The sequence below is a fragment of the Miniopterus schreibersii genome (genome assembly GCF_964146895.1).
Source record: "Miniopterus schreibersii genome assembly, chromosome: 4".
NCBI classification, from domain to species: Eukaryota; Metazoa; Chordata; class Mammalia; order Chiroptera; family Miniopteridae; genus Miniopterus; species Miniopterus schreibersii.
The window spans coordinates 24,541,820-24,663,715 of NC_138105.1; the positions used below are offsets into that span (position 1 = coordinate 24,541,820).

At 44.1% G+C, this 121,896-nt stretch overlaps 4 protein-coding genes across 18 annotated transcripts; 2 read left to right on the plus strand and 2 right to left on the minus strand.

Moving 5' to 3' along the window:
• Positions 1 to 25,137: 25,137 nt before the first annotated feature.
• Positions 25,138 to 46,446, plus strand: SEPTIN8 (septin 8; the record flags this gene model as incomplete). Of its 15 annotated transcripts, none has more annotated exons than XM_081137445.1 (10): positions 25,138 to 25,395; positions 36,360 to 36,480; positions 37,462 to 37,657; positions 37,985 to 38,171; positions 39,151 to 39,312; positions 39,816 to 39,912; positions 40,106 to 40,274; positions 40,496 to 40,628; positions 40,742 to 40,932; positions 43,627 to 46,446. In XM_081137445.1, exons 1-10 carry the CDS (start codon positions 25,366 to 25,368, stop codon positions 43,628 to 43,630), a joined length of 1,290 nt encoding a protein of 429 aa, XP_080993571.1. In that variant the 5' UTR covers positions 25,138 to 25,365. The 15 variants fall into 15 exon arrangements, with proteins under 15 accessions (XP_080993571.1, XP_080993560.1, XP_080993565.1 ...); XM_081137434.1 differs by having other exon boundaries at positions 25,227 to 25,395; positions 37,991 to 38,171; XM_081137439.1 differs by having other exon boundaries at positions 25,227 to 25,395; positions 43,892 to 44,340.
• Positions 46,447 to 48,225: 1,779 nt separating this feature from the next.
• Positions 48,226 to 53,627, minus strand: CCNI2 (cyclin I family member 2; the record flags this gene model as incomplete). The annotated part of the gene is given in 6 exon segments (XM_081134034.1): positions 48,226 to 49,481; positions 50,101 to 50,379; positions 51,281 to 51,373; positions 51,377 to 51,421; positions 53,389 to 53,517; positions 53,601 to 53,627. Coding segments are annotated over 6 exon segments (612 nt in total). The 3' UTR covers positions 48,226 to 49,442.
• Positions 53,628 to 57,384: 3,757 nt separating this feature from the next.
• Positions 57,385 to 106,579, plus strand: KIF3A (kinesin family member 3A). The gene is made up of 17 exons (XM_081137430.1): positions 57,385 to 57,545; positions 60,152 to 60,425; positions 69,630 to 69,774; positions 69,917 to 70,001; positions 79,126 to 79,231; positions 83,405 to 83,544; positions 83,946 to 84,143; positions 84,469 to 84,643; positions 88,753 to 88,851; positions 97,005 to 97,161; positions 97,559 to 97,739; positions 97,923 to 98,033; positions 99,091 to 99,216; positions 100,893 to 100,946; positions 101,285 to 101,353; positions 101,901 to 102,025; positions 104,724 to 106,579. The coding sequence occupies exons 1-17, from the start codon at positions 57,540 to 57,542 to the stop codon at positions 104,752 to 104,754; spliced, it is 2,082 nt and encodes a 693-aa protein (XP_080993556.1). The 5' UTR covers positions 57,385 to 57,539; the 3' UTR covers positions 104,755 to 106,579.
• A 7,173-nt stretch (positions 106,580 to 113,752) lies between these two features.
• IL4 (interleukin 4) lies at positions 113,753 to 121,531 on the minus strand (the record flags this gene model as incomplete). The annotated part of the gene is made up of 4 exons (XM_081134035.1): positions 113,753 to 113,848; positions 116,170 to 116,298; positions 121,080 to 121,127; positions 121,397 to 121,531. 4 exons carry the CDS (start codon positions 121,529 to 121,531, stop codon positions 113,753 to 113,755), a joined length of 408 nt encoding a protein of 135 aa, XP_080990161.1.
• Positions 121,532 to 121,896: the final 365 nt, after the last annotated feature.

A 121,896-nucleotide genomic window follows, 5' to 3' on the forward strand; every position in this document is an offset into this window, starting at 1 on the left:
TGTTTCACAACCCATGCTTCTTTACTGCCTGCTGCAACCAAGGCTGGTGGAAGGGGGGCCCTGGAGGAGCTGGTGGCAGGCTCCCCGTGGGAGCTGGTGAGGGTTGTCGAGCTAGGGCAATAGGGGCAAAAAGACAGGGATGGATGCCAAAGATGGTTCAGAAACAGAAGTTTTATTAGATTGCCTGTTTTCATTTTTAAAGTCACATTTCTTTCATTGCGATTTTCATTTCAGTAGCCACTTTTTACATTTTCTTTTTTTAGCTTTTTCAGGACAAATTGCTGGGTCCCTTGGAAAAATCGTTTCCGTGATCCCATAGGTAGTGAAGCTTCAATCACCTTGGAATTTTGTTACCACTGCCTCTCTCCAATGAGAGGAGGGAGAAGATTGCCCTGTTCAAGATCATTGTTGATTTATGTGGTCTGAACTCATTTTGACTATGATCACTAAGAGTAGACAAGGGATTACGTACTGATTGAAAAGGAATTGCTGGTACAAGCTAGTTCACTGACAGTGCTTAACAGGCTCCAGGCTCTGAGCTATACAAAGAAATCATGCCCAAGGTCACAGTTAATTGGCAGAGCCCAAACTTGAACCCCAGGCTGATTCCAAAGCCTGTGCTCATTTACTGTGTAAAATGAGATCACCAATTACTTAAAATCGATGTTGTGAATGTTAATAAATAAAGGGAAAAACTCCTCAAGTCGGAATCTAGCTTAAATCCTTGTACTTGGGCATCTGACCATACTTTGCTTTAGTATTTTCAGTGATTGGTCTGTAGTTTGAGCAAACATTAGGGCAAGGATGCCAATGACATTCAGTTCCCCAGGCTGCTTTTAAATTTGGGTGTCCAGCTGTCATCGAGGCCATTGAATCCGTTCTTCCAGTGATCAGCAGTTTGCCTGTAAACACTGGGAAAATCAAATACAAAAATGTATATTTCTATCAAAGATTAAAGTCTATAATGTGTCTTGACTATGGGAGAACACAGTTGGAAGGCCATTTGTTCCTAGCTCAGCATCTTAAATTTGGAGGTGGTCAGGATAGAAAGCACTTCATATTTTTTTAAAGTCACATTATTAAATACATATAAAATTTTTTTAAAAATATATCTTTATTGATTTCAGAGAGAGGAAAGGAGAGGGAGAGAGAGATAGAAACGTCAATGATGAATCATTGATCAAACCCACAATTCCCGGGCATGTGCCCTGAACGGGAATTGAACCCCCATGCCTGGATCCCAGGTCGACGCTCAACCGCTGAGCCACGCCCGGCCAGGCTAAATATAAAATTTAAAACCCTCCACAATCTGTATTATGTTACGTTGTATGTTATGTTATGTTTTGTTATGTTATGTTACGTTGCAGTGCCTATTCCCGCCCACACTGCTCCGTGAGCTTCCCCGAGGGCCGGAGGAGATGCTTCATGTTGCTGATTGTCATGTCTTGTCCTGTCCTGACAGCAGGAATAGGCTTCTCCCACCACAGTCTGGCTCCTCTGCCCCCTGGTGTCTCACCAAAGCATAGTCATCAGTAAAGAAGAGGAGTGTCTGGGGCAGGAGTTCCGGGGACCCGAGGGGGATGGGCTCCTCAGAGTGGCAGTAAAGGGACTTTGCCCAGAAGCCAGGACTTCCAGGGGGAATCATGTTTTGTTCCTGCTACCAGCACAGGGGAAACAAGAAGGGCCTCTTCTTTCTCATGCCTGCGACTACTTAAGCCCAGTCCTTTCCAAGGTCAAGGGACTTTATTTCTAAATCTAGTGACAATTGTCAGATCCTCTGCCTCTGTTGTAAGCTGAGTTTTTGTATCTGTGGTTGGATTTTCAGGCCACTGATCTGATTCCTCGGACTTGCTTGGTTGCTAGGCAGGGAACCGGGACGCCTGGTCCACAGAGACGTGGAAGGCTGTGTCCTGGCAAGGGAATCAGGGGCAGGCGCTGCCCTTTGCTGCCCTCAGTTAGCCCTTCCTGGCCTCTTTTATTCTTATAGGTGAGTTTTGACTTTTTAAAAGATTGTTTTTCCCACACCAAGAGGGGCATTTTGAGGCTCATTTTTCCTTTCTCATTGGTTGGTGTCAAATTAGGAGAGCTTAGTCGGAGAGGCCTGCAAAGTGCTCTTTTAACCGTTTCTTTCATTGTAGAGTGGAGTCCCTGCTTGGGTCAGGATGGACAAATTAGGGACCCCCCTGGGTATCCCACTCAGGTGGGCTTGGAGATGCCAGCACCAAAAGTCTGGAAATAGAGTTCCACCAACAGCATCTGGCTTTACAGGTAGAATTGTAGAAATAGCTTAACACTTTCCTAAACTCTTATACTAATATATCTATAGGTTTAACTTGCCTTCCATTGAGCAATATGGGTAAAGGTAGAAAGAATCCTTACACGTCAACTTCTCTAGCTTCCTATTCAGTAGTTCTAAGAGCTCATTAACAGAGAGCTCGAAATAAAATAATTTAAGTTACACTAAAAGACTGATAGAGACCGAAAGTTATACGTAGGTTGATATCCTCCCTTCTAGAGGGCGTGTGTTGGGGGAGGAGTCAAGCTGAAGTCTGGGTGGTTGGGGGAAGGGAATGAGGTGGGACGTAAGGTGGCCAAAGGGCTAGTTCTCAGGAGATAGGTGCTTGCTTGCTGCTTTGAGACTATCAGCTAAGTAAATACCAAACAGTTTAACTAACCGCCCTCTGAGTAATCGTTTGTGACACTGAACAGTGAGCAAGAAACAGTAAGATGAACTCCGCCTCTGAGGCTCTGGGGTCTGAGGAGGCCCTTAAGAGTACTGGTTTGACTTATCTAAGCGTCAAGGAAATACTGGCATTTCTAAATGAAACCGGGGCGATCTAGGTCGCTCATCAGGCACCTGTCCACAAGGTGGCGCAAGCTCCCAGGAGCAAGGGGCTGTGCTTCCTCATCAGCCGGGATATGGCTCTAAAGGTGCAGTCAAGATTGATGATGATGAAATGGCAACAGCTGGTTACATAAGAATGACTTTCATTACTTCGATTTTTCTTTTTTAGAATGGAGTCACAGGACGCTGTTGTCAATAACTATTCAATAGTTATGCAATATGCTCAACAACTATTGATAATAAAATCATAATTTGTCACACGGTAGTGTCTCACCACTTTAATTGTTCTTTTTAAAAATGGGGTCAGGAAATTAAAGAAACAAAGAAAAAACCCAAAAGATAAAAAATAAAATGGGGTCAGAGTTTTCTGTCTACATACCTCTCATTTGCATCAGTAAACAACTTGGATATGTTATAATTGGTTAATGTAGTTCAAGAATTTTAAAAGCCAGGAGTGAGCCATGGAGAGGGCTGCTTTTCTCCACTTTTCTGGATGTAAACGTCCAGTTACCCTCTTAGATGCTGATGGAACAGATGAGCATAGCATAGTTAGCAACGCAAACATCTGTGCTAATCCTGCAGGAAGTCAATTTCAGATAGAACGGCTGGAGTAAGAGCAAGGAACAGAAATACAGGGGTGCTTGTGGCGCTTGGCAAGAGGAAAGGCTCGGCTTCCCCACCAGTCTCTAAAACACAAACCATCGCGCCGGGCCAGCGTTGCTCAGCGGTTGAGCCTCCACCTTTGATGCAGATTGAGGTTCGATTCCCGGTCAGAGCACATGCCCAGTAGGGGGCGGGCAGGAGGCAGCTGATCAATGACTCATCACTGATGTTTCTATTTGTTTCTCCCTCTCCCTTCCTCTCTCTGGAATCAATAAAGACAAATAATAAATAAATAAATAAATAAATAAATAAATAAATAAATAAATAAATAAATAAATAAATAAAAATAAATAAAAAATAAATAATCACAAACCATCGAGGGCTTCAGTCTTAGCGGAAAGAAGCTGGAGGCTGGGGCTGCCGCGTGGCTCATTACATGTGGCACCCTGTTCCTTCCTCTCTTCTCCAATCTTCCTCTTCTTTAACAATAATGACAGAATTTACTGGGCAAAATAATCCTTTCTTTTTTAACTGGAAAATTTTGTCAAAATGTCACAATGCTCTAATGTCCTCGGAGCTCAACATAACTGGGCCTTAGAAACTTTCCAGGGGCGAGACAATACGACCACAGTCTGCACAGAGCCTTCTGTGTGTCTGTGACAGCGAAGACGAAAACAATCATGCTAATGTTGTTGGTTCGGGCTGGGCTTTTTCTCCTGCTGCTTCTTCGTGGTAGATCAGTCTAAATTTTTAAAGAACATTGCTTAATGTCTCCACAAGAAGAATTGCTTATGTCTCAAAGTTAACAATTCCTATGTCCTATTTGTCATTTTCCATCCAGAGGTGTAGTGGGTTGAATGGTGGCCCCCAAAGGATATGTCTATGTCCCAGAACTCGAGAATGTGACCTTACATGGAAAAAGAATCTTTGCAGATGTAGTTAAATTAAGGGTCTTACATGGTGGGACCTGGAGAGTATTAGGCCAAGAAAAATAAGCCAGTCTGAGAAAGACAAGTATCACATGATCTCACCCATATGTCGAAGCTAATGAACAAAATAACCCAATGAACAAAATAGATCCAGAGACATAGAAGCATGGCACAGACTGACCAATCTCAGAGGGAAGGCAGGGGCTGGGGTTGGGGTAGGGAGAGATTAATCAAAAAACTTATATGCATATATGCATAACCCATGGACACACACAATAGTGTGGTGAAGACTTAGAGAGGAAGGTGCAGGGTGGAGGGGATCAATGGGGGGGGGGAAGGGACATCTGTCACACTTTCAACAATAAAGATAAATTAAAACAAAAAAAATAGAACAATAACTCTTTTAGGAAAAAATAAATAAATAAATCGAGGGTCTTAAGATGAGCACAGCTTGGATTATCCGGGTGGGTGCTAAATCCAATGACAAGTGTCCTTATAAAGACAAGAGGATGAGACACAGAAAGGGAGAAAGCTATGTGAAGCTGGAGGCAGATGTTGGAGCAATGCTGCCAGGGAAAGGCAAGAAACCCTGGAGCCACCAGAAGCCAGAAGAGCAAGGAAGGGTTCTCCCCTAGAGCCTTTGGAGGGAGTGCTCATGACACCTAGATGCTGGACTTCTGGCCTCCAGAACTGTGAGAGAACAAATTTCTGTTGTTTTAAGCTACCCAGTTTGTGGTAGTTTATTAAGATAGATATAAGAAACAAATAAAGAATGTTGGAAGGAAATGGGGGATTTATCCAAATCTCACCGAAGGGAGATTCCACCCTGAAATGGCTTTCCTCAGGTCCTAGGACTCAGGTGACCCAGGGCTCTGAAGATCTGGCCCAGACGTATCTCAACTAAAACCCATGGTGTGGCTCTATGGTGGAGAGTCCTGATGTGTAGGCCAAATTTGGGGACCCAGAGTCCCCTGGTGGTATAAAAGGTATCTAGACCCAGAGGCAGGCTCCTCCTTCTAGCAGGTATTTTATGCGGTGAGATGGCAGGTCAGATGAGCACTTCTACTCCGTGTGGGTGGCATGTTTCTTCTTAGTTCATTCGCTGAACTGCTGGTCCCTGCCTCCTCCACCCATGACAGACTGGCTTTCCCAGAGCTCCACCACCCGCTTGCACTGCCTGCGTCCCTCTGGAACCATCCAGGCATTGCAGGGAGTCACCCCCAAGCCGAGAGAGTTGACAGGAGGAAATATCTCCAGACTTCCAGTATAAAGAACCATAGGTGATTTTCCTATCCTCTATACAGTGGTATGTCGGTTTTTGAACGTCTCCATGGACAAACATTTCGGTTTACGAAACGCCGTAAACCCAGAAGGAAATGCTTCGGTTTTCGAACACGCCTCGGAAGTCGAACCTGCCCCACGGCGTCCGCTGAGGGCAAGACCCTGAGGCCCAGCTGTCGGCTGTGGATCCCTCGGTTTTCCAACGTTTCAGAACCCTAACGGTCCTCCGGAGCGGATTACATTCAAAAACCGAGGTTCCACTGTATTATAAAGCAATCAATCACCCGGCCGCGAAGATAGACGCGTCCGCAGAGGTCCATGGGAGGGTGAGCCTAGGACTAGGCAGAGATGTGTCCTGTGCTGGGGAGCCCGGAGGAGGCAGCACTTCTCTCTGGGAGACTCTGGAAGCTTTCTGAGAGACAAGATATGCGAGGTGAGTAATGAGCAGGAACTCTGCGGGCTGAGGAGGAGGGGAGAGGCTTCTCAGCAGAGCAGAGGCACCTGGGATGTTTGTAGAACAGCAAGAAGTTCAGGGTCATGAGAGAACAGGAGTGAGGATGGGGCGTGAGTAAGTACAGAAACAGGTTGGAGAAGGTGGTTGGTGCCAGGCTATTAAGGGCCACACACATCCTTGATGACTCAAACCGAACATGTCCAAACCGAACAGGTTATCTTCCCCAGCCCTCCTCTTCCTCCGGCAGGGTTCTCCAGCTCGTGAATTCAATCGTCACCCACCCAGCTGGCAGAGACCTGGGTAGCGGGCGTGATTCTCCCTCACCCTCTTTATTACCTCTTGAATCCAAACAGCTGTCTCCATTCCAATGCTGGGCCATCACCCTCTCCAGCCTGGGCATCTGCAATGGTCCTCCCACCCCTCCCCACCCATCACACCCAGTCTTCTTGCTCCCAGTGTGACTGCCTCCAGTCCATTCTTACCTGCAACCAGTGATCCATTGAGAACACAGATCTATTCATATCATTGTCTGTGTAAAACTCTATTCTAAATGGCTCACAAGACCCTCTATAATACAGCTTCTGATTAAAAAAATACACACACACAGGAGCTTACAATGGAAAGCAGTAGTGCCCTGACATTCCCCATCCGCAGGCTTCCTCCCTTCAGGAACTCTTTTGGCCAGTCCTGGGTTTTGGTACTTCTGGTGGTTACCTCCATATCTCCAATATTATGCTTGTACTGAAGTTTCTTGATTTATCAATCTTGAATATCCTAGTACAATAAATAAGGGTTTAGTTGACTTCTATTGCCTTTTGTCTCTCTTTTCCAGCCGCAGACTATTCCTAGTTCAGGTCTGTTTGGAAACCACAAAAATATATACTGAAACCTTAATTTCTTGCTTCCTCAATCTTGGACAGACTTGCCACTAACTTACCACTTTGTGAGATGGGAACATTAGAGCTCCCACCCAACCATTCACCTTCCACACCCCAACCACTCCTTGCCTACATCTTGACCTACACGCGATGCGGTTGGGTGACGTTTACATTCCACTTAACCGTAGTGAGATTTCCCGTAAGTGTGCGCAGCAGCTCACCTCTGCGCCGTGTTTCAGTTTGATTCATCTTCGACCCCTGCCTTTCTCATCTATTTTTTAAATCTGGGTGAGTGCCTGTGTCTTTCCCTCCCCCTTCTTTTGCATTCTGTGAGTTTCCCAAGCAATCAATCATACAATCTATTCTATTGAATTCCCTCCTCCCGCAGGCCCCGACTCTGGGGCCTGTCCTGGTGGCTGTCCAGGTGTGCCCCCAGCACCCCTCCCGGGACTCCCCTTAACTGCTCTCCTGGGTTGGATGCACTGCTTTCTCCTCTTGGTAACTGCTGAGGCATGCTATCAAGTAACTTCCTAAGAAAAGATGCTTAGAGAATAATTTCTTTTTTTTTTTTACACTTTTTTGTTATGAAGAATCTAAAACACATATAAAAGGAGACAAAGTAATATAATGAAGCCTCGTATCTTCATCAACCAGCTCCAATGAGGATCAGTTCATGGCCAACCTCTTATTTCACCTATACTCTCAGGCACTTCGTACCACTCCCAGATTATTTTGAAGGAAATTCCAGATACCATATCACCAGTAAATATTTAAGTATGTATCTCGGAAGGGTAAGGACACACCTAAAAGTTAGCTATGTTTTCTTAGCATCGTCAGTGTTCAGATTTCCCTGATGTATATAAATGTTTGCTTGTTTGAATTGGATCGAACTGCTGCTATTTGATATGTCTCTTGAGTCTTTTTTAATAGGTGGTTTCCCCCATCTCTCTCTTTGTTTAAAATTATGTCTTTATTGATTTCAGAGAGGGGAAGGGAGAGGGAGAGACAGAGGTAGAAACATCAATGATGAGAGAGGCATTGACCAGCTGCCTCCTGCACGCCCCCTACTGGGCGTGTGCCCTGGTCGGGAATCGAACCTCCATCTCCTAAATCATAAGTTGATGCTCAACTGCTGAGCCACACCAGCCGGACCTCCGATCTTTTTTTTTTAAGGTCTCAAATGCTTCAAATTTTATTAAGATGCTCATATACACATTTGCTACTAAAAATTGAAATATCGCATCAAAAATTTGTTACAGCTCAAATTTTCCTTAAGTTACCTTTGCTGCTGCCTAATGGCCTTAAAATTACTCGCAAGAAAAAAAAGTACAGTAAGGGTTATAGCTAAATCAACTCTATGCCATAATTCTCTAGGATAATAACATCAGCAGGATCGCCATGAAATAGGCAATAAAGACAACTACATCTAAATCTTCTGGCTCTGCCCGGCCAGGCGTGGCTCAGTGGTTGAGCGTCGACCTGGGATCCAGGCGATCAGGGTTCAATTCCCGGTCAGGGCACATGCCCTGTTGTGGGCTCGATCAATGACTCTCTCATCATTGATGTTTCCGTCTCTCTCTCTCCCTCTCTTTCCTCTCTCTGAAATCAATAAAGATATATTAAAAAAAAAAAATCTTCTGGCTCTTTCTTCAAGCTCACATTTCCTCTCCTTGGGCCTTTTTAAAGCAGAGATTGGGTGCGGTATCTAATAAGTTGTAAGGTCCTTAGCAGCCTTTCTTTCCGGACAGATGCCAGTGTCTTCACTCCACGTCGCCTCCTGTAGAGCAGGCCTTGACCCAGCCCCAGTCCAAGCCTCTGTGACTTTTCTTCTTCACCCTGCAGTTGGGGTGAACGTTTTGGTGGAAGGGAATGAAACTTGGGACTAGGGTTCAGAGTCAAGTTGCTAAGGCTGTTTGCTAGTACTCCTGAGACTGCTTGAGTGCCCGCTGAATTTTCTTCAGGGGCTTCGGAGAAGACTCTGGGGTTGAGGGTGGGCTAAGCTTCTTTGGTGAGTCCATTGGGAGGTCTGGTCACAGCCCGATGCTCCTCCTAGGGTTCTGGCAGAAGGTGATGCTCAGAACTCTCAAATTGCTGCAGAGTAGCCCAGCAACAGTGAGAAAAATGCCAAATACCCTATGTTTGTTTTTTTATCCTTGGAATTTATTTGTTGAAAAGAGAAGTTTTTTGTTTTTCTTGTAAAGTTTCTTACAATCTGTATCTTGCTGATTGCACTCCTGTTGTGACATTTGACATAGTTCTTTATCTCCTGTACTTCCTGTGAATTAGTAATTAAATCTAGAGCCTTTTTAATATATATATATATATATATATATATATATATATATATATATATATCTTTATTGATTTCATAGAGGGGAAAGGAGAGGGATAGAGAGATAGAAACATCAATGATGAGAGAGTCATTGATCGGCTGCCTCCTGCACACTCCCGACTGGGGATCGAGCCCGCAACCCGGGCATGTGCCCTGACCGGGAATCGAACCCCGATCGCCTGGATCCTGGGTCGACACTCAACCCCCGAGCCCCGCCTGGCCGGGCTAAATCTAGAATCTTGATCAGATTCAAATTTATTCTTTTGGGGGTACCTTCATAGGTGGTATTGTGTGTTTCCAAAAGGAGGTGTGCCGTGTCTACTTGTCTCTTCTGTATAATTTGAATAGCCGTTGCTGATCCTTGCCTAGATCCATTATTTTATTGGAAATTCCAAACATGGCGAAATTCTATCACTCTTTCACTTATTCGCTGGAAGACTTCTACATGAGAGAGAAATTTCCCCTCATTTACTATTTAGTTACTCTGAGGTTCCTTTAGAATGATTGAATAAATTCCCTTTATTTTACCATCTTTTCAAAATAATGTGTCCCTAGCATCTCCCAAAAGAAACTGGGAGCTTTGTCTCAATTCATTCATTTTTATCCTCAATGATGCTCACACCACCCTTTCTTTGGCAGGTGGAAATTTGTTCATTTGGCTCCTGGGCCTCTTGCCTTCATTCTTCCTTTACATTTACCAGTTTCATTGTGTGTATTTCCTGTCCTTGACCTGGGATAAACCACTTCTCGTTGTTGCTGGGCTGACCATTTTTCTGGGCCTTTTCAGTAGACAGAGCTAGAAATACATTTTTTAAAGGGAAAACACATCATAAATTCATGCGAAACATCTAAATCAGATAGAAGACTAAGGATTTTTACTTAACCTCCTGGATCTTATATCTCTTTCTCCTACACCCAGCACAAGATAAATGTCTGAACATTTCTTTATTCTCCCTACGATGAATGGACAGCCTGGATTGGTATAGAGAGTTCTGGGTTGAAAATAGTTTTCCCCCTGCCAGGCCTGCGTGGCTCAGCGGGTGAGTGTTGACCTAGGATCCAGGAGATTGTAGTTCAATTCCCGGTCGGGGCACATGCCTGGGTTGCTGGCTCGATCCCCAGTGGGGGGGGCGGGGGGGGGGCGGGGGGTGCAGGAGGCAGCCAATCAATGACTCTCTCATTATTGATGTTCTATGTCTCTCTCTCTCTCTCTCCCTTCCTCTCTCTGAAATCAATAAAGATATATTAAAAAAGAGAGAGAGAGAGAGAAACATCAATGATGGGAGAGGCATTGATTAGGAAGCTACCGCTAGAATCCACAGGAGATGAGAGGGCCCTGGACGAGGGCAGTGGCAGGATGGTGGAGAGGAGAGCCTGGTTGTCTCTGAGGACACAATCAGGATTTGGTGGCCTTTTAATATTAGTGATGAGGGAGTGTGAGTATCCAAAGATAATTCCACAGTGTCTGTCGTGTGAGAAGAGAAAAACAGTGTTGCTGTTTGCTGAGATAGGAAGGTTGAAGGAAGGGAAGCTACAAGTTGAGTTTGGACAAGTTATTAAGTTAAGGGGCGGGTCACCAGGAAGGTAGCTGCAAATGAGGAGCTCGAGCTCGAGAGACCCCTGGGCTGGAGCTATGGGGGTTGTGAGCTTCTAGATGGTGGATGACATGAGGGTGCAGGTGAGCCCATCTAGGGAGAAGGGGCAGAGGGGCAGGAAGGAGCTGTAGAAGCCTGGGGGAACCTCAGTCCTGAAGGGACAGGTGAAGGAAAAATCCATAGAGGAAAAGAGGAAGGAATGTATGGAGAAGCGGGAAAGCCAAGGAGGAAAGAGTTTTAAGAAATAAAGACACAGGGAGATGGCTGAATTGTGACACGGCCATCCCCTTGGAACACGAATGAGGAGAGCTGCAGGTACTGGCAAGGATCAAACTGCAGGTGTGGTATTTGCTAAATGAACCCAGCAACTTTATTCATGCAACCAATATTAATTGAGTACCTACTAAGCGTCCGGGCACTGGGGATTCATTAGCGAGCCAAACAGCCTCAAATCCCTGTCGTCATGGAGCTCACAATATAGTGGGGAACACAGATGACAAATAAGAAAAATGAAATACATACTATGTTAGAATGTGACAAGTGCTAAAAAAAGAAGAAGAAAAAATAAAGCAGGGAAGAGGGATAGGAAACGTAGGAAGAGTTGCAACTTCATAAAGGGTGGCCCAGGGAAGGCCTCACTGAGAAGGTGACTTCTGAGGAAAGAAGAAGAGAGTGGCTATCTGGGGAGGAGCACAGCGGGAAGGGAAAGGCCTGGGCCAGGAGGGCTCGCGGTAAGGCAAGGAGCCCACTGTGAGCGGAAAGGACAGAGGTCAGGGCGCTCATATCACCTGCAACCTTGCAGGCCATGATGAGAACCGAGGCTTTGACTCTGCAGGAGGTGGGAGCCATTGCAGGCTTATGAGCATGGTACTAACAGGATCTGATTTGTGCTTTAACAGACTCACTCACTGAGCAAGAGAATTGCCATTGAAAGCTCATGCTTTGAAGGCCCAAGGCATTGGTAGATAAAGCACAGGAGGAGAAAATTCAGAAGTCGGAGGTACACTCAGACAAGATAAACATTTCCGTGAACCAGAGCAGAACATAAATTCAGAGACCCAGCCATAGTGGAGGTATCCAGGAGTTGGGCTCTTGTGATCTTGTTATCCAAGGGCTAAAAATACTCCTCACAAGGTGGGGGCTAGAGCCGGACCCACTGTGGGAAATCAGGTGGTGGGAGGGAGCCTGTAGAATGAGAGGTAGCTTTTCATGATTTAAAAAAAATTTTAAATCCAAATTTTGTGCATGAATTCTACTTTTGTTTATTCCCGGATAAATATTTGAAAAGGTATGTGTCCACCCAGGGAGTGGAGTGGGAAGTTGGGGTAGGGGGTCTCCCAGTCTTTTTAAGTACTTCTGAAATATTTGGCTCTTTCTCTCAGTCAGTATATACAATATACAATCGCAGAGAAAGTAACAGGAGGCTAGTCAGGGTGGGTGGAGTAGAAGCAGAATTAAAAAGAAGCCACTGGGGTGAGCCATTAAGAGGCGGTGTCAACAAGAGCGGTTTCCTTGGCGTTGTGGAGACAAAAGACAGATAAAAGACACAGGACACGCGAGTGAGTTAAAAAGTAGACAGCTCTTTCTAGAGGTTGGACAGGAAAGGGAAGGAGAGAGAGATAGGAGGGGGCATGAGAGGGAAGGGGGGCGAGGCAGGCTTTTTTCCGTGGAGGAGACTTGAGGGATGGGACAGATAAGAGGGTAGGAGAAGGGGGGGGGGGAGATCTGAGATATGAGAAAAGGAAGGAAGTGCCCTGGGGAAGAGTTGGGGCACTACTTTATTGGAGCCCAGAGGAAGGGGGTCCAGGCGGCACTGTGGGACCCTATGTTGGGGTGGGTGAGAGGTGGATGGTGGGGTTAAGGGCTTTAGAAGCCGGCCCATGCCTAGCAGCTTCAGTGACAGTGTGGCCTGTTTGCCCCGTATCTCACCTGTCTGTACCTTTCTGACCCTCCACTGGACTCTGAGGGCAGGAACCAGGCCTGAGTTATCCCCTGGGCTCTAGCACACAGTAGGCCTTTAGTTAATGTTTATTGGCTGAATGGATGGATTTTATTTGTGAAAAAGAGGCCCACGCCTCAGCTGAGAGTGAAGGGGAGTGGAGTGGGGGAGAGTGACTAATATTTGGAGCAGCTGCCGTGGGGAATGGGACAGGGTGGTGATTAGGAGCAAGTGCAGGGTTTCCAAGCAGCTCTGGGAGGTCTGCTGAGCAAGGAACCGTCTGGAGATAGTGCTGTCAGGCAGCAGAGCTGGTGATACTTCTTTCTCTCAATCAACGGGCGGTGCAGGAACACGCCGAGAAAGCAGATGGAGGTTTTGTAATGTGAGTTGACCTGCTGTCATTGTCTCAGTGGAGTCCTGGAAGAGTTCATGTAGCTCCCCAAGGCTCTGGCTTCATTCCTAGAGAGTGTTCTTGCCTTGCGTGGGCTCCTTCTTTGTGTTGGTCGCTGCTGTGACCAGAGCAAATTAGTGTGTAAGCCTCAATCCAAATGTCATCCCAAGGGAAGCCTACTCCTTCCCTCTCCCTCTGTCCTCTGGATTCTAGGCAGGGGGTGCTGTGAGTCCCACTAGGAAGCCTGGGCTGGGGGGGGTACAGTAGCTGCCAGGACAGGACACATACTGGGAGGTCAGGAGCCAGGTTGAGCCATCAGGCTCCACCAGCAGGACTGGTGGGATTGCCAAGCACTCGTTAGGACACAGGGTTCTCGGGGCCTGCAGAAAACCAAAGTCCAGGGCACCCCGGGCAGGCCAGGTGAATGAGAGATATAAGGGGGAGCAGGTGGGGGCTGGCAGTGAAAGACTGGAGCGGGCTGCTGGCACAAGGTGGCTCAGGATTTGGGCTTAATATTGCTGGGGCGTGTGCCCTTTTATTTTACTCCCAACACATTTTGCTTTGCTGAGGGAAGATTCTTAAAAAGGGGGGGGGAGGGTTGTGAGTGGCCAAGTTCAGCTGTAAATGGTTATAATGCATGACATTTATGTTTGGTTTCTTGTTGAACCCTGAAGTTTGGCAGGCCATCGCCATGCCTTAGTATCCTCATGCCCACGGCACACAGTAGTGCTCGGTAAATCTTTGTGGTGCGCGAATGACTAAATGGCCTCAGTATTTAGTCAGTCCAAGAACTTCTACGGTCATCATAGCCTGGCCCGCCAGGATCTGGAGAAGTGAGCCAGTCCTTCCCCTCCCTCCAAGAGGGACTTCACAGATGAGAACAAATTCTAAAGGCCCCACATCTGAAATTATTGGAAAAATGGACTCTTATCTGAAATGAACTCAATGAGTAGCTGACCTGGAGTCAGAAGACTAGACTAAGTGAGCTCGTGTGACTTCAGGCACCTACCCAGCAGCCATTCTCCCCTTCTCTCTAACAAGACTCTGATTTTGTTCAGATCGCAATGCGCCCAGCCCTAGGGACTGAACCATTGTTTGCCGTGTGAGAAATTATCTGTATGCTTCCAAGCACTCTGCTGAGCAAGCTGCCCAGAGATCATGAACAGGAGGGCTCATAGGCCAACCAAAGATCACCCAGCTTAATGATTTAACTTAAAGCTCGCAGTGAGAAACAAGGGGAAAGGATTGGGGTAGGTGAGCCCACTGAGGGTAAGGTGTGTAAGCGTGGAAGGGGCACACTGGCCGGATTCTGTGTTCCAGTGTTCATTCTCTCTCCCTCCCTCCCCGCCTTCCTCTCTCCCATCAGCCGTCCACACTGAGAACTGGAATTGAGATGATCAAAGGGGCGAACAAACAGATGTTGCCTGGAGCCAACACACACTCGATGGAAGAAACACGGGGCAAGGACCCTGGTTACAACCATAGCACACAGATGACCCTATGGACAGCTAGGGAAGAGCACAGGAGGGGCCAGAATGGGATGATAATGGGGGTCACCAAGGGGGCTGATTTGGGGATGACAGCTGTCAATCTGAAATTAGCATGATCCTTACCTTATGACTTGGTTTTTCCAATCCTTTCTATCTACAAGTAACACCCTTGTCTTCTTGTATCCTTTTAATCTATGCTCAACATCCATATGTTTCCTTTCTTCTGTGACTAGCATGTCTCGCAAGTTAGCAACTTACTATCTATATTTCACATGTCTTAGGAATTTTGACTGTGTTTCATTTTTCTTGCCTTCTACAGCAAATTTAAATATTCTCAATAATACAGCCAACACACATTACATTAGTCTGCGCCAGCCTTTGGCAATCCTGAAACTTCTGCGTAGTCATGTGACTCATTTCTGGTCAGTGAGACCCCAGGGGGAGATCTTAGGGGACATCTGGGAAAGATTTTCTTCCTTGAAAAAGACAAGAGCAATGCAAGGAAAAAGTCCTTGTCTCCCTTCCTCCCTTCCTATCTTTTCACCACCGAAACAGTGGCCGGCACATAATAGACACACAACAAATTGCTGGTTGAATAAGCGAGCGAATAATGCTAGTGTCCAGCCTTAACAGCCGTGACTCTGGAGTCATGCTTCGTCTTCTGATTAAGCTTCATTTCTAAGTCCTGGGTTGGAAAGGTGAAAGCAGGACGGAGAAAATAAACCTTACGGTGATTATTTAATAATAATAATAACACTAACAGCAGCAGCTAACATTTATTAAAAGTTTATTTTGTGTCAGAAACGGTTCTGAGTATTTCACATTTAATTCTCACAATAACCAGGTAAGGTGGAAATGATGATTATCCTCATTTCGCATGTGAGGAAACTGAGGCACACAATTTCAGGTAACTTACCTGAGGTCATTCAGCTGGCAAATGGTGGCCCTGGAATTTGAATCTGTACAAATTCAGAGTTCAGAGTGCAGTGCACCCACTTTGACACAGTGTCACCTGTTAGTTTCCTCTTGCTGCTGTAACAAATTGCCACACACTTTGTAGCTTTAAACAACGTAGACTTGTGATCTTACAGTTCTGGAGGTCAGCTGTCTAACACAGGGCTAACGTTAAGGTGTTGGCAGGTCTGTGGTCGTTCTGCAGGCTGTAGGTAGAAAACTGTACCTCGACATTTCCAGTTCTTTTTTCTTTTTTTCTTTTTTTTAAAGAATATGTTTTTATTGATTTGAGAGAGAGGAAGGGAGAGGAAGAGAGAGAGAAACATTGATCAATCGATCGGCTGCCTCTTGCACATCCCCTACTGGGGATCGAGCCTACAACCTGGCCATGAGCCCTGACTGGGAATCAAACCGGCGACCTCTGGGTGCATGGGATGACTCAACCAACTGAGCCACACTGGCCAGGGCTCCTGTTCTTCTTTCTTTCTTTCTTTCTTTTTTTAAAAATATATCTTTATTGATTTCAGAGAGAGGAAAGGAGAGGGAGAGAGAGAGATAGAAACATCAATGATGAGAAAGTCATTGATCGAGCCCGCAACCCGGGCATGTGCCCTGACCAGGAATCAAACTCCGATCCCCTGGATCCTAGGTCGACACTCAACCCCTGAGCCACGCCCGGCCGGGCTCCAGTTCTTATTTCTGAATCACTTGCCTTGTGTCTGGATCACTGATCTCTGCTTCTGTTGTCACATCTCCTTCTCTGACACTCCTGATTCCCTCTTATAAAGACTCCTGGCCTGGCCAGTGTGGCTCAGTGGTTGAGCGTCAACCCATGCACCAAGGAGTCGCTGGTTTGATTCCCGGTCAGGGCACATGCCTGAGTTGCAGGCTCAGTCCCCAGCAAGGGGCATGCATGAGGCAGCCGATCAATGTTTCTATCTCTCTATCCCTCTCCCTTCCCCTATCTCTAAAATCAATGAAAACATTAAAAGAAAAAAAAAAGACCTCCGTGTTTCCATTGAGTCTTCCTGGATAATCCAAGATAATTTCTCCATCTCAAGATCCTTAACCAGATCTGCAAAATCCCTTTTGCTGTGTAAGGAGACAGGTTCACCGGTTCTGGGGATTAGAATGAGGACCCCTTGAGGGGTCATGATGCTGACTGCCACACCACCCTGCCCGTGGAGGTCCAATATCCTGTACCTCACCAGGACCTGGACCGACAGGGCCCAAGTTCTGTCCCACACTAAGGAATGGAGGAGTGTCCCCTCCGGCCTTTGCCTGCTTTCCTGAAAGCTTTTGGCTTGGTCTCCCCTCCCTGAAGTACGCCCCCTCACCCCAAACAGAGGAGGAATACTTAGCAATCCAGTAGTATGAACCAAACAGGTGGGTTATGGGCCTTGGCGTGTGTTCATCCGTCCACCTACATTGGGTTCTGTACATTGATCAGGTCCTTAGTTCTATTTTTATTCCTCAGTCAGTTGGCCCCATCTGTGTGTGTGTGTGTTTTCTATATTGCTAATTGACTTTTATTTCTGCTCCTAATTCACATTCGAGTAATTTTTCTCAGCTCCCTTGAATTCCGCCTTCCAACCTCCCTAGCCGACCCCGTGGTTCCAGGTAAAACTCTACCTCTCAGCCATCTTGACTCCAGCTCAATGGTTTCCCTGGATTCCCTCCAGCAGCCGTCTTTTCCAGACCCGTTTTGTCTGTCTGCATAAATTCCCTCCAGAGATGTGGTTTTCAGACTTATTTTTAGCTGCAGAAGAACCCTTTGTTGAAATGAAAGCCCAATATATAAAGCAGATGGAATGGAGCTGTTTGGGGAGGGGGTCGAGCCCCCCCCCCAGCCCGAGTCCTTCTCTGCCCCACTCTTCCTGTGGATTGAAACCCAGCCCCCCCCCCCACGCTGAGCCTGGCCCTGCCGCTGGGCTTCTCCTCGGTTAACTGTCTCCTTCCCCGATGGCTTCCTTTAGCGCCTTGGCCTGCATGAAGCATTTTTTTCTCCCATCACTTCGCTCATGTTCTTTGAAGGTCACATTTCCCCCCCAAAAGCACAGCATATTAACTTCGTCGTCTCTGCCTAATGTGATAGCACGTGGGGCTTCCTCTCACCTGCTCGTGGCCACCTGTTCACGGCCGCAGGGATGGAGGCCCTGCTGCAGGGGGCGGCCAGCCAGCTGCGCATCGCCTGGCCTCTCCACTTAGAGACACCGTAGCTCTCTGGTTACTGGACCGTTGACCTATTTTTTTCCCAGAGAATTATTTTTGGTCACAACTACTTTGAAGGAGCAGAAATGTTTCTACCTCAGGGAGGTCCAGGTTTCTATGTGCCCATTGGGGGTGGGGCGGAGCCATGGGCAGGACCTTCTGATGAGTCACATGGAGTCAGTCCCCTGTAAAGTTGGTATCCGCTCCTGTCCTCGGGCCCCCCAGGCCAGGTTTGGAGTGGGGTTTCCTCCCCAGCAGGCGGCTCTGGACCATGGAGGTTGCCTCAGGAGTCCCTGTGGACTCCGGGCAGGACCTGTGAGCCTCTCTGTGGCCCATTGCCTGCGGGCTTCCTGGAACACATGAAGCTTACATGTTCAGGCCTCTCCCTTGCATGGAGCCCCCTTCCCAGTCCTGTTCTTTTTCTCATTCTGAAGAAATAATTACTTCCATACCTCTCTTGGATTTATAATTGTGTGCTCTTTTTCCCAAAGAAAGCTTTCCAAATTCTATAAGCTTCAGGCCCCACAAAACCTGGATGTGTCCCTGGAAACTTTGGTCTTGGGGGCTTTCCCAGGGGACCCAGAGACCTGTGTGTTAGAGGGGCTTTCTCCTGTGAAAAAAGGCAGAGACTCTCGTCTCCAGGGCTTTCCAAGGCATTCCTAGTACAGGGCATCCATGCCAAGTGCTCTGGAAGGCAGAGAGGACTCAGTGTTGACTGCTTCCCTTCCCATCTGCAGTGCGCAGCTTCCGCTGTGGATCTCTGCGGCAGGGGACAGCCAGGAGCCCAGGAGGCTGGGAGGCTGCTTTCCACTGGCTGTGTCCCCCCCCCCCCATGCCACATGGCTCGGCATCCAGCCTTGGTGCAAACTCTGGCCTGTCTTCCTGAAGAGGAGTCAGAAAACGGTTCCTTCTTTCTGGAACAGCTTTTCCATCAGGCCAGCACCCCTGTTCTAGGCCTCAACCTGGCAGGACTGCCATTTGACTGGAATTCCTAAATCTCGCTTTTAAGAGCCATGTTTTGCAAAATGGGTTAGTTTGCCTGCCTGGTTAGACCATCTCGGGACTTGTGAGCCCCGTGCCTAGGACCGAGTAGGCTCCTCGGGTCTGCTCCTGCCCTGTGTTGTTTCACAGGCGTTGACACAAGTCAGACGTGAAAGCAGGAGACAGCAACACTGCTTAAAAATGTGTAGGGGCACTTCCAAGTACAGATCGTGGATTAAAGCTTCCCCACAGAGCTGCTCTTTCCCAATTCCTAGCAAAATAAAAGAAAGTAGATAGGACCACGGGGAAACTTACTGTCAGCAACCAATACAATAAACTTCAAATTTGGCACCCAAAGAAAGATACAGAAGGTTTTGGAGTGGTGAGGAGTGGCACCCCATCTCTCTGCTCCCTACCCGATCCTCACCGCCCAGAACTTGACAAAATCCTGAACATTCTCCCTAGTGCCCCGAATCTGAAAGGAAACAGATGTGAGTTGTGACCTTATATTCTTCCTCTTCTGAATGAGCAGCATTAAAAAGTGTGTGGGGACAAATAGGGGAAGCAGGGAACATGATCTACAGAGCTGACTCAGCCGAAGGAAATAAGACTCCAGAGCAAGACTCCAGAGCAAGACTCCAACTCGAGAAATCGATCTAAAGCCTGGGTTATCCCCCTTCCTTGGGAAAGGTGCATAGTGTCCTCCTAGCTAGCCCCCACTGATCGGCTGCCTCCTGTACCCTACACTGGGGATCAAGCCCACAACCCGGGCATGTGCCCTGACCTGGAATTGAACCGTGATTTCCTGGATCCTAGGTCAGTGCTCAACTCTCACTTTGTTCCAAGGGAAAAACAGACTGTTTTCAAACAGTGGGGAGATGATCAGTAAGACCCCTCCCCATCATGTTACAACAGCATAAAGAAGGTGTGGACAGAGCCACCAAGCCAAGATGACAAGAAATGGATGTAAACACATGGCAGCAAATTATTAATGATAAATAGAGGAAAACAGTGGGCAAAAGATAAGGGCTCCTCCCCTCCCCCCAAAAAGGAAATCTTCACAACTGCTTCACATGTAAAATGACTTAATAAGAACATGAATTTAATAAATTGGAGGTTCAAAGTTAGGATGATAAAACAAAGGAATTGATGGAAAGGAGACAAATTGAGAACAAAAAATATTATTATAGAACAAATAAATACCTTAGAACTAATAAGAAAGAGAACTGACCCCACTGAAACTCAAATTACTGAATTGGGGCATGTAAACAACGTAAAGAGATTTAAGAAATCAGAATTAATAGAAATGGAACACAGACAAAGATGATTCAGCATAAGGATTATTTGATATCCCTAAAAGAAGAGAAACTAAAAATAGAGACAAAAATGTCTAATGCAGGAAAAAACACACAAGTCTAAAACTGCAGACTGAAACACACATTATGTTCCAGAGAAGCTTGATTCAGAATATTTAATACTAAGACATACCTCAGTTAAGTCACTGAACTACACAAAAAAACAAAAAAACAAAAGAGTGACTTCTTTAGGAATACAAGTGTGGGGGGGAGTCACCTATGAGGGGAAAAATTCAGGCTAGCCTCACACTTTTTCCCAGAAGAAAAAGGAGCTAAACCTACCACGTTCATGAGAAAGAAAGTGAGACCCAAGAATATTATACCCAGCCAAGATGGTCCTAGTGTAATGGCAACAGAGAGAGACATTCTTAAACAACCAAACTCCCTCTTGAAAAAAAAAAACAGCTTAACAATGAAATTCAGTCTATTAAGAGATGAATTGAAACAAAGAACTTGCCAATGGAGAAGCCTTGATCAAAAGACCAGTGGAGAGCACTGAAGTCATTTAAAGCTAAACTGTATTCTAAGGGTCACCAAAAAAATTTAGGCTGTAATAAAGAATAAAAAGCATTTATTTGAACAAAAAAGTTGTAACTCAGGAGACACAGATATAGGTAGCAAACCAAACTACTCTGGGGAGAGACAAAGAGGGACTGGGTTTTTAAAGGCAAAACCAACAAGGGGTAGTTCTTTCATGCAAATGAGGGTTGCTGACTAGGTTAACAGGGATTGGTTAGTTCTAATATGCAAATGAGGGAGGTGAAAACTACAAGGAGTATGTAAAGTACATATGTGTCCATGCAGCAGTTCCTGAGTGTTTATAACTCAGACTTGAGCTGAGTTTAGCAACATTTTAGCCACTGAGGCGCCCCACTAACCTAACAGTTTCCTGACTTTTTTTTTAATCCTTACTGGAGGACATTGGTTTCCAGAGAGACAGAGAGAGAGAAAGAGAGTGAGCGAGAGGGAGGCAGGGAGGGAGGAGGAAGGGGGAGAGAAACATCGAATCTGCAACCTGGGTATGTGCCGACTGGGAATGGAACCCCCCCACCTTTTGGTGTATGAGATGACATTCCAACCAACTGAGCCACACCGGCCAGGGCCTGAATCAGTTTTGTTTCTGTTTTTCAAATATATCTTTATTGATTTCAGAGAGAGGAAGAGAGAGGGGGAGAGAGAGATAGAAACATCAATGATGAGAGAGTCCTTGATTGGCTGTCTCATGCTCACCCCCGACTGGGGATCGAGCCACAACCACGGCATGTGCCCTGACCGGGAATCGAACCTCAATCTCCTGGATCCTAGGTCGACGCTCAACCGCTGAGCCCTGCTCAGCCAGGCCAGAATCAGTTTTAGTAATGCTTATTCCATTTTTTTCATTACCACCATGCAATTGCATAACTATGCAATTATGTCTTTACAGAACATAAAATGATTATCATTAACCTGGATAATATAGATAATAGTATAAGTAACAAAAGTCAGGAGGCCGGGTCGAGAGAGATGGAAAAGATGGGAAGAATCATGGGAGCTAATAATACACACACATAATTGAAATGTGTAATTAAAAAATGACTCCAATCTTTTAATGTTTTTCACAATTTCTGTTTAACCTCAAAGGTACCTTTTAGGAAGTAATCTCTCTTGTGGTCAAGACACATTATTTGAAGTTCAACACTTCCTTCAGCTTCACTTCAACTTCTTTTAAATTCAAGTAAAATTTAATACTTTTTATTGAAAGAGCCTATGTATCATGGTCCAATTCTTATAAAAATATCTCTATGACCTTTCCTCCAATATGCAAATAAACATAGAAAGCTTTCTGGGATGATTTTTTAAAAAATAGAATGGTCATTTCTGTAGATGATTCTGAAAGGTGGTATATAGCTGATTATTTTCTTGCTTGTCATTTTAATATTTTAATTTTCCAATAAATAAACCAAAACATTAAATATTAGAAAAAAAATTTTCAGGCATCTCATTGGAACAGGATAAATAGTCTAGAAACAGATTTGGCTGAGGCTGCTGCTATCTCTCAGTGTTGACTCTCCTGACATCTTATGGAATTTTCAGCTGTACACAGGATGGCTAGAATAAAGACCCCATTTCCCAGCTCTGGCCAATAGGATGTAAGCAGACATGCCACGTGGCAGCTTCTGGAACCATTTGAGAGTGTTTGCTCATTTTGTCTTTATCACCTTCATTTCCTCCTGCTGCTTGGAATGCAAAAGTCATCATATGGGACCACGAGGTCAAGGCCTTTGAAAGCAAAGCAGCATAGAAGGTGTGTGTAGAATGTCACATCACCTAGACTGCCTGTCTGGGTAACATGAGAAAAAAGACACTTTTGTCTTGTTGAAACAACTGAACATACTCCTAACTCATCCATAGACCGCCCCACACATGTAGAAATTTAGTCTGCGATACTACTTGCATTGCCGATCGTTGGGGGAAATGAGACAATTGGATTGGCACACACATAAACAAATCACTGGTGGACCTGAATGTGACAAAAATGTTTTATAAGAAAATACAAAGGGAATATCTTTATGAGTTTGAAATAGGGAAAGGCTTTTTATAACAGAAAAACATAACGGCACCAGTGTTTTAAACTTTTGTATGAAAAGAAACGATAGCCCAAAGTCAAAGACAAAGCAACAGTGAAGCCTGTCACAGTCAAGTTCAGTGAGTGCCGGGTGTGCACCAGGTAGGGACAGAGGCCCAATCAACTCAGTTTGGGGGGAGCTGCAAATTCCTTTGACCTCTCGGACAGGGACAGCGACAGTGCCTATGAGCTTATTGAACTGTGGGGCCACTCTGGGTGTGTATAAAACATCTGTGAACCTCTCCTGGGTGTACAAGGGACGCTTGGAAATGCTGCCATAAGAAACAACACTTTGCCTCACGTGAATGATGGTTGCATTTGCTTTTGGGTCCCCACAGGGGATACACGCCTCCAGGAGCTCTGACCAGCGGCGGCATGAAAGGGACAGGGGAGGAAGAAGGGGGAGGGGGGAGGAAACGGGAGGAGAAAAAGAGGGAAAGGAAGGAAAATAAAAAGAAATTTGGGGCTTGGGGAGTAGGCATAAATTCTCCCGGCAGAGTGAACATATGCCGTGAGAAGGAAGTCAGCTGTAATCTGGGTTTTTAGTTCTCATGGCCACCAGCTGGGGCTGCTAGAAGTAGATATTTTGAAATATGCCCAACTCAGGGGGAGAAAAAGACCATTTTAAAGATAGTTTAGGGCAGATCCTAGGGCGTTGTGATGCAGAAAATGGGAGTTGGGACAGATTTCTTGCCAGTTATATGAAAAGAAAAAAACAACAGATATCGCCTGGGATGATCAACTCAGCATTGTCCTCTCTCTCTCTCTCTCTCTGGGCTCTGACATCAAGGCCTTTGTAGTCTAGAGAAGGAAGTTTTATTACACATTTTATTTCAAGTATAGTTTAACGCCCTTTACTTATTTTATCTCATTTAATCCTGTGACGTAAGTACTATAATTATTCTCATTTTGGGGATGAGGGAAGGGAGGCACCCTTAACGACACTGCCTAAGGTTAAAAGCTAGCAGGGGATGGAGGCAGGATCCCTTACAAACTGCCCTGCCCGGGTCCTGTAGATAACGAAGACTCGGCCTACGAAACACTGTGACAGAGAGGGGAACAAAGTGAAAACAGAGTCAGAAAGGAGCAGCGGGATGTCAGCTCACCTTAGGGACCAGCTTCCCTTGCCTGGGGGAGAAGGGAGGGGAAAGCCACTTCAGGGTGAGGGGGTCAGCTGCCTGAAAGCCCCTGGAAACAGGCTCCAGGGGAAGGAAGGGTAGGGGGGATGGGTCCTCTTAAGGCCAGGTGCGCCAGGTCCAGGTATGGTCTTCAGGCATCTCCAGCCAGCGCAAGTTTTTGAGTAGGAAGGAAAGGCCCCTGTTTCTCAGGAAGAGAGTGTGTGTGTGTGTGTGTGTGTGTGTGTGTGAAGGACAGGAGGCAAAGGTGTGTGTGTGTGTGTGTGTGTGTGTGTGTGTGTGTGTGTGAAGGACAGGAGGCAAAGTCTGCCACGTTCTTAAAGACTGAACAGAAAAACAGAGGGAAGGGAAAAGAAAAGGAGGGTTTCAGAGGATTGGGAGCTGGGTTTTATATGCAGAGACCGTGCAAAGGACCGGAGGCCCCCCGACAACTTCCGCTTGGGCAGAGGTGTTGGTTTTCTGAGTTTTGCGCAGTTTTGGGGAGTGAGATCAGCAGAGAGGAGGCCCACGCGTTAGGAGCAGTGGTCCCCTTTGCCCAGACTCCATGAAGACGTCGCCCCGGGCCCCTGGGGGCGGGCAGGGCGACGGTCACTGCAAGCCGATGCCTTGGCTGTGGAGTCCGGCTTCCCTCTCGCACCGATCCCGGGCCTGACCTGCGCATCCTGCGCCTTCGTTGCGCAAGGAGCTGAAGGCTGGTCCCCTGCCCGCGAGGCCGCCGGGCCGGACGCGCGGGTCCCGCCCTGGGTCCCGCCCTGGCTTCGAACCGAGCATCAGGTGGGGGGGCTCAGGGCACCGGCTTTACGAGGCTGAGGCGGCCTCTCCCGGACCCGACGGGCCGCGGGCCGCCCTTCGACACTCCGGCTGGGGCTCCCGCGCATTTGCAGGCTCCGGCGCGGTGGCGGAGGCTGGGTCGGGAGGCCCCCGGGGCGCACGCGGCGCCCGCTGCCCTCCCCACGGAGCCGGCTTCCTAGGGCGCGGGCCGCAGCACCCCGCGGGCTCGGCCCCCGGGACACGCGGCGGGCCGACGGGACCGGCCCCCGGGCACTGCCCTCCCCGGCCCCCCAACTCGCAGACTACAAGTCCCGGCACCCCCCGCCGCTGGCGCCTCCCGCCTGGCCGCGGAGACCCCGGCCGTCCGAGCGGCGGGCCCGCGCTGCGCTCGTGGCGGGGCCGGGCGCGGAGGCCGGTCCCGCGGGCGGGGGTGGGGGCGGCTCCGCCGCTTCTCCCGCCGCCGCCGCCGCCGCGGCCGAGGGGAGTTTCCAGGAAGTGGCCATATTGGATCCATTCAGCCGCAGCCGCCCGGGCGCAGCGCGTCCCGCAGCCGGCTCGTCCCCGTCGCGGCCCCGGCTGCTCGCCGCGGCCCGCCCGCCCGGTGCGGAGCTCGCCATGGCGGCCACGGACCTGGCCCGCGTCTCGGTGAGGGCCGTGCTGGGCCGCGGGCGCGGGGCGCGGGGCGCGGGGCGGGGGCCGCCCTGCAGCCGGCGGGGGCGCGGGGCGCGGGGCGCAGGGCGCGGGGCGCGGGGCGGGGGCCGCCCTGCAGCCGGCGGGGGCGCGAGCCGGGCTGTCAGCGCCGCGGGCCGGCCGGGGGACCCCGGCGCCGGCTCTCCGCAGCGCGAGCCGGGGGCCCGGGGCGCCGGGCGGGGGCGCCACGCCGGGCGCTGGCGCGGTCGCCCCCTTGGGCGCGGGAGGCGCAGGCCCCTTTCGCGGGAAGGAACAAACAAACACCGCCTGGCTCCGGCCAGGTGCGAGGACGGACTGGGGCCCCGGGGGCGGGAGGGGAGGGAGCACCCCGGATACCCCGGACCCCCGTCTTCCCGGGCATTTCTTTGGGCACTGCTGGGGAGAACCCTGGCGCGCAGGTGCCGTTGGATGGGCACCACCCGGGAAGACGAAGCCCTAGGGCTCCGAGGGGGACCCCAGCCGAGCTCAGGGCAGTGGCAGATGGGGTCCTGAACACCCTTGGGCCTGCTTTCCCAGCCCCCTCCCCCTTCCCCCCAACAAGCGACAGAATCCTGGGTGCGAGTCCGGGCAGGACCCGCCTCGGTGGTCAGGTCCGAGGCAGCCATTCCCCAGGAACTGGAGCGACGCCAGATTCAGCCCAGTGGATGTTTGCTCGGACCCCAGCTGGGGTCTGCTTTCCGCAGGACTGAGGCTCCGGTGGTCTCGGCAGGGGTCTCGGGGCCTGAGCCCGCCGATGGCCAACTTCCCAAAGGTTTTTCTAATTCTGCGAGGGGGGAAGGGGGCCTCTTGGGGTTGTGTCTGCATGTCCCCTGGTGTCTAAGGCTGGATCCGGGTGTGTCTGGGAGGCTGGGCTGTGACAGTGAAGGAAGCTGTGTCCTCTTGCCAGCATGTGAGGCCCTGGTCGGAGGGGGAGGGAGGGAGAGCCCAGGCCGTTGGGGGGAGTGGGTAGGGGGAATGCTGAATATGTGACTGATAAGGAGTGGTTCTGGGGCTAAATAAGGGAGCTAGGACTTATGTAATTAATGCTATAAATACAGTCATCTGAATTTATATATGTAAATTTCCCCTTTAATCTCAGAATACATTTGTTGGTCTACTTTGGAAATGTGCATAACTAAAGCAGGAGCTCTTGGTTTCATAACTTCTAGACTGGGGTGTTGTTGTATTTCCACTGGGGAGGGGGTCGTGTCAGTTAAGTAAGTTTAGATCCAGGAGGAGAGATTCAGAGGTTGGATGAGTCAGAGATTCGCCTCACCTCTGCACTGTACATCAGAATTTATGGGCCCAAGGAGGGCAGCGCCTGAATCCTAACCCACCCGACCATTAGCGGGAGGCCAGGAGACCTGTGAGCGGGAGTGTCTGTGTGCATTTTCTCTGCCCGGCTGACCAGAAAGTTATGTCTGGGTCTTGTCTGTCTGTGGCCAGAGGTTGCTCCAACAGTTGATCTTACAGGTGGGAGAGGTATGTAGAGTAACCAGACTCGGACCACCTGATTTGCTGGCCGTGCCAGGCAAGTTATTTAACCCCTCAGTGTTCTCATCTGAGTAATGGGATAAAAATATTACCTCCCTCATAGGGTTATTGTGAGAGCCCAATGAGGGGATCCCAGTGAGGTGCTCTGAGCAGTGTCTGGCACATGGTAAGACACAGTAAATGAGAAATGATACCTAGTGCCCACGTGGATATGAAGACCAGCCCTGTGTAAGGAGGCGGCAGAGAATATGTTTGCTCTATTATACGGCACCTTTCTGAGGGGCTCCCAACACTGCATGTCCAGAGATTGTCCTTAGAAGCTGAGCTGAGAGGCCCTGCTGCACTGCCAGGCGGCTGGAAAGGCCCTTTCCTCAGATTCCATGTTTGCTGTCTGTGAGGATTTGGGGTGTTATCCCCGTGGTGAGCTGAGGCACGGAGAGGGGACTGACTCAGGTAAGGGTGTTCAGCCTGAGCTCAGGGGCCAGGGTTACTGTGCCAGGTTAAGCTGGATGGACAGATGCCTTCCACGCCCTCTACACTCTGGGCCATTAGACTCCTGGGAGGACCTGCACAGGGTTGAATTTGGGTGGAGACCTTGGGTGGGGTTTTGGCCTGAATTTAGGAGTCTGGACTCCATTCTCCTCTCCTGGCTTGTCATCCTGGGAAAATACTTTCTTTAGCTTGCTATAAAATGGGCACAACCATGTTGATATTCTTCAAAGAGTTTGTTGAAGGTTAATTGCAGTCCATGGCATGTTTGGAAATATGCTTAGGTGTCTTGCCAGCCCCAGGATTGACTTTGGTGTTAAGCAGTGGCCATGAGACTCTGATCTAATTGAGCTACGGCAGGTCTACACTGCCTTTCAGGCTGGTTCATTGGTCAAACCAGCCCTGGAGGGCTGGGAATTCCTAGCCTGGAGCTTAGATGAGCATACAGAGTTGTTCTTTGAGGTCAACGTGTGCTGGGTTCCTGTTCCCCACCTGGCGTGATGTAACCCCCACAGGCTCAGCAGCCTTTACATCTTGGTTTGGCCCTGCTCAGCCCTAGATCAGACAGGGGATTACGGTTGACCTCCTAGACGAGCATGTCTGGGACAGCCATCTGAGGAATTTCCGTTGCCTCTTGCCTTCCTTGGGGAACCAGATTTCTGTCCACTCTTGCTCTGCCCCTCCTTACTGGGTCCCCTTCTCAGGGCTTACCCTTTCTTGCCCCTGAGGGCCATCTCCTGTGTTTCTCCTGTCAGAATTTTCTGGGGCAGGATTTTGGATGTTATCCCCATGGTGAGCTGAGGCACGGAGAGGGGACTCTGTGGTGAGGGAGGCTTTAGGGCCGAGGGAAAGTAGGGATATGAGAAGGAGAGGGAAGAAGCGTGTAGCATGGCAGCCTCACACCTGGCATTCTTCCCAGCCAGCCATCCCCCCTCCCATGTCAGCTCTATCCTCAGTACCATCTGTCACTTCCGTTGTCACCCTCGTAATCTTAACACTTCCCCAAGAAGCAAACTATCCAGGGAGTGCCTATTCCTTCCCTGACGCTAGAGCTTGTGGGAAGGGACGGTGGGAGGCAGCCCCCTCGCCCACATGGGGCTCTGTCACAGAGTAGTATCTCCCTGTCCTGTAGAAATGGCCAGTAACCTCCTTGCTGAGCTGTTCCGAAGGAGAACTGAGAACTGAGCAGGAGACGTCTGTGTAGCTCTCAGTGCCTGGTGTTGAGGGGTCATAAGTGAGCCCCACCTTCCCCTGGGAGGCGGGTCTGCCCTGCCCGCCCTCCCTCATGGGCATCGTACCATGCTGTGGGTGCTCATGTTAGTAAGGTCTGTCTGGGATCTTGATGGGTCAGAGCAGGGAGGCTGGTGGGAGGCATTTGTGATCCATAGGAGCACATGATAAGGAACTAACCAGGGTAGGAACAGAGAGGGTAGCAAGAAGGAGACTGATCACAATGCCAAGGAGATGGGAGAATGGATGGAGGCTGGGAACCCAGGGCCTGACTTTTGTCAAAAGTTTGGATGGCAGGGAGGGCACTGGATGCTTTGTGGTCCACCGCCTTGTCGATACCAGCAGCTTGTAGTTGGTGAGGATGCAGACTCTGGTCATTGGCAAGCTTGGACCTGAGACCCAACCCCAGCACTGGTACCCTAAGGTAGGCTAGGTGGAGGTGCATATTTGAGGCAGTAACTACCATGAATGTCTCCGTGGCTTGAGTCCAGCTACCGGAAGCAAGTAGCCGCAGGATGACAGAGCAAAGGGCCGGAGGGCTGGCTGGCCTCTTTGTGTCCCTTGTAGCCCATTCAGCCTTCCTGCCTCTGTGCTGCTAGCTAGGGTCTTGGGATCCCCAGGCATGGCTCCCAAGGCACAGGCTTTGCCAGACAACCAGATGTGGAGCTGTGCAGGCAGGAGTGAGATGCATCTGCCTGGGGAAAGGATGCCTCCCAAGGTCAGCATGCCCTCGTGATAGAGCTGGGGTGTTTTTTCCTGGAGCCACCTGCCTCCTCATGGCTCATGTGAAGAACCCTGGTTGGGAAGAGGTGGTGGAGGACAGGGCAAGGGATATCTTGGCGGTAACATCAGTTGCCCTGGGTGATCTTGGGGCAAATTAGATATTCTCTTCCTCAGAACACATGGCTTCCAGATGGTCCTTGGTCTAGGGGCCACATTAGAGGGACAGAACTACGAGAAGAGGGAATAAGGACCTATTTCAGATTTTGGGAGTTGACCACTCCTTGAGGGGCCTCCTGAGATTGGGGCACCTGGGGCCTAGGATTTAGGAGGGGCTGTGGGCATGGACCCAAGTCCACTCATCAGACCTGGCTCTGGAGCCAGGGTATGAGTCTGCTACTCTGTCTGGTGCTGGGGTAAGTGGGCAAGCAACAGGGAAGTATAGCGGTGCTGACCCAAGCAGCCGCTGGCCCATATTGGTGCCCATGCATTCCTCTGCCCCTTCCCAGCACCGGCATCCATCCTGGGGTTGGAGGGGTCAGGGTCACCTTTGCTGCCCACATTCTCCTTTCCAGGGGTGGTATCTCAGTCACTGTGGAACACAGGCTGCCTCCTTCCAGCAATGTCCAGACCACTTGTGGCTTTCCCTGCTGCAAGGCAGTGGGGGCTGCCACTGGAGTCCCTGAGTCAGGTGGGAAACTATGATTGCCTGGGGTTCCAGTACCGTCCAAGACCCCAAACACCTTCCCCATCAGCTCCCTGGTGGGATGGACCACTCCTGCTCAAGTGGCACAACAAAGCCCAAGAATGTGGATGTGTCCTTTGCCTGGGGTGGGGGCAGGGGGTGGACCCAGAGACCAATAAGTGTGCTCTTGGCTTCTTAGAAATCTGATTTTGAAATGAGGAATGTGAAACGAGCCACCCCAAATTACTAAGTGGCAGCCCTGGCATCTGTGTTGGCGCCATGAAGGTTGATCCCTACTTGCGTCTTCTCCCCAGGTTTCTTTTGCCACCTTAGAGAGACACTTTGGTTCCCAGGTGTCCTTTTGCTTTGGAACAGGTATATCCTGCCTCTGTTCTTCCCTCCTGGTCCAGGTCAGCAGCATTTCCACCCCAGCTCCCACATACATCCCTTTGGCTATTTCCCGTAACCTTTGATCTGAGCTTAGTGGCTTGCTGTGGAATCCTGGGACCAGAGCCTAAGTCTTTCCTGGGAAAATTCCTAGGATTCCTATCAGACTCAAGGACAGTTGTGCTATGACCATGGGTCTGGCCAGAGGCCTCTGCTCTGGCTATTTAAGGCCCAGGCTGCTTAGAGTAACTAGAGCGGGGAGCGGGGGTAGATGGTTTGTGCCAGAAACATGGGTGGAGAAGACTGCCTGTGGCATAGTGACTCCTGGATCCATTGCAGGACCTAATAGCTCCCCTGGGGGGTAGGCTTCCTGCCTGCCTGGCAGGGTGCTCAGGCCAGTGGGTACCAGGCATGGAGCCTGGGGGATGGAGGTGGGGAGAAAAGTGTCAGAAGTCCAAGGCACCAGGTAACTCTGTGGAAGGCTTGGGGTCGGGGTTGCTGTTTGTCCTGGATTCAGGAGCCAGATATACTGATGGTGGGTATCACCTCTGCCCCCGCCCTGACAACCAATCTAGTTGGGGAAGTTTGATCTTAGGGGTCTTTAATTCATTTATGGCTTCCTTGATTCTGTTGGCTCAGACATTCAGCAGATTTCCAGTTCCTTCTGCATAAAAGCCTGTTTTTGTGTGGGCAAGCTGTGAGACAACGGTTTCTCCCCAAATCCGACTTCTCTTCTTGGTTAAAGGGGCAGCTTCTCTTTGCTGGCGATTAGGGCTGCTCCAGAAGGCTCAGACAGAGCATTTCCTGGTCAGGAAAAGGGCGTCCTAGTTAGCCACTGGGCTGCATAACAAAATGCCATTCTCTACTTTGTTCTGGACGGCTGGGCATGGAGGAACGCAGCTGGCCTGAGCAGTTATTATTTTGGTTGTTGTCTTTGATGTGCCAAAGAAATGATGACATAGAAGCCTGGAGCCTGGCTCCGGAGCCAAAAGCTTGTTAGTGATTAGAGAGGGGATAATGGCCCTGTGGAGTTTCCCACTGTGTGTGTAGAGCTCAGAGCTGCCAACTCTCTGTCCTGGAGCTTTGAGGAGACAGTTAGAGCCCCCTGAGCCAGCACCCCAGGAAGGTGGGTGTGTGAAAGGGGCAGAAGCAGCTGGACCTCCTCTCACTAGAGCCAAGTTAATTTGTCTAGCCCAAAGGCTCCTCCCATGGAGCAGTGTCCTGTGGGTCTCCATGCCCCAAGAATGGAGACTGAGTCTGTCGTCCTTCTGGGTCACCTCCCTGACAGACCCATGAGATTGCAGACTGTCATACCATGGGCCAGGTCCCACCCCCAGACATGTTGTGTTGGGCCGTCAAGGTATTCTCAATTTGCATTACTTTCCAATCTTTAAAAATTAGGGGGTTCCACTTAAAAATCTGTGTTTCTGGATTCTCATGAAGAATTGGAAGATATGGCAATACAAGGTCTGCATTCCCACAGTTGGCTGGAGGTGCAGAATCATGGCTGGCGTGGACTGGGCATAGGCTCTGCAGTTCCCCACTGTTCCCACCTCTCCCTGGGGAGCCCCGCACTCTGCCATGTGAGCAGTGGAGTTACGTGGCTGGAGGCGTCTGTCCATTCAGATCCTGGCTGCACCTTTCTGAGCAGTGTGGTCTTGGGAAAATTGCTTAATCTCTTGGTGGCTCCATTGCCTCATCTGTACAATGGAGATAATATTACAGCCGACCTCACAGGGCTGATGTGTGGACTAAATGAGATTAGAGTCGTGCATGGTAAGCACTCGATAACTGTTAGCTGTTGTTGTTACTCTACTGTTTCTCTTCATCCAGTCACATTACCTGCTTGGCCTCTATAGCCTTTTGAGTTTAGGCTGAATTAGATTGGGTCTCCGAGGTCAAGGATCTGGTGTCCTCATCTTTTCACTGGCAGCCATCCCGGTGTTTGGCACACAGTAGACGTGCCCGGTGAGCGTGTGTTGAGTGACTGACTGACTGAGTTGGGAGCCTTATAAGAGCAGGAGAGTCAGTATTGTAGAGTGGTTTGTGGCAAGGGCTTGGCTGCTCTCACATCGATGCTCTGCCCTGATTAGTTCTCCAGCTTCTGTGTACCTCAGTTTTCTCATTTTATGGGGATAATAGGTGTCTGCCACACAGGGTGGGAATGGACGGTGTAGGAGACTGTGTAAGGTCACTTGGCTGATTTGGCACAAGTGGTCCTCAGTGAGGTGGTGCTGTAAACCCGGAGATGTTTTACTTTCCACGCTTTTTTCTTCCCTGTGTTGTGTCTCCTTGCTTTCTCCCTGTTTTCCTGAATTTAAAGAGTTTCATTTTGGAGACTCTAGCAGTCAAGATGCTTTCAGTTGCAAGAAATAGATAGCCCTATTCACCTAGCTTAAGCAGTACAGGGGAGGTACTGCCAGGGGTCAAGGGAAAAGCCCAGAGCGTGGGCAGACAGTGGCTCTCACTTTGTGATTTTCTTGGCTCTGCCATCCTCTAACTGGGCTTCAGCCTTAGGCTAGCACCCCTAGTGGTCACAAGATGGCCATGAAGGCTCACCCTGGATCCTATGCCTGTACCTGAACCAATTATGGGATGATGCTGATTAGCTCAGGACTGTTAGGCCCCACCCCCAGAGATGGAACTGTGGTCTTACCTGCGAAATTGCAGGGCTGATAGCCAAGTAGTCACTGGGAGACACGAAGGTTCTTTCTGAGTTGTGGCAGCTGAAATGTGCCAGTGATGCTTCGGAAGCTGCTGGCTCCTCCCATGAAGGTCAGCAGAGATACCTGGGTCGGGCACCTTGGAACAAGCGGTACACCTTGGATCAGATGTTCATGATGCCAAATACAGGATCAGGGAGGTTGGCATTCGCGACTCAGTAGAGTGGGGAGGTCAGATCAATCTTCTGAAACCAGGGAACAACACTCTGTCTCCTTAAGGGCCGGTGGCCATTCTGTGTGTTTACGTGCATGTGTACATACACGCTCTGGAGGCTGACGTTCCCATGGTCCCTGAGGCTCCTGAGCAGGCATTGATTGCCCCAGGGCTGTGGGCCCTGGAGTGACAGGGTGCAGCCTGGACAACAAGTTGGGGATGAAGACCTCCCTGCACTCCCATAGGGAACCACACTGTGTGAGTGAAGGCAGGCAGGGCTTGCTGAGCGTGGAGAGATGCCTCATGTGAGAACCCCCTGCCGTTACCTTCTGGAGCCTGGAACTGTAAGAAAGTGCGGACACTGAGGGGCAGGATGGGCTCTGGTTCCGTGCAGGTACTCTGCAGCGGGTGTGCATGTGCCTGTGGTTTTCAGACACAGCTGACTGGGTGGGCTTTGGCGGCAGATATAGGATGTTGGATTGCGTCCTGATTGTGTCACCTTTGGAAGAAGAGAATGAATAAATACATAGCCTTCTCTGCAAGTTCAGCACGCCTTAAGTTTTGGAGATTTTCAGTCTCGCCTGAAAAGAAAAAAAGCTCCAGACGAACTGCTCTGCCCTCCATTTGATCCGCAGGCTACCACGAGCAGGTAGAACAGAGACTAGGTAACGCAGCCCGGTGTGAGGTGGGCAGACAGCCCTGATGCTGTAGCAGTTGAGGACGACATTCAGTCATTTACAAATGGTAGGGTTGTCTAGCATGCTGGACATGGTGGGGGGGAGAATGGAAAACCTGAGCTTCCCCAGCTTGCGGCCAACTTCAAGGAGTTTATTGAAGAGATGGAGAACCAGGATGCACTAAAAAAAAAAAAAAAAAAAAAAAAAAGCCTGGCAGGCGTGGCTCAGTGGTTGAGTGTCGAACCATGAACCAGGAGTTCACGGTTTGATTCCTCATCAGGGCACATGCCTTGGTTGCTGTCTCGATCCCCAGTAGGGGGCGTGCAGGAGGCAGCCGATCAATGACTCTCATCACTGATGTTTCTGTCTCTCCCTCTCCTGTCCTCTCTGAAACAAAATAAAAAATCAATAAATAAATAAAAATTAAAAAACAGGACAGCTAACAGTACAAGGAAATGGGGTCACTGCCAAGTGAGGGACCTGGAATGTAAGTTCTTAGGGGCCAGGTCAGAGCACGAGCCAGGGAAAAGGTAGAGTGAGCTTTGGGACCCAAGGAAGGGGCTGAATTTGAAAAGTGAATTCAGAGGTAACCAGCTGGGCGGGAACTGAGCATGTGAGGAAGGCCTCAGACCACGAAGGGCTAGGATGCCGTGCTAGGGGGTTTGGACCTGACCCAGCACATCCCACGCTCCACTTACTGTATTTGATGTGGGCACCAGTGAGAGGAATCTGCTTTTGGAGCCTCTTTGTTGGGTTATATTTGCAGCCCTGGGGGGACCTGGGCTTGAGTGGGGAGGTTGGGACATGATCACTGGGACAGGATGGGGAGGAAGGTTTGGCTACAAGAACAGAAGCTCTGTTGAGAGAGGGTCATTGGAGAGAACAGGTTTAGGGGTAACTCTGACTTTTTGAGGGGACAGTATAACTGGCCAGAGGGGCCACATGGGGTTTTGGCTGCTAACACACATACTTGGGAGTCATCGATGCAGGGCTACAGTGACTTAGCTGAGGGTGGAATGGGGGGGCATAATTAGTGGAGAAGAGAAGGCCAGTTGTGAGTGCCAGGGGGCTCTGGTTGGGAGGAAAGTGGTTGGAGGGGTTCAGGCTAAGGCAACAGGCCACGGCTACAGAGAGGGCAGGGAATGCTCAGGTGCTGTGGAGACCCCTCTGTGGGAGGGTGGGGAGCCAGGGTCCTACGTTCTGGTCCTGAGCCCCCTCTGCCACTGTCCTAATCAGTAGCTCCTGGGGCTGCCTTCAGTTGGGCCTGTTTCCTCCCCTCTGGTTTTGTGGCAGGATGAGAGGATGGCAGGATGAGATGACAGGATGAGACTCAGACCCACTGCCCTGTCCTGTCCTTGCTCTTTCTAGCTGGCAGTCAGGGCAAGGGGACTGGGAATAGAGGAGGCATGTTTCTGCCCAACATGGAGCTGTCTGGGGCCTGCCCCTCAGAGGGGCCAAACCCAGGAAGGCTGAGCCTGGGAACTTTCCCTCAGAGGACAGCATTTTACCCCCATTCCCAGGGTAGCCATACAAATTGGAGTCTGACCTTGACCCTTTGCTTCAGGACCTGGTGGTTTCTTTTTATAGTGCTGTGGGCCAGCTCTAGGGGCCCCAGTTTACTTAGGACCTGCTGCCTGCCTCTCTGCTAAGGCCAGGTCTCCATGTTCTCATCCGAGTCCTCTGCCTAAACAATGGGGTGAGGTGGGAGGGTGGCACGAACCAGAGCCTGGGGGTCCCTAGAGAACTCCACTGAGGCAGGAGGGAGGAGGCCTCAGAGTCATGATGCCTTGGAGACGCCCTGAGACCCAGTGGTGGGTCTGAGTGAGCGCAGGCCCCTTTTAGCAGGGCCCATGAATGCATTCCATGCTCAGGTGCGTGAGGAACAAGGGGTGCACGTGGAGGTCCCTACACAGAGCTTGAGCGAGGGGTGGAGCCAGACTTGCCTCTGCTTGAGTCTGACTTCAGTAGGAGGGTCTAGGAGGTCTGGGAGGGGACCCCAAGAACATGATACTCTTCAGTTTTGGCCTCTTGAAATCTTTATTTAAGATTCAGGGACCTTCTGGGGTCTCCTGTGCAGGAGGGCAGGTGAGCCCTCAGGGGTGGCAGGCAGGAGATGCCCCAGGCCCCAGCACCCCTTGCCAGCCCAGATGGAGCAGAGCCATGGGTTTAAGGGCTTTTTCTGAGATGGACTCAGAGGCCATGAGGCTCATTGGGCTCCCTCTGTGGAAACCTGGCATGGAATTGGAGCTCTGGTGCACTCATGTTGTGTCCTGAGATTTGCTGAGAATTCAGGTGGGGGTTTTGAGCCAGGCTTATCTTCCCACAGCTTGGCTCCTCTTCCCCACTGGGCTCACTGCCTTGCTTTATTTCTCTCTCAGCAGAATGCAGAGCCAGAGCCCCGGAGCCTCTCCCTGGGCGGCCATGTGGGCTTTGACAGCCTCCCTGATCAGCTGGTCAGCAAGTCAGTCAGTCAGGGCTTCAGCTTCAACATCCTCTGTGTGGGTAAGTGCCATGGCCTGGCCGGGGGGCAGCCTCAGAGGACAGATGAGGGCCTTCTGGGAGATGGGGCACTGCTGCCCCGGCCACCTGTCTGGCTGCAAGGGGACCTCCCAGGCAGAGTGACACTTTAGGGGGTCACAATAAGGCTTTGGTTGTTGTCTCTGCCAGGGTCAAGGACAGAGTTGGAGCCAGGCCTGGCTCAGAGCTGCCTTAAAGAGTAAACAGGATTAGGCATGTGAAGGTGCTTTGTAAACTGAGTATTTATCACAGAGATTTAGGTTGTTTGTTTATTTAAAACACATGGACTGATGTTTCTACTATGTGTCTAGGACTCTAAGGCAAATAAGACTCTTCCTCCATTCTAGTATCATGTAGTAAGAGGTCCCACACACATCTGAATACAGCCCCAAACAGGAAAGCTCTGGGAGATGCCATGTGCCTCAGGGCCTGGAGCTTCCAGAGGCACAAAGAGCTTGGCCAGATTCTCCACAGGTGCCTTACCCGTCGCTTCTGCCAGGCTGTGGGTGCTCCTGGGAAGCAGCCTTTCCTTAACCCCCCCAGTAAAAGCTACATGGCGCTGGGGCCACCCAGAGCAGCTGGGCAAAGCCTCTGTTGGCTTCAGATGCTGGCCCCATGACCATCCTGGACCTGGCAGGTGACTGGGTCCCATTGAGGCCAGCAAATGTCAGTGTCTCACCACTGCCTGGCTCTACCTCTGCCCCCTCCCTGAAGAAACATCTTACACATTCTGAGTAGCCACATTTCATGTCCAAGTCAGTCTTTTGACTCTTCCACATGTTATTTCTGAGGCCACTGAGAACGGATGGCTCCTAGGCACCGGGCAGTGAGGGATGCAGTGGGAGGCCCGCCCCTCTCACATTTTTGGAGGCTGAGGATGCCTGAGCCCCACCCAGCTAGCCAACAGCCAGGGACAGCCCTAGTTCCAGCCTCTGACATCCCTTCCCCTCCACACCCCTCTCCCAGGGGAGACCGGCATCGGCAAGTCCACGCTGATGAACACACTCTTCAACACGACCTTCGAGACTGAGGAAGCCAGTCACCACGAGGAATGTGTGCGCCTGCGGCCCCAGACCTATGACCTCCAAGAGAGCAACGTGCAGCTCAAGCTGACCATCGTGGATGCCGTGGGCTTCGGGGATCAGATCAATAAAGATGAGAGGCAAGAGGCGGGAAGGGCGGCCCCACCCAGCCTCATTCCCACCTCGCCCATGTTGGCCTCGGTTCCAGCCCTCTGCCCCGAGCACTCCTCATCCCATCTGTCCCCATACAACAACCAAGCTCCACACTCCACGGGAGCCAGGGGAGGGCCTGTCAGGGAATAGCTGAGGTCCTGAGGACCCTTTGGGGGTCAGGAGAAGGGGTCCAGACAGGGATCCCTAAGCTCTTTGTTCCTAGGGAGAGAAAGCCAGTGGGCAGGCTGGCTTGGCTCCGAGCCCCCGCGGTGAGGCTCAGCTGCCTGCCTCCTAGGTGATGGAGCTGTCTGTAGTTACAGGCCCATCGTCGACTACATTGATGCGCAGTTTGAAAATTATCTGCAAGAGGAGCTGAAGATCCGACGCTCGCTCTTTGACTACCACGACACGAGGATCCACGTATGCCTCTACTTCATCACGCCCACCGGCCACTCTCTCAAGTCCCTGGATCTGGTGACCATGAAGAAACTAGACAGCAAGGTGTGCTCCGACCTCTCCACCCCACCTCCATGGTCCTCCACTGGGGTGGGGTGTGGTGGCTGCAGTGTGACTGTCCATTGCAATCCCCAGGGGCTCTGCTGGTTGGGGGCTTACAGATAGCCCCCTTGACTTGGTCCCCTCACTTTTCTCTTTGTCCCTACCGCTCCAGTGGGCACACCCTGCTCTGGGCTTTTTCTCCAGAGTTCTATCCCCTAAATCTGGCCCTGAGCCCCTTTCTTCCAGCTGAGTTATTCTCAGCCTGCTGGCTCTTGGCCTTCTCTCCCTCCCTTGACCCTCTGACCCTCTCCCCAGAGTATCCAAATTCTCTGCTCATTTTCTCTCTCTCAATTCCTAGTTCCTCTGTCCCCTTCACTCTCCCTGTCCCTCCTGCCATGGATTTCCCTTGGGTCCTCCTAAGTCCACTAGGGAGAGGAGAGTTAAGGCCCAGAATTGAGAATGCAAATGAGCAGTGGGGATTGAGAGGACAACTTCATGGGGGCAACAAGAAGGGCTTGGAGTCCTAGAGAGTATGCACCTATCAGCTCACATGACTGCTCTCCCGATCTCAGGAGTTAATTTTCACTGTGAAAATGGGATAACTTTAGCCTGGGAGATTTTGAGGTCTTCCTGTGGCTACTGCTGATGGGTCATCGTACCTGCTTAGATGGGACCTCAGCCCTCTGCCACTGCTTGTATCAGGTCCCAGGCCATTAAGACCTTCAGAGAACTCTGGGTCAAAGCTGAGTATGCCCAGGAGACTAATTTGCGGGGTAATTTGGGGGAACAGGGGCTCTAAGAAGTGCTGCTACAACCCATCAGAATAGCCCCAGGTGGCTGGGTTCAGGCCAGGCCTCCCCATGGAGCAGCTCTATCTCTCTGGCTTCCTGCCTTCTGTCTAGGGTTGAGGCCTGGGCTGGGCTGGGCTCTCTGCAGTCCGGGAGCAACTAACATGCTGCCCCCTCTTTCCTGATCCTGGCAGGTTAACATTATTCCCATCATTGCCAAGGCTGACACCATCTCCAAGAGTGAGCTCCATAAGTTCAAGATCAAGATCATGGGCGAGTTGGTCAGCAATGGGGTCCAGATCTACCAGTTTCCCACTGATGACGAGGCTGTTGCAGAGATTAATGCAGTCATGAATGTGAGTGTTGGGCAAGGGCCTCCGGACTGTGGGGCCAGAGGGCTTGCAGCCAGCACAGATCTCTGACACAGCCCTGGGAGATGCTTACTCCCCAGGAGTTCAGCCTTACCTTCTCCAGGGAAGACGGGTGGGCATCTGGGAGCTGGCCAAGTCCTATGTCCTATGGACAAGGGCCAGGAGGAGTCAGGTATTGGAATGGTACTGGGGCTTCCCCAGGCTTGAGTTTCACAAGATATGGAGTCAGGGTGGGGACCTGAAACCTGTAGCAGTAAGCAGGCAGGATGCCAGGGCTGGGAGCGCAGGGAAGAGCCAGGCCCACGGGTCCTTTGCGGGAGCTTCTAAGGGCCCCTGGGCTGAAAGAGCACGAGGAAGGAGGCTTGTGGGTTTAGCCCCCTCCCCTGTTGGGAGGTCCCAGGACACTTCTCGAAAAGATAGCCAGAAAGTGAGCATCTGGCCAGACCTGGTTCAGCCCTGTGCTCACGCATCCTTGGGCCCCTTTCCAGGCGCACCTGCCCTTTGCCGTGGTGGGCAGCACGGAGGAGGTGAAGGTGGGGAACAAGCTGGTCCGAGCCCGGCAGTACCCGTGGGGAGTGGTGCAGGGTGAGTGCGGCGGGGAGAGCGCCCCCCGCCGGGGCCCCAGCTCAGTGCCCTGCCCTGCTGCCCCTAGCCCCTGCCCTGTGCCCTCCCTGTGACCCCCGGTGCCCGTCCTGCCTCTGGAGTGCGCACTGTCCCGTGCCCTGTCCTCCCGAGCCCGCCTGCGTGCTGCCCGACGCCCCGCGCCCTCTGCTTGCAGTGGAGAACGAGAACCACTGCGACTTCGTGAAGCTGCGGGAGATGCTGATCCGGGTGAACATGGAGGACCTCCGCGAGCAGACCCACAGTCGGCACTACGAGCTCTACCGGCGCTGCAAGCTGGAGGAGATGGGCTTCCAGGACAGCGATGGGGACAGCCAGCCCTTCAGGTGACATCCTGAGCGCAGAGCAAACCTGTCTTCCCAGCCTCAGCCAGACTCGCGGTGCGGGCGTCTGCTTCTGGGGTCTGGCGAGCCAGGGGGTGAGGCTGTCGGGGCCCCCGCATCCTCTTGGCCCCCGGGGCCCGCGTGACTCGGCTTCTCTGGCCGAACCCTGCTGCCCCGTCCTGCTGTCGTCCCACCCTCGGTCTCTTTCCTCTGGGTCTCCGCAGCCTGCAGGAAACGTACGAGGCCAAAAGGAAGGAGTTCCTGAGCGAGCTGCAGAGGAAGGAGGAGGAGATGAGGCAGATGTTCGTCAACAAGGTGAAGGAGACAGAGCTGGAGCTGAAGGAGAAGGAGCGGGAGGTGAGTGCCGGGCTGGCGGTCACGGCGAGCGGGGCCTGGCTGGCTGGCTGGCCCGAGGGGCCGGCGCCGTCCCGGCTCCCATGGAAGCCCGGGCTCCCCGTTTCTGCTTCCAGCTCCACGAGAAGTTTGAACACCTCAAGCGGGTCCACCAGGAGGAGAAGCGCAAGGTGGAGGAGAAGCGCCGGGAGCTGGAGGAGGAGACCAGCGCCTTCAACCGCAGGAAGGCCGCCGTGGAGGCCCTGCAGTCCCAGGCCCTGCACACCACCTTGCAGCAGCCGCTGAGGAAGGACAAGGACAAGAAGAAGTAGGTGGCGCGCCGGCTCTTGCTCCCGGGCACTCGCCGTCGCCCTCGGCCCCTTCCCGTGACTCCTGCTCTCACTCACTCCCACTGGCTCTCCCTGCTTCTCTCCCCAGTTCACTTGCCCTTCCGTCTCCTCCTTCTCGTCTTTCTTTCCCTTTCCCCAGTGATCTTGATATCTCAGGATACCAAGTATTCATGCCCTCTCTGTCTCTGTCTCTCTGTCTCTCTCTCTGTCTCTCTCTGTTTCTCTGTCTCTGTCTCTGTCTCTCTCTCTTTCTCTGTCTCTGTCTCTGTCTTTGTCTCTCTGTCTCTCTGTCTCTGTCTCTCTTTCTCTCTCTGTCTCTCTCTCTGTCTCTCCGTCTCTCTCTCTGTCTCTCTGTCTCTCTCTGTCTCTCTTTCTCTCTGTCTCTGTCTCTCTGTCTCTCTGTCTCTGTCTCACTCTCTCTCTCTGTCTCTCTTTTCCTCTCTCTTTCCCTCCTTCTCTCTGTCTCTCTCTTTGTCTCTCTCTGTCTCTCTGTCTCTGTCTCTCTGTCTCTCTCTGTGTCTCTCTGTCTCTGTCTCTGTCTCTGTCTCTCTGTCTCTGTCTCTCTCTGTCTCTCTGTCTCTGTCTCTCTGTCTCTCTCCCCCCCATTCTCCTGCATCCTCCACAGAGCTGGGTGGCGAAGGCTGGGCCACACAGGCAGGGAGTCGCCCCAGGAGTGTGTAGGGGTCTCGGGGCAGGTCTTTCGGGCCAGAAGATGGACAGGGCGTGGGAAGGTCAGCATTTCCTGACAGATTCCCAAAGCTCATGTGGTTTCTGCTTGGACAGCTGTGGTGCTTTCCCCCAGTCCCCCCCAGTCCCTGAGGCAGCAGACGTGGGACCCCTGTTGGCTGGCAGGTGCTGACTGAGCCCAGCGGAGCCTTGATCCCAGCCAGCACTGACCCCCTGAACCCTGTGATCACTGCCTGGCTGAAGAAGGGACAGCAACTCCTGGGTGGGGCTCAGTGAGTCCTACTAGGGAAAGGGGCTGCCCCTCAAGTAGAGGATAGAGGTGTTTCTCCTGAGAGCAGACTCAGGAGAGAGAAGAAAGGGGGATGGCCTTCAGGAGTCAGTCAACAGGTTGGCCAGGTGGGGGCAACGCAGTCACTTTTTCTCGGGTTTTTTTTTGTGATAGCCTGTTTCCACGCTTTCAGCTGGAGTCTGGATGCTCTGGCTCCTGGAGATCTCCCACCCCCACCCCACTTCACTCACTGCCCCCCACCACATCACACTGTGGGGATCTTGTCCTTCCCTGCATCTCCCAGCCCCTGGCCTGTGTCAGGTACCTTCCTTCCTTGCTAGCCTGGGAACTAAGCAGGTATCCTGTTTTCTCCTGAAATGTTTGGGAATGTGTGTACCAGGCCCTTTCTTGGTGGCAGTGGAGCCCTGTGATTAGGGCCATGCAGTGCATCACTGTATTGCATTCCCGAAAACACACACACACACACACACACACACACACACACACACACGTGTACACGTGCACTGTCTTTCTCTCCTGCTCTGTCATATACACAGACTCAGGCACATACCTGCCAACACACACCATCCCCATGCACAGAAGCACAGACATATCTAAGAGCTTCTCCCTGGGGGACATGCAGGGAATAAAGCCAGGCATGTAGGAATTGGGTGCTAGTTATCATTCCTAAGGCCTGTCCTCTGCTTTGGAACAGACCCTCCTCCTTTCTTTAGTGTCCCTCATTCTGCTGACTGGTGGTCTCATCCCAACTGCTGGGACAAATGAGCCCCTGCCTGGCCCCAGGGAGGACACCAGCCCCACACTCCCCTCAGCCATGGGAATCTCCCCTCCGTTTTGCTTTTGCTTCTAGCCCTCATCCCGTCCAGCTCTTGGCTTGGTGAGTGTCGGGGCTCTGTTCATTGGAACCTGTGCGGATTTCAAGCTAGCAGCTCAGAAATCCGTTTTTTCCTGGAAGAGGGTACACAGGTCTATGACTCAGGTGCCGACACCCAAAGTGACTTTGTCCCGCTCCCTGCCAGCTTGGCCCAGGTCATAAAGAAAAGTCAGGCAGAGTTCCCCCTATGGAGAAACCACTCAGAAACGAAGACAAGGACCTGTGGCCAAGTCAGGGTCTGAGGGCCAGTGGGTGGGTGCAGGCTGGCTGCATGGGCGCCAGCCAGTACAGCTCTCAGGGTGGGGGCTCATCATTGGTGTCAGGTCTCCTTGCTTATCCTGTGTAGCCTGGGCCTGGAAAACAGGTCCTTTCTGTTTGCTGGACATGCCAGAAAGCTTCAGTCAGTTTGGCCTCTGGGAGTGACCTCTCGTCCCAGGCTGGCCTTGTGGAGGCCAGGAGTGGTATAGGTGGGGTGGCTGGGAGCACCCCTCCCTCCTGCCCAGTCAGGGGAAAGGGGTAAGCCAGGAGTGCATTTGGGGTTGGGGGGTGTGTATGACCATTTAGTCGAATGGTTTTGATTGGTTGTATTTACTCTTTAAATTTTAATCCTTTTTTGCAAAATTATTTCCCAATCAGATCTTGACCCTCAGCATGGGACTCCACAAACTGAAGCGAATTCTCCACTTTACTCGTGACCAATGCCAAACTGACTGCCCTTTCCCAGTGTCCACCTTGCTGTCTTTTGCTTCTATTTCATTTGGTCGTCTGCGTATCTTTTAATGTGTGTGTTTTTGTTCTGTTTGTTTTATTTTTATTTTTCAGTTAACGCACGCACAGACTTACATGTCAAGAGCGGACTTTAGAATTTCATGTGTTAAGTTGCTTGAGTTACACCTTGTGACCCTTCTCCCATAACATGGTGTGAGGACGGACTGGGAGCCGGTACAGACTCCAGTGTTTACAGCCTTGCTCTGTCCCCGCCCCCGCCCTCAGGCCGCCCTGGGCCTGGCGGGCCACCCGTCTCTATGCAAACACAACAAAGCCATGAATGCTGGAATCCAAAACTGACGAGGTTTATTTTTTTCAGAGCCAGTGGCTGGTCTTCCATTTACAGTGTCACTATTCCTTGACGGAGCAGTTATGTGCCGCTCTAGCGAAGGCCCCGCCCTCGATGCTCGGCCTAATTGTTCAGCGACCAGATGGCAACTCATGCCCTGCCTTAGGTGTGGCCGTGTGTGGCACGGTAGACATGCTGCAAAACTTGCCCGATTCCCCTTCGTTTTAATTTTTCTAACCCAGAGCTTAATTTCAATAATAACTTTTAAAACACTTCTAAATTTTTATTTTGCCACAAGCGTAAACTAAATTTTTATTTTGTCATGAGCGTAAAGATGAATAATATCCTCTCCCGTTATTTTCATAAGTAACACAGATTCCCTGATTTTTAAAAACTAAAAGTATCTCTAAGCCTTTTTTATGTAAAAATATCCCTATAATACATAGGGAGAGGTGGGTAATAAACATCCTGTAATGACAGTGTTTGGAATTTCTTTACGGACGAAAGTGGAACATGAATACGACCACGTCCAGTGTTTTCACTGTGAATGTAAATGGAACAGCAGCCCCAAGCCCTTGTCTGTGTGCCCCTGAGGTGCTACCTATAAACAGGGACCAACTCCGTGTGTGTGTGTTAAGTGTTTGACTCCAACTAAGACCCTCAAACCAGTCCTGCGGACTCCAAATGCACAGAGTGCTCAGCCAGGAAGAGGTTTTTATGTCAAGGTCCTTGTTTCCTTTTTTCCTGGCTGAGTCACAGGGCAAAAGATCAAGGTGTCTGGTGGCTGTGGACAATTTAAGAAAAAGTTCCCAGCAAGGAGCTTTCCCCCTTCAGATGCATTCTTAAGGGGGCTGTTTTAAGAAAGTACTAGCATCATTGATTCTTCTGTGTTCCTGTTGGTTGGCAAGCCACCGAGAGGAGCAGGGTTGAAAATACGACCTGATAAAATGGGAGACAAGAAATGAATAGATGAAGGGAAGGATTTCATTCATTGTTGATGAAGCACTGTGCTGGGCACAGGCTCCCTGAGTAACTCGCAGCCCACCCCTCGAGGGCCTCACATTATCTGCGCTCCCTGGCTGGAAGCTGCACTGCTCGACCTGAGGTTGACAGTTTGTTTTTCATGTCATCCTCCTGCCCTTCCATTGCCTGCTTTGTAGATTTGCAGGACCAGGTCCTGGCTTCCTCCTGCCCTCTGAGATGGTGCTCCATTCAGAGTGGGGTGGAGAGGTGAGCCTCGTGTGTCCACTGAGGCATGGCCAGGGAAAGACAGCCTTTGCAGTGAGGGGCTCCTCTTGCCAGGAGCAGAGCAGGTTTTATTGATGCTCAAAGTGAAAATTCTCCCAGTGTTGTGCCATGACTGCGGGTGGACCCATATTTTGAAGGGGTAGAAACTTGAACTATTGGAGAAGCCGCTTTCAAAAAAAAGAATGTGACTGTACAATTAGGTACGGGGCCCTGGGAGGGGCCTTGAGGACTCAGCTTCATTAGCCTCCCAGTGCATCCACCTCTGGTTGGGACTGATAACTGTGTAGGTATCCAAACAGATAAATCAGCATATCTAAGACAGATGTGGCTTGTCTTTAGGGTAGTTATATGTCTGAAAGTTTATAAACTTGGGCAGAAGTATGACCTGAAGACAGCATCTGTTGGCTAATATATTTCTGAGGATGAGGCTCGATGACCCAGTAGGTTCACTGGTTGTATAAGAAATGAGGTCTCCTGGTTCATGAGCCAATTTGGGGAGTCAGGTGGGCAGATTCTGCCATCTACCCACCATAGTCTGCGGGCCATTCCCAGGGTGTGCAGGAAGGCCAGAATTGTGGCTGGTTACCTGCCTGCAGGGGACCTGTCATTGTATTTTCTGAGGTCTGAGCTGCCTCCACAGGTTTCATTAGCTTTAGTGAACCTCACTGTGCACTTCTTTCCCTGTGCTGTTTGTGTCTGGAATTTTGTCGTCTTTAGCTGAGACCAAATTAATCCTTGGTGCACAGGGTGAGCTTAAAACTTTGCCCTTATTTAACAAGCAACCCCTGGTGGAATGTGGCCCCCGCCTGCACAGTCTGACTTACCCCTCTCTTTCGTTCTCAGTATCATTGGTGGGCATTATTTGGGCTGTTAGTGGGACCATGCTGGCATTTGCTATCATGTCTTTCATGAATCAAGTTGGTTTGGGGTAGAATCACTGATAATTTCTTGTCCAAACTGAGGCGTTTGAGAGTGAAAGGAGATGCTGTTAATTGTTCCAGCTCAACAGGCATAAAGCCAGAACTGTCTCAGGCAAACCGGAAGGTAGGGGCACCCCAGTCACGGGGCACTGGAGCCTAGGTGGTTTGTAATGGTGCGGACCGACTGCATGCATGCTTTTGTGTCTGTGTGGGGGTTCCCTGTGATGTGGGGCTCGTGTTACTGGGTAAGGCCTGAGGGAGTGCGGCTTGCTAGTCTGTTACGTCAACATGCTTTTCTAAAACGGCTTCCCTTGTTAATTCATTTACCCCTGCATTCATTGACTGTTTTTGTTCCTTTCCAATCACTTTGTACTTGTTTTTTTTTTTTCTCCCCATTAAATTTTGCATTTATTTTGAGTTTTTTTGTGGTGTCTTTTTTGGGCAGCAGCTTTTCTGATTTAACAAGTTTCCTAGCCTATTAATCTGCTACAACTGTGGTAAAATACGGCTTGTGTTTCTGTGAACTCTGTGGGGTGGATAGGCTTCTATAGGAATTCTAGGAATTATGCAGGGCACGAAGAAGGCAAACCCTGCCCTGGGAAAGCTCACATCCTTGTGGAAGAGGCTTGACATGGGGCAACTAACACCTGAGTTCTTACTGTGTGCCAGGCGTTGCTCTAAAGTACATCACATGCATTAATCCCTCTCATCTTCATAATAATGTTATGATTAAGTACCATTTACCCCAGTTCATAGCTAAGGCACAGAGAGGTTAATTAACCAAGGTCACACAGCTAGTAACTGGAGGCATCGGGATTTGAATATTGGCAACCTGTACCGTTAATTCCTGAGCTATCGCTGCTCTTTGGCAACCTTGTGAATGCTGCGTGAACAGTGGAAATGCAGCCAGGATGAAAGTGTTCAGCTGACAGTCTGGGTTGGCAGACCTGAGAGGGTTTGGTTGAGGTGGGATGCCCTGGTAGGTAGGCAAATATTTGGTTGAGGAAGGTAGACTTGTAGTTGAAGGAAGTGACGACAAGCTCATGGGTCCATTTGTTGAGGAGCTTTCTCTGTTGGGCACTGGTCTAATCTCTGGGAAGACCACAATGAGGAGATTGGGACTCAAGTCGGGGGAGCCAACAGCCCAGCAGGGAGACCGGTATGCAGACATCCCCAGTGAAGGTACCGCTCAGCTCTACCCATGGGGAGGCAGGCAGCAGGGAGGAAAGTCTTCACCAAGATTTGGAGGACAGAGGTTCTCCTAGGAGCCGGGGGAGAAGGGCCTTGGTGGAGGGAACATCACCATACAACTCGGCTCACCCATGAAAGGGAAGTAATATTTGGACAAGTTTAAGAAAGGTGCATATTGCTCATCTACCGTGCACTTCCCTCGGCCCATCTGAGCCGTCTCCCGTCTTCATTTTCTGCAGCCACAGTCCTAAACCAATCCCTGTCCTGTGCTGGGGACAAAATGAAGACGGATTGTGTTCATGTTTTTCCCACCACAGTGATCCCCAGTCTCTGACCTGAGGCTGGATATGAGTTCTTATCTCAAAAGAAAGAGGAAGAAAGGAAGGAAGGAAGGAAGGAAGGAAGGAAGGAAGGAAGGAAGGAAGGAAGGAAGGAAGGAAGGAAGGCTGGCTAGAGGAGAGTAGGATGGGACCCCAGCACAAGCTTGAACAGCATCAAAACTTTTTTTTTTTTAAACTCACAAGTGGTACTTTGGCAATGCAGAATTTTGCTTCCCCAAAGAAGAGGAATTTTATTTACAGAAATATGGAGCCACAGGGTTGTCCCTTACTCTAATACTGGGCCTCACAGACCTACCTTCTCCTTTGAAATTCAGAGTTGGATTAGCTCTGGGGACCCAGCTTACATCCAGAGCTACCTAGCTAAGAGTCCCAGATACCTCCCACCAGATCCCCAAAGTCAGAGACAGCTGAGCTGGTGTGGGCCCTCAGGATGAGCCCCCACCCCACCCACGACAGTGCCCACTGACAGTGGAGGGAAGGACAGTCCTGGCCACTGGTGAGAGCTGTGGGCATGAGCTACACGCTGCCGTCAGCATCTCCATCTGTGCTGGACAAGAGGACAGTTTTGATAGAGCCCAGGAGATGGTATTCCAACTGTATCTGACTCAAGCAAGTCTAAATGCATGGTACACAATATATGTAAAATATGAATGAGACAGGGCTGCAGGGACTTAAAGTTTATTTTTACAAAAGCTCCAACAAGCAAATTTGTTTCAAGAAAAGGCTGGGGTTGGTAATGACGACAGTGCAGACACTATTACAGTATATCTGGCCTTGACCACTTTGCACCCAGGAGCAGATCCTACTCCCCATGGCTTGGCACGTTTACAAAAACTGTTCACATTGGAAAGACTTCACAAATCACCTCTAAATGTGTGGCTCAGTCATTCACTTCCCAGCACTATTTACACAGCTCCAGCTGGCATCTCTGCCAGCTGGACTCCACTGCTTAAAAAAATGGCTCTATAGTGTCATAGCTTTAGAGAGGCAGCTGGCTTCTCCCTCACACCCATGCCAATCGCCGCCTCCTCCTACTTCCGGCAGCACGGTGGTTGGAACAGGCCCGGCCTCAGAACCTGCTCATCAACAAAGCTCTCAGAGCTGCACCCCCCCATCCCAGGGGTCACACCTTGTAATATCCTTTAGCATAAAAATTTCTCTAGTTATTCCAATCAACTACTTTGCTTAAGAGTAACAAAGGAAAAATATTCTTAAAGCTTGATCAAATTACCGTACATGAAACAAAGCATACTTTATAATCCAGTCCTTGTAAAGAGAAGACCTAAGTCATGGCCAAATCAGGGTAATTGTAGCTGGAGGGTCTGTCCTATTTTTGCAGTGGCAGGCAGGTTGGCTGGGGCCTGGAGTGCTGCACGTGTGCTTGACATACGCCTGGGAAGCTGGAAGGACCTGGCCAGCTGGGGTGGGTAGAGCAGTAAGACCTGGTCAGTCAAAACCAGCCTGGCCCTTCGGCCCTGAGCCAGGCCCTCCTCTGGCCTCATACTCCAGCTCCCTTGGGGGCTGACAGAGTCCTTGCTGGAGACGGAAAACCAAGCTGCAGTGTAAGCGTTCATTCACTCTCCCCGGGAAAAGGCCCAGGGGAAAGAAGGGAGCAGGGTCATGATCTTCTCTTACCTCTAGTGACCCTAACCTTCCTTTCTCTCCGTTATTTTCTTCTAAGGACCCAGGCATTTTTTCTCAGTTGTTCTTCTAGGGCTTTCTTCCTTTCTTGTTACAAGATCCACAAAGCCTAGAATTTAGAAGAGGCCAAGCAAGGAGAGGTTGCCATTATGCTCTGAAGGGCACTGGGGTAGGGGCACAGGCTGGCAGGTGAAAGAGAAAGTTGTCTGTGCAGGAGGACTGAACACCTCAGCTTCTGCCTTACCAGTATCCTGCAGGGGCCAACTGGTCAATGCTGACCTGTAATTAGAACAGAGTGCTCACCCTTGGTGTAGAACCATTTTACATTCTAAGAAATGAGCAGCTGAGTGTCAACATGTTAGTTAGCACGGAGCAATTTCCGGAAGGGGTCCAATCGCAAAACTTAAGCACATTAACCTCACCACCTCGGGGACATCCATCTCCAATCTCAGTAAAACTGTCATGAGTCTAACTATGCATTCTATCCTACCCTGTCCATCCTGAGAGATTCTAACTCCCCAGTGCCTGGTGTCATCGATTCAGATAGAGAGTGAGAAGTTTGAAATTTATACTCCTCGGTATTAAGCTCTGGGCTGCTTCCTCCTAAACTGGACACATCCCTCCATCCTCTTGGCTATAAGGGCTGCCACTGAGATAAAGCTTCTCTCACTGTCAGAGAAACCCACCCAACTGGCCCAGTAAAAGGAACATGTGTCCCATACTCAAGTCCAGAGGGCATGCCAAGTGTGGAAAGCCTAGCCCTTTGGCAGACTCTTTACAGAGTCACCATGGCCAGAGCATCTTCTGGAGTCCACAAGGGCCAAGAAGGGCCATGGGTACCCTTTTGGCAGGTCAAGGAACAAAACAGAGCTTGGTCTGGGGCAAAGTTGATGTCTACCTGTGCTTTCTTTAGCAGATCAGATATAGGAGCACACCAGTCGGGCATGAGCCTCTCCAACTCTAAGGTGATGATGACCAAGGCCAGTGTGGAGCCCTTGAACTGCAGCAGTTGGTGGCCCGCCATACAGTGCTGCGGCTGCTTGGTCAGGGACGCGACGTGGAGGGAAGGATTCCTCTGAGGCAGCAGCTCCACCACGTGGGGCCAGCCTATGAACACCAGGGTGTGGAACTGGAGATTGTGGTTTTTAATGTTAGAACAGAAAACCCCATACTTTTCATATATCAATGACCAAAAGTGCAAACAATTTGAATTTCCATCAGGGAACATCAGATGTTGCCCAACCCCTTTCATTTCCATCCATGGCCCCACAGGGGCTTGAGGCTTAAATGCCCATTCTGTGGTCAAGCTGAGCTTCAACCTTGGAGAGAAAAGGCAGTCTGCTTTGTAACATGGCCATAAGAGGCCCAAAGTACCTAGATAACAATGTTTCAATTCTGAAAAATAGAAGCATGCTCTTCAAGATTAAGGCAGCAGAAAAGTTACTCTTATCTGCTTGACATGAGAAGAAACTCTGCAACTTGGCAACAGTGGCCAGTTTTTATAATGAAACAGCTCTTAGTGATATAATCTTCATGCTTCATAACAGACCAAAACCCCATGACATTTCCACATTGCATAATTTTGCCTTACTAACGGAATCATATCCTTAAGGATGACCATCATTCCCTAACTAAAACAAAAACCGACTAATATATTTTTTAAGTGCCAGATCAATATGGTCTAAAGCCTCAATAAGGATTGTGTGTAGGTGAATCAAGACAGCTAAGTGAATGTGTGTAAAGTGTAGCAAGAGCAGACAACTTTTTATGTACAGTATTCATAGAATGGAAAGTGAAATATTTTTGCAATGTGTATTTAAGAGAAACTCACCATAATAGTGCCGTCTAAAACTCTTTGTAAAGTTACTTTAATGTCCTTTAGAAGTGGGAGTCTGGTGGAACTGTGTTGGATTTAAGATATATTTTCAGTGTTCCGTATGTCATGAGCCTTGTGGGTCACCTTACTGTGGTGCATGTGCAAGGACGTGTGCACGCTTGTGCTTGGCCGTCCTTTGTCGTGAGCTGTTCCAAAGGCACAAATGAGTCTAGGGTAGACTCTGCAAACTCCTCGTACTTACTATGGTCAAGAAGTCCAGCGGCGTCCCAATATAGAGGTCCCAGTGCAGTTTGTCCAAAATAGCCAGCTCCATCCTCAGCAACTCATTCGGGGTTTAGCCAAAGCCAAAGTGCTTTACGAAGTCCTTTATGTGTGGAATTAACTGTAAAAAGAAAATAAAGAGGCCAAAGCCCTGTATCATGTCCTGGTAGCTTTTGTTTTCTTATCCATGGGGGCTGGACATCCATGAGCATAAAAGAGTTGTCTTCAAGCGGCCTGCCACAGAAAATACTTCTGAAAGAAAAACCAGCCCAGATCTAGACTGTCAAGTCCCTAGGTAGTTGTTACAATGCGTAGTGAATGTCACATGGTCACCCTCTGCAAACAGCTTTTGATTCTCAGCTGCACTCCCGCTCAAACCCAAAGGTTCTTTGGAGACAGGGGCTATGCCATTTTCCCTGTTCAGCTGCAGGAATTCACCCGAAGTTTTCTAGGGCCTGTGGGCTCTACCCCTCCCTGTTTCTCAGCCCTACCATGATTACTTGTGGTAGAGAGAAAAAGTAGGCTTTTGTTTCCTGGTCTACACATTCCCTTTAGCCTTGATTTGATGCAGTTCAGTTTTGGAAAAATGATGACTTTTCCCCTAGAGGGACTAATAAGGCTTGTTTGTCTCTGAGTAAACATTCAAGTACCAAGTGTATTAAAGACTTGGTCCTACTTTTTTAGATAAAGTATTACTATAACCCCCAGAAATACTTCTTTTAAAGGTCATTTACTTGATTTTCAGTTGGACGAAAGCAACTTTTGGGGGCATAAATTATATGGTAATAAACAAGAGTTAAAAGCATTTTTATTGAAGGGTTGGAACTGGACACAAGTGACTTTTTCTGCCCCCTCAGGCCCTGAGATTAGTTAAGGGAGACCCTGTGGAAATGGCAGTGGTTCCACTATCCCCAAAGGGGAGGGAGGGAGGTCTGGGAGGGTATTGGGAGAGGATCTTCTGAACAGACGCCACAGTGAAACTTAGAAGTTCAAGCAAGCCTGAAGCACTTATGGAGGTTTCTCCTCCACCCCCTGCCCCTCTCCGGAAAGGGTCCCAGAGTCCCTGAGGACCAGTTTCATTGACACAGCCAAGTCTTGTAGTCTCAAGCACCTTTCTTAGATGGAGTTTCCAGGGATGGGCATTAGGCCACATGGTGTGGGAGGCCTTTTTTCTAACTCAACTGCAGATGCCTCTGCTTAGTGGGAGGTGGCATCTGGTATCAACCAATGACACAAGATCTATTTGCCAGGAGGTCAGGCCTCTGGGTTTGCTGGGCCAGGAGAATTCAGCTGTTCTACTTCTCCATCTGTGGGCTCCCTGAGTCTCACAAGCCTAAGGAAGGGACAGCAGAGGTTGTGGGAAGTTAATACCTTTTTCAAAACGCCCACCATCCCCAAGTACACAGGAAACTTGGGTGTGCCCCCCAAAGCAGCCCGGAGTGCACTTCCAGAGGTGCATACCTCCTCTTGCTCCTTGACTTTTGCAGCAAGTCTCAAGGAAGTGATTGTGACCATGTGGACTAACCTCTCCTTTATCTGCGGTATGGAACAAACAACTGAGTAGAAGATGAGTACTGGAAACAAGCTGTAAAGCATTTGTGTGTGTTTTCTTTGAGAAATTAAGTTTCCTTTTTTAAAAGAAAAAAAAAAAAAGACCGACTATTCCTCCATAAATAAATTAGTGCCAGTTTTAGATTTGACCAGTGGAACCGCTGCTGATATCAAAACCACCGATGACTAGTCAGTAGTCCTTCCTTCCTTAGGGGACTGACTGGAGGGGTCCCTGTGACACCTTCTCAGGGAACACATAGTCCCACCCTGGCTCAGGCCAAGCTGGACAGGTCCAGACAAGCACACCCTGCCTTATCACACAGGAAGTCCTTTCCCAACGAGGTCATCTCAAGCTCCCCAAGTCCACCCCTGACCATCACAGGACACTAAGCCACGGGCACAGGGGTGGGATGTCCAGAGCTTCTGAGTCCAGCTCTACTTCCCCCAGCAAGTTCCTTAGTTCTGAGCACCTAAGTCGGGGAGCAGAGGCCAGTTTCCCCTCCACCACCCCTCGCCCTCCCTCAGTAGGCTCCCTACCTTTGCTGACACCAGGAGGCGGCAGAAGATAGTGAGAGCCAGGCTGAAAGTGGCCCGGGAGAGGCGAAAGATGCTCTCCAGCCGCAGGAGCTGCAACGCGACTTCCTGGAAAGTGTCCCCGAGCTCCACCTGCTTGCAAGAGGGAGTAGGGACGGCAGGGAGGTAGCTGGTGGCCGGGCTCGGTCCCTGCTTAAGGTCAGCAGCCCCTTCACCTGAAGTCGCGGCGGGACGCAGCGCATCCCGGTCTCCCGGCGGCTCGGCCACGCGGCCCCCTCCCCGCGCCCCTTTTCCGCCCTAAGCAGAGCCCCCGACGCGCACAGGGCCTCTTCCCGAGCACCTACTCGAAGGGCGCCCCCCCTGCCCCCCCCCGCACCCCAGCGAGAGAACCGGGGAGCCCCGCCCCGTGCGTGGGGCGGGGACGCACCTGGGTTCACGTCCCGGCCTCCAGGGTGCGGAGCGCGCATGAGATGGGGGACGCAGGTGCCCCCGGGAGGGCCCCGTCCCGGGACCGGTACCTGGGGGGGGGTGTGCCTCGCGGCCCAGGGCCAGTTTCGGGTGGGCGTCCAGCGGGCGCGGGCCCGGGAGGCCCGCAGAGCCACAGGGCGGCCGCCGGCGCTGGGGGGCGCGGGGCCTGCAGCTCGCCGGGTCCGCGCAGCTCGCCGCGCGCGTCTGCTCCCGTGCGGCGCGGGGAGCCCGGCGGCTCCGGGCTGGGCCGCCCCGGGGAACCTTCTCCGAGGCCGCGGGAGAGGTTGGTTAACGGCCCTTTCGTTCAGACGCCCGCCAGGACGCGGGACGGACGTTCCCTCCTCCGAGGCCGCGGGCTGCGGCGGGGACCGTGCGCCCGAGGCCATCCCGCGCGCAGGATCTCGAGCCTGGGAGCCGCTGGCCCCGGCTTTTTAAAACCCAGCGCCGGAGCTTCGGCGCCCGGCCGCCCCGGGGCGGGGTAGGCAGGCCCACCCAGCCTGTCCTGGAGCTGCCCGGGGCGTGGGCCCCCCGCCTGACGCTGGCTCCGGCGGGGAGGGACGCAGACCTGGGACACCACGCGACAGAGCGCGCAGGTGGGTGAGGGACCCTTGTCACCTGGCTCCCCTCGCACCCGGTGCGCTCTGCACCGCCCGCCTCTCTGCGGCCCCGTGCTGAGTCTCCAGCCCGAATGGGGCAGCTGGTGACCAGGAGGGCCCTGGAGAGGGACACCGGCCACTGACCCTGCCTCTCTCCCCAGGCAGGCTTGGGAGGAGTTCCGGACTCCCAGTGTGATCTCGTGCGCGCACTTGACCTCCCAGAGTCTCCACGACCGCTTCTCTCTCTCTCTAAAAAGAGCGACTCCCTCACAAGACCGCTCATTGACGCTTACCATTTCCCCATTCAGCAGCACTTATTTGAGGCCTACAGTATCTTAGGCTCTGGGACGTAACAGTGAGTAAAATAGACATGAGCTTACATTCTAGTCAGGAAAGACACACAATAAACATGAGAAGAACACATGGAAGCCCCACAATTCCACTCCTAAATATATGCCCAACAGAAATGCATACATGTGCACAAAAGACACCTATTAATGTCCAGAGCAGCACTATTTGTAATAGCCCCAAACTAGATACCGGCCAAAATGTTCGTCCATAGTTGAATAAGAGAAATTGTGGTCCATTCACACAATAGCCTGTCCATTCAGCCATAAAAAATATAATGACTGATATATGCTTCAATAGGGATGAAGCTTGAAAACATTATTTTAAGTGATAGGAGCCATTCACAAAAGGCCACATATTATATAATATCACTTACACAAAATGTCCAGAATAGGCAAGTTTATAGAGACAAAAAGTAGATTGGTATTTGCTCAGGGCTGGGATGTTGGTGAGGGGGCAGAGCAAGCAGGAGCGACTGCTGTGAGGAAAGAGTTTCTTTTTGGGGTGATGAAAATGTTTAAAGTTGATTGTGGTATTGTTGCACAACTCTATATACAGCAAAACCCATGGAGTTGTACAATTTAAATTGATGAACTGTATGATATGTGATTATATCTCAATAAAACTGGGTATATGTATACATAAAATATGTATCATATGCATGGTATATCAGATGGTGTAAGTACTGTGGAAAAAGTAGGAAGGGGAGATAAGACTGGGGTTGAAGGCTGGAATTTTAAGTAGACCATAGTAGGGCTCACTGAGAAGGCAATGTGTGAACAGAGACACTCTGAAGGAGGTGAGGAGTCAGGCAGATATCTAGGGGGAGAGCTGTCCAGGGCCTCGGTTTGGATCTGAGCTTTGTCACGGCCCATACATATGACCTTGGACAAGTTACTTACTGGCCTTGTGCATCAGTTTCTTTATCTGTAAAATATTTGTTCCTATATTCTTCTAAAATGACCAACAGTACCTATTTCAAAAGGTTATTATGTGAATTAAATTATTTTTTAAAAAGAAAGTAAAGCACTTAGAACACTAAATACACCCAGCCGGGCACGGCTCAGCGGTTGAGCGTCGACCTAGGATCCAGGTGATCAGGGTTTGATTCCCGGTCAGGGCACATGCCTGGGTTGTGGACTCGACCAATGACTCTCTCATCATTGATGTTTCTATCTCTCTCCCTCTCCTTTCCTCTCTCTGAAATCAGTAAAGATATATTAAAAAAAAAAAAAAGAACACTAAATAAAATGCTTTATAACTATTTTTATGAGCTCCTACTGCAAGTGCAAAAGCCCATGCATTCAAAGGTAGAAGCATGCCTGTAATGCCATGAATCAAGGAAACCAGATGGGACTGGTGCAGAACACTGAGCAAGGGGGAAGACTGTAGGACATGAGGAGAAGGTTTGCGACTTTTACTCTGTGAGATAGGAAATCATTGACAGGTTTTGAACAGAGAAAAGCTACTATCTGATTCATGTTTTAACATTATCACTCTGGCTCCTGTGTTGAAAACAGACTAATCGGGCATAAGGATGCATGCAAGGAAAGCAGTTTCTGAGCTGTTATAGTAATATAGGTGAGAAATGGTGGTAGTGGTGAAAAGTTGTCAGATTCCGGTTCTACTTTGAAGATAGAGACAAGCTCTATTGAAAGATTGGATATTGACCCAAGCAATTGTCAGAATTCAGATTACATTTATTGTGATGAGGTAAGTTTTTTGGCATTTGGTGGGGGGGGGGGAGGAGGGGGAGGGATGGGTACTGGGGGAGGGATGGAAATCAACCTTTCAACTTCCGACACGATACACTTGAAATGCCTATTACACAGCCAAGCAGAGTGGTGCTCCGGGGAGAGGTTCAAATAAGAAAGACAATAGATGCATCATTCATTTTTTTTTTTTTAAATATGTTTTTATTGATTTTAGAGAGAGGAAGGGAGAGGGAGAGAGAAACATCAATGAGAGAGTCATTGATCGGCTGCCTCCTGCACGCCCCCTACTGGGGATCGAGCCCACATCCCAGGCATGTGCCCTGACAGGGAATCGAACTTCGATCTCCTGGATCCTAGGTCCATGCTCAACGACTGAGCCACACCAGACGGGCCATCATTCGTTTTTTCACACAAATTTATTGAAAACTCACCCTGTGCCAGGTCCTATTCTAGGTCCCGTTCTAGGTTTTGGAGATACTTCTGAGAATGTCCACAAAGCACCTCACGACCTCACTTTCTATGGCGAGAGGTCGTAAACAAGTCAGCAATCAAGCGCAGTAATGTACGTAAAGTCTTCAGCTTTCCAGATGGGGCACAATGTACACTTGTTATTTAAAAAAGAAATATTGGAGTATTGCAAGGGCAGAAGATGGGGCTTGCGATAGAAACGCCTCCTTTTCCCACCCCGCGGCAGCCAGATATCCCCACCCCCAAACCCGCCGGAGTTTTAGCGCAGCGCAATGGCAGCACTGCGCAGGCGCGGCCTCCGTCTGGCGTCCTAGGAGACGGACTCGGAAAGCTTCCGCGCAGGCGTAATTCCAGAGACCAAGGAAGCCTGAGGCCCGGGGGTGGGGCGGGGCGAGCTCGGAGTGCGCCTGCGCACAGCGCCCTCTCGTCCCGAAGAGCCGCAGTCTCGAGAGCGGCAAGGCGGTTTCTCAGTTATCTTTGGCCAGCGTCTCCCGCGAACCCGGCGTCGTTGGACTGCACCCTGGGCGGGGACGTCCACCGGGCACGGGAGGGAGCCACGATGCCGGTGAGGAGAGTAGCTCAGCCGCTCTCGTGCCTCTTCATCTCAGCGGCCTGGCCCGGGGGCGCGGCCGTTGCCATGGAGGCGCGGAGCAGGCCGGCGAGCGGCCTGGGTGGGGCGGGGCAGGGCCTGGCCCTGCAGTCGGTGCGGTAGGCGAGCCTGGCGGGTGGGCCTGGGGCGCGGGAGCGGCGGGCTGGCCTTGGGAGGGACCCGGGCAAGCTCTGCCACCGTCGCCGCCGCTGCATCCCGCAGAGCGCCGCCTGATGGAAAGGCGCTGTGCCCGAGGATGCGCGCTCGCCTCGGCCCTGCCCACTGGGCTGGGCGTCTGCGAGCGGCCTCCGAGGGTCGGTTTTGGATGCTCCGCGCGCGCAGCACCTCGAGGCGGCGGAGCCAGGCGCCGGAAGGCAGCAGAGCGAGGGCCGCCTGCCCCTACTCCAGGCCCCTTCCTCGAGCTGTCATTTCTCTTGTGTCGCCTTAGCTTACAGTGCAAGAATGTAACCCGTAGGTGTCTTTGTGTGTTAGGGGGTGGGGAGTGGGTGGTGGTGTGTTGTCTTGTGCGCTTAGTAAAGGGGTGACCGTAGTCCAGTATAGGGCCATGGAGAACACCTGAGCTGTGGCCAGTTATTTGCTTGTTAGGAGGCCTTCGACAATTATTTACTCTTTCTGGGCCCTTCGTTTCCACATCATTTAACTTTTCCTCATGGGGTTGTTATCAGGATGAAATAGGATACTGCTCAGGAGAATTAAAGGACAGTGCTTGACACTTAGCATTAAATTACTCAATATTTGTTCCTTGTCGTTGCTTTCAAATTGTTTATTAATTCATTCAACAAATATTGGGCACCAACTACATGTTGGTCACTGGAGATACAATACTGAGCAAAACCTCCTGGTTCTTGAACTTGGGAAGAGAGAAGCTTGCCTTCTTGGGTGGAGGTGAAAACCATACATGTTTACAGAGACAAGACACTTAACATTAATAAAGTCAGTTGGTGGCATACAATAGATAGAAGTAGATTCTGGTTGATTGTAAAGTGTTGCCATGTAGGAGTGCTGGCTTACAGATGCCAGATCATCTATTTTTTCAAAAGAATCTGAAATTGTTATTTTGTGAAATTTTTCAATTTTAGCAACAAATTCAAGATTTTTAAATACTGTGAGCCAAACAAAGGACATCTGTGGGTTGAATTCAGCCCCTTGACTACCTGTTTTCAACCTCTGGTGTAGACCGAAAGATGTTAAATAATGAGCAATCAAAAGTGGAATTGTAAGCAGATGTAGAAGGAGTGAGAAGGGTACTTTCAGGGCCTTTACAGGCACACCTTATTTTATTGCTCTTTGCTTTATTGCGCTTCACAGATGTTTTGTTTTTTACAAATTGAAGGCAAGGCCTTATACCAGCAAAAAGATTATGACTCTATTGCAGTACTCTCTTTTTTACATTACTCAATTTATTATTGTGATGTGGAACCGAACCTGCAGTATTCCGAGGTATGCCTGTACAAGGATTTGACCTACTCAGGGAAGTCTGCCCAGATGAAGTGGCTGTTGAGCTGATATCTGCAGAATAAATGAAGAGGAGAGCAAGGAATGTTCCAGGCAGAAGGAACAACACATAAAAAGGCCTGTGGTGAGAAGGATCATGGTGACAAAAAAGGGCCTAAAAGAAGGCCAGTGTGGCTGTGGCTAAGGAAGCCAAGCAGAATAACTTGTGAAATAAGACAGAAGTAGACATGGGCCAGAGCCAGATCTGACCTTAAGGATTTTGATTTTTATCCTAAGATCTGTGGGAAACTATTGAAGAGCTTTACGTAGGGGAGTGACATAATTAGATTTATGTTAAAGCTGACTGCCATGTAGAGAACAGACTGTAGTGGAACCTAATTGGATGCAGGAGTATAGTTAAGAGTCTCTTATAATCCAAGATGAAATAATGGTGGCTTAGACTAAGGTGGTGAAAGTAGAAAGATGGAGAGAAGTATATTGTATTGATATAATCTGTTCCTTGTCAATGACAGTGGCTTGTGGTTCTCTAATGCTTGGAAGAGTATCTGAAACAGTAGTAATACCTAAACATTTTTCTCTGCTGCCATTGGACTTCCCTTCTGTCTTGCATTTGTTTTTGTCTTTTATAAAGAAGATAGATTATATATGGATGTATTATATGATGAAAAACTCTGTTAATTCATTATAAAAAATAAGTCTCAGGAGAACACAGAACTTACTACTTACTATATTCTTGATTAAAGTTGTTAATTATGTTCACATGTGTTTTCCTACAGGTAGGAAACTCAGGAAGTCTGAGACTTTCGTGCAGAATGACAATAATATACTGATTAATTTTAGCTTGAATAGCATTTACTATAAATGTAAATTAGATTTCTCTCCCCTCATTTGTACTGTAAAAGAAACTTTTCTTTTTTTATATATCTTTTAGTAAGCTTTTTCTATGTAGTTGTAAGGTCTTTAATTGCATTTAACAGATATTTTTGGAGTACTTATATGTGCAAGGCACTGAGATGGCAAAGTAACTTTTTTCAAATTTTAAATTTAATCTGTTGAAGGTAAAAGTTAATGTTCTTTTCATTATTTGTAAATATTTTCTCCACCAGATCAATAAATCAGAGAAGCCAGAAAGCTGTGATAATGTGAAGGTGGTTGTTAGGTGCCGACCCCTCAATGAGAGAGAGAAGTCCATGTGCTACAAACAGGCTGTCAGTGTGGATGAGATGAGGGGAACTATCACTGTACATAAGACTGATTCTTCCAATGAACCTCCAAAGACATTTACTTTTGATACAGTTTTTGGACCAGAGAGTAAACAACTTGATGTTTATAACTTAACTGCAAGACCTATTATTGATTCTGTTCTTGAAGGCTACAATGGTGAGTACTTTATATAGTTCACTTTTTTAAAAAACAACTTTATCGAGATATTATTAGTACCCCTTAAATTCGCCCATTGCAATTATAGTTTGATGAGTTGTAGTAAATACATACAGTTGTGAAACTATCACCACAATTCAGTTTATCACCCCAAAAAGTTCCTTTATGTCCATTTGCAGTCCCACTGCCAGGTAGCAGTTGACCTGCTTTCTGTTTATGATTTCAACTTTACTCAGAATTTCATATAAATCAAATCATACACTATCTCACCTTTCTTATTTGTTTTCTTTTACTTAGCATAATGTTTTAGCGGGTCATTCATGTTGTAGCATCTATCAGTAGTTTGTTCCTTTTTATTGCTGAGTTGTATTTCATTGTATGAATGTACCACCTTTTATCATCTTCGATTGCTCCAATTTTTTGGCTACTATAAAAAATGCTGCTACGAACATTCTGTTTAAGTCTTTGTACAGATACGTTTTAAGGTTTCTCTTGGGTAGATACCTAGGAGTGGAATTGCTAGGTCATATGGTCAATGTGTGTTTATTTTTTATTTATGAAGTCTGTATTATAATTAATTGGGAGAGTAGATAGCAACTTATTTAGCCATTTTTCCCCATTTTAAAATAATTTTTAATTTTTCAATGACAGTTGGCATACATTATGTTAGTTTCAGATGAAAACCCCAGTAATTAGACACTACATAACTTACTAAGTGATCACCCCCATAAATCTGCCATTGTACCCATTGACACCATACATAGTTATTAGAACATTATTGACTATATTCCCTATGCTGTATTTTACATCCCCATGACTATTCTGTAACAACCAATTTGTACTTCTTAATCCCTTCACCTTTTTCACCTATTCCCTCAACCCCCCTCCTATCTGGTAACTGTCAAAATGTTCTCTGTATCTAAGAGTCTGTTTCTGTTCTGCTTGTTTGTTTATTTTGTTTTTTAGATTAAATTGTTGATAGGTATGTATTTATTGCTCATATATTTTTTATCTTTTTTCTTCTTAAAGAAGACCCTTTAATATTTCATATACTATTGGTTTGGTAGTGATGAACTCCTTTAGCTTTTTCTTGTCTGAGAAGCTCTTTATCTGTCCTTCAAATCTAAATGATAGCTTTGCTGGTTAGAGTAATCTTGGTTGTAGGTTTTTGCTTTTCATCACTGAATATTTCTTGCCAATCCCTTCTGGCCTGTTTCTGTTGAGAAATCAGCTGACAGTCTTATGAGAGCTCCCTTGTAAGTCACTAATTGCTTTTCTCTTGCTGCTTTTAAGATTCTCTCTTTGTCTTTAATATTTGGCATTTTAATTATGATGTGTCTTGATGTTCGTCTTGTTTGGGACTCTGCACTTCCTGGACTTGTATGTCTATTTTTTTATCAGGTTAGGGAAGTTTTCTGTCATTTTTTCAAATAGGTTTTCAATTTATTGCTTTCTCTCTTCTTTTTTCAGCACCCCCATGATATGAATGTTGGTAGGCTTGAAGTTGTCCCAGGGACTCCTTACACTATCCTCATTCTTTTTTTTTTTTCTCTTTTCTGATTAGGTGTTTTTTGCTTCCTTATATTCCAGATCACTTATTTGATTCTTGGCTTCATCTACTCTACTGTTGATTCCATGTAAATTATTCTTCATATAAGTTAGTGAATCCTTCATTTCTGACTGGTGCTTTTTTATGCTCTTGAGGTTCTCATTAAGTTCATTGAGCATCCTTATAACCAGTGTTTTGAACTCTGCATCTAGTAGATTGCTTGTCTTGTTTTGTTCAGTTCTCTTTTTTGTGTTTTGTTCTGTTCTTTCATGTGGGATGTGTTGCTTTGTCTCCTCATTTTGGCAGCCTGTGTTTGTTTTTATGTATTAGGTAGAACTGCTACATCTCCCAGGCTTGGTAGAGTGACCTAATGTAGTAGGTGTTCTGTTGGGTTCAGTGGCACAGCCTTCCTGATCACCCAAGCTGGGCACTTGAGGTATGCCCCCTGTGTGGGCTGTGTATACCCTCCTCTTGTAGTTGAGTGTCGATTGCTGTTGGCACATCAATGGGAGGAATTTATCCCCAGGTCAATCAGGTGCAAGGACTGGCTACGACCACCTTCCTCCAACCTTCCACTGCCGACCACCAACGGCCAATCACCAACCTCTGACCATGACCACAGTGGAGATTCAGCTGTGCAGGGGCCCACCCTACAGAGCAGGATTTACTTCAGTGGGGCTCTGGTGCCCACTGAGTCCACCCCTTGAGTGTGTTGCTTGTGAGGGTGGTTGGCTAGCGGTGCTTCAGTGTGATCCAAAGCTGTCCACCAGGTGCTCTGGCTCTGAGGCCTCCCGGGACATACAAGATCAGCTGCTGCCTAGGTTTTGCCCAGGGCCACCCTGCCTGAGCTACATAGTGATCTGCAGGTGGCTGCTACTTGTACTGGGCTTGGAGGTGCTCAGGCAAGGCCAACCTGTGAACCAAGGCCAGCGGCTTCTAGTGCTGGGCCTGGGGCCACTTAGAGAGAGGTATGGGGTGCACTGAGGCCAGATGCTGCTTGTTTGAGGGATTTTAGGGAAATCTGAAGCATGAACTGAGACGTCATTCATATGGAAAAGCCAGTGGAATCAGCTTGGGTGGGGCCTCAGGGAATCAGAGTGCAGCAAACAGTGTGAGCCAGGTTGATGGAGTCTCAGGTACGGTGCCCTCCTGCCTGCTCTGTGTGGGAGAGGCTCGTTAAAGGAACAATGGCCTCTGCCAGAACCTCTCTCTGGGAGAAAGCTGCCCCTCCAGCTTTCACCCTGATGCAGGACAATTCAGTTTCTCCCTGTATGTCTCTGGTTCCTTTTTAGCTGCTTTCTCTGTGCTGGCTCAGAGGGAGTTTGAGTAAGTCCCTGTACAGGCTGTTTAAAAGGTATTGCCTGGGACTCCAGCAGCCTCCATCTCACGCAGCCTCAATCCCCACTGGTTTTTACAGCCAGAAGTTATGGGGACTTCTCTTCCTGGTTCTGGAACCCTGGATTGGGGGCGTGATGTATGGGGCTGGGACCCCTTGCTTCTCAGGGGTTCCTCTGCAGCAGAGATATCCCTCCTGATTTTTATCTGCCACACATGGGCATGGGACGAGCACGTTCAGTATCTCTGCACCTCCTACCAGTCTGGATGTGGCTGCTTTTTTAATTCCCTAGTTGTAGGACTTCCATTTGGCCAGGTTTCAGGTGGTTCTGAACAATGATGGCTCTGTAGTTTAGTTATAATTTTAATGTGGTTATAGGAGGAGGCGAGTACTATGTTTACATATGCTGCCATCTTGCATGGAAGTCCTGTATGTTTATCTTTTGAAGAAACTGCCAAACTTCCCCACGGTGGTGACTATACTACCTTTCCCCCCACCAGCATTGTATGAGGGTTCCCAATTTCTTCACATTCTTGCCAACACTTAGGTTATCAATCTTTTAAAATTATAGCTATTCTAGAGTATCCGTAGTGGTATCTCATTGTTTTAACTTGTAGTATGTCCCTAATGACTAACAATGTTGAGTACAGTTGACTCTTGAACAGTGGAGGGGTTAAGGGCATCAACCTCTCACATAGTTTAAAAATCTGCATATAACTCTAACATATTAGTTATTTATATATCTTCTTTGGTGAATATCTCTTAAAAATATTTTACCCATTTTTAAAATTGGTTGCTGGTCTTATTATTGAGTTCTATTCTTTCTATATTCTGGATTCAAATATTTTGAAAATATTTTCTCCCAGCCAGTGGTATGTCTTTTCATTCTCTTAATGGTGTTTTTTGAAGAGAAAAAGTTTGGAATTTTGATTAAGTCCAATTCATAAATTTTTTCTTTTATCATCTTACTTTTGGTCATAACTAAGAAACTTTTGCCAAACCCAAGACCACAAAGATTTTCTCCTGTGTTTTTTTTTTTAAATTTAAATTTTATTTTTTAATTACAGTTTACATTCAGTATTATTTTGCATTAGTTTCAAGTGTACAGCATAGTGGTTAGACAGTCCTATATTTTACAAAGTGTTCTCCCTGATATTTCCAGTACTCACCTGGTACTATGCATAGTTATTATAATGTTACTGATTATATTCCCTATGTTGTACAAAATTTCATCACTTTTGAGAGGCAATAATGAGAATTTGTTAATTAAGTTATCTCTTAAGTTACTCCTCTGTGGCCTGCTAAAAAATTTCAGTTTGTCTTTGTAGTTGAAGATGTGGCATGGAAAAAAGAAAATAACCAAACTTTTTCATTTTGAATGGGTTATAGGCTACATAAAACAATTTTTGCTTGAATAGACATTCTATTGAATATGTAAATCTTACAGTAAATATTTGACAACATTCTTTCAAAAAATATTTTTTACTGTTCATGGTACTTGAGGACACAGCAGTCATCAAGAAGCTTAGATTCTAATGGGGCAGATAATAAGATAAAAAATAGCCCAGCCTGGCGTGGCTCGGCGGTTGAGCATCGACCTAGGATCCAAGGAGATCGGGGTTCGACTCCCGGTCAGGGCACATGCCCGGGTTGCGAGCTGCAGCCAATCGATGACTCTCTCATCATTGATGTTTCTATCTCTCTCTCTCCCTTCCTCTCTCTGAAATCAATAAAGATATATTTAAAAAAATAAATAAATAAATTGTATTGTATGACAGCTAATAAGTGCAAAAGGGAAGAATAAAGAGGGATGGGGATAGGAAGTTTGGGGAAGAGTTTAAAATTTTAGATTGGGTGGCTAAGGACATTCTCTTAAGAAAGTGCCATAAAAGCAGAGCCCTGAAGAAGGAATCTACCCATGTGGATAGCTGAGAGAAACTCATGCTAAGCAGGGGAACAAACAAGCACAAAGCCCCATAAGAAGAACTGTGCCTGGTGTGTTCTAGGAATGAGAAGAGGCCAGAGGAGTTGGCATCAGGTGACACAAATCCAAGTGCATTAGACTAGATCAGAGTAGTAAATGGGCAGAACAGCTCATGTGGGTGTTGTAGGCCAGAGAAAGGACCTTGGCCCTTCCTTCCATGTGAGTGAAATTCTCCTGTGTTTTTATCTAGAAGTTGTAAACATTTTAGGTCTTACATTTAGGCCTGTCACCCATTTTGAGTTCATTTTTATATGTGAGGTAAAGTAAGGGTTTAGTTTGTTCTTATTTTTTCTTCTTGCCTATGGATATCCAGTTGTTCCAGCACCATTTATTCTTTCCTTTGGCATTGGTGCCTTTGATAAAAATTAACGGACCACAGTGTGTGGGCTTATTTCTGGATTATCTATTCTGTGTCTATCCTGTTTTGATTACTGTAGCTTAATAATATGTTTTGAAATTAGGTAGTATATGGTCTCTAACTTTGTTACTCTTTTTCAAAATTATTTTGGCTTTTCTGGGGTCCTTTGCATTTTCATATAAATTTTAGGATCACCATGTCAATTTCCACCAAAATAACCTGGGACTTTGTTTAATTGTTATTCTGACAATGTTGGTCTTCCAGTCTGGGAACATGATATATCTATCTACACACTTATTATGTTTTATTTAGTTTCTCACATCAGTATTTTTATGGTTTTGTTGTACAGATTTTGTACTAATTTTCATAAATTTATTTTTAAGTATTTTTGATGCTTTTGTGAATAGAACTGTTCTTATAATTTCAAAATGAAATTATAGTGTACAAGTCAGTTTTTTAGTACATTCATAGTGTTATGCAACTATTACCATTATCTGTTTCTAGAACATTTCTTTCACCCCCAAAAGAAACTTTGTATCCGTATTAGTAGTTATATACAATTCTGCTCTCTCCTACTCTGGCAACTACTTACTTACTTTCTGTGTGTATGAGTTTGTCTGTTCTGGGCATTTCATATAAATAGAATCATATACTATATAGTCTTTTGTGTCTGGCTACTTAGCATGTTTTCAGTGTTCATCCTTGTATATACCAGTACTTCATTCTTTTTCATGGCAAAATAACATTGCATTGTATGGGTATAGTATATTTCATTTATTCATTTATCAGTTGAACAATTATTTCCATTTTTTGGCTATTATTAATAATGTTACTGTGAACATTCTTGTACAACGTTTTGTGTGAACATATTTTCAATTCTCTTATGTATATACTACCTGGGAGTGGAATTGCTGGGTCAAAAGGTTAAATGCCAGACTTTTCCGCAGTGGCTGCACCATTTTTATATTCCCACCAGCAATGTATGAGGTTCCTAATTTCTCCTTATCTTTGCCAAAACGTATTGTCTTTTTTATTATAGCCGTCCTAAGTGGTATCTCATTGTATTTTGCAGTTGATTTTTGAAAAACTGTTGTATCCTGCAACCTTACTAAACTTGCTTATTATTTCTAGTAGGCTATTATTATTATTCTTCTTATTGGTAAATTCCTTAGGATTTTCTACAGACACAAGAGCATGTTGTCTGCAAATAAAGATAGTTCAACTAATTTATTTCTTTCCTATTCTTTTGTTACCTGAATTATACCGTAGTTGCATAATTTCTTTCTGTTACCTGAATTGCAATGGCTAGAACCTCCAGTACAATGTTGCATAGAAGTGGTGATAGTGGACATTTCTGTATTGTTCCTGATCTTAGGGAGAAAGCATTTACTGTTTTACCAGTAAGTATGATGTTATCTGTAGATTTTTCATAGACATCCTTTATCAGATTGAGGATGTTTCCCTCTGTTCTTAGTTTGCTGAGAGTTTTTTCAGAAATGTCAAATTTTTGTCAAATGCAGTTTTTTCTGCATCTATTAAAATTTTGTTTTTTAAAGTTTGTTAATATGGTCAATTGCATTGATTGATTTTTAAATATGAAACCAGCCATGCCACTTGGTCATTGTGTATTATCCTTTTGTATGTTGTTAGATTTGATTCGCTAAAATTTTGTTTAAACTTTTTGCATCTCTGTTTATGAGGGACATAAATATATAGTTTTCTTGTAATGTCTTTATGGTTTTGTTATCAGGATAGTACTAGTTTCATAGAATGAGTTGGGAAATATCCCCTTCTTTTTAATTATCTGGAAAGTTTTGTCTAGAATTAGTATTATATCTTCCCTAAGAATTCACCAGTGAAGTAAAGTGGCCTGGAGTTTTTTGTTTCATTTTATTTGTGGAAAGGTTTTTAACTATAGGTTCGTTTTCTTTAATAGATACGTTTAATGTGATTATATGGGTCAGTGTAAATCTGTCATCTTTTTTTGTCCCCTTTGTTCTTTGTTCTCCTTTTACTCTTTTTATGCCTTCTTTTGGATTAATCAAGTATTTTTATTATTCCATTCTCTCTTCCCTGTTGGCTCATAGAAGTACATCTTTGTTTTATTTTGGTGGTTGATTTAAGGTTATAGTTTAAATCTTTAATATATCACATTTTACCTTCAGATGATCTACAACTTTATGTATAGTATAGATATTTCACACTGTACTTCCATTCTGTCCTCCCACGCTCTGTGCTCTTATTGCCACATATTTTACTTCTCCATATTATAAACTCCAAACCACATTGTTACTATATTTGTTTAAATCATCAGTTACCTTTTAAAGAGATTTAAATAATAATAAGAAAATCTCATATACTTATTTACCCATGTAGTGACCATTTCTGGTACTTCATTGCTGTATGTGGATTCATATTTCCATCTAGTATCATTTTTCTTCTGTAGTGCAAAACTTCCTTTAACATTTCTTAGAGTGGGTGGTCTTCTGGTGACGAATTCTTCCAGAGTTTATAGTCTAAAAAAGTATTCATGTTGCCTTGTTTTTGAAACTGTTTTCACTGAGTATAGGATTCTAGGTTCATAGTTTTTTCTTTTAATACTTTTGGTTGCTTTTGACTTTTTTTCTTTATCACTGGTGTTGAGCAATTTGATTATCATGTGCGTTGGTGTGTTTTTCTTCATGTTTCTGTGCTTACAGTTCATTAAGCTTCTTGGGTCTGTGTGTTTGTAGTTTTCATCAAGTTTGGAGAAATTTCAGGTATTATTTCTTAAAATATTTTTTCTGTCCCCTCTCTCTACTTTTTGGGGGACTACATCAATGTATATATTAGACTACTTGAAATTGTCCCACAGCTCATTGATTTTTTTAAAAAAATTTTCTCTGTTTCTTTTTTTTTTTAGTATATCTTTATTGATTTCAGAGACAGGAAGGGAGAGGGAGAGAGAAGAGAGAGAGAGATAGAAACATCAATGATGAGAGAGTTGTCATTGATCAGCTGCCTCCTGCACGCCCCTGACTGGGGATCGAGCCCAAAACCGGGGCGTGTGCCCTGACCGGGAATCGAACCCTGATCTCCTGGGTCCTAGGTCAATGCTCAACTGCTGAGCCATGCCCAGTCGGCCTCTGTTTCATTTTTGATGTTTTTTTGTATGTTTTCTTTGTGATCTTTTCTTCTGCAATGTCTATTCTACCATTAACCCCGTCTATTGTATTTTTCATCTCACACTTTGTAGTTTTCATCTCTAGAAGTTTGATTTTGGTCTTTGTTATATCTTCTAGCCAAGTTCCTCTAAACTTCCATCCAGAGTTTCCACTGAACTTTTTAACATATAGAATACAGTTTTTATAACTGTCTTAATGTCCTTGTCTGCTAATTCTAACATTTATGTCAGTTCCGAGTTCGTTTTGATTGGTTGATTGATTTCTTCATAATGAGTCATATTTTCTGCTTTTTTGCAAGCGTGGCAATTTTTTGTTGGATTCCAGACAGTGTGAATTTTACTTTGTGTCTTGGATACTTTTTCATTCCTATAAATATTTCTGAGCTTTGTTCTGGGATGTAGTTACTTTAGGATTATGAAGAAGACAGCTACTGTTCACTTGTATTCTACCAGGCATCGTGTTGGTCTCATGAAGTAAAGTGTGTCATTTGGTTCTGAGTAGTTAAATTTTTATTCCCATTTTACCTTTGAGGAGACAATCTTTGGGTAGAAACATGTTTAAGGTCAAATGGATAAAAAGTGGCAGATATGTGATTCACACTGAGGTCTTTAGGAATACCCCATTAACTCTAGTACTTTAATAGTGCTTTGCTCATGTGGCACAGAGTACATATTGTAATTGTTGATAATAAAGGTGAAATTTGTAGTAGAATTCAGGGAAGAAATTGCATCACAGAGTCAAAGGAATTAATTTTAAGAGCTATTGTTTTGTAGCATTGGACTCTAAAAAGAAATTGATTCTCTTCATTTTCAGGGACTATTTTTGCATATGGACAAACTGGAACAGGCAAAACTTTTACCATGGAAGGCGTTCGAGCTGTTCCTGAACTTAGAGGAATCATTCCAAATTCATTTGCTCACATATTTGGTCATATTGCAAAAGCAGAGGGTGATACAAGGTAAAATCTTTTATTTTCTAATATTTAGAAGTACAAACATAAGAAAGGCATATATAAGTACAAATTTTATAAACACATTTTAAAACTGTTCTTATAAATATTTCACTGTTTTATGTTTTTAAAAGTGATGTTTTATTTATAGATTTTTGGTTCGAGTGTCTTATTTGGAAATATATAATGAAGAAGTTCGTGACCTTTTGGGCAAGGATCAGACACAGAGGTTAGAGGTAAGGATAATTGAAATTGGAGTACTTTCCAAAGCAATATAATGCTTACTAAACTAAGGTCCTTTTTGTACAAAAGATAGTTTTAATATTTAACTTATTTTTGACCAGGTAATATGATCACATGGTTCAAAAAGAAAAAATACTGTGAAAATTCATGCATCAAAGTCTTGTTCCTACTGCATCTACCCCACTTCTCCCCACCCTAAAGATAATTACTTTCAGTGTCCTTTTAGTGTTTCTATGTAAATACAGATAAATACTATTTTATTTTTACTCCAAAGGTAGCATACGATATACATGGATCTGCATGATCACACGCAGTTAAGTTGTAAGAAATAATACAGAGATTACTGTTTACACAGATGTACTCTTTACACAGTTTTCCCCCATGTTAACATTTTACAAAGTTATAGTACAGTATCACAACCATGATACTGACATTGATATTGACAATCTACAGATCTTATTCAGATGCCCTCAGTTTTTCTTGTACTTTTTTTGTGTTCTATATTATTTTGTCACATGTGTAGATTGGTATGCCCATCACCACATCAAGATACTAACACAGTTTCATCAGAAAGATGCCTTTTGTTGCCCTTTCATAACCACATCCAGAGTTCTCCCTCTGTCCCCATCCCTAAGCCCTGGCAACCCCTAATCTGCTTTCCAATTCTAAAACATTCCAATTCTTGAAACATTCATTTCAAGACTGTTATGTAAATATAACCATACAATATATAACCTTTTGGGATTGGCTTTTTTAACTTGGTATAACTTCCTGGAGATTCATTCAAGTTGTTGAATGTACCGATAGTTCATTCCTTTTTATTGCTAAGTAGCATTGCATGGCATATAGATACACCTCAGTTTGTTTAACTATTCACCTATTGAAGGACATCCAGGCTGTTTACAGTCTTCGGCTATGATGAATAAAGCAACTGTGAACATTTACACAGAGATTTTTATGCAAGTGTAAGTTTTTATTCTCTGGTATGACTTCCCAAGAGTACTCCAGAATTTATTTTAAGTCAGAAATTTTTTTTTTTAATTTATCTTTATTGTTGAAAGTATTACAGGTGTCCCATATTTTTCCCCCCAATTGACCCCCTCCATCTCGTTCCCACCCCCTCCCCAGGCCTTCACCCTGTCATTGTGTCCATGGGTTATGCATATATGCATATAACTTCTTTGGTTAATCTCTTCCTTCTCCATCCCCCTTCTGTCTGAAATATGATCGTCTGTTACATGCGTCAGTGTCTCTGGATATATTTAGTTCATCAGATTCTTTTGTTCATTAGCTTCTTGTTAAAGAAGACCCTTCAACATTTCCTGTAGTGCTGGTTTGGTGGTGAGGAACTCCTTTGGCTTTTCCTTGTCTGAGCTCTTTATCTGACATTCAATTCTAAGTAATAGCATTGTTAGGTAGAGTAATCTTGGTTGTAGTTCCATGTTTTTCATCACTTTGAATATTTCTTCCCACTCCCTTCTGGCCTGCAAGGTTTCTGTTGAGAAATCAGCTGACAGTCGTATAGGTGCTCCCTTATATGTAATTAATTGCTTTTCTCTTGCTCCTTTTAAGATTCTCTCTTTGTCTTTAACCTTTGGCATTTTAATTATGGTGTGTCTTGCTGTGGGCCTCTTTGGGTTCCTCTTGTTTGGGACCCTCTGTGCTTCTGGACTTGTAAGTCTCTTTCTTTCTCCAGGTAGGGGACATTTTCTGTCAGTATTTTTCCAAATAGGTTTTCAATTTCTTGGTCTCTTTCCTCTCTTTCTGGCACCCCAATAATACGAATTTTGGGCCTCTTGAAGTTGTCCCAGAGGCTCCTTATGCTATCTTCATATTTCTGGATTCTTTTTTCTGTTTGCTCTTCTGGTTAGGTGTTTTTTGTTTCTTCATGTTTCAAATTGCTGATTTGATTCTCAGCGTCCTCTACTCTACTGTTGATTCCCTGTAAATTATTCTTCATTTCAGTTCGTGTAGCCTTCATTTCAAATAGGTACTTTATTATGTGATCGATTTTCTCATTATTTTCGTCATACTCTTCCTAATATCCTTGAGCATCCTTATAACCAAAATTCTGAACTCTGTATCTGTTAGCTTGCTTGGATCTATTTCAGTTAGTTCCTTCTCTAGAGATTTCTTCTGTTCTTTCCTTTGTGACATGTTTTTTTGCCTCCGCATTTTGGCTGCTTCCTGGTGTTTGTTTCTGTGTATTAGGTGGAGCTGCTATGTCTCCTGGAATTTGTAGAGTGGCTTTGTGTAGTAGGTGTCCTGTAGGGTCCAGTGGCTCAGCCTCCCCAGTCACCTGAGCTGGGCCTTCTGGGTGCTCCCCTGTGTTGGCTGTTTGCACTGTCCTGTTGTAGTTGAGCCTTGGTTGCTGTTGGTGTCACTGGGAGGAACTGACCCCCAGACCAATCAGCTGTGGGGACCAGCTGCAACTACAGCCAAAGAGCTGCTGTGCTGGAGACACCCCTATGGAGCAGGATTTCCTTCAGTGGAGCTTTGGTGTTCACCAAGTGCACCCCTTGAGTGTCACTCGTGGCTGTGGTAGGGTTGTAATCCAGTGTGGTAGAGTCTGACCACCAGGTGCACTGTCTCTGGGGCCTCCCGGGAGGTGCAAAGTCAGTCTGTGCCAGTGCCTTGCCCAGGGCCACCCAGCATGAGCTACACAGCAAACCGTAGATGGCTGCTACTTGTGCTGAGCTTGGAGGTGTCCAGGAGAGGCCAAGCTATGAGCCAATGCAGGCTGCCGCTAGTGCCAGGCCTGGGGCCACTTATCAAGCCATATGGGGCACAATGCTGTTTGTTTGAATGATTTTAGGAAAGTCCTAAGCATGAGGCTTGAGAGGCCACTTGCACAGAAAAGCCCCTGGAAATGGGCCGGATGAGCTGCAGGTGGGGAGGGGCGGGGCCAAAGGTGTGAGCCAGGTGCTGTCGATTCAAATATGGCGCCTGCCTGCTGGCTGTGTGCGGGGAGGACTCTCCAAAGGAGCAATGGCCTCTGCCAGCCCTTCTGCCTGGGAGGAAGCCGCCCCTCCGCCTCTCGCCCGGATCTCAGGCAGGTTAGTTCCTCCCAAGTGTCCCAGGTCCTTTCAGGCTGCTGCCCGATGCTGGGCTCAGAGGGAGCGTCCGAGTGAGTCCGTGCGCGGGCCCTTTGAGAGGAGCTGCTGGGGCTCCTGCAGCCTCCACGACCCTCGGGGACAGTCCCCGCTGGTTTCACAGCCTGGAGTTGTGGGGACGTCTCTTCCCGGCCTGGAGCCCTGGGCTGGGGGCCTGCTGTGGGGCTGGGACACTCCTCGGGGAAACCCCCACCGCCGAGATTCCCTCCCGGGTTTCAACTGCAGCACCAGGGGTGGGCCCGCTGCCTGTCTCTTCTATTCAGCCCTGATCTGCCCGCATCTGCGCCCGTCCTCCTGGTCTTGGTGCATCTTCAGTTTCCCCGGTTGTGGGGCTTCTGTTCAGCCAGATCTCAGGAGGCTCTGAGTGATGGTGGTTCTGTATTTTAGTTGTAATTTTGATGTGGTTGCGGGAGGTGGCGGGTGCAGCTGTTACCTACGCCGCCATCTTGTTTCTTAAGTCAGGAAATTTTAAAGTATCAAAAATATAGGTATAAAGGGAAAGTGATATTATATACATAAGTATCAAATAATCACAAAATTTGTGACTTGGCAGATTATGCTGTTAACTGACAAGTATAGCTGATTCACATTCATTATTTTTTAAATTGAGAAATAATTTACTTAGCATAATCACCCTTTATACAATTTAGTGGTTCTTAGTATATTCAAAAGTTATGCAACCATCATTACTATCTAATTCTAGAACATTGTCATTACACCAAAAAGAAACCCCACACCCCTTAGCTGTCACCCCTCTGCCCCCCCCCCTTCTCCCTAGTCCTAATCAATGATTAATCTACTTTCTGCCCCTATAGATTTACCTATTTTGGATATGCCATACAAAGGAATACTACAACATATGGCCCTTTGTGACTAGGTTTTTTCACTTAGTACATCCATATTATAGGAGGTATCAGTACTTCATTTCTCTTTGTTGCTGAATAATAATCTGTTGTATGAATATACCACATTTTATTGATTCCTTCATCAGTTGAACACTTTGGGTGTTTTCCACTTTTTGTCATTACAGATAATGCTGTTACAAACATTCTTGTTCAAGGTTTTGTGTGAACTTATGTTTTCAGTTTTCTTGGTTATACCTATCAGTGTAATTGCTGATCATGTGGTAATGCTGTTTTTAACCATTTGAGGAACTGCCAGACTGTTTTCTGGAAAGGCTATATCATTTACCTTCCCATCAGCAGTGTATGAGGTTTCCAATTTCTCCACATCCTCATTAACACTTGTTATTTTCTGTCTTTTATTATAGCCATTGCAGTTGGTGTAAAGTGGTATCTTATTGTGGGTTTGATTTCCATTTCCCTGATGGCTAATGTAGAGCATCTTTTCACATGCTTATTGGCCATTTGTATACCTTCTTTGGAGAAATGTCTGTTTGGATCCATTGCCCATTTTTAATTGGGTTATTTGTTTTTATGTTATTGAGTTGTAATAGTTCTTTATATAGTGTAGATACAAGTCCCTTATCAGATACATGATTTACAAAAATTATCTCCCATGTATGGGTTGTCTTTTTACTTTCTTGATGGTGTCTTCTGTAGCACAAAAGTTTGAAATTTTGAACATTTCTGACATCTATATTTAGTTTTGTTGCTTATGCTTTTGGTGCTGTATCTAATAAACCATTGCTTCATCCAAGGTCACAAAGGTTTATGCCTCTGTTTTCTTCAAAGAGTTCTATAATTTTAGCTCTTATATTTAGGTCATTGATCCATTTTGAGTTAACTTTTGTAAATGTTGTGAGGTAGAGAACCAACTTTATTCTCTTGCCTGTAGATGTCCAGTTGTCTTAGTACTGCTTATTGAAAAGATTATTTTCCCCCCATTGCAGTTTGCTTTTTTCACTGAACAATGGATTATGGCAGTCTCTCAGTATCATTACAGAGAAAGCTTCCTCGTGTTTTTTCCCTTTTGTCCTTTTTTAAAGCTGTATGATATCCTTTGTATGGACATAATTAAAATTTACTTAGCCAGCCCTCTGTTGGTGAACACTTGGGTTGTTTCTGACATTTACTGTCACAAACAATTCTGTGGTAAGTATCATACATGTACAGGCATATGTGAGGATACATTTTTGAAGTAGTACTGCTGAGTAAGGTGGTAAATATTTGTAAATATTACCAAGTATTTTATGAAATGAGACAAACATAAGGAAAATAATAGCCTTTAAAATATTAATATTGGAATTTTGATTGGAATTGCACTGTTAGTAAAATAGAGAGTAATATATGTAGAATAACAGTAGCCACCATTGTAGTACGGTGTGGAATACATGTAGAGTAAAAGTAGCTACTATTACTGAGCTCTTATAATGTGATAGTAGGTATTCAATACAGTAAATTGTGGTAGTAATACATCTTTATTTTATTTAATCTTCCCAACAGTCAGTTTTGCTAGAGGAGTTTCCTGACTGGTTCAAGGTCACATAGCAGGTGAATGGTGGTATCATCTAGGATTAAGAGAATGGTTTCTGAGGTCCTATCATCTTAGTTTGAATTCTGGCTCTGATCTCTTGAGCAAATTACTTCACCTCTATTAGCCTTAGTTTTGCCGTATGAAAGTAATACTGTCTACTGCATAGGCTTATTGCCAACAGTAACAAATTAATACAAAGTGTTTAAATCAATACTTGACACATAATATTCAATAAATGTTAGCTTTTTTAAACTTTACCATACAAACTGAGCTTTTGAAACAGTATATTAATATATTACAGGCTTAGGGATTGTCTGTGTTTGTTAGACCTTAATAGAAGCTTATTCTGTAATGATAATGTGTACATAGCAAATGTGGAGATGTATTTTTTTTCTTTTTGCTAGTTGTCATCTTTAGTTTTGATGGATACTTTGTTAATTCTGTGCTTTTGGCTTTTAAAAGTTTATTGTTTTATTGCACAGATTATTAGTATAAAAATCATTTGGAAAGAACATTTCCATTTTTGTACCAGTAATTATAAAATAGATTTATTCTCAGCAACAGTATCGTCAATGGTTCAATCATATTAGACCCAGTGTCCCCTTTTTATAACAATATTTTGGAATGCTTTTTTGACTATTCTGAAATAAAATTCATAAAGTATACCTATGCACATAATTTTTAAAATAATATACTACACAATTGTAATATAAAGGAGAATAAAGGGACTTAAATAAAATATTAGTACTTCAGTATATAAAATACTTAGAGTGGCAACACTCTGACATAATGAAGTAGTCAAGGCATATGTAATCATGACTGCAACAACTACAAATGCAGACTGTTACAGGTATGTTGAATTGATAACACTTTAATTGGTGTTGCTGTCAATGACATGGTCTTTTAAAACAGTGACTAGCTTTTGGTAGCAAAATAAAATATATAATTCTTAGTTTTCTTGCATTCCTATATTATTATTATTACCATGGAAAAGCACTTTGTTTCTATATGTAAAATAGAATTAGGGTCTAGACTTAGGTAAATATAGCTTTTTTTCATGTGTAGGACATTCACTGGTAGGATATTCAAAATTTCATGGGACAATTCTTCATTGATTGAGAAGATCCCATCCACTGCAGGAAGCTTAGTATCCCTGGCCCCTGTCTGAATACTAATAGTGTCCTCAAGTGAACCAGAAACTCCCTCACAAATTTCTAAAACAGAGCAGGGGAGTAACTGCCCCATTGAGATTCATTGTTTTGTGTTATAAACTATATTTGTTATACAAATTTAATTTATGTGCTTTATGAGAAAAATTCTTTGATAGTATTATCACCAGTCTTTTTTAACTTTCGTAAATTTGGAATCATATTTGATTTCATCTTTCATATCTAATCAGTGTATCTACCCTTAATTGAATTTTGAATTAAGATCATATTGTGATTGAAAGCAACCTTAGACTTTGCAGACCAATGTCAGTTTGAAGAACTTGTTTTCAGTGTTCAGTATGATGAGCACAGAAAGTGAGAGCAATGCTTAAAAGCTTTTATAGCAATTGGACGTTGCTATGGCATCCAAGTACATGATTTTTGTATTTTTCAGAAATACCAGTTTGCCAGAATAGAAATACCTAAAGTATTCTTTACCATACATTTTCTGAGAAGCATTGAAATAGACCAGTTCTTTTTAAACCTTTAAAAAGATTTAAAGCATTTAAACATTTTCATCAAACCAAACCTTATATGGACGCACAGTGTGTAAAAATGCATGAAAGTGAAGCTTGCTTTAGAACTTGTCTGAGCCTGAAGACGCCCAGGCTCCCATAGTGACCCCTCAGTGCCACCACTGACCCTCAGCGATTTTCAACCTTTTTCATCTCATGACACACATAAACTAATTACTGAAATTCTGTGGCACACCAGAAAACATATTTTTTGTCAGTCTGACAAAAAAATAAGTATAATTTTGATTCATTCACACTGGATGTCTGTTGTTGGCTGTTGTCATTTTTTTATTTAACAGTCTAAGGGAAAAGAGATCAGTTCCCCTGACTAAATAGTCGGATATAGCATGGTTTAAAAATTCTTGCAGTACACCAGTGTGCCTGCCATGGCACACCAGTTGAAAATTGCTGCTCTAGGGCTTTTCAGAGCAGAGTTGAAATCCATTGGTTTATAGAAACCAGCACACTCCTTTATAAAATTAGGGTTTCATTTATATCCCATTATAGGAAAAAGGTAATTTTTCCTAATGTATAAGTACATCTTATAAATAGTTATAAAAGAGACCAAAAAATCCCCCAAACCCCAACTAGATCTAAAATCTACACCTGGAATTTGAAGTGTCTGCCGTTATGACTGTTTAAAAAATTATTATTACTGATTTTAGAAGGGGGTGGGGGGGAGAGAAAGAAAGAGAACATGAATGTGAGAGAGCCATCCATCGGTTGTCTCTTGCATGCACCCTGACCGGGGATCGAACCCACAACCTAGGTGTGCCCTGACTGGTAATCAAACCTGCAACCTTCCTGTCTACAGGACCGCACTCCAGCCAAGTGAGCCACACCAACCAGGGCTGCCCTTATGACTTTTGACTGTGGAATTGTTTTTTAAACTTTTTTTGTTGTCTCAGGTCTTAATACCTATGGAATGGCTTTCCCCACTAGCAGCCACAGGCCTCTGCCTCAATTTTACTTTTTTCTTTTGACTTGTAGAGGTGACTTCTGAGTCTTCCAAAGTGAATTTTGATTTTTTGAACACTCTATTTTATATAGATCTTTCCTGAAAATATTCTTCAAATTTGGTAACATTTCTCATAAGGTTACTCACAGAAAGGTAGTATTTTTGCATGGACGCCATAGATCTGAGTATTTCACTCAACCATTTGAAATTATCTAGCAGCTTCAAATTGCTGTTAAGGCCAATAATAGTTTAATCTTATTTATGCCTACCTCTATAGTTAGATATTCAACACCCTACCCCCACTACTCCACTCCTGCTCGCATACATACTCTCTCTCTCTCCCCACCCCCTCCATCCCCGTCCTGCTTCCTGCTCTTTCCAGCCACTATGGCTTTGTTTATTTTTTCTGAGTGCCTAGTTTTTTCTATTTCAGGATCCTTGCATTTACTCTTTTCCTCCTACCCTAGCCCAGACTGGTTACTTCCTATTTCTTTAAGTCTTAGATGAAACATCATCTTGGGAAAACTTAACCCGTCCTGCTTCACTAGCTTAAGTCTTTATAATGTGTTCTTGTATTAATTCATGGCATTATCACAATTGAAGTAAAATAACTTTTGTGTTTAATTATTCGTTTGTATGTTCTCCCTGTAGATTTTCACTTCCACAAGTGCAGAGACTACGCCTACCTTGTTCATCACTGTATACTCAGTATCTAGCGATGTCTCACAGTAGATGTTCAATAAATAACTGTGTTTAGTAAATAACACATTTATTTACATATTATTTATATGTAGTAGATGTTCATTAAGTAACACACATGTTCAATGAATAGCTGTGGAAGAATTATGGATGTATGTGTAAAGGATTACAATTTTTTTTTTTTTTAGGTTAAAGAAAGACCTGATGTGGGAGTTTATATCAAAGATTTATCAGCTTATGTGGTAAATAATGCTGATGATATGGATAGAATTATGACACTAGGCCACAAAAATCGTAAGTGTAATACATAATTGTATTGTATTACAATTTATGTGTTGACTAGGCTGGTTTAGAAGCAAAACTGGTGTGGCATTTTGTCCCACAAAGACTAGATTTTTAAGTGTCTTGAAAACTCTTTCTTTTTGATTATTTACTAGGTAGAGAGCATATTCGGTGGGGGGGGAACATCCGGCCCTAGGGCTGTATATGGCCCATGAAATCATTTTGTCTGGCCCTGCCAAGGCAACCGCAGGCGGGATTCAAAATTCAATAAATCTAGGAGCTTTTTTCATAGCTAATTTTTAAGTTGATAATTTTGTGTGGCCCTCAAATGATGTTATAAATATCCAAGTGGCCCTTGGCAGAAAGAAGGTTTCCCACCCTTGGCAAATATTGATGGTAGATCTCACAGATTTTCTGTGCTGAGCAAAATTTTGTTTCTTAGTAGTAGTGCTACATTTTTGAAACTCTTATATAGCTGTTTTTTGTTAGCTATAATAATATTTGGGCCCTAGCCAGTTTGGCTCAGTGGCTAGAGTCTTGGCCTGTGGACTGAAGGGTCCCAGGTTTGATTCCGGCCAAGAGCGCTTACCTCGGTTGCATGCTCAGTGCCCGGCCCTGGTTGGGGCAAGTGCAGGAGGCAGCCTGTCAGTGTGTGTTTCTCTCATCAATGTTTCTCTCTCTCCCGCACTCTCTGAAAAGCAATAGAAAAGATATCCTTGGGTGAGGATTAAAATAAATAAATAAATGAATATATAAATAAATAAAAAACAAAAAAATACAAAATGAAAGGAGGTTTAATAGTGGTTACTTTTAAGCAAGGGGAAGTAGGATTGGAGAAAAGGGATGTCTGGAGCTTTCATTTTTTTTTTTAAATGTACTTTTACATTTTTTATCCCAGGAATATGTTCATGTATTGCTTATTTAATTAAAAAAAATTTAACATAAGATTCCATTTACAGTAGTGACCAAAACCTCCCGTTAACTACCTGGGAATTGGTTTCACTTGGTATGTGAGATTTGTTCAAGGAGACCTAAAAAATTCTAATGAGAAAAGTAAAATGAAACAAAGGTAAAGGGATTTGAAAACCTAAGATAGCAGAGAAGAAAGTACTCCTAATAAATAGGTTGAGTCCAAATATTTAGTACAAAAATTCCAACATAAAAATATAAACTTTATCATATTGAAATAGAGTAAAATAACTATCAAGAGGGACGGACTAGCAGAGGGGAAATATAGGACAATAAAAGCTGCTATTCTAAATAGATGAAAAGTCAATACAAACATAAACTTAGTTCTGTTTTATACAGGTGGTCATAATATAGCAATAGTTAATTTATACCTAAGAAAATTAGTCATCTCACGAACAAATAAACAGCCTGCCTAGCAACGAAAACGCAAATTTTCAGTGTATTTACATTGTGGGCATCCTTGTAAGTTGGTTAATATTTTTGTAGAGCAGTATTTTCAGGCTTTAAACCAAATTCCTTCTTTAAAAATTAATTTTTTGAATAGGTAATCCATGCACATGCTATAAAATTCAAAAGACACAAAAGTATCCATTGAAAAGCAAGTCTCTCTCCTACCCTTGTGTCTCAGTCAGCTAGTTTTAATGTGCTCTTTCTGATGTAGTCTGTGTGCCCACGCATGTGTGTTTTCAGAGAGTGTCCTCTTTCTTTATGAGTCAGATAATAGCATACTTTATTCACTTAGCAATATTATCTTAGACATCATTTCACATTAACACATACTAATATATTTATAAGCATTTTAAAAGAATGATGTAGTATTTATTTCATTGGGTGGATCTACATTATTTATTTACCCAATCTTTTATTGATGGACTTTTGGGTTGTTTTCTTGCCGTTATGAGCAATATTGCAATAAGCATTCTTACATATACATGAGTTTATACATATGCAGGCATATTTGTAGGATAAAATTTTCCATACCCTCTTGAAAAACATAAGAATATAATTTTTTTATTCCAAAATAAATATTTGACGAAAGTTAAAGTTGTGGAAATGTTTTTTGTTTTATTTCCATTATGTGACAGATCAGTGGTTGGAACATTGAGTGTACTTCATTGCTGCAAGCTCTTCTCCCCTAGGGATTGTAAAGTTCAAAGTAGGTCACATTTAACAACATGTCTGTTACATTCCTTGGTTTTCATAACCAGAAATATAGAAAATTACAATCATAAATAGCATGCTTTACATATATTGCAAAAACAATAGGTATTAATATTTTTTCAAATTATATGTTCATTCCCCATGCAAATTGAAAAACATTGCTACAGTATGATTTGATATCACATAGCTAAAAAATGATTTCTACCTTTTGACCTGATAATTTCAGTTTGGAAAATACATCCCATGGAAGTAATCCTAAAGAGAAAGAAGGATATCTGCTCAGAGATGCTCATCTTAGTGTTCCTTATGAGGACCTAAAATAGGAAACTATCCCAAATATCTCTCAGTAAGGGAATAGCAAAATCAAGGCTTAATAGGTTTTTACATGTTTGGAAAAAATTAATAATTTGATTTAAAATATAGCATGAAGTCACAAATGCCTTCATTTTCTTTCGCTAATTTTTCATTTACCTTCTTTCAACAGGCTTTACTGTTTTTTTTCAATTACCGTTTACTTTCAACATTTTATATTGGTTTCAGGTATACAGCATAATGGTCAGACAATCATATACTTTACACTGTTCTCCCTCCCATGTTTCCAGTACCCGCCTGTCACCATACACAGATATCACAATTTTATTGACTATATTCCCTATGCTGTGCTTGCCATCCCTGTGACTATTCTGTAACTACCAATTTGTATTTCTTAATTCCTTCACTTTTTTCTCCCAGGCCCCCCCCACTTCCCTCACCTCTGGCAGCCATCATTGTGTTTTCTGTGTCTATGAGTCTGTTTCACTTTTGTTTTGTTTTTTATTTTGTTCTTTAGATTCCACATATAAGTGAAATCATACGGTATTTGTCTTTCTCTGACTGATTTATTCAGGCTTTACTTTTCTGTATTAGTGCAATTTACATTCCAGTTACCTGACTTCCAGTATAGCTATATGCCAATAATGAATAATGTTTATATTTTAATGTTTAAATGCTAAAATCAAAGCTTGTGCCTGGCCAGGCGTGGCTCAGAGATTGAGCGTCTACCTAGGGTCCAGGAGATCGCGGTTCGATTCCCAATCAGGGCACATGCCTGGGTTTCGGGCTCGGTCCCCAGTTGGGGGCCTGCAGGAGGCAGCCCATCAATGATGACTCTCTCATCATTGATGTTTCTCTTTCTCTCTCTCCTTCTCCCTTCCTCTCTTTGAAATCAATAAAGATATATTTTTTTTAAAAAATCAAAGCTTGCATAGAGAAGTTCTGCATGAACATATAGTAGTAAGATAATTTTGGCATTGGGTAAAGTTAACATAATGCTTTTAAAGTAGTTTGGAATTTAAGGAAAAAACCAATACATGTGTATTATAAAAAACAAAACAGACCTTTTTCTTTGTTTACAAAACATATTCATGTAAAATATTCATACCCACACCAGTATTTAATATATTTTGAATGGATGCTTTTGTTTTATAGAATAGGGATTATACTATATATTCCTCTCTTTTTTTTTCTCCAGCCATATGTTATGGGTATCTTTCCATGTCCTACCTTCTTTTTTTAACCCCATTGTATGCCTAGTCTATAACTGATTAACCACTGTCCTGTTGGTTGTTTCTGATCTCTTGCTGTTGTGAACAGTGCTGAACTGAATATCCTGGCATCATCTGATGCATATTTACAAGTATTTCTGTGGTTTAGATTTGCAGAACGTAATACTTTTTAGAGACAGCTGAAACAGCAATATTTTTTGAATTATTTAACATGTATTTTTATGTTAATGAGCTATTTTTTTTAGCCAGTAATACTTGAGATTAAAATTTATTTTGTCCTAAAATTACCTCTTTAGTATGAGAAACATTACAAATTCTTTTGCTATCAACATAAATTGTCAGAAACTTCTTAATAATGGCCAAACACACCTCTGCGTTTATGGTTTAGCCATGCTCTTTGGTTTTTGGCTCTGATGAAACTAAGTATTCTAAACCATTCTGGATAGTTAATAATTTTTAAAGGTACTCTCTGTTGTTACTATTTTTTAAGAATTTCCTTCCTTTATTCAAGGTTCTGTTGGTGCAACTAATATGAATGAGCATAGTTCCCGTTCACATGCCATCTTCACAATTACCATAGAATGCAGTGAAAAAGGCGTTGACGGTAACATGCACGTCAGGATGGGGAAGCTCCATCTTGTAGATCTTGCTGTAAGTAATAGGCTACTCCCTAAAAGAATAACTCTTGTAATTTTATTATTTTATAAATGAATAAAAATTCAAGTGAAAAGGTATGATTTATGTATGATTTTTAAGTTGTTAACGTGAGTATGTGTTTAACTTATTATGGAATATTTCAACCTATACAAAAGTAGGTAGAATGATCATCTGTGTAACCATCACTCGATTTCACCAATTACTGGTTCAACAGTTACTGGTCCATGGCCAGTCCTGTTTCATCTCTACCATTCCCCATTTCCCTTCCTGTATTATTTTGAGGTGAATTCCAGATATTATATCAGATTCCTTTTCTGTTAAATTACTTTTTTTAAGCTTTGGAAATAATCTGTATTTTTTATTTTAGCTTTATTTCTGTGTCTGTTTATTGCTAGGGTTCAGAAAGACAAGCAAAAACTGGAGCTACTGGGCAGCGCCTCAAAGAAGCTACAAAAATCAACCTTTCACTTTCCACCCTTGGTAATGTCATTTCTGCCTTGGTGGATGGAAAAAGCACTCATGTGCCTTATCGGAACTCTAAATTGACTCGTCTTCTTCAGGATTCCTTAGGAGGAAATTCAAAGACCATGATGGTAAGACTTAGTTGATGGTATTGTAGTTATCATCAAGCAGATTTAAGATTCCTGTTTATCTCCATAATTGATGTGCATAACATTTTTAAACTGTTGATTATTATACTTTATTCGATTTATGGTTATTCTAGTATACTACATGTACTAGCCCATATCGTGGTGTTTGGAAACCCTCGCGGTTATACTTACTCTCTTTTTCAAGAAGACCAGAATAGAAGTATAGAAGTGTGCTTCAGAAATTCTTTTTGATATCTTTGTAATGGTTGTATTAATTTTAACTGTGTCGGGTGTTAATATGTTTTGTTTTGTATCCCTGATTCAACAGTGTGCAAATATTGGGCCAGCAGATTATAATTACGATGAAACTATCAGTACCCTACGGTATGCTAACCGTGCTAAGAATATTAAAAATAAAGCTAGAATTAATGAAGATCCAAAGGATGCTTTGCTTCGTCAATTTCAGAAAGAAATAGAAGAACTGAAAAAAAAGCTTGAAGAAGGTAACATTTTCCCAAAATGTTGATCTTAATGTTGGCTAAAGATATGCTGTTTTACCACTAAGTGTTCTAATAAAAACCACCTATTAAAAATTCTTTGCACCTCTGACATTGATATTTAAAGGAATAGTTCTGCTTGGTAACTTGATACATACTTTAGCATTTTCATATTAAGCTCAAGTTAAATTATATAATGTTTTTATTTGCGATTTAAAAAATCCCAGTGACCGTCTGTAGATTTCATATGACCACTTATTAAATAATGAATTTTTATTTGTCTCTATGTAAGAGCAAATTCTACCATATGTTTAGATTACTGTGGCCAGAGTTCTCTGTGATGGTTATCAGTCACTATTGTTTGAAGAACAGACAGCTATCACACAGTCATGGGTAAACCATGTTTACTATAAGTAGAAGTTCATTGCATGGCCTTGAAAATATGCTTTCATACTTAAATTTGAACATGAGATTCTCTTTCGGAAATTCTTTTCTAACAAGATAATGTTAGAAGGTTAGAAAGTTTGAAGACCTTGTTCTTGAGGTTGAGAAATTTACCATCACGAAGTGCCTAGTGACTCCCTGTACCTTCATGCTAAGAACTGATTGGCATAGGGTTCCTTTGCATACCAGGTAAACCAGAGAGCTCCGAAACTGCCTCTTTAATCTATGGGGAAACTGATTGGATCAGATGTGAAATTACCAGGTGCCAGCATCACAAATTTTTGGAGAAGGTGCTGATTCAATAAACTTGAGTAAGATTATTGAGGAAAAGTAGTAATAATTGAACTGCCTCTTAGATAATGAAATTTGGTGTTTTAAGTGTGGCCACTAGGTGGTATTTATAGTCAGTATGTTTTAAAGGTTTAAAATTTCTTAGATTTGTTGATGTTGAGTTCATACCTTTATTTTGCTGACTTAATTTTTTAACATTTTTTTTATTGTGGTAAAATATACATAACATAAAATTTACCATTTTAACTATGTTTAAGTGTTTAGTTAGTTCTGTGCCATTAAGTACATTTACACTGTTCTGTAACCATTACTATTATCCATCTCCAGAACTTTTTAGCCATCCCCAAATGAAACTCTGTACACATTAATCACTAACTCCCCATCCCCCTCTCTCCCTCAGCCCTTAGTAGCTACTGTTTTACTTTCTATCTCTGACTTTGACTCTTCTAGGTACCTCTTATAAGTAAAGACATATATTTGTCCTTTTGTGTCTGGCTTATTTCATTTAGCATGATGTCCTCAAGGTTCGTCCATGTTGTAGCATGTGTCGGAATTTCCTTCCTTTTTAAGGCTAATATTCTGTTGTCTGTATGTACCACATTTAAAAAATATATATGTTTTTATTGATTTCAGAGAGAGGAAGGGAGAGGGGGAGAGAGAGATAGAAACATCAGTGATGAGAGAGTCATTGATCAGCTGCCTCTTGCACCTCCCCACCAGGGACCGAGGCTGCAACCCAGACATGTGCTCTGATGAAATAGAACCACAATCTCCTGGATCATAGGTCGATGCTCAACTGATGAGCCACACCGGCCAAGCTGTATACCACATTTTTTATATATATATATTTTTATTGATTTCAGAGAGAGGAAGGGAGAGGGAGAAAGTAAGATAAGAAACATCAATGATGAGAGAGTCATCGGCTGCAGCCCACAACCCGGGCATATGCACTGACTGGAAATCGAACCCTGATCTCCTGGATCCGAGGTCGATGCTCAGCCGCTGAGCCGCGCCCGGCTGGGCTATACCACATTTTTTAAAATTATGTTTTTATTTTTACTTTTTAGAAAAAGAGAGGAAGGGAGAGGGAGAGAGAGAGAAACATTGATTGGTTGCCTTCCATATGCAACCCGACCGGGGATCAAACCCATAACCTAGGCATGTGCCCTGACTGGGAATTGAACTGGCAACCTTTCAGTGCATGGGAAGATGCTCAACCAGCTGAGCCACATGGGCCAGGGCTACACCACATTTTGTTTATCCATTCATCTGTTGATGGGCACTTGGGTGGCTTCTGCCTTTTGACTGTTGTGGATAATGCTGTTACGAATGTGGGTATACAAATACCTGTTCAAGTCCTTGCTTTCCATTTTTTTGGGCATATACCCAGAAGTGGAATTGCTGGATCATATGAAAATGCTGACCTTATTTTTAACACATTTCAGTTTATCTCTGCTCTTCGGACATTTGTTTTTGTATCACAGTTGACAGAGTTTTATAATATGGTAAATAGAACTGGTTATATGAACAATAAAAAGTAGGGAAAATATTTCAAAATTACTTATTTTTCATTTTGATATAATTTTAGACTTAGAACTTGCAGATGTAGCAAGGAGAATTCCTATATACCCATCATCCAGCTTCCCCTAGTGTTAACATCTTACATAATCATAGAACAATTATTGAAACCAGGTAATTTACATTGATACAAACTTAACTAATCTACAGATCTTATTAAAATTTTTATGGCATACCAGTAAAACAGTTTTATTTAATTTTAAAATAGTCATCTATGTGAAGATCTTATTTAAATTTTGACAGTTTTCCCTCTCATGCCCTTTTTCTTTAGTCCAGTATCTAACCTAGGATCACATTGTGCATTTAGTTGTCATATCTTTGTAGTCTCAGCCAGTCTCCAGTTCCTCAGTCTTTTTTTGCCTTTCATGCTCTTGACACTTTTGAAGAGTACTGGTCATATATTTGTAGAATGTTGCTCAGTTTGGGTTTGTCTATAGTTCTCTCATAATTATTCTATAAGGTTTCTCTACTATAAAGCTACTATTTATTTTATTTTATTTTATTCTTTGTAATTAATATGTATCTTGTGGGGAGCTACTTTGAGACTATACAAAGGTCCTGTTTCTCCTCATACTTTCTCCCACTAATTTTAGCATACATCAAGGGTTCTTGCCTGAAACAGTAATTCTGTGGCATTTACTCATTGGTAACTTTCTCTTTCCATCATTCCTTCTGTTTAGTGTTTGGAATTCTGCTGTATGGAAGAGCAGCCCCTTCTCTCCCACTTAATATTTGTTCAGTTATTTACATATGTCAGTATGGACTCATGGATATTTGTGGTTTATAGTACAGTAATAATATTTATTTTATTGCTCAAATTGTCCCAACTTTGGCCATTAGGAGCTCCTGCAGGGTTGTTCCTATATCCTTTCAGCATGCTCCCATAAGTTTTTTTGTTTGTTTATCACTTATTTCCTGGCACCACAGGTGTTTTGAGCTCATTTTGTATTTTTTCTATCCTAGCTTTAAAATTAGCTATTTCTCCCTGGTTCCTTTCATTGGAGAATGTTATTTAGAAACCAAGATTTGAGCATTAGGTGTGCTCATTGCTATTGAGGTGTCATTGTTTCTGAGCCTAAAGAACAAAATATTTTTTAATGAATTCCTTCTCCCAAGACTCTGTGATCTCTTTCCATCCTTTATTTACAGGTTCAAATATTACCTTGTTGTGATTAGTGTATATTTTACTTTTCCCTCCCGATTTTGTTTTCTTAAACATTTCATATATGGACAGTGGTATTTTTAAATAACTACTTGGACAGTAATATAGTACTGACCTTCATTAATATTAGTTTGATTACTCCCTTTATTTGATTTTTGTGTTTTTTTAAGGTTTTTATTCTTTGTACACTTAAGTCTTTTTGAAATATTTCTTGTGATGTAGTTCTAAAAGTGGAATCACTCTGTTAGATGACAGTTTTATGGCTCTTAAAAAATATACAGGTTGAATGAATTATTTAAAATCTTAAACAGAAAACTGAAGAGAAAATGCTCCCCTAAAGTGATCACATTTTTAAAAGACTGAAATAACTCTAACATGTATTTTTATATATATTTAAAATTATACTTTATTATTTGAAATTTTAAATGGATAAGAATTTAACTTCTTTTTAGGAAATTCAAAAGTAAAGCCTCTGTGTACATATCTATTTCTGAGGTTAGTGCATCTGATACACTGTGTAGGAATTTTAATACAAGATTTGCCTAGGGGAATAAAAACTTAATGAAGTTGACATAGGTGTTTTCTAAATAGCAGTGACCTGGTACAGAATAAAAGTCATTGTACTACATTTCTATTCAAGGGGAAGAAATATCAGGCTCTGATATCAGTGGGTCAGAAGAGGATGACGATGAAGAGGGTGAGGTTGGAGAAGATGGAGAGAAAAGGAAAAAAAGAAGGGGTAAGTTTTTTTTAGTTCTAGAAAGTACCTGGGATTGCTCCCTAATGATGGTTTAACATTCCCAAGGAAGTTGAGTGCATGCCTTTTATTTTTCCATTTTTAGTTATGGTAGCAAATCAAACAAAGGAAGTATGACATATAACTGGTTACCTTTGTATTATTATTTTCTGCATTATGTTTTCTCCTATACCAATCTGTTTATAGCTGAATTAGAATACCGTATGTTCTGGTTTTTTAGAATTTAGAATTGTAAGTTGGTGGTAGTGGATATACCATTTTAAAATATCATGTAGAGTTTCAATTTTTTTTTTTTTAATATGTCTTTATTGATTTCAGAGAGAGGAAAGGAGAGGGAGAGAGAGAGAGAGAGAACCATCAGTGATGAGAGAGTCATTGATCGGCTGCCTCCCGCACGCCCCCGACTAGGGATCGAGCCCGCAGCGTGAGCATGTGCCCTGACCGGGAATCGAACTGTGATCTCTTGGATCCTAGGTTGATGCTCAACCACTGAGCCATGCCCGGCCGGGCTAGAGCTTCAGTTTTATGTGGGGACTTTTATCTGTGTTAGGAACCTAAACTTTTTAGGAAATTTGGGTAATATGGAGTTTTTCTCAGGTATGATTAGGCTTAGAAGTCATTGAATTTTTAAATAAATTATAAGAATTCTGTGTTTTAATTTGACTTTTTTTTTTTAAATTAAAATATACTTTCATTGTCACCTTATTATGTGGCATTTGTTACCAAGTCTGAATGAAGACTGTTTATTGTGGTAAAGATATGGATAACATGCAAAAGAGAGAGACGCATTAAATGGCCTACATTTCAAATCTTTTACCATAAATATTTATTTCAGAACTCTCTTCCATTAACATGGATCATTGTTTTCAAGCTGGTACATATTTTGCTTATCTTATTAAAATGATCTTAATCAGGGCAAGATCTTCAAGTGCACATCTTTTGCCATTGCCTAGCTGCCTGCACCTGACCTTCAGAGAGATGGGGATCATTAAGGGAAAACATTGAAAAAATAATGATCTTGCTGAAAATAAACTCATCACTGCTTGATCAGGATTCCCAAACTTAAAAACTATAAAGATTTTATCACTTCTAAGCATGATTTAGAGCAGGATTTTGCAAAATATAGTCTGCTGGCCAAATTCAGCCTACGACATGTTTTTGTAAATGAAATTTTATTAAAAAGCCATGCTTATCTGTTTATGTGTGGTCTACAGCTGACTGCTCTCACATGAGACTGTATGGCCCACAAAACCTAAACACTTATTATCTGTACCTTAACAGAAAATGTTTGCCAAACCCTGACTGAGAGAATCAGTTTTGTGTTCATACCTATTTTTTATTTTTAATTTTTATTGATTTTAGAGAGAGAGGAAGGGAGAGGGGGAGAGAGAGAGAAACATTGATGTGAGAGAAAGACATCAATCAGTTGCCTTTGTCACGCTTCCCAAACGGGAATTGAACCTGCAACCTGGGCAGGTACCCTGACCGGGAATCGAACCAGGGACCTTTTGGTGCACAAGACAACACTCAACTAACTAAGCCACACCGGCCAGGCCACACCTGTTTTTCACAGAGTAAACTATTCAGATAATAGATTTGTTAAAAATAAAATTTTAAATAACAAAAAATATTTAACAGTAAAAGACCTTTCAGGCTTAGACATTTTTAAATGTTCAATGAGCTTTTCAAAGTTTGGCCATGAAACCTTAAAACATACATAATTATATCTGATAGTGTGATGTTTTAGAGGGGAACAAGTGAAATTGGAGACAAACCAACCTGTCTGTAATGAAAGGCAATTTATCATTTTATAATTTTAATTGTGCATGACTTCAAATCTTAAAACTCAGTTCCTTTAACTTGTCAACCTAAGTAGTTTAGACTTAAATGTCACCAAATGACTTACTAATTTATTCTTATTGTTATTCCAACCCTCTGAATTACTGTGTTTTAGGTGAATAGTGGGGTTTGCCCACAGTAGATGCTTAAAGGAATACAGTTTCTAATTCCCCTGCATGGCTTTGTTGTTAGAGAATATTGGCTAGACTACCAACACTGGTTTTAAGGGAAAGTAAGTTTTGGTTCTTTAATACAAAGCTTGATTATCCTTTAAACTTATCTGTCTCTGGAACTGAACTTTTCTGTGTATGTGTTCCTTTTCTTGTTTCCTTTCTCTTTGGTTCCTGTTGGGCTCATTTCTTTGTCTTCCAGGCAGTAGCAGCAGCAGTAGTTCAGACTCCACATGTTCTGTCATAGAGAAACCTCTGGATAAGTTCTTGCCTAGTGAGTGGTAGCTCTTAAGTTCTCTAACAGAGCTTTGGCTTTTCCATAACCCATGGGCTTCATTGAGAAATGCTGCACTGCTCCCTGTCATGACTTAAAGAGTACATGTTGGACTACTCAATAGAACAAAGCATGTGATGATTCCGCCTCCCCTTCATTGCTTCCAGCGACCCATAATTGTTAAAACATATGCTTAAGCTTATGTTTGAGACAATGGAAGAGAGATTCATGCTTTTGCAATTGAGATAATGTAAAGAGAGCTAGTAAGCTGTATAAAAGAATACTTCTTACGGTTCCTTTTCATGTTTCATGACAAATTTCTAATCCTAGTTAGTGTAAGGGATGTGTAGTAACAAGTGTTGAATTTCTAAAAGTCCAAATTATATTTGGAAATACACCAGTGCCCATTATAACATGTCTTACCGTTATAAAGGTTTTAGGCTTTGGTGTCTTAATCTTAGGGTAGCTTAAGAGTGAAGCTACCAAATAAATAAATAAAAAGTAAAGTCTGATGCAAGTGAAGATAATTTGAATAGTACTTTATATCAAATGGCCATTTATCCCTATTTCTAAATTACCTGATTGATTTTAAGAAACTTTCTAATGTGTGATTAGAGAATTCAGATCCATAAGAGACTGTTTTTGCAGGATCTATCGACTTATTTCAAACCTAAAGACTTTTTCTTAAACCTTAATTAAATTGAAAACTATTACTAATTTTATTTATATTTTATTTTCAAAAGAAAAGGGAACTGATGCTTTCTTGTACTAGCTTGCAGCTTACTGTCTTTTAAAGCATTATCTATATACTTACCTTTCGAAACAAATAGCAAAAACATTTTGTTATGGTTCTTATGCCTTGAGTTTTCTAGAGGAAGAATTCCAAGAATATTAGGAATTGTATTCTCTACTGACAGTTCTTAAATTTTACCGAAAACAGTTAATTTCAGAGGATAACATAAAATACATAACATTGCTTTAGAAAACATATGGAGGTATTACTTTGTATTATAAACTGTGAACTACAAGAAAATATGTGAGTGGGAGGCATTATAATTTAATTTTCTGTTTAAAAATTTACCTTAATCCTAAAAGATTAGTTATATGAAAGTATGTTATGAAATGAGTTTTACTTTGTTCAATTCAAGCAGTTTTAGTTACTATTTGTGCACCTAGCACATAACATTAAGGTGTTTTTTTGGGTGATGTGGATGTGTTGGTGAAGCAGAGAGATGGTTGTCCCAGCATGGTTTCTGTGTGTACCTTGTATGAACTTTCCCTTTTAAAAATATGAATGGCTTTTTTATTTAGGTGTGTTTTGCTTGAATCATCAATTGATTATTTACTTCTATGGAATCATTATTGTAATTATCCTTAACAATCTACTAATAGATTGAATGCAAGTTTGTTATTATACAGGTGTACTTCACTTTATGCAATAAATGTTTTTGGGTTTTTTCCTGAAAAAAATTACTCTTAAATAAAGTTGGAAAATCAAATGTATTGGGAGAGCTTGCTTTTTAAAATAATTCTTCATTAAATCCTTTTGTTAATCAGATAATCACTGCAAATCACTATAATTTAATTTGGGGTTGTGAGTGTGGGTTGGATTTTCTTAAAGGGAGGCACACCTGTAACAGATCCTTACACTGGACGAACATTGAATTGGGAAATTTTGAAAATGGACAATGTGAATTTTGCTGCTTTTAACTTACTAAATTGGCTTAATTTTCTGTTTTGCTCTTTTAGAATACTTCCCAGGTCTTAGCAGTTTCCCAATTCCATGTCTGCTGTTATTATACCCACATGGTGCTGACCTGTTATATTTGCAGGAGTTTGGGAGTCAGTGTGAGCTCTTGAGATTGATTTGAATTGTAATCATAGACTAAATTAATCTTCCTATTATCTTTGCTTAAATTACATCTCTCATTGTGTTGAATATGCCTTTCTTTTTACATAAAACTGCTTATTTCAGTTTTGATAAAGATTTTTTTCTATGCTTATACTATAAATAAATGCTATTACACATTTTTCTTTGTTTTACATAAGAAATAATGTTTTTCTTTTTTCCTCCTCATCTCTGTGTATATGCTTCCTGTCTGCGATTTGCTTACTGCTTCTTATTGAAAGATCAAGCAGGTTGGTGTGATTGATTTGCACTCCACATGGTACAATTATTTAAACTACAAAGAACTTTGCAATTTAACTGTATTACTTTTTTTTTAATTTAATAATTTTTTTTAAAAGGTAAGTATGCATCTTTTGTATTTAAAAAAATCAACTTTAGCTTTAAAAAAACATCATTTTTTCCTAAATTATTTTTTTAAACTTATTTCAGTTTTTATTGATGAAGATAATGGGAACATTATTTCCAAATGGTCTTTTTAGGAGAACAATTCAGAAGTATTAGATTGACAGTGTCAGACACACAGGATGTGCTAGACCTAATTAACAACATAGTCAAAAATAAATGGATTACTAGAACTAGATGGCATAATCTTTTTTCCTAAGTTTTTAAAAGGCCCATTAAGCCAAATTTTGGAAATACAAATATAAATTATTTCACATTCAAGCATTTTTTTTTTTTTTTTTTTAAAGTGAGGAGTCAGATGCCTGGTTACTTATGCCCATGGGTGTTCATGTAGTGAAAAGGATGTTAATTCACTTAACATTTCCCTGAGATTCTTCCCGTTAACTTGACCTTGCTAAAGTTCCCCTTCACAGTTTTGGATAGAGCACATGGCACAGGGCAATTAAGAATATTACTAATCTTGTTTCACTTAATTAAATACTCTATGACATTAACATTTTTTCTAACACTTTTTTTTTTTAATCCTTACCTGAGGATATTTCCATTGATTTTAGAGAGAAAAGAAGGGGGGAAGAGAGAGAAACATCAATGTGAGAGAGAAACATTGATCTGCTGCCTCCTGCACATGCCTTGACCTGGGATCAATCACACAACCTGAGTATGTGCTCCAACAGGGATTTGAACCTGTAACCTTTTTGGTGGTTGGACGATGCTCAACCATCTGAGCCACCCAGCTGGGTGACATTAACATTTTTAAAAAATTTATTTATCTAGCCCTGGCTGGTTTGGCTCCGTGGTTAGAGTGTTGGCCCTCAGACTGAAGGGTTGCAGGTTCTATTCCGGTCAAGGTCACGTACCTTAGTTGCAGGTTGGATTCCTGACCTGGTCAGGGCGCATGTGGAATGCAACCAATTGATGTGTGTCTCTTACATCGATGTTTCTCTCTGTCCCCCCCCCCCCCTCAGGTGAGGATTAAAAAAAAATTATCTGGAAATTTATGCTGAATTCTATTATACAGTATTAGAAGAAGCATTTTGTTGTTGTTTGGTTGGTTTTATTGATTGAAATTTTAAAAAATCAATGTAAAAGTGACTTTTTAGTGATGCCATGTTTTTAAGTGCCTGGTTAGGAGAGTTGGCACATATTTACATGTAGCTTAAAATATTATTTGAAGAGAAGTATAATAATTTATAGGAGTAATTCCGGCAATAATATACTATTGAAATATTAGACTTTGAAACTAAACCTAGCCATATATACATGGTTATTTTTCTGAAATGTTACAAGAACACAATAAGATCTTTGTTGCTAAAACATCAGTTTGCAAATATTACCTGAATATTTTTGAATAACTAGTGCAATTTAAGCGGAGTTATTCATCAATAGGATGTGCTTTTGTATTTTAAATATAAAATCTTTTTATTCTACTGCCTCTTAATGGGTTTGGAAACTATATGGTTTTAAAAATATATATCTTTATTGATTTCAGAGACAGGAAGGGAGAGGGAGAGAGAGATTAGAAACATCAATGATGAGATAGTCGTCATTGATCGGCTGCCTCCTGCACGCCCCCTACTGGAGATCGAGCCCGCAACCCGGGCATGTGCCCTGACTGGGAATCAAACCCCGATCTCCTGGATCCTAGGTTGGTGCTCAGCCACTGCGCTATACCTGGCCGGGCTGGAAACTATATGTTTTTAACTGTTAACAAAACAATTAGAAGCCTAAAAAATTAATGTACAAATGTTAATCAGATCATTTCCTCTATACCATTAGTATCCATGTCTTTACACATACAGGTTTTTCCCTCCCTTAACATAATTGCCATTTTTTCCTTTAAGTATTTGAAATTCTGAGGTGGGAAGGAAGCTATAATTTATTACGCATGCATGCACTTAATACCTGAACTTACACTTCTCCCCCTCAGATTTCTAAGAAATAGCATTACCAATGGGAAATTCTTTCTAGGAATTCATTGGGAATAGGGGTTAGCTAAAGAAACCAGTAGAATCAGGTCTACGTTTTGACTTCTGGAATGCAATGAATCACACCACACCAGAGCATGAATTTGGATCAGTGCTTTTATTTACTCTTTTATTTAACTTATTTGTTTCAGCTTAAGTTTGCTTTGGACTTAGATTTTTTTATAAATGAAGGGTAATATATTTTAAACCCTTGAGTTTTTTACTATAATTTTATCCTAAGGAATTAAAGCCTATGCATGATTCTTTCTCATGATTCCCCAAAGAATATATTCAGATGTATATATATATATGTATATATATATATATTTTATATATATATATCTCCATCATCATTTTTTAGTTCTCTTTCCTTATTAGCAGGAGGGGTTAGCTTTTGGGTAGAGACAAACAACTTTTAGAGTCTTCTGGTTTACACTCTTCTATGGCCCCTTGGAAAGGAAGTTAAATACAGAAAGCTCTCAGGAGAGCCTCAGACCAATTCTACGAAAAGTCTGATCGTTTTTCTGAAGGAAAGTATGTTTCAAAGAATTTGTATTACCAGAAATGAATTATCTTTGATTCAGTTTCATAACCAGTTCAATATGCTAGTTTTTATTTTCTTTTTGATTTTTCATTTTAATTTCATGATTTTGAAATTCATTCAGTAAACTTGTATAGAATATTTATTTATAACACTTAATTTAGCACTTTTATTTGTACTATTATTTGTGTATAAAACACTTTACTTGCTAGACATTATAATCAAAGTAATAAGTTGGAAGCTGTATTTCCAGCCTGATTATTTTGTAGTATTTCTACTTATATTTAACATTTGTGTTTATTCTGACTTAGATTTAGAATCCTGTGTTTAACATAATAAGTTATTTTGTTTTTTCATTTAAAATATGTCACGACAGCTCAGCAACTATAAAGTGTGTGGTTAATTACTATGTAACTGTTATATAATTAGTATAGGCTTTTTCCCTTTAAAAGTATACTATGAAATAAAATACTTTCCAGTAATTTTACTAAGCAAAAATTTTATTAACACTTTGAAGATATATATTAAAAACTACTTGCTGTAAGTTCTGATATTTTTATCTGTTCATTTTATGCCTATTTGTGACTTATACTTATTCATTTATTTTAATAAATTTTAGGGAAGTATTTTGGGAAGCCACTTGATTTTGTACCTAGTTATCAGAAAAAAGTAAATAATTATATTGCTTTTTTGACCATATATGTTATTTTGGGACACACAAGTCTTTGGGGGTTTTTTGTTTGTTTGCTTTGGCTTTTCTGTTCATCTTTCTCTTTTTTTTCTGCTCATCTGTTTTGCTTCTCTTTTACTTACTTTTGTCCTAATCATTGCACAATTGGATAACAGGTTCAAATTTAGCAATTAGTTTCAAAGTCCTTCTAAGAACATAAAATATATTATTCATTTGATTTCCTTAAAATGTTAATATTTCATTTTATATTATTGAGGAATGTATCTTTTATACAAATGAAGAGAATCTATACTAGTCTGAAACATTGACTCTAGAGTGACTGTTGTAATTAAATGACTCAAATAGGTAAAAAGAAAGTTTCCCCTGATAAGATGGTTGAAATGCAAGCAAAAATTGATGAAGAGAGAAAAGCACTTGAAACAAAGCTTGACATGGAAGAAGAAGAAAGAAACAAGGCTAGAGCTGAATTAGAGAAACGGGAAAAAGATCTTCTTAAGGCCCAGTGAGTATTACTTACTTGATACAGATTTGTGATTTACATTTCTGATATTTTTCAGAGGACGTATAAGCAAGAAAATTGAATAGTAATTAAAAGCTTGATTTTTGTCTCCAGAGTAGCTGTTTTTGGATAGAAGGTTTCATTGTGTATGTTGTATTTCTAAAAATTACATCTGTTTTATTTCCTCTCTGTGTGGGAGGAAAAAAATATCAGTGAATTTGAATTAGTTCTAGATCAAATCAGAAATTAATGAGTTATCCAGTGGTATAATTTGATAGAGATGTTACATAACTGTTCCTATTTTGAAATTTTGCATCCAAACTTACTAAATTTTGGTAAATGGTATTGGTACAATAGTAGATAATTGATGGATATAGAGTATTTTCATTTTAATCAACAGACAAGAGCATCAGTCTTTGCTAGAGAAATTATCTGCACTGGAGAAGAAGGTAATTGTTGGTGGTGTTGATTTGTTGGCAAAAGCTGAGGAACAAGAGAAACTTCTTGAAGAATCTAATATGGAACTGGAAGAAAGGAGGAAAAGAGCAGAGCAACTTCGTAGAGAATTGGAGGAAAAAGAGGTAACGTGTCTTTTTGGTTTTGGTTAACACTTTTTTCTAGTGAAAAGTTAAATGTAAGTTTAATAACATTTTAAAGCAGATTTATGGGTTACTTTGAAGATAATGGTTGCTAAACATTATTTGTTTAATAAATTTGTGATTTAATGAATAAATTATTCTGACGTTTATAAATTTTTGTCATAGCAAGAACGCTTGGATATTGAAGAAAAATATACCAGTTTGCAAGAGGAAGCACAGGGAAAGACCAAGAAATTAAAGAAAGTATGGACTATGCTGATGGCTGCAAAGTCAGAGGTTGGTCTCTTAGAAATTACCTACTAATGTAGTTCCGAATTTTTAAAAAAGAATTTCTTGTCCTGGCTGGTGTTGTTCAGTGGTTAGAGGGTCAGCCCTCAAAAAGGATTGCAGGTTCGATTCCCAGTCAAGGACACATATCAGGGTTGCAGGTTCGATCCCTGGCCCTGGTAGGGGCGCAGGCGGGAGACAACCAATCAACGTGTCTCTCTCACATCAATGTTTTTCCCTCCCTCCCTCCCGTCTACTCTCTCTAAAAATCAATGGGAAAAATATCCTCTGGGGAGGATTTAAAAAATGAAAAATCGCCCAGCCGGGCGTGGCTCAGCAGTTGAGCGTCGACCTGGGATCTAGGCGATCAGGGTTCGATTCCGGGCAAGGGCACATGCTCGGGTTGCGGGCTGCAGCTGATCAATGACTCTCGCATCATTGATGTTTCTCTCTCTCTCTCTCCTCCTCCTTTCCTCTCTCTGAAATCAATAAAGATATATTTAAAATAAGTAAATAAATAAATAAATAAAAAATCATTTCTTTGATTAAGTATGATTAAGAATCCTAAAGGAATCATAATGTGTGCTTACAATTTTAAAGAAATAAAAATTTCTTCTTTATGTGCAATTTTTAAAATTTTAGCTATTAAACTAAATTTCCAACCTTAACTGATAATGTGAAAAAGACTTTGTGAGGCCCTGGCCGGTGTGGCTCAGTTAGTTGGAGCATCATCCTGTATATCAAAAGGTGGTGGGTTCGATTCCCATTCAGGACACATGCCCTGGTTGTGGGTTCAATCCCCAGTCCTGGTGCATACAGGAAGCAACTGATTGATGTTTCTCTCTCACATTGATATTCTCTCTCTCTCTCCCCTGCCCCCCTTCCTCTCTAAAATAAAATAATTAGAAGAAGAAAAAGACGTTGTTAGACACTCTGTTCATTGTTTATGTGAAAGATCTGGGTAAGCTCTTCCAGGATTTCTTAGACCAGAGCTCTGTGTCAGATTGAACTATTTTGTATCTAAAATATTATTTGTCCTTAATATTTTCATTGATTTTTCTCATAGATGGCCGATCTCCAGCAAGAACATCAGAGGGAAATTGAAGGCCTACTGGAGAATATTCGACAACTTAGCCGGGAGCTTCGACTTCAGATGCTTGTTATTGATAATTTTATACCTCAGGATTATCAGGTAAGAGGGAAGTTCTCTGACCTAGATATTAGGTCACTTGGCTGGGGTTAAGAAATAAGGAAATATAATTTATCATTTAATTGGTGGTAAATATTTACATTTCAGTTGTTGACGATAAAATTTTCTTGAACTAATGCCATTACATTTCACTTCAGTTGTTAACTTTTCTTAGTACATAATTCTCTGTTTGAGTATATACATATATAAATAAAAATTTATATACAGAAATCCAGATTCATGTACAGAGGTCCTCAAATAACATTGTTTTGGTCATTGTCATTTCATTATATCATTGATGAGAAAAAAATTGATTCCCAGCCGGGGCTACTGTCTCTGTGGATTGACATGTTTGCCCCATGTTCTGCGTGGGCTTTTTCTGGGTCTTCAGGTTTCCTCTCACATCCCAAAGCTGTGCACATGAGGTGAACTACATTGCCCCAATCTGAGTGAGTGAGTGTGTGATGTGCCCTGTGATGGACGGGCGGCTGTCCAGGGCTGCTTTCTGCCTTGTGCTCTCAGCTGCCTGGACAAGCTCCAACCTCCCACGAATATTTTCCCCCGAACCGGATAAGTGGGTTGGAAAATAATTATCTTAATCTTTCTTAAATGTATATATATATGTCACATTTATTTCAATGTTTAATATTAGTAGTTTGGGGTCTTTATTTAGAAGTTTGGTGATGTTTTTCTGACCAGAAATATAGAAACTTAACTCTTGCTTATATCAATTAGCCTGTCATAAAATTGGTTTTATTTTACGTCGTTTCCCTTGAAGTGGCAGTGTCCAGGAACCTCTCAGTAACGGTAAGTGAGGACTGACTGTAATCACGGTAGGAATCGAGGTGTAGGTGCTGTTTATTCATTCAGCGCCCTCTAGCCTGCGCATAGAGAAGCGGGACTCCTGTGCGAACTTACGGGTGCTAATTCTGTGTGTGTGTAGGGAGGTGATAAAATATACAAACCATGACATTTACCATTTTAAGGGTTTTTAAGAGTACAGTTCACTGATATTAAGTATATTCACAATGTTATACAATCATCACCATTTTCCTTCTCCAGATAGATGCTAATTCTTAATACTAGTATTATTTAAGAATCTCAGCCTCTATTTTTCTTAATTCAAAATGTTCATCTTTCTAGTACATTTTAGTAAACTTTAACATATTGATTTTTTAAAAGTTTAATTTGAATCTCTATACAGCTGTAAGAGAAATCTTAGCATTTTTTCCTTTGGACGTCAGGTGTACAGAATTAACCTTTGTTTCTTGGTACACTCTCCTTTTTGGTCCTTGGAGGGCCGGCCTTGATTTAGTTTGTTATTTGTTGTGAACTCATCATCCCAAACAAAAGCTAGGCCCATTACAGTAACCTACTTCCAATCACATGTTTCCCTCTCCCCTCTTCCATCCCTTTGCCTCTTCCAACTAAAGGATAACCTTCATCCTCAATCCCATGTTCTTCATTTCCTTGCTTTCTATTTTTATATAGTTTAATTGTATCTACCTATATTTCTTAAAAGCATGTATTTTAAAATTTATTAAAAGTGTATCATGCAGTATTATAATGTTTTGAGACAAAATTTCTCCCTTATTAAGATTTTAGTTTCATGAATATTTTTCAGTATCTTAAGTGTTATAAAATATTAAAAGTAGACTATCTTTGACTCTTTTTAAAAGGAAATGATTGAAAACTATGTCCATTGGAATGAAGACATAGGAGAGTGGCAGCTAGTGAGTATTACCTTCATCCTTCATGGAATATTTGTGGAGTACTTCCTCTAGACTAGGGATTTTGCTGGCTCCAGTGGGAAGAGGTGGTCCACAGGATGAATCAGATGAAAGTCCAGTAGAAAGTGTTTTTCTAATTAACTATATTATAACACAGAATATTCTGTGGAATTGGCATGGCCAGGGCTACATAGGACTGAATGGCCTCTGGGTCCCTTTCTGTTCCAGCATTCAAATCATGTTTCATGAGTGTGACATCAGTATATCTCATAGTAATTTGCCAATTCACAGTATTAATTGCTAATTAAAACAATTCTCTGCCTCTTTTTTTCTTTTTCAAGAAATGTGTTGCCTACACAGGAAATAACATGAGGAAGCAGACTCCAATTCCTGATAAAAAAGAAAAAGATGTAAGGGTGCTTTTTAAAAGAATGACAGTGTTTCTTTATAGGAATATGGGTCAATAAATTATGTTATCAACATGAAATCAATCAGCTGTGCTAAAAATAGTAGGCTGATCTTTTGGGAACAGAGGTGCTCTGGATGGGTGGTTTTAGGACAGTTCTGCTCACCTTCAGTTGTGATGGCAGGCTGAGTTCTCCCCCCAAAGATGGCATGGAATCTTCTATGGGCTCACTCTTTTCACCACCTTTCTGGGTTGTGGGGATGTTTATTGACTAGAATGTCCTTTTCAAAGCTAGTCCTAGTCTTAGGTCCACGAGAGGAGATATCAGCTTTAGGGAAAGCAGCAACAGTTCTGCTTTACTGCTAAGGAGTATATGGTGTGTCAGGGTTTACTCACCAGTCCTTACTGAATACATTTGAGATAATGGCATTAAAGATATTTTTAGATATTTGTTTGATCATGTCTTCTGTGGCTTTTTTCTAGAGTTTATTCAGTATTTTAAATTCTCCTCCAAATCTGATTTAAGTCTGGTGTTGGTTTCCTTTACTTAGCCCTTTGAAGTGGACCTTTCCCATGTGTATCTTGCCTATACTGAGGAAAGCCTGCGGCAGTCCTTAATGAAATTGGAGAGGCCACGGACTTCAAAGGGGAGAGCAAGGCCAAAGACAGGGAGAAGGTAAGGACTGTCTTAGAATCCCATGAAATCAAGGCAGTGAGATATGCTAATTAGATACATTTAAAGGAAATTTAGTTGATAAATATTTTGGCTGATATATTTAAATATCAAAGTTCTTGCCCTGTCTGGTGTTTCTCAGTGGTTAGAGCATCAGCCTGTGCACTGAAGGGTTGCGGGTTTGATTCCTGATCAAGGGCACATACCTGGGTTGCAGGTTCCATCCCCGGCCCCAGTTGGGGTGAGTGAGGGAGGCAACCGGTCTATGTGTCTCTCTCACATTAATGTTCCTCTCCTCTCTCTCTCTCCCTCTCCCCCTCCCCCCTCCCTCCCTCTCCCCCTCCCTCCCTCCCTCTCCCCCCTCCCTCTCCCTCCCTCCCTCTCCCCCTCCCTCTCCCCTCTCGCCTCCCTCTCTCCCTCCCTCTCCCCCTCCCCCTCCCTCCCTCTCCCCCTCCCCCCTCTCGCCTCCCTCCCTCCCTCCCCCTCCCTCTCCCCCTCCCTCCCTCCCTCTCCCCCTCCCTCCCTCCCTCCCTCCCCCTCCCTCTCCCCCTCCCTCCCTCCCTCTCCCCCTCCCTCCCTCCCTCCCTCTCCCCCTCCCTCCCTCCCTCCCTCCCTCCCTCCCTCCCTCCCTCTCCCCCTCCCTCCCTCCTTCTCCCTCTCCCCCTCCCTCCCTCTCCCTCCCTCTCCCCCTCTCTCCCTCTCCCCCTCTCCCCCTCTCTCCCTCTCCCCCTCTCCCCCTCTCCCTCTCCCCCTCTCCCCCCTCCCTCTCTCCCCCTTCCCTCTCCCTCTCTTCCTCTCCCCCCTCCCCTTCCCCCCTCCCTTCCACTCTCTGAAAATCAATGGAAAGAATATCCTTGGGTTAGGATTGACCAAAAAAAAAAAAAAGTTCTTATGTATTTATGATTTGAGTAAATAAAATCCTGCTAAAGAATTAAGGTCTTCCAACTTCTTTAGCTGTCTTGAGTAATATAATTTATTTAAATGAATTTTCTTTCTAAGTCATCTATTTTAATTCCTTAATTCTTACACTAATTCTTCTAGTGAGGGGCTAATTAATTTGCCTGGTAAGACTCCCAAGTATTGTATTCAGCTGATTCGTTTTTCTGTCATAAACATTGTCCCAAGAACCTTGATTTCCTCAGTCACCAGTTAAAGAAAACTCTGACCATCTTTTCCTCTCCTTTGGGTGCTGGTTTTGACTGTTGAATAGTCTATGTGTATCATAACATAAGCTCAGGGAAAGCAGGACGTAAGAGCCTGGAGCTTATTTCTTCTTTCCCTACCCTACCTCAAGTACTGTTGAATTTATTTAAACTGATTGGAAGACTTTGGGGCTCCTAAAATGAGAGGGAATAATGAGCTTATTTGTTTCCCCTGCATTGAGCACTGAGACTTTTGAGTTACATTTGTACGGGTTTAATATTTTTGTGTTACATGGTCTCATAGACGTATCCTAACATTTATAAATTTGGGATCGTTGAAGTCAGGGAGGAGGAATTGGTAGCATATTAAAAGTGCACAAATTTTACATTCTTTAGCATTTATGTGCCAGGGGTTGAAAATTTGTCATCTGCAGCAGAAGCTGTGCATATAGTGTTAATAATGAATGAAGCATAGCAGTTCAGAGAGACACAAATCTCTCTAGACCTTTCATTTTTCCACTTTTAATAGAGATATTTTCCTCTTAATTCTGAAGTTAGAAGGAAACTAACCATGCAAGTGTGATGATAAGTGGTAAGACAGTTGGCCTCAGGGTAGGTGAAAATAGGCAGCAGTGAGGCCTGGGGCAGAATGGACAGCAGTCTGTCCGAAGGGAGTGGCTGCCGCCCTGCTCCGAGTCAGTTTTGGGAATAGAGGGCCCATTGTTTCCAACTCTTCTTGTTTCAAAGGAGAAGCCAGAAATCAAATTAAATGAGATCTCTCCATTTTTAGTCACTTTTAAAAAGCTGTATGGACCTAAAACAAACAACTTAATAAGTTATTTGGATATAGTTTTCAGAATGCTCATTTAAAAATATGTAACTTTTTGGTTTAACCAAAACAAAAAAAAGTGAGCCAACATTAAATGAGCCAAAGCCACCATCTCTGTACACCAGAATTAGCCTGCTGCATTATGAAAACAATAGATGGCCATAAACATAGATAAATATATACAATAAATGGTTTATTGATATCACATTGCATGATAATGTTTAATGTAATGTTCCTCATTAGAAATGCATAGTTCAGTGTGCTAAGCAAAATTGCAGTAAAAATGATACATTAATATAGCATTTCCATCAGTCTCTACATGTGCATCCCTGTTGTATTGCCTCAGATGATGTTATCTCTGCTTTTCACTGAGTAAACCTGTACCGTTAGCCTACCTCGGGAGAGATCACCAGTGGGTTCAACCTGGCAGGCATGCAGCCCGCTTGGCCCGACTGCGGTGTCTAGCCCAGTTTCGATATATCATCCACTCAGTCCCTCACCACTCTGAGTGGAGGGTGGAGTGCCATGCTCTTGCACCTACTCTAGGTGACCTGCCCTGAGCCTGAAAAGGTGGGCATGAGTTGACCTCTTAACAGGGTCAAGCATAGCAAACCTTGGCCTATTTCTAGCCTCTGTGGCTCCCTTGTTTTATCTTCTACTTAATGTACAATGTTTGCATTTCAGTCTTTTAGGAAAGTCTTCATGTTTTCTTTTTCTCTTCTCCAAACAGAAAGCGTTCTGCAAAGCCTGAAACTAATTGACTCTTTACTTCAGTAAATGTTACAGACTTAAAAGTCTCACTAAAAATTAGCGATATCCTCATGCCTGGACAAAATACTTAATTAAAACACTGAAGACTTTTGTGTAATTTCAGATAATGGAAGCTGTAAGTCATGGAGTAAGACTGGAATTAGTAATTTGTCTAATAATTTTTAGTCTCTATATAAGTTAATAGAACATATTAAAATTGCACAACTGGTAATTGTTCAGATAGTCATATTACTCTTCATTTTATACTATGCAGGGAAGTTGGGGGAGCAGCTCCTACTATAAAGAGTTGCTGTTAAAATGTATTCGTAAATCTGCTAGTAATTTACTCAACTACTGTATATTTACATAACTGGATATTCAAAATAGAAAAAAAATGTATGTCCTGTTTTGCGCACAGACAGTAGCAGTTCTAATTGTCCTATATTGTGCTGTTATATATGAATGTATGGATTGCATATCTAAGAAATGATTCAATCCTGATGCCCGCCCGCCCGCCCGCCCGGTTTAAACATGTTCTCATTTTTGTGTTACCATTTATTGCATTTGAAGTATTAGATGATCTGTAGAAAATTTATAATTTGACAGTCAATTTTTAGAAGCATAAATGTTTAAAAAAAAAAGTTGAAAATATGTTTCAACTGGACCTCTCTTGACCTTTTGAGTTCAAGACAAATATACTTTTTTGTTCTGATTTCATGTTCTCTTGAAACATTGAATATATACCTGGTTATAAAAGAGACGCAGTTGCCGAAAATTAAGAAGCTAAATACTGGTCACTAATCTTTGCCCATATGTATATATTTTTTAAAATTCATTTTGAAGTGTGATTAATGGATGCTTTTCTTTGAGTTCTAAATTTTGATGAAAATTGAAAGTCTCCATTTCACAGAAAATACAACTAAAGCAAGAAAAAGAACTTTTAATCCTTTGCTTTTAAAACACTTTGTTTTGTTTTTTTCTTCAGTTTATTAAAAGAAAATATTCTTCCCTGAACTTCTTTCATTGACAAATCCAGTTAGGCCACCTTCCTCTAAAAATAAAAATGATATTTATTTTATAGTAAAATAACTTGTAATAGATAGAATTGTTTTCATTGTTGGCTGCTTACAAAATTTTTATTTTTTATTTTTTTAATGTTATGTTACACCTACACCGCTTAATATATCTTTTGTGAATTTTAAAATAAATTAGTATTAAGTTAACATTATTTTAAGAAGTTTGGTTAAAGGTTGCTTTATAATTACAAAGCCATGTATAGAGTGGGGGTGAGTGAAGGTGGTGTATTTGTGAGGTGGTAGTAGAAATGCGTCATAAATTTAAAGTACATTCCAAAGGTGTGTACTGAATGTCCTGTGTATGGTGCATATTTTCTAGGTAATAAGAATTGCATTTAACTGGCAGCATTTTATTTGTATTATGTAAGATAGAACTTTATAACTTTACTCTGTGAGGCACTGTTTACGTACTGTGAAGACTTGAGGTGAATTTGTGTCTTGTAAGAGCTTTGTGTGAGCAGAGTATCTTGGCAACTGTAGATGCGCATTTAACTCTGTTAGTAATTACTCTAGAGAAATCTTAATTTTACCAATAGGAAGAAAAGTTGAATACTTCTTCTTTTTAAAAGTTCATGTTTCTAGCCTTTAACCATTCAGTTAATAAGAAAGGAATAACTTTACATTAAGCTGTAAAACATCACAGAAAACTTAAGTCAGTATATTAGATATTTTATTCCACTCCATTGCAGTAATAACAAAAAGAAACCTATAAAAAGTCAAAGCATTAAGAAATTTAAAAAACAGGCTGCTTTAGTAGTTTAAAAAAAAAAAATTTACATTAGAACTGATTATACCAAATGGACAATAAATATTCATCTTATGAAATACTAAAATTAGATATTTGAGATAGGCCCAACTAATCATATGAAAACACGGGACACTGACGTGACAGGGATTCATTTAGCTCCAATCATAGCAGTTTTGTGGTTTTTTCACACTTACTGTGTCTTTGTGCACAAATAAAATATTTTGTAACTTCAGTGTTAATTTCATGTAAGGATATAGATGAACAAACTTGCTCATTATATGAAATAGATTTAAAATGAGTGGCACATATAAATAGGTTTTTGAATGGGTATTTTCTCTTTAATTTAAAAAAGTAATATTTATTTATTAAAAGGAGCCTTGGTAGAATATTTTTTGTTTGTGGTATATTCTTTAATAAATCCTGTAATTATATATACTGATAACTAGGTTATTAAAACATAATAGTAGTCCTCATTTTTGTTTTAGATGTTTGTAAAGTATAAGATTACTCAAAGGACTCAAGGGTGGAGGGTCTGCATCATGTTTATCCTACAAATAGAATCCATTTTATAAGCTGCCATTTATCAAACGGGATTGGGAGGTGATGCCACTTCATCTGTAAGATTTTTTTAAAAATTATGATTATGGCTTTTGGGCTATCTTTTGGTTTTGTTTCTTTTTAGTCTTTAAAAAATGTCTTCCCCCTTATCTCTCAAGGAATGCCCCTCTCTTTCCTACAGGGCTATGAATTAAGGAATTGATAGTTGTACATTAAAGCACTTCAGAGTCTGCCCAATTTCTTAATATATGCATTTGTTTTCCTTTTTAGTTATTCTTGATTTAAAATACTAGAAGAAAACATAGATCTTCCTAGTGCCTTTGAACTTACACTGTAGGCTGACTAGTTTAAATCATTAATAATTTCAGTAGCATTACTACAATACTGTATACTGGCCTAAATTACAAATTGTACGAGTTTGTTGCATTAATTTCAAAATCCACACTTCTATTGTATTTTATGTATAAATTGTATTTGTTCAAGTTGTACATATTGATATTGTATATATATGTGCAGCATGGTTAAATAAGAAATAAAAATGTTTACATAATGCCTGTAGTAGCGATCTGCTTCTTTACTGAATTTTTTTTGTGTTTATGTCCACCCTGATATTAATAGGCAGTTTTTTTTGTGCTTGGCATGTTCGTTTCATGCGGTTAAGAGAGGACTGCTATAATTTCACACCCAGAAACTTATACTGGTGTGGGTCTTTAACAGAAACTGGGAGAGAGATTTTTATTTTTTAAAATATGTTTTTATTGATTATTTTATTTTATTTTTTAAGAGAGAGAGGAAGGGAAAGGGAGAGAGAGATAGAAAACACCAATAAAAGAGAAACATCACATCCATTGGCTGCCTCCTGCACTCCCCCTAGCTGGGGTCAAGCCTACAACCCGGACATGTGCCCTGACTAGGCATCGAACCAGCGACCTCTTGGTGCATGGGGTGATGCTCAGTCCACTGAACCACACCAGCAGGGCTGAGAGAGAGATTTTTAAATGTGATTCTTCTCATTGATAATATTTGTTTTCACCAAAAATATTTCTGTGCAAGTTTTGTTACCCTTTTCATTCTGTGTTTGAGAACAGAAACTTAAATAAGTGTGTATGCAGAATGTATCTCTCTAAAAGGTGAAAGGGGACCTTTCTGAGTGGTAACAATATCACGATCTCTTTCAAAAATTTTTAATGAGATTAAAACATCTCCCAAACAGTAACATTGCTTGGATTATTGTTAATCATGAGTCCTTTTGACAAATACTTACTGATTACCAGGCACCGTGCTAGGGCCTTGAGTTCACAAAGGAGTCCAGAAGTTTTGATTTGTTGGCAAGTTTCAAAGGACTTAAATGTGCTTTTTGCAGAGGCTTGCTCTTCCTTTTCCCGTCTGCTAGCTTATGTAAAACTCCAGCATGTGTGTAGAGCATGAAGATAAAATTAAAGACCTGCCCTGGCATAAACAGCATGTTGTCCATCCCATCTTCTCATGAAGACCCTCCAGAAATTAAAAAAACCCACAAGTATCAGCCTAAGGGACCACGGGTAGCCTGTGCCTAGGGGAGCAGTGAGCATGGTGCTGAAGCCACAACCTAGGGTGAGCTGGAGGAGCCTTCCAAATACATTTGTTATAACATTATCTGAATGTCACATTCTTAAGCCGTTTCATTTGCAAAGCAAATCAGATACTCAGTTCTCCTTCGGAAGTTGAACAAATGTGTGGGAAAATGATTATGAAGAGGCTACTTCAAAAAGAACCTGTTTCCTCTCAGCATTTATCTTGGGCTTCCTGTGACCCAATCTTCAAGCTACTTTTATCAACGTTATCAGAACATCACTTTGTCTTACCCAGCGCGTTTATGGCTCTGACTAAAGAATATGACAGATCAGACATCCTTCCACACCTGCTCCCCTCCCCCATCCCTTTTTTGAGGGCTGGGGAAATTTTAGTGTTTAATCAAAGGCTTTATTTCTCCAATTGTACAAAGGAATTTAACTGGGACTTTACAGCTGACTACAATATGTCTCAGAGTTGATACCAATCTTAGCAAGAGGATATTGCCTAACCCAACCTAAAAGTACCAGCATCATTGCAGAAATACTGTGCTGACCTTGATTTCTACTCCATCATGGGTTATGCCACTCAGTCATCAGGCATCGTGTGGATTTACTGTGTACCTACCCTGCGCTGAGCAGAGGCCCTGGCAGGGCTCACAGGCTCCCTCGGGAGGGAGAGGTGGCCGCGTAGATGGAGAAGGGCAGCGCAGCGTGAGGGCTGTAGTCGAGGGCGACCGTGAGCTGCCAGGCGTGGCTTTCTTCCCCAGCAGCTAACACGGTGCCCATCACACATCTACCTGACCAGGGGTCAGAAAAGGCTGCTTCTCCTCAGGGAACTGCTGCAGGAGGTGTGACCCAGTCTAACACATGGGGAAAGGCATTCCAGGCAGCAGGGTGTGGTCTGGATCCCGATGCCATGTGCCTTGGTGGTATGTTTGAAGTCAGGCATAAGGGGTGGGGACATCTGAGTCTGAACAGGAAAGAGAGGCCAGGCTCCTACTGTTGAGTTTTCCGTAAGCAGTGGGAAGCCATGGAAGGATTTTAAGTAGGTCACTCACGTTTGTGTTTTAAAGAAGCTGTCACTGGAAAGATGGTGAAGGATGAGATGGGCCCCTGGGAGAGCAGATGACGTTGCACCAAGTCCCAGAGACCGAACTGGTCGTGAGCCAGAGGAGCCAAACGCTCTCCCCTCAGCTGGGGCTCTCGCACCCATGGCTGGTACCTGGACTGACGAAACATCTGTATCTTCTCTTTGCTCACATCGCCTAGCGGGTACCCAGGTGTGCAGTCGGCGTACAGAACATCAACACATGCTAGTGTTTGCTTCAACGCTGGCTATTGGAAACAGGAAAGGAACAGACCGCTTAGAGACTGAAAGTTGAACTGGGAAGAAGTGGGCAGGAAGGATGGATTGGAAGAGAAACACTTTAGAGAGCTGAAGAGAGAAGGTCTGAGTGTGTGGGGCAGAGACTGGGTCAGGAAATGCTAGGCATGGCAGGAATAGGAGACTTCCACCTGGGAATGGGAGCCCTAATGAGCGGACAAATTGAACCGAGGAATCAGCCCGAGGCTAGAGTCAGCGCCTGGCCCGGTCTCTGGGGAAGCTGGTCAGAACGAGAGGCTCCCCGTGCATGCCCATAGCCGGCCGAGCCGTGCTCCCTGAGAAACCTGTGCGCTGCACTCTGTCCCCAGAGTCCTCAGTCTCAGAGGATTTGGGCACCTTGAGAGGCCGACCGACATGAATGTGGAGGAAGGTGGGGAAAAACGGCCAGGTTACAGGATGGGAACACCGATCAGCAGCAGCCGGAGAGCCCCTGATGCATTTTCATTGGAGGCCAGCATTTCTAACTGTGGCCCAGAAATGTTTCAATAAAAAGACAGCTATAGATTTGAGTGAAACGTGTTTTTTTCCTTTTTCCCCTTGCATGGGTCAGGATTTATTTATTTGTTTTAAATTACAGTTGACGTTCAGTATTATTTTCTGTTAGCATCAGGTGTACAGCATAGTGGTGAGACAATCATATATTTTACAAAGTGTTCCCTCCGATATTTCTAGGCCCTACCTGGCAGCATGCACGGTTACCGCAATATTATTGACTATGTTCCCTATGCTGTACTTTACATCCCCATGGCTGTTTTGTAACTACCAAACTGTACTTCTTAATCCCTTCGCCTTTTTCACCCAGTCCCCCAGTCACCTCCCCTCTGTCAACCATCAGTCTGTTCTCTGTATCTATAAGTCTGTTTCAATTTTGTTTTGTTCATTTATTTTGTTCTTTAGATTCCACGTATAAGTAAGATGGAAATGTTTTTTTCCCATTTATTTATTCAATAAATATTTATTACCTACTAATGCCAGTTAGAGATATAATATATTCACAGGTAAAAGGTAGAGGTAGCTGATAGCAGGGAGGGAGGGGTTCAGCCTTCGTTGTCAGTGTCGCCCATTCCGTGCGCAGGCCTGGGCCGTGGCTAAGTTTCCTAAATGAATGTGCTTAGATGACAAGCATCCCGACTTTCACTTAATCCTGAAGCTTCTTCACTCATTCTTTTGATGCGCGTCTTCAGTTCATGTTGTCCCACTCCCTTGGTAAACTCGGGGGCTTACTGTTGCGTGTTTTCAGTCCAGAGCCCCAGCATCACCTGTCAGGAAGTCAGTAGAGAGTTAGTCGCCTCATAACCATTGAAGCTTATTTTAGGATCCTGCCTGGAGCCTGCATATGTCCTTTCTATGGCCCATTCTAAATACTTCTTCCCGACAGCCTTTCTTTTACCATCCTGGCTTCATACACAAACTGTAACCCACAACTCATATCCTGTGGCAGACTACAGCTCATATTAGCCATTGGATGCAAATGAGTCTCAATCAGAGAAGAAAGGAAACAAATTTTCAATGCGGCCTTAGAAGGCTCCATGACTCTTAGTTACTTATTGCCCTTGGCATGCTGGTATTTTATGTGGGCAGGGTGAAACTGGCTGTGGTCAGGGTGAGACTTTAAGCTTTTGATTTGTTCCCTTATTTTGAAAGGGTTAAAAAGATGTTGCATGTTTTGGTATAATTTTAGTACTAGTATTAATTTTTGTCACGTGTAAGTGAGGGTGAAAAAAGCGCTCATTCACGGCTCCTGGGCCCATATTCTTGCAGGGGCCACGTCTTCAAAAGGCAGGTTTCAATGACTTGACACTTGTTCTCTTCCCCTTTAATTTTTTTGAAAATAACAGCTTTATTGAGATATAACTCACACTATAAAATTCACCCTTTTAAAGTGTACAATTCAGTGCTTTTTAGTATAGTTACAGAGTTGTACAACCATCACCACTATCTAATATCAGAACATTTTATTACTCCCCAAAGAAACCCTATGTCCATTAGCAGTCATTTCTGCACCCCCTGCGGCCAATATTCTTTTTGCCTCCATGGATTTGCCTCTTCTGGACATTTCATATAAATGGGATCATACTATATGTAACTTTTTGTGCCTGGCTTCTTCCATGTAGCATAATGTTTCCAAGGTTTATCCATATTGTAGTAGGTTATTGGTGTTTCATTTTTTTAGTCATCAAATAATATTTTGTGGTATGGATATGCCACATTTTGTCTATCCATTCATTGGTTGATTGGCAGTTGGGTTGTTTCTGCTTTTTTGCTGTTATGAGTAATTCTGCTATGAACATTTGTGTAGAGCTTTTTGTGTGGACACGTTTTCAGTTCTCTTGGATATACACCCAGGATTGGAATTGTGGGGTACTGTGGTAATTATGTTTAGCCTTTTGAGGAGCTGCTGTAGTTTCCCAAAGTGCCTGTACCATTTTCCAATCACACCAACAATGTCTGAGAATTCCAGTTTTTCTACATCTTCGTCAACATTTGTGATCATCTGTCTTTTTAATTTTAGTTTTTTAATTTTTAAAAACATTTTATCATTTGTGTGCATGGCCACACACAGATTTAAAATGGAAAGCCAACAGCCTCCTTATGTTGCTTTCACCCCTCCTTATGAAAGTCCCGTTCCCAGCAACCCTCCTTCCCTTTTTGTTTTTAATTTTTCTGGTGGCTACCATCATAATATCAAAAATCTCTTGATTCCCTCACTATTGGTTTTTTCTACTTTTTATTATAAAAACTTTCAAACGTGTGTAAAAGTGGAATAGTACAATCAACCCCTGTGTACCCACCCCCAGCTACCACAATCAACTCATGACCACTCTTACCAACTATTTTTTGATTTATCAACTTTAGATATTGTGTGTTGATTTCCCTATTGGAAAGTGAGGGTTTGCCTCATTAATTTACCCCTTCCAAATGTTTTATAGTAAATTATTCTTAGATCTTTTATTACCTTTGCAATTTTGAATAAATACTTAAATCTCTTGCTCTCATTCCATCAACCTTAGACAGTATTGCTTAATGGGCCCTCTTGCTGAGTGAGCTGGGGATATTAGGTCCCCACCTCTCCTTCTTTCCCTCTGCTTTTACCTCTCAACCATTTTTAGCTAAGCCTTTTATATTGTCAGGTTGGTAGCATTTACAGTCTGTTCTGTAATCATAATTCTTCTGTGCTTTGTTTGTTGGTTCTAAGACTTGAGAATCAAGAGAATTTACATTATTAGGACTTTAAATTTGATTCACTGCAGAGCCCTGTAGTATGTGCTAGAATTACTTTTTTCCCTATAGTCTCAATATAACAACCCTGTGTCAATGAGCGAAACGTGTTCTAAGCACCCAGTGGACACCTTTTCCATTCAGAATTATTTGGTAGTCAGCAGGACCTACAGACCCGCTCTGCAAGCTCGCTCTCATCACTTACGTCTTATGTGGGCTTGTATTCTTTAATCATTTCGTGCATTATTCCCCAGCTAGAGAGAGGAAAGCAATCTTTCCTTTTTGACTTCCATACTAGTTTCTCAGTAAATGAACTTGGTTTCCCCAAATGTTGTCAAGTAAGGCGCCAGTGCTAGGAAAGTGAAATCATGCTGTCAGATTCTACATATACTTTATTTTATGATGAGTTATAAATATATAAATATTTTTAAAATAAAGCTATTAAAAACCCATAAATTAAAATATTCAGCTTCAACTCTTTGAGTATTTCTCTTGCATGACCCTCCTTAACCTTTCCAAGAAGTCTTTCAGGGTGCTCTTCTTGTCTTCGTGCACGGGACAGGAGGTCTACAAAAGAAATGTTTCGTTAGCTTGCATTGCTAAATATTTGAGTCTTGCTGTCCTGCCTGTCTGCTCGGGTCAAGCCTTCTCTGGCACTTACCGCCTGAACAATGATCTAATCAGGGCGTCCAGTCTAGCTTGACCGGGAGTGTGGCTCCGCCACTGGGCCTGCAGGGCTTGCCTGTTTCCAGTGCGTGCTGCTTACGCTCCTGGGAATGGATACTGCGCCATCACCAGGGCTCTGCCTTTGGGGGTGCCACAGTGTCTGGAGGGGTGTGTCACACACACAGCTAGGTGCTGCTCAGGGCATAACGTGAAGGTGGGGGCTGAGACCTGCCCACGGCTGTCCAGGCCTTCTGTGGGGCTGCCTGGGCTGCCGAGGGAGCTTCAGTCCATTTGCCCTCCTGCCCATTAAGCAGCTACCACAGCTTGGCAGCACGGCGGGTGGAAAGGATTCCAGGTACCTGCCGCCAGGCCACTGCTTCAGTTTGGATCTCAGCTCTACCAGTTTATTAATTGCATTGCTTAGGACAAACATTTCCTTTCTAAAACGCTTCGGTTTCCTCTTTTGTAAAATGCAAACAGTAGTGCCAATTTTATAAGATGATTAAGAGGATTGAAAGAGAATAAGTGTGATGTCAGCCCCCTATTCCGTTACCTTGTCTTCTAGATGAATGTACCCACTTCCTCCACTTGGTATTAGATGACATCCACGCTTGGCCCTCCCTCTTTCCTACACTGTCAGTTCTCCCCTGTCACTGGATGACTCGCATCGGTACCTTAACATGCTGAACATACAGCCCACCTTCAGAGAACTTCCCTCACTCCACACCTGCCCTGCAGCTGTTGGTCCATTTCTCCCCAACCTTGTAGCAAAACACCTCAAAGGAATTTTCTGTGCTCCTTGCTCTTACTTTTCTCCCCTCCCTGCCCGTCTTTCACGGGACTCACTCAGTCAGCCTCTCATTCTCGAACCTCCCTTTACATCAGCATCACTGATGCCCCTGTCATGCCACATCTGACGGCCATCCCTGACTTTGTCTTACTGGACCTTCCAGTACATCTGACACTCTGGATGACTCCCTCCTTCTTAAAAGTTTCCTCACTTGCCGTCTGGGGCGCCACACACCCCTCCATTTCCTGCTACCTCACTGCTCCTCCTGTCTTGCTGGACCCCCACTACCTGATCTCTGTATGTTAGTGCCTCTGGGCTCCGAACTTGGATCTCTTCCTTTCTCTATGCCGTTCAGACCTGTGGCTTTACATAACATCTTTCTGAGGACTCTCCATTTTATATTATAAGTTCTGACCTCTCCCCTAAGCTTCAGACTTTTCCAGCAGTCTCCTCAATACCTGTCTCCACTTGGCTATCCAGTAGGTGCCTCAAACTTACTATGTAGAAAGTTGAGCTCCTGCACTTCTGCTCAACCTTTAGCCCTGCTCTGCCCCAGTCTTGCAGATCTGCAAACACCAACCATCCTCCAAGGGGCTCAGGCCAGGAACCAAGAGGCCACCATGTACTCGTTCCCTCACACCCCTCACAGTGGATCTGTCAACAAGTCCTTGTGGCTCTATTTTTAGTTATATCCCAAATCTAACAGCCTCTACTGCTCCCACCCCTTTGAAACCACCATCACCTTCAGCCTGGGTTGCTGCAGTAGCTCCAACGGGCCATCTTGCTTCTACACTTACCCCTGTTCAGTCTATTTACAGTAGCCAGAGTGACCTTTTAAATCACAAAAATCAAATCGTAGTCTCTGCCCTGCTCAAAACCCTGTGGGTATTTCCCACCATACTTGGGGCAGAATCCAAAGGCCCAGTGTGATCTGATCTGCTAAAAGCCCCCTGCTCACTCTGGTCCAGGCACACTGGCCTTCCTACTGCTCTCTGAACACATGACACTCATTTCTACCCGAGGGCCTTTGCACAGCTGTCCCCTCTGCCAGGAATGTTCTTTCCCTAGTTGGGTAGGAAGCCTGCTCCCTCACATGATTTAAATATCTCTTCAGATGATGTCACCAACTACTAATCAGCCCTCTTCCTCATCTCCCTTGTGTTCTTTATTCCCATATTCTTCACAGCACCTCTCCCTGCTGGACATCGCAGGACACGTTAGTCTGCTTTTCTGTCTCCCCCACTAGACCATGCTGTGAGAGCAGGAGCCCTGCCTTCTTCTCTCTAGTACTCTATCCCCAGTGCCTAGAAGAGTGCCTGGCACTCAGAGAGCCTCAATAAATACTTGCTGAATGAATGAGTGGGTTAGTTAAGACGGCCACTCATGAGGGTGCTGTCTGTCGGCAGCCACGCTGTTGGCAGATGCAGTTTACCTTGTTGGCCATGCTGCTGAGGTTCTTGTCCAGTTTTCTCAGGGATGATTTTGTCGAGCATTTGTGGTGTCTGTAGACTTGCCGAAGCACCACTGCAGCCCTGCAGAAGGTTTCCTTCTCAGTTGTGTTCTAGAAAGAGAAATGCCAGAGAGTCGTACACTAGCTCTGTTTTGAACAAGGGAGAGAGACTTTTCCTTCTGGTTTCTTTTTTCCAGGAAGACACATGGAGAAGGTAAGTTAGCTCAACCATGGATCAGGTATTCAAGGATTCCTGCTGTGTGTACAGAGGCTGCTTGCCATAGCCATAAACCTCTGCAAACAGCCTCTCTAGTTATCTGCAAATCCAGCAGCCTTTTCCTCAGAAACTCCCACTTTCCTTTTCCTTGCAGAGTTTTGCTGAAAGGGTACCTGAATAAAGTCACTCAGCTAAGTAAATGACAGAGTGGGGATTTGAATGCAGACCCATCTGTCTAGAACCTAGGCCTGTTTCTCTACACAAGCTGTTCTTTCTGTGGAAGGTGCCTACCTGAGCTCACAGTCAGCTTGTGCCCTCTCAGTCCTGTCAGGTTGGAGAACCCAGGTCTCCCTGGAAGTCCTGCATACTTGTGGGATAACTGGATGCCCATCCTTTGGCCTGGACGGTGCTGCATTGGGCCACACTGTCCATTTAGCTGTCCCCAGGGGAAACAGCAGTTTATGTAGAAACTCGGGGTCCAGGTAAGGAGATAAGACATTTCCCCACAGCTAGGTGAGGGTCAGGATCAGGGTGAGGCACCCCAGGAGTCTGGCCTTGGATAGGGCTCCTGTCCGGGCTTTTGACCTTGAATGTTCATGGGCAGAACCTCCTTGGAACGTGGGAGCTCTGACGTGGGTCTGGCCACACGCCTCTTCCTGGGGACGTCTGGGCCTTAGAAGAGGGAATGTACAGGCAGGGAAACAGCTCTTGTTGGGAACCTGGAAGAGGGGTTGTGTCTCAGCCTGAATCATGCCTGGGGTGTCCTCTCGCTTCCCCTGAAAAATGAGGTCACAGATCGCGGGGAGTGGTCTTAGCCTGGGTCGGGTCCAGCTCAGACGAAGCTGTCTCTGTCCCCCGCCAGGATGCCCTCCAGTCCCTTGCCACTCAAAGTGTGGTTCGTGGGGCAGCTGCACAGGCGTCCCCGGAGCTTGTTAGAAACTGACTCTCAGACCCCCCCCCGGCCCACTGACTTCCAAACACGCGTGACCAGCGTCTGCAGGGGAGTTTCATAGGGAGCACTGTCCGAGCAGCTGTGTAAGTTCTTACAGTTCCATATTTTTTCTAACTATCAAGGTACTGTAAGTTCACTATAAAAATAATATATATTCAACAAAAATGAATTCACTCATTGTCCTGCCAGCTAGGGATAACTACTGTTATTATTTTGGTAAATATCTTCCCAAATTTTTAAAAATACTTTTTTCAAAATAGGGACCAACTATTGGTACTGCTTTGTGACCTTTTTACACATAACATATAGTACAGGCGTTTTCTTTAGTCGTTCAGAAGTATTTGGAACATGGGATTGAGTTGCTCTGTAGGATCTCTTGGCATATTTGTCCCGTAATTGACCAATCTCCTATTATTGCAGTTTTTTGCTTTTGTGAGTAAGTGCGGCAGTGAGTCCTCTGTGCAAATCTTTGCGTTCGTCTCTTATTTAGACTAAATTCTAGAGCACCAGAATCCCAGACTACAAAAGCTTCCCCTTTCCCCTGTGGGAGGTGCTGGCCCACGGGCAGGACCTGTAGAAGGGCATACACGTGATGACCTTGTGAGAGCCCTCCTGGGCCCCGATTCTAGGTGGAACTTTAAGAGCAGCACCAGTATCTCTGGGCTCAGCCAAGAAACCTCCCATCAAGCACCACGCCTCTGGGGCCCTCCTTGGATGAGCAGAGGCAGTGCGGCCGGCCAGGGGGAGCGCGTACTCCCTGTGGATGCAGAGGGGGCGCCCCTTCGTGGCTGTAGAGAGAACAGTGAGGCTCAAGGGGCCCGAGGAGAAGAGCCCCTCGGCTGACTTTTCCATCAAAACCTAATGAGACTTTGGAGAAACTCTGGTTTGGAGCCTAGAAATTAAATTGCCTCTTAGTTTTGCATATATGGCCATATAATATAGGAAAAAACCCTTTAAAGATATTTGTCAAAGGACTTCCTATAGGTAACTAGGATAAAATAGGAATTGGAGAGTTTGAATCAAGTGGGAAAGCGTTAAAAAGAACCTCATTGTAAAGGCTGTTTTAGTTCCGTTGGTATCACAGCACCAGGAAGACACCCCGTGCTGCCTGCTTGGAGCTGCTTGTCCAGCTTCACTGCGACAGCCCAGAGGACCTTGCCATTCAGAGCTGCTCAGGAAAAGAGACTGAAAGGGGAGGCTCAGGCGCAGGCCAGAGGAAGCCCTGTCCTGGGAGAGGCGGAGTGCCACCTGGGAGATTTCTCCTGTGGCAGCGACTCTTATAGTTCTAACTTGGTTCTTGACTAGCTTTGTTCAGGGCCATAAAAAGTCAGTCCTGTTTGTGTCATATCCATTATCTCCGCTTCTGTTCAAATTTTGTGCACCAGCGCTGTGTATAAGAAAACCCTTTACTTTCACTTAAAAAAAACCTTGAGGATTGACATAGAGCTTTCTGAGAAATTAGGAACTTTAGCTCTCTTTGGTAGGAAATACCTCCAACTAATGGTCCACCCAAGAAATCCCTCCTAGGCCAGCAGCTTGCTCTCTTTGCACTTCGCGCTTCCTCAGACCCCCTTAATTTCATAGCCACCCGGGCAGGCGTTGCCTGTGGAGACCAGGATTTAGATGAGCACATTGTTTCCAGCAACTACCCGGAGAAGGATGTTACCCAACTTGAGATACAGGAATTTTTGATTCCCTAAAGAAAAAAAATTAATACACTGGATTTTGGAAAGATGTTCCTCTTCGGGACACACAAAAATAACTTCCCCTCCTGCATACTACCTTTGTGGGTTTTGAAAAGAACAACTTTTCCTTGTTCTGAAATATCCTCATAGATAAATAATCAACATTGAGTCTTTGAGGAAAGGAAAAGTGAGGTTGTTAATCCAGGAGGAAAAGAAGCAGGTCAGGGGAAGGCATTTGAAGTAGGGGGGAGTGAAGGAAGGCAGCGGAGACTTGTTTTAGGAGATGTCTGCCAGTGCGGTGAGGGAGGTGAGGGAGAACCAATTGCAGAGGAGGCCAAGAATGGGAGGAAAGCAGCATGGCCAGGCCTGCACCTCAGCGGGGTGAGGGGTGGCGAGGTCTTCTAAAGACAGCCCAGAGTGGGGTCGCCCCCTTCCCTGGACTTGGAGGGTTTGATCGTTTCCAACCACTGGCCCCTCCCTCTTAGAGTTATTGCTTCTCTACAACCAGGGTTTTCTTTCATCAAGCATTGTATCATCTTACAAGAGCACTTTCTACTAACTCAAGAACTGTACTCCAACCAACTTTCAAAATCACTTTCATTTCTTCAGATGTGGAAACTGAGGCACAAAGAGGTGTGGAGACTTGCCAAAGGCCACACAGCTAGTTAGTAACAGAACCAGGCCTAAAACCACAGCTGTCTCGCTGTCAGGCCCTCTGCACTTCCTTCGGGGCCCTGCCCTTGGCTTTGGCAGAGCGCGCTCAGCAGCGCAGCTGCCCTCCGGGGAGCCAGGGCACAATGCAGCGGACTCTTGGCTATTTTATATACATACATATAAATGTATATTAAGTATTAATATATCATATTAACATATATAATTTTACATGTGTATAAAATCTCCAAGTCCTTCCAACCTACTGATAGGCAGAGTCTGATACATTCTGAAGGACAAAATTATATAATCTACATTTCATATTGTACATTTATATAACACTATATTACAATATTATGTATTACTATATGTCAGATTCCTGGGATAATCTTTAATGGGATGAGGTATCTAGATACAGGCCCAAAGAACAGTTTTCCTCACGAAGTAGGACGGGCCTGCTTTATGACCTAGGTGCTGGGCTGTGGCCCTACCCAGCCCACAGGGCTTCCCTCCTGGCCAAGCAACACCCCTGGTGCATGAGGAAAGCAGGTGGTTAGGAGACCACTGGTAAATCGAAGCTTTGGGTTTTTCATTCTCAGTCGTGTGTTTCCATGAAAACAGGAACTGATCTGCACAAAGCTATTGATATGTGTGTAGTCATGTGTTTGTCAGAGAAAATGCACTATCAGCTGTCAAATCTATCTCCTCCCACAGCAGATGGAGGGGCGGGGGTGATGCGCACAGGAGGTGGAAAGGTGAGATGCCCAAGCAGCCGGAAGCAGGGATGAGTTGGACCCCATCCGGCAGGACGGTTCCGGACCAGGCTGGAGGGGAGCTGGTGGGGCAGAGCAAGCCGAGGGTCTCCGGACAGCCCTCCCGGAGCTGGCGGGCTGCTAGATGACCAGGCTGCGAAAGAGGAGGGGCTCTGGCAATACCTTCTCTCTTGCCATAGGAAGTCTCTTAGACAAAATGAAAGCTCCCTCGACCTGTAATCTCAATATCTGTTTTCGTGAGAGTATTTGTTTTTTCGGAAACGTATGAGCCAGAAAATTCTCTCCAACAAGCATTTATTGAGTGCCTCCTATATTCCAGGCACTAGGCCAGGGCTGGGTAAATCCTAAAGAGCTTTTCCTTGACCAGGATTTGAATTAGGGTTACAAAATCCAAGCTTTCTATTACACATCTTCTAAATCAAGTGTAACCAGAAACACCAAAACATGATTTGAGAGTAAAGATCAGAATTCTCATTCTTCGAAAACATTTAACTCATAGTTAATTTGGGCCTGTTCGCTTTCTGTTAGAAATGTTTCTTGTTCAAACACTTGTGGATGACTCCCCTGTCCCAAGTTACCCATCTGCCAAGCAGACCACCCCAGACAGTTCTTACCTTCGGGGCAGCCAAGACGTCCGCTACAGTCAGCTCCATGCACAATGAATCCTTGGCCTAGGCGGGAACAAGAGAGCAAGAGACAGTGTTACCTCCAACTAAGCGGAGAATCCTTCCCAAGCAGCTCTCACTCCCTCAAACTGACAAAACTTCCTATAATCCCTCGGGGAAAAAAAAGAAGCACCAGGGGAGACATCTCCCATCACCATCCACCAACTACCAACTTCTCTAGAAGCTGTTATGTTCTTCTCATAGTCTAAGAAATACCCGTAGCATCACCACACTTTTGGAGAGATGGTGCCAGATAGTTCACTCACCTTTTTCGCTGTGAGGATGTTCAGCGTTTTGATGATCTCTTCTAAGGTGATGTTGTACTTGCGTCCATGGATGAAGTTGCTGGTACATGCTAGTAAGCAGACCAGAGCTGGAATCAGCTGGGAGGTGAGACCCATTAATAGCTCTCTATTTGTAACGACACTGTGTGACAATTAGTTTACCAGGAGAAGCTACCAATGCAATTCTGACAATGGTATCTCTATATATAGAGTTAAAATTGCTGAAACCGAGGGAAAATGAGTTTACATTGGAAATTTTCATTACCCCAGGTTGGGGCCAATCAGCGCCTCTCTTCCAGGAGAAACGTATGCCTCACAGAAACAGGTGAAATGTTCCTGTGAAATCAGACCAATAGGAAAATGAAACCTTTTTTTAAAATTAACTACAAAGTATCAGCATAGGAAATTACACCATAATTTACTCTTTAGATTAATCTTATCAGCTCGGGGTTGTTGCTGTCTTTTTGCTTTGAAGGAGGAGG

Bases quoted from the DNA above. Each gene is read 5' to 3' on its own strand.
- KIF3A (XM_081137430.1), top strand. The intron at 79,232-83,404 runs GTAAGTGTAATA...CCTTTATTCAAG, and splicing joins GACACTAGGCCACAAAAATC to GTTCTGTTGGTGCAACTAAT. The intron at 84,644-88,752 runs GTAACATTTTCC...TTTCTATTCAAG, and splicing joins GAAAAAAAAGCTTGAAGAAG to GGGAAGAAATATCAGGCTCT.